The sequence below is a fragment of the Telopea speciosissima genome, chromosome 2 (assembly GCF_018873765.1).
Source record: "Telopea speciosissima isolate NSW1024214 ecotype Mountain lineage chromosome 2, Tspe_v1, whole genome shotgun sequence".
NCBI classification, from domain to species: domain Eukaryota; kingdom Viridiplantae; phylum Streptophyta; class Magnoliopsida; order Proteales; family Proteaceae; genus Telopea; species Telopea speciosissima.
In genome coordinates, this window is record NC_057917.1 from 35,339,421 (window position 1) to 35,483,599 (window position 144,179).

At 41.6% G+C, this 144,179-nt stretch overlaps 3 protein-coding genes and 2 long non-coding RNA genes across 5 annotated transcripts; 3 read left to right on the forward strand and 2 right to left on the reverse strand.

The window, feature by feature from the left end:
- The first annotated feature begins 4,060 nt into the window (after window positions 1-4,060).
- LOC122650675 lies at window positions 4,061-4,888 on the forward strand. The gene is made up of 3 exons (XM_043844070.1): window positions 4,061-4,162; window positions 4,267-4,381; window positions 4,755-4,888. The coding sequence occupies exons 1-3, from the start codon at window positions 4,061-4,063 to the stop codon at window positions 4,886-4,888; spliced, it is 351 nt and encodes a 116-aa protein (XP_043700005.1).
- A 5,602-nt stretch (window positions 4,889-10,490) lies between these two features.
- On the forward strand, window positions 10,491-36,961 carry LOC122651357 (uncharacterized RNA-binding protein C1827.05c-like). Its single transcript, XM_043844726.1, has 10 exons — window positions 10,491-10,585; window positions 17,481-17,499; window positions 17,607-17,721; window positions 24,600-24,655; window positions 26,077-26,124; window positions 26,205-26,302; window positions 35,328-35,397; window positions 35,487-35,597; window positions 36,598-36,679; window positions 36,829-36,961. The coding sequence occupies exons 1-9, from the start codon at window positions 10,506-10,508 to the stop codon at window positions 36,655-36,657; spliced, it is 657 nt and encodes a 218-aa protein (XP_043700661.1). The 5' UTR covers window positions 10,491-10,505; the 3' UTR covers window positions 36,658-36,679; window positions 36,829-36,961.
- On the reverse strand, window positions 21,307-44,798 carry LOC122651358. The gene is made up of 3 exons (XR_006331442.1): window positions 44,788-44,798; window positions 38,927-39,287; window positions 21,307-21,318 (listed from the first exon to the last, which is right to left on the reverse strand). It is a non-coding gene; the product is annotated as an uncharacterized LOC122651358 (long non-coding RNA).
- LOC122651355 (lysine-specific histone demethylase 1 homolog 2-like) lies at window positions 39,337-42,153 on the forward strand. The gene is made up of 2 exons (XM_043844725.1): window positions 39,337-41,142; window positions 41,252-42,153. Exons 1-2 carry the CDS (start codon window positions 39,576-39,578, stop codon window positions 42,007-42,009), a joined length of 2,325 nt encoding a protein of 774 aa, XP_043700660.1. The 5' UTR covers window positions 39,337-39,575; the 3' UTR covers window positions 42,010-42,153.
- Window positions 44,799-51,883: 7,085 nt separating the features above from the next.
- Window positions 51,884-72,662, reverse strand: LOC122649763. The gene is made up of 3 exons (XR_006331327.1): window positions 72,651-72,662; window positions 71,779-71,784; window positions 51,884-52,021 (listed from the first exon to the last, which is right to left on the reverse strand). It is a non-coding gene; the product is annotated as an uncharacterized LOC122649763 (long non-coding RNA).
- Window positions 72,663-144,179: the final 71,517 nt, after the last annotated feature.

Here is a 144,179-nt window from a genome sequence, read left to right on the forward strand (position 1 = left end):
GCTAAGGTCCGCCTTCCTTTCATTCCAATTCTATCTCTATGTTGGGTACAACTATGTATTTAAAGAACATAAATAAAGGACTTCTAACTGAACTCTAAAAAACTGAAATAAATTCTCATGCAAACTTCAAAAATAAAATTGAATCCAAACCCTTCTCTTTAAATTAGGGTAGAGTCTCATCACCAATCCCAATCTTTTATAGGCTCAAATTTTAAGGAAAATTTTTTTTCCTCTCAAAGATTTGCTCTCTTGCAATCGTCCTCTTCTTAGAGAGTCTTGGACATGGAACAATATCAGGTCTATTCTTCTGGTGCTTCGTGAAATCCTTGGCACGCACGAGTGGGAAAGATATCAATATTTGGACAGATAAATGGATACCAACTCTTTCTTCTTTCAACATGCCTCCATCTATTGTCTCACACATGGCTTTTAAAATTGTTAATGAACTCATGATCAATCGATTCATGCGTTGATTGGTTCACTTTTCCCATCTTTAATTGCCAAGGCCATTCTCCAAATACCATTATCCCAGGCCCAAATACCTGATCAAATTTTCATTCCTTTCACTAGATCCGGGGTACTTTCCACACAGGCAACCACAGCTTTCGTCAGCCTTCAGCTATCAACCACTTGTGCCTTACCATCAGAAGTATAAGGTTGTTTGGAAATCCATTTGGAAAGTTCCAATTCATCCCAAATTTAGACTTTTCTTATGGAAGGTCCTTGTTGGGGGTCTCTCCCTACACAGGATTAGTTCCATCAGTTTCTAAATATTGACGGATTCTATTACTTCTATGTAGTGGAACCTGAAACACTTTGGCATCTCTTTCTTTCCTATTCCTTTTCTAAAAGGTTATGGGCAATACTGAATTCCTATCAAATCCGACTCTTCTTGATCTCATTCATCATATTTTATGGTCAGCCAATAATGTCGGTGCTTTCCAACACACTCAACCTAATCCCTTAACCATTATCCACTTGATTACTAGATGGGTTAATGAGCTCAAATTACTCCATTTCCCATCACTTGTACATTTATTCCTCCAACACAAACCACCCGCATGGAGCTCTTCTATAGCGTGATATAGTGTGTACCGCACCTCTGACGGTTTACAGCTGTTGCGTCAAGAAATCATTTGGCGGTCTTTTGAGTGCCATAACCAGCAAAAGAACCAGGGGATGACAAAGGAGAACCGATGTGGTTCCTGCCTAGGACTCTCCGATGCCAAAGTCAGATCTCCTGAGCAAACAGATGAATAATAGTATTCAAGATATTCAAGATGGGTAGAGTACCTTCCCTTTTATAGTGGGGTGTAGCGGTGTGGAGAGTCCCAGTTGATAGTGAGTAGTGCTCGTAGTTGATAGAGTCCCTGAGTAGCAGGGTTCATCCTTAATTGGATGTCTTCTTGTGAGACGTAGTGTCCTGATAGACTTGGTAGTTGTCTTCTCGTGCGACGTAGTGTCCTGATAGACTTGGTAGTTGTCTTCTCGTGAGACGTAGTGTCCTGATAGACTTGGTAGTTGTCTTCTCGTGAGACGTAGTGTCCTGATAAACTTGGTTGTTGTCTTCTCGTGAGACGTAGTGTCCTAATAGACTTGGTTGTTAATGAATAGATCTATCTATGTGGTAGATGAGGTTCCCGGTGTATGAGTCCTTTTAGACTACATGACTGATAGGTGGTGGCCTAGAGTCTTTTGCGATGTGACCTGTCCTGTTAATGGTGGTGGTCGCCGCCGTGTTAGAGGGAGACAACGCCCAGGGATGACTTCGCCCGAGGAGGTCCTCGCCCGGGGTCTTCAGTCCGCGCCTAGGGTAGTCCACCCCCGAGGCCCTCAGTCCGCGCCCAGGCTGTCCTCGCCTGGGGTTTGGTTTGCGCCCAAGGCAGTCTGCGCCTGGGGTTCAGTCCGCGCCTAGGGCAGATCCACTCCCGGGGTCCTGCGGTCCGCGCCCGGGGTCTGTGGTCCGCACCCATGTCCGGTTTGTCGGTCGAATCTCTCCTTGGTTCTCCTGCTTGGTTCTGGTCCTGAGCTGGCCTTCCTTCTTGGGTTAGAAAACGTGGTAGACCCTGATTGGTCAGGGTGATTTTGGGTTTATCAACAGCGCATGAGCACGCAACCCAATATATTGGGCTCCGTACCCGTGCAGTGTAGACCGTCAGATGTGCCCTACATGTTGTGTCACGCTACAGAGGACCCAAATCCCAAACCACGCCCTACCCCCCAACCTTTTTCTTATCCCAACCAACCGAGAACCAGATTATCGTCATCATTGATGATAGTTTCTGGCATGGATCCAATGAGGCGGGTTGGGGAGTTGTTTTTCTTTGCAACCATCAATTTTATTCTGCACATATGGATTTTGACTACGTAGGAAGTCCAGAAGAGGTCGAGGCAAGAGGAATCAAGCAAAGGCTCAAAGGAATACTTTCTTTGGGATGTCAAAGAGTAGAGCTTTGGATTGATTCGCAGGAATTAACTGATTGTCTTATGGCAATAAAAGATAGTCTATGGACCTAGAGCATTTATGCTAATCCTTTATGACATTTTTAGACCTTATGACCTAGTTTCAATCTGTATTTATTGTTAAGAAGCATAAATAACTTATGGAGTTATTCAACACACTCATCTTTTAGCTCATAATGTTAGAATAGGTCATAAATCATGTATATGTATGGACAACGTTACTCCTTTGATATTCCTAGGTAATAAATTATTTTCCTTAAATTAAAAAAGAAAATCCAAACCAACTAACCTCTTTCCTATGACTTTGATTTTAACTACAATTTCAATAAAAAATCATTAAAATTTAACATAGAATCTTAAAATATAAATTAATAAAATCCTATAATATCCTACAGGAAAAAAGACCCAACTTTGGATTTGGTTCATCCCCATTTGGCCTCCCCCAACGGATATAGGTCGGTCCAAGGAAGTGTTCCTGCACCAACCCATTTAGCCTGATTATTGCTAGCCCAATTAGAAATTGCTATCGACTGACCTATTGATAGATACTAATCGTGTCCATGCCTGACCTATACAGGTCCGACTCTCTAATCGAAGGTCACAGTGCAAGTGATAGGATTGGTGTGGCTCAATCAAGCCTGACTAAGGGTGTCAATTTAGAACCAAAACAAACCAGTCATTTAAACAAACCAAAATAAATCAGTTTGGTTATGGTTTCAAAACATGGAATCTTTTGTCGGCTCGGTTTGATTTCGATTTCATGCTTGAAAGTTAAACTGAACTGCATTACATATTTTCCAACCGAGTAAGAAACAAGATAAAATTAGATTATTTTTTAGTTGTTCAATCAAAGGTGGATGATAAATTCTATTCTTTTTTATTGTTTAAAAAAAGTTTGATGGACTATGATCCTAACAAATATGGATTTTTACCGGTGAAGAAGGAAAAAGTAGGCACAAACATTTAAAGTAGGATCTAAATTGAATATGGAACCAAATTAAAACTCATTAAGAAACTGAACCGATCGAACCAAGTAAAATCGATTGTGGTTTAAAATTCGTGTTCCTATTATCGGTTTGGTTTGGTCTCTACATTGTATTTGAACCAAACCAAAATGAGCCGATTGACACCCTTTGGCCCGACCGAGACCGGCCAGTTGACACTCCTAGTCCTAGACCTAGGCAAATCTAAACCTGACAGGTCAATCTGAAGGCGGTTTGGCTTCGACTACCTGTACATTGTAGGGCTACAGCTTCCCCTTTTTTAACTCTTAAAACTACATCGCCTCCCATTGTGCTTTCTCTTTGCTTGCTCACTTGCTACTTCGGAACTGATAAAAAGTGTCCGCAAAGGAGGGGAGAGGCGTTAATTGGAACAGGAAGGTAAGAACCTCCTCTCATTTTTTTTTCTCATTCGTTTGCTTACTTTGTTGTTGTTTCTGCCGTCTCTCCATACTTCCTTCCTCTGGAGATGGTTAGTTTCTGTTGCAAGATTATATTCACTTGTGGAAACTGTATTTTCTCTCACTGTTCCCTTAAGCTCTCATGTGAAAGACTGTAAAAATCTTTTTTTCCCCTTATAAATTGGTTGTAGGAAGATGCGTGCCAAAGCAAAGAAGGATATGGTGAAGAAAATAAAAAAGGCTTCATCTCAGTTACTTGTTTCTAGTAAAAAAAAAAGTGAAGATGCTGATTTCTTGGTATGTCGGTTTTTGGCCATTGTCTGTGTTGAAGAACTTTTTCCCGTTCTATTTTTATTGATTCTAAACTACTATTATTTTTTTTTCTTGTTTGAAATATGAAGCCATTAGAGGGTGGTCCTAGGTGGAAATTGCCTGATCAAACTCCAGTTGATAATAATGCCAAGGAGTTATATATTGGTCGGATACCTCATGGTTTTTATGAGAAGGAAATGGAAGGTACAGCTTTGTTTCTTCTTTAATTTGATTTGAGGAATTGGAAGTGGCCCATTACAATATAAAACCCCTGAATGATTAGCGCATGACCCATATAATCTATTGGGGACTTAAAAATTAAGTCCAACTGATCAGATTTGCAACATTTGCCTACTTCATCAGCAAAAGTTATATATGAACTGAGGCCAAATTAAACTATTTTCAGATTCATGGTGCATCTAGTGGAATCGGCACATTTGCAATTCAGATAGCTAAACACCAAGGAGTGAGGGCATTTGTCACTACAGGTCCAACAGTACTAAACCTTAGAACTTGTGTGTGTAGTATCTACATTATCCATTATTCTCATATTGTTAAAATGTTTTTTCTCTACTAGGGAGTGAGGAGAAATTGGCTTTCTGCAAGGATCTTGGAACCGCTGTCTGCATCAATTATAAGACTGAAGATTTTGCTGCACGGGTGAAGGAAGAAACAGGAGGGAAAGGTCTGGCTCTTGCTTTTATATCTTAATTCCTACTTCAATTTCAAACCACAGGCTTAATGAAATACTGCTACTGATGGTTATCTTGTTTGAAAACCTTGCAATTCCTGGACAATTGCAAGATTTGGGATAGTCTCACTTCCTTCTTACTAAGTGGAACTTAAGCCTCTTCATGTCTGATGGCAGGTGTTGATGTTATACTGGACTGTGTAGGGGGTCCCTACTTCCAGTGAAACCTTGACAGCTTAAATGTTGATGGTAGGCTTTTTATCATTGGCTTCATGGGTGGAGCAGTTACAAAAGTGAATCTTGCAGGCTTGCTCGTAAGACGCCTTACAGTACAATGTATGTTTGCATCTTCTTACTTTCCTTAGTTATGTGGTTAGGAGTCTGATGTAGTGTGTCTCTGAAGTTAATCGATCAGATCCCAAAGTGATTATTTTGTGGGCAGGCAACCGTACCTATCTATTCCTAGTCATTAAATACAAATAGATGATGAAGTGTCTTTTCACTGTTCATGCATGAACATGAATGAGGGTATGTGGTGGCTTATGGGTTCTAGAGTTTGCTCCCTAGTAGTTGGATGGGAATTGCACCATGGATTTAGCATTACAAGCTACTTACAGTCTGCTTCGGGCAAGGGGTGAATCTGATTCTTCGCATTTACATTGAAAAATTGGTTAATGTTGTTAAATCCAATTCATTTAACGTGTTTTAGATAGTATGTTGTACAAGTGCTAATGGAAGTCGTATTCATGCAGTTGCGGGCTTGAGGAACAGAAGCCTTGAAAACGAAGTAGTGATTGTGAGTGAGGTTGAGAAGAATGTTTGGCCGGCAATTACTGCAGGAAAGGTAAAACCTGTTGTTGACAAGTCCTTTCCATTGGCCGAAGCAACAGAGGCTCACCAGCTCTTGGAAAGCAGCATTCATATTGGGAAGATATTGCTAATTCCATAAGCATCTTTTGATTAGGTCAATCTCCTTGTCAGCATATACGCACAAAACCAAAGTCAAGTTGATATATGTGAAAATTTTATCTTTTAGTTTCATTATCTAAGAATTAAAGCAGCCTTGATCATGATAGCCGTGTCTACATAATCCAACCTCTTTAAGAACTTGAACATATGTGTGGGAGTTGATCTTGTGAGCTTTACCTTTTCTAATTGTTGTGTCTTAAGGAGTTAAAACAATACAGATGTTGGTGTATTTCATGATTGCAATATCATTTTTCCTAAACAAAACTTGAGATGCCACAGGCGCATAAATCTTAGTATCTAAATTTTATCTTCTTTTTGTTACTTCCCTCATGAGATTCGTTTTCAATAAATTGTATCATTAATAAAGAAAAAAAAGATGATTAAGTTAGGGATACCATGTGGTGCAATGCAATTGGCAATCCGATGTGCCGAATCTTAATATAGGTGCCATTGGCATTTCCTATAGTTTTTCATAATTTATTTTTGGGTTGGCGTTCTCTGTTTGGAGAGGGGGGGGGGAGCGTGGCTTCTGCATGGATGCAGGGGCCAATGAGATTACGCACATTGGCAATATGGGGGCAGGATTTCCACCTTTCATGGGGTGGGGAATTTGGATCTCGTGCATCAACGGATGCTACTTAAAGGTGCGTCCGCATAGTGGACCCTAGGTATGTGGTACCATAGCGAACCCTAATAAACAATTTTCTTGATTCGAACCTAATGGTCGCAATGGAGCAACCTTATCGTTGTGCTAAGGTCCGCCTTCCTTTCATTCCAATTCTATCTCTATGTTGGGTACAACTATGTATTTAAAGAAGATAAATAAAGGACTCCTAACTGAACTCTAAAAAACTGAAACAAATTCTCATGCAAACTTCAAAAATAAAATAGAATCCAAACCCTTCTCTTTAAATTAGGGTAGCGTCTCATCACCAGTCCCAATCATTTATAGGCCCAAATTTTAAGGACAAAATTTTTTCCTCTCAAAGATCTGCTCTCTTGCAATCGTCCTCTTCTTAGAGAGTCTTGGACATGGAATAGTATCAGGTGTATTCTTCTGGTGCTTCGTGAAATCCTTGGCATGCACGAGATGGGAAAGATATCAATATAAGGACGGATAAATGGATATCAACTCTTTCTTCTTTCAACATGCCGCCATCTATTGTCTCACACTTGGCTTTTAAAATTGTAAATGAACTCATGATCAATCTATTCATGCATTGATTGGTTCACTTTTCCCATCTTTAATTGCCAAGGGCATTCTCCAAATACCATTATCCCAAACCCAAATACCTGATCAAATTTTCATTCCTTTCACTAGATCCGGGTTACTTTCCACACAGGCAACCACAGCTTTTGTCAGCCTTCAGCTATCAACCACTTGTGCCTTACCATCAGCAGCATAAGGTTGTTTGGAAATCCATTTGGAAAGTTCCAATTCATCCCAAATTTAGACTTTTCTTATGAAAGGTCCTTGTAGGGGGTCTCTCCCTACACAGGATTAGTTCCATCAGTTTCTAAATATTGACGGATTATGTTACTTCTATGTAGTGGAACCTGAAACACTTTGGCATCTCTTTCTTTCGTATTCCTTTTCTAAAAGGTTATGGGCAATACTGAATTCCTATCAAATCCGACTCTTCTTGGTCTCATTCAGCATATTTTATGATCAGCCAGTAATGCTGGTGCTTTCCAATACACGCAACCTAATCCCTTAACCATTATCTACTTGATTACTAGATGGGTTAATGAGCTCAAATTACTCCATTTCCCATTACTTGTGCATTTATTCCTCCAACACAAACCACCCACATGGAGCTCTTCTGTAGCGTGATATAGCATGTACTGCTCCTCTGATGGTTTACAGCTGTTGTGTCAAGAAATCATCTGGTGGTCTTTTGAGTGTCATAACCTGCAAAAGAACCAGGGGATGACAAAGGAGAACCGATGTGGTTCCGGCCTAGGACTCTCCGATGCCAAAGTCAGATCTCCTAAGCAAATAGATGAATAATAGTATTCAAGATATTCAAGATGGGTAGAGTACCTTCCCTTTTATAGTGGGGTGTAGCGGTGTGGAGAGTCCCAGTTGATGGTGAGTAGTCCTCCTCGTAGTTGATAGAGTCCTTGAGTAATAGGGTTCATCCTTAATTGGATGTCTTCTTGTGAGACGTAGTGTCCTGATAGATTTGGTAGTTATCTTCCCGTGAGTCGTAGTGTTCTGATAAACTTGGTTGTTGTTTTCCCGTGAGGCGTAGAGTCCTGATGGACTTGGTTGTTGATGAATAGATCTAACTATGTGGTAGATGAGGTTCCCAGTGTATGAGTCCATTCAGACTACGTGACTGATAGGCGGTGGCCTAGAGTCTTTTATGATGTGACTTGTCCTGTCAATGGTGGTGGTCACCGCCGTGTTCGAGGGAGACCGTGCCCAGGGATGACTGCGCCCGGGGAGGTCCTCACCCGGGGTCCTCAGTCCGCGCCCAGGCAGTTCGCGCCCGAGGTTTGGTCCGCACCCAGGCAGTCAGCACCCCGGGTTTGGTTCGCGCCCAGGGCAGTCCGTGCCCAGGGTCTGTGGTCCGCGCTTGGGGTCCGCGCCCATGTCCAGTTTGTCAATCGAATCTCTCCTTATTCGCCTACTTGGTTCTGGTCCTGTGCTGGCCTTCCTTCTTGGGTTAGGACACATGGCAGCCCCTAATTGGTCAGGGTGATTTTGGGTTTATCAATAGCACACGAGCACGCTACCCAACAACATGTTGGGCCCCATGCCCGTGTACTGCAGACCGTCAGATGTGCACTACATGTTGTGTCATGCTACAGAGGACCCAAATCCCAAACCACCCCCTACCCCCCAACCTTTTTCTTATCCCAACCAATCGAGAACCAGATTATCATCATCATTGATGATAGTTTCTGGCATGGATCCAATGAGGCGGGTTGGGGAGTTGTTTTTCTTTGTAACCAATTCTGTACATATGGATTTTGACTATGTAGGAAGTCCAGAAGAGGTCGAGGCAAGAGGAATCAAGCAAAGGCTCAAAGGAATACTTTCTTTGGGATGTCAAAGAGTAGATTCGCATGAATTAACTGATTTTCTTATGGCAATAAAAGATAATCTATGGCCCTATAGCATTTATGCTAATCCTTTATGACATTTTTAGACCTTATGACCTAGTTTCAATATGTATCTATTGTTAAGAAGCATAGATAACTTATTGAGTTATTCAACACACTCATCTTTTAGCTCATAATGTTAGAATAGGTCATATATCATGTAAATGTATGGACAATGTTACTCCTTTGATATTCCTAGGTAATAAATTATTTTTCCTTAAATTGAAAAAGAAAATCCAAACCAACTAACCTCTTTCCTATGACTTTGATTTTAACTACAATTTCAATAAAAAATCATTAAAATTTAACATAGAATCTTAAAGTATAAATTAATGAAATCCTATAATATCCTACTGGATCAAAGACCCAACTTTGGATTTGGTCATCCCCATTTGGCCTCCCCCAACGGATTTGGGTCGGTCCAAGGAAGTGTTCCTGCACCAACCCATTGAGCCTGATTATTGCTAGCCCAATTAGAAGCTGCTAACCGACTGACCTATCATAGATATTAATCGTGTCCATGCCTGACCTATACAGGCCTGACTCCCTAATCGACGGTCACAGTGCAAGTGATAGGATTGGTGTGGCTCAATCAAGCCTGACTAAGGGTGTCAATTTAGAACCAAAACAAATCAGTCGTTTAAACAAACCAAAATAAATCGGTTTGGTTATGGTTTCAAAACATGGAATCTTTTGTCGGCTCGGTTTGATTTCGATTTCATACTTGAAAGTTAAATTGAACCGCAATACATATTTTCCAACCGAGTAAGAAACAAGATAAAATTAGATTATTTTTTAGCTGTTCAATCAAAGGTGGATGATAAATTCTATTCTTTTTTAGTGTTTGGAAAAAGTTTGATGGACTATGATCCTAACAAATATGGATTTTTACCGGTGAAGAAGTAAAATGTAGGCACAAACACTTATAGTAGGATCTAAATCGAATATGGAACCAAATTAAAACTCATTAAGAAACCGAACCGATCGAACCAAGTAAAATCGATTGTGGTTTAAAATTCGTGTTCTTATTGTCGGTTTGGTTTGGTCTCTACATTGTATTTGAACCGAACCAAAACGAGCCGATTGACTCCCTTTGGCCCTACCGAGACCGACCAGTTGACACTCCTAGTCCTAGAGCTGGGCAAATCTAAACTTTACCGGTCGATCCGAAGGCGGTTTTGCTTCGACTACCTGTACATTGTAGGGCTATAGCTTCCTCTTCTTTAACTCTTAAAACTACATCGCCTCCCTCTGTGCTTTCTCTTTGCCTGCTCACTTGCTGCTTCGAAACTAATAAAAAGTGTCCGCAAAGGAGGGGAGAGCCGTTAATAGGAACAAGAAGGTAAGAACCTCCTCTCATTTTTTTTTCTCGTTCGTTTGCTTACTTTATTGTTGTTTCTGTCGTCTCTTCATACTTCCTTCCTCTGGAGATGGTTAGTTTCTATTGCAAGATTATATTCACTTGTGGAAGCTGTATTTTCTCTCATTGTTCCCTTAAGCTCTCATGTGAAAGACTGTAAAAATCTTTTTTTCCCCTTATAAATTGGTTGTAGGAAGATGCGTGCCAAAGCAAAGAAGGATATGGTGAAGAAAATAAAGAAGGCTTCATCTCAGTTACTTGTTTCTAGTAAAAAAAAGTGAAGATGCTGATTTCTTGGTATGTCGATTTTTGCCCATTGTCTGTGTTGAAGAACTTTTTTCTGTTCTATTTTTATTGATTCTAAACTATTATTATTATTATTATTTCCTATTTGAAATATGACGCCATTAGAGGGTGGTCCTGGGCGAAAATTGCCCGATCAAGCGCCAGTTGATAATAATGCCAAGGTGTTATATATTGGCTGGATACCATATGGTTTTTATGAGAAGGAAATGGAAGGTACAGTTTTGTTTCTTCTTTAATTTGATTTGAGGAATTAGAAGCGGCCCATTACAATAGAAAGCCCCTGAATGATTAGCACATGACCTGTGTAATCTATTGGGGACTTAAAATTGAATGTAATTAAGTCCAACTGATCAGATTTGCAACATTTGCCTATTTCATTTACCAGCAAAAGTTATATATGAACTGAGGACAAATTAAACTATTTTCAGATTCAAGGTGCATCTTGTGGAAATGGCACATTTGCAATTCAGAAAGCTAAACAGTAAGGAGTGAGTCTATTTGTCACTGCAGGTCCAACATGACTGAACCTTAGAACTCGTGTGTGCAGTATCTACATTATCCATTATTCTCATATTGTTAAAATGTTTTTTCTCTACTATGGAGTGAGGAGAAATTGGCTTTCTGCAAGGATCTTGCAGCCGTTGTCTGCATCAATTATAAGATTGAAGATTTTGTTGCACGGGTGAAGGAAGAAACAGGAGGGAAAGGTCTGGCTCTTGCTTTGATATCTTAATTCCTACTTCAATTTCAAACCACATGCTTAATAAAATACTGCTACTGATGGTTATCTTGTTTGAAAACCTTGCAATTCCTAGACAATTGCAAGATTTGGGATAGTCACACTTCCTTCTTATTGAGTAGAACTTAAACCTCTTCATGTCTGATGGCAGGTGTTGATGTTATACTGGACTGTGTTGGGGGTCCCTACTTCCAGTGAAACCTTGACAGCTTAAGTGTTGATGGTAGGCTTTTCATCATTGGCTTCATGGGTGGAGCAGTTACAGAAGTGAATCTTGCAGGCTTGCTCGCAAGACGCCTTACAGTACAATGTATGTTTGCATCTTCTTACTTTCCTTGGTTATGTGGTCAGTAGTCTGATGTAGTGTGTCTCTGAAGTTAATCGATCAGATTCCCAAAGTGATTATTTTGTTGGCAAGCAACCGTACCTATCTATTCCTAGTCATTAAATATAAATAGATGACGAAGTGTCTTTTCACTGTTCATGCATGAACATGAATGGGGGTATGTGGTGGCTTATGGGTTCTAGAGTTTGTTCCCTTGTAGTTGGATGGGAATTGCACCATGGATTTTGCATTACAAGCTACTTATTGTCTATTTCGGGCAAGGGGTGCATCTGATTCTTCGCATTTACATTGAGAAACTGGTTAATGTTGTTAAATCCAATTCATTTAACGTGTTTTAGATAGTATGTTGTACAAGTGCTAATGGAAGTCGTATTCATGCAGTTGCGGGCTTGAGGAACAGAAGCCTTGAAAACAAAGTAGTGATTGTGAGTGAGGTGGAGAAGAATGTTTGTCCGGAAAATACTGCAGGAAAGGTAAAACCTGTTGTTTACAAGTCCTTTCCATTGGCCGAAGCAGCAGAGGCTCACCAGCTCTTGGAAAGCAGCATTCATATTGGGAAGATATTGCTAATTCCATAAGAATCTTTTGATTAGGTCAATCTCCTTGTCGGCATCTACGCACAAAACCAAAGTCAAGTTGATATATGTGGAAGTTTTATCTTTTAGTTTCATTATCTAAGAATTAAAGCAGCCTTGATCATGATAGTTGTGTCTACATAATCCAACCTCTTTAAGAACTTGAACATATGTGTGGGAGTTGATCTTGTGAGCTTTACCTTTTCTAATTGCTGTGTCTTAAGGAGTTAAAACAATACAAATGTTGGTTTATTTCATGAATGCAATATCATTTTTCCTAAACTAAACTTGAGATGCCACAGGCACATAAATCTTTGTATCTAAATTTTATCTTCTTTTTGTTACTTCCCTCATGAGGTTCGTTTTCAATAAATTGTATCATTAATAAAGCAAAAAAAGATGATTAAGTTAGGGATACCATGTGGTGCAATGCAATTGGCAATCCGATGTGCCGAATCTTAATATAGGTGCCATTGACATTTCCTATAGTTTTTCATAATTTATTTTTGGGTTGGCGTTCTTTGTTTGGAGAGGGGGGGGGATCGTGGCCACGGCATGGATGCCGGGGCCAATAACAATACGCACATTGGCAATATGGGGGCAGGATTTCCACCTTTCATGGGGTGGGGAATTTGGATCTCGTGCATCAACGGATGCTACTTAAAGGGGATGTGGTACCATAGTGAACCCTAATAAACAATTTTCTCGATTCGAACCTAATGGTCGCAATGGAGCAACCTTATCGTTGTGCTAGCCTTCCTTTCATTCCAATTCTATCTTTATGTTGGGTACAACTATGTATTTAAAGAAGATAAATAAAGAACTCTTAACTGAACTCTAAAAAACTGAAATAAATTCTCATGCAAACTTCAAAAATAAAATTGAATCCAAACCCTTCTCTTTAAATTAGGGTAGCGTCTCATCACCAGTCCCAATCTTTAATAGGCTCTAATTTTAAGGACAAAATTTTTTCCTCTCAAAGATCTGCTCTCTTGCAATCGTCCTCTTCTTAGAGAGTCTTGGACATGGAACAGTATCAGGTCTATTCTTCTGGTGCTTCGTGAAATCCTTGGCACGCACGAGATGGGAAAGATATCAATATTTGGACGGATAAATGGATACCAACTCTTTCTTCTTTCAACATGCCTCCATCTATTGTCTCACACATGGCTTTTAAAATTGTTAATGAACTCATGATCAATCGATTCATGCGTTGATTGGTTCACTTTTCCCATCTTTAATTGCCAAGGCCATTCTCCAAATACCATTATCCCAAGCCCAAATACCTGATCAAATTTTCATTCCTTTCACTAGATCCGGGGTATTTTCCACATAGGCAACCATAGCTTTCGTTAGCCTTCAGCTATCAACCACTTGTGCCTTACCATCAGCAGCATAAGGTTGTTTGGAAATCCATTTGGAAAGTTCCAATTCATCCCAAATTTAGACTTTTCTTATGGAAGATCTTTGTAGGGGGCTCTCCCTACACAGGATTAGTTCCATCAGTTTCTAAATATTGACGGATTTTGTAACTTCTATGTAGTGGAACTTGAAACACTTTGGCATCTCTTTCTTTCCTATTCCTTTTCTAAAAGGTTATGGGCAATACTGAATTCCTATCAAATCCGACTCTTCTTGATCTCATTCATCATATTTTATGGTCGGCCAGTAATGCTGGTGCTTTCCAATACACTCAACCTAATCCCTTAACCATTATCTACTTGATTACTAGATGGGTTAATGAGCTCAAATTACTCCATTTCCCATTACTTGTGCATTTATTCCTCCAACACAAACCACCCACATGGAGCTCTTCTGTAGCGTGATATAGCATGTACTGCTCCTCTGATGGTTTACAGCTGTTGTGTCAAGAAATCATCTGGTGGTCTTTCGAGTGTCATAACCTACAAAAGAACCAGGGGATGACAAAGGAGAACCGATGTGGTTCCGGCCTAGGACTCTCCGATGCCAAAGTCAGATCTCCTAAGCAAATAGATGAATAATAGTATTCAAGATATTCAAGATGGGTAGAGTACCTTCCCTTTTATAGTGGGGTGTAGCGGTGTGGAGAGTCCCAGTTGCTGGTGAGTAGTCATCCTTGTAGTTGATAGAGTCCATGAGTAGTAGGGTTCATCCTTAATTGGATGTCTTCTTGTGAGACGTAGTGTCCTGATAGACTTGGTAGTTGTCTTCCCGTGAGACGTAGTGTCCTGATAGACTTGGTTGTTGTCTTCTCGTGAGACGTAGTGTCCTGATAGACTCGGTTGTTGATGAATAGATCTATCTACGTGGTAGATGAGGTTCTCGGTGTATGAGTCCGTTCAGACTACGTGACTGATAGGTGGTGGCCTAGCGTCTTTTGTGATGTGACCTGTCTTGTTAATGGTGGTGATCGTCGCCGTGTTTGAGGGAGACCACGCCTAGGGATGACTGCGCCCGAGGAGGTCCGTGCCCGGGGTCTTCAGTCCGCGCCCAGGGTAGTCTGCGCCTGGGGTCCTCAGTCCGCTCCATGGCAGTCTATGCCCGAGGTTTGGTCCTCGCCCAGGCAGTCCACGCCCGAGGTTTGGTTGGTGCCTAGGGCAGTCCGCGCCTAGGGTTCAGTCTGCGCCCAGGGTCCTGCGGGCTGCGGCCGGGGTCTGTGGTCCGGGCCCGTTTTTGGTTTGTCGGTCGAATCTCCCCTTTGTTGGCCTACTTGGTTCTTATCCTGAGCTGGCCTTCCTTCTTGGGTTAGGACACATGGCAGCCCCTGATTGGTCAGGGTGATTTTGGGGTTTATCAATAGCTCTCGATCGCGCAAGCCAACAACATATTGGGCTCCATGCCCGTGCGCTGCAGACCGTCAGATGTGCGCTACATGTTGTGTCACGCTACAGAGGACCCAAATCCCAAACCACCCCCTACACGCCAACCTTTTTCTTGTCCCAACCAACCGAGAACCAGATTATCATCATCATTGATGATAGTTTCTGGCATGGATCCAATAAGGCGTGTTGGGGAGTTGTTTTTCTTTGTAACCATCAATTTTATTCTGCACATACGGATTTTGACTATGTAGGAAGTCCAGAAGAGGTCAAGGCAAGAGGAATCAAGCAAAGGCTCAAAGGAATACTTTCTTTGGGATGTGAAAGAGTAGAGCTTTGGATTGATTCGCAGGAATTAACTGATTGTCTTATGGCAATAAAAGATAGTCTATGGACCTAGAGCATTTCTGCTAATCCTTTATGACATTTTTAGACCTTATGACCTAGTTTCAATCTGTATTTATTGTTAAGAAGCATAAATAACTTATGGAGATATTCAACACACTCATCTTTTAGCTCATAATGTTAGAATAGGTCATAAATCATGTATATGTATGGACAACGTTACTCCTTTGATATTCCTAGGTAATAAATTATTTTCCTTAAATTAAAAAAGAAAATCCAAACCAACTAACCTCTTTCCTATGACTTTGATTTTAACTACAATTTCAATAAAAAATCATTAAAATTTAACATAGAATCTTAAAATATAAATTAATAAAATCCTATAATATCCTACAGGAAAAAAGACCCAACTTTGGATTTGGTTCATCCCCATTTGGCCTCCCCCAACGGATATAGGTCGGTCCAAGGAAGTGTTCCTGCACCAACCCATTTAGCCTGATTATTGCTAGCCCAATTAGAAACTGCTAACCGACTGACCTTTCGATAGATATTAATCGTGTCTATGCCTGACCTATACAGGCCCGACTCCCTAATCGACGGTCACAGTGCAAGTGATAGGATTGGTGTGGCTCTATCAAGCCTGACTAAGGGTGTCAATTTAGAACCAAAACAAACCAGTCGTTGAAACAAACCAAAATAAATCAGTTTGGTTATGGTTTCAAAACATGGAATCTTTTGTCGGCTCAGTTTGATTTCGATTTCATGCTTCAAAGTTAAACTGAACCGCATTACATATTTTCCAACCGAGTAAGAAATAAGATAAAATTAGATTATTTTTTAGTTGTTCAATCAAAGGTGGATGATAAATTCTATTCTTTTTTAATGTTTGAAAAAGTTTGATGGACTATGATCCTAACAAATATGGATTTTTACCGGTGAAGAAGTAAAAAGTGTTGGAACCAAGCGCTTGCCAATCCTCCAAAAGATGCCTTGTGAGGGAAGGTGCAACTTTAATTCCTTATTGCACACTAGCCAGCGTGCATCGCTCCCTCGTCCGAGCCAAGATCTGGGCAGGGCATTTTGGGTCACTCCCAATAATCCCCCCCCCAAATGCAAGCCCAATAATAGAGCACCCATGGTACCGGGGAGACTCGTACTTGCGACCACCTGCTCTGATACCAATTGTTGAAACCAAGCGCTTGCCAATCCCCCAAAAGACGTCTTGTGAGGGAAGGTGCAACTTTAATTCTTTATTGCACACTAGCCAGCGCACATTGCTACCTCGCCCGAGCCGGAATCTGAGCAGTGCATTTTGGGTCACTCCCAACAAAAAATAGGCACAAACACTTAAAGTAGGATCTAAATCAAATATGGAACCAAATTAAAACTCATTAAGAAACCAAACCGATCGAACCAAGTAAAATCGATTGTGGTTTAAAATTCGTGTTCCTATTATCGGTTTGGTTTGGTCTCTACATTGTATTTGAACTGAACCAAAACGAGCCGATTGACTCCCTTTGGCCCGACCGAGATCGTCCAATTGACACTCCTAGTCCTAGACCTGGGCAAATCTAAACCTAACCGATCGATCCGAAGGCGGTTTGGCTTCGACTACCTGTACATTGTAGGGCTATAGCTTCCTCTTCTTTAACTCTTAAAACTACAACGCCTCCCTCTGGGCTTTCTCTTTGCCTGCTCACTTGTTGCTTCAGAACTGATAAAAAGTGTCCACAAAGGAGGGGAGAGGCGTTAATAGGAACAGGAAGGTAAGAACCTCTTCTCATTTTTTTCTCTCGTTCGTTTGCTTACTTTATTGTTGTTTCTGCCGTCTCTCCATACTTCCTTCCTCTGGAGATGGTTAGTTTCTGTTGCAAGATTATATTCACTTGTGGAAACTGTATTTTCTCTCACTGTTCCCTTAAGCTCTCATGTGAAAGACTGTAAAAATCTTTTTTTCCCCTTATAAATTGGTTGTAGGAAGATGCGTGCCAAAGCAAAGAAGGATATGGTGAAGAAAATAAAGAAGGCTTCATCTCAGTTACTTGTTTCTAGTAAAAAAGTGAAGATGCTGATTTCTTGGTATGTCGATTTTTGGCCATTGTCTATGTTGAAGAACTTTTTTCTATTCTATTTTTATTGATTTTAAACTACTATTATTATTTTTTTTTCCTGTTTGAAATATGAAGCCATTAGAGGGTGGTCCTGGTCGGAAATTCCCTGATCAAGCTCCAGTTGATAATAATGCCAAGGTGTTATATATTGGTTGGATACCTCATGGTTTTTATGAGAAGGAAATGGAAGGTACAGTTATGTTTCTTCTTTAATTTGATTTGAGGAATTAGAAGCGGCCCATTACAATAGAAAACCCTTGAATGATTAGCGCATGACCCTTGTAATCTATTGGGGACTTAAAATTGAATGTAATTAAGTCCAACTGATCAGATTTGCAACATTTGCCTACTTCATTTACCAGCAAAAGTTATATATGAACTGAGGACAAATTAAACTATTTTCAGATTCATGGTGCATCTAGTGGAATCGGCACATTTGCAATTCAGATAGCTAAACACCAAGGAGTGAGGGTATTTATCGCTGCAGGCCCAATAGTACTGAACCTTAGAACACATGTGTGCAGTATCTACATTATCCATTATTCTCATATCGTTAAAATGTTTTTTCTCTACTAGGGAGTGAGGAGAAATTGGCTTTCTGCAAGGATCTTGGAGCCGATGTCTGCATCAATTATAAGACTGAAGATTTTGTTGCACAGGTGAAGGAAGAAACAGGAAGGACAGGTTTGGCTCTTGCTTTGATATCTTAATTCGTACTTCAATTTCAAACCACAGGCTTAATGAAATACTACTACTGATGGTTATCTTGTTTGAAAACCTTGCAATTCCTAGACAATTGTAAGATTTTGGATAGTCTCACTTCCTTCTTACTGAGTGGAACTTAAGCCTCTTCATGTCTGATGGCAGGTGTTGATATTATACTGGGCTGTGTTGGGGGTCCCTACTTCCAGCGAAACCTTGACAGCTTAAGTGTTGATGGTAGGCTTTTTATCATTGGCTTCATGGGTGGAGCAGTTACAGAAGTGAATCTTGTAGGCTTGCTCGCAAGACGCCTTACAGTACAATGTATGTTTGCATCTTCTTACTTTCCATGGTTATGTGGTCAGTAGTCTGATGTAGTGTGTCTCTGATGTTAATCGATCAGATTCCCAAAGTGATTATTTTGTGGGCAAGCAACTGTACCTATCTATTCCTAGTCATTAAATATAAATAGATGTCAAAGTGTCTTTTCACTGTTCATGCATGAACATGAATGGGGGTATGTGGTGGCTTATGGGTTCTAGAGTTTGTTCCCTTGTAGTTGGATGGGAATTGCACCATGGATTTTGCATTACAAGGTACTTACTATCTGTTTCGGGCAAGGGGTGAATCTGATTCTTCGCATTTACATTGAGAAACTGGTTAATGTTGTTAAATTCAATTCATTTAATGTGTTTTAGATAGTGTGTTGTACAAGTGCTAATGGAAGGCGTATTCATGCAGCTACGGGCTTGAGGAACTAAAGCCTTGAAAACAAAGTAGTGATTGTGAGTGAGGTGGAGAAGAATGTTTGGCCGGAAATTACTACAGGAAAGGTAAAACCTATTGTTTACAAGTCCTTTCCATTGGCCGAAGCAGCAGAGGCTCACCAGCTCTTGGAAAGCAGCATTCATATTTGGAAGATATTGCTAATTCCATGAGCATCTTTTGATTAGGTTAGGTCAATCTCCTTGTCAGCATATACGCACAAAACCAAAGTCAAGTTGATATATGTGAAAATTTTATCTTTTAGTTTCATTATCTAAGAAATAGAGCAGACTTGATCATGATAGCTGTGTCTACATAATCCAACCTCTTTAAGAACTTAAACATATGTGTGGGAGTTAATCTTGTGAGCTTTACCTTTTCTAATTGTTGTATCTTAAGGAGTTAAATCAATACTGATGTTGGTGTATTTCGTGAATGCAATATCATTTTTTCCTGAAAAAAAACTTCAGATGCCACAGGCGCATACATCTTAGTATCCAAATTTTATCTTCTTTTTGTTGCTTCCCTCATGAGGTTCTCCTATAGTTTTTCATAATTTATTTTTGTGTTGGCGTTCTCTGTTTGGGGAGGGGGGGGAAGCATGGCCCCTGCACAGATGCAGGGTCCAATGAGAATACGCATATTGGCAACATGGGGGCGGGATTTCCACCTTTCATGGGGTGGGGAATTTGGATCTCATGCGTCAACGGATGCTAGTTAAAGATGCGTCTGCATAGTGGACCCTAGGGATGTGGTACCATAGTGAACCCTAGTAAACAATTTTCTCAATTCAAACCTACGACCACTAGGTCGCAATGGAGCAACCTTATCATTGTGCTAAGGTCGGCCCTCCTTTCATTCCAATTCTGTCTCTATGTTGGGTACAAGTATGTATTTAAAGAAGATAAATAAAGAACTCCTAACTGACCTCTAAAAAACTGAAATAAATTCTCATGCAAACTTTAAAAATAAAATAGAATCCAAACCCTTTTCTTTAAATTAGGGTGCCATCTCATCACCAGTCTCAATCATTTATAGGCTCAAATTTTAAGGACAAAATATTTCCCTTTCAAGATTTGCTCTCTTATAATCGTCTTCTTCTTCGAGGGTCTTGGACATGGAACAGTATCAGGTCTATTCTTCTGGCGCTTCGTGAAATCCTTGACACGCGGGAGATGGGAAAGGTATCAATATTTGGATGGATAACTGGATACCAACTCTTTATGACATTTTTAGACCTTATGACCTTAGAATAGGTCATATATCATGTAAATGTGTATAGACAATGTTACTGCTTTAATATTCTTAGATAATAAATTATTTTTTCCTTCAATTAAAAAAGAGAATCCAAACCAACTAGCCTCTCTCATATGACTTTGATTTTAACTACAATTCCAATAAAAAATAATTGAAAATTTACAAATCTCAAAATATAAAGTAATAAAATCCTAAAATATCCTATTGGATCAAAGACCCAACTTTGGATCTGGTTCATCCCCGTTTGGTGTCCCCATTGGATTTGGGTCGGTCCAGGGAAGTGTTCCTGTACCAGCCCATTTAGCCTAATTATTGCTAGCCCGTTTAGAAATTGCTAACCTATTGACCTATCGACAGATATTAATCGTGTCCATGCCTGACCTATGTAGGCCTGACTCCCTAATCGACGGTCACAGTGCAAATGATAGAATTGGTGTGGCTCAATCAAGCCTGACTAAAGGTGTCAATTTAGAATCGAAATGAAACAGTTGTTTAAAATGAACTGAAATAAATCGGTTTGATTTTGATTTCAAAACATGGAATCTTTTATTGGCTTGGTTCGATTTCAATTTCATGCCTAAAAGTTAAACTGAACCGAATTACATATTTTCAAACCGAGTAAGGAACAAGATAAAATTATATATTTTTTGAACTTTTCAATCAAAGGTGGATGATAAATTCTATTCTTTTTTAGTGTTTGAAAAAAGTTTGGTGGACTATGATCCTAATAAATATGGGTTTTTATTGGTGAAAATGTAAAAAGTAAGCACAAATACTTAAAATAGGATCTAAATCGAATATGGAGCCAAATTAAAACACACTAAGAAACCGAATACAAAACTAAAACCGAACTGATCAAACCAAGTAAAAGCGATATTGTTTTAAAATTCGTGTTCCTATTATCGGTTTGGTTTGGTCTATACATTGTATTTGAATCGAACCAAAATGAGCCGATTGACTCCCTTTGGCCCGACCGAAACCGACCAGTTGACCACTCCTAGTCCTAGACCTGGGCAAATCTAAACCTAACCGGTCGATCCGAAGGCGGTTTGGCTTCGACTACCTGTACATTGTAGGGCTATAGCTTCCCCTTCTTAAAATACATCGCCTCCCTGTGTTCTTTCTCTTTGCCTGCTCACTTGCTGCTTCGGAACTGATAAAAAGTGTCTGCAAAGGAGGGAAGAGGCATTAATAGGAACAGGAAGGTAAGAACCTCTTCTCATTTTTTTTCTCTCGTTCGTTTGCTTACTCTATTGTTTGTTTCTGCCGTCTCTCCATACTTCCTTTCTCTGGAGATGGTTGGTTTCTGTTACAGGTTTTGATTATATTCACTTGTGGACAAGGGGTGTCAATAATGCCCGGCTGGCCTGAACCCGCCTTGAGCCCGGCCCAGACCCGACCCTGATCTATCAGCCTGAAGGGCGGGCTAGGGTTGAGTTTTTGGCTGACCCTGGCAGGGTTGGGTCGGGTTAGGGATAAGACCCAGGGCTTAGCCCGGCCTGGCCCTGACTCGACCCTGTATTAGTTATATTTGTAATAATATATAATATTATAACTGCAAAGACAAAAATGCCCATAGATGAGTAACCTAGTAAACCCTAATCCCATATTCCTTTTTGCATTTTTCAATATTCACTCTTCATCCACAAGGAAAGCCGCCGCTCGACTCTAGCCTGACTACCGCACTGCCTTCCTCTTCCTCGGTTCCTCCTTCCCGGATTCACTTGACGATCAAGGCTACAAGGCATCAAGGTATGTTCATCACTCTTCCTCTTCTGTTGTCCCCCTTTCCAATTTCTATCTTCTTCGGTTTCATTGAGTAAGTGCCTCGATCGACACTCGTATATGCCTCCATCGACACTCGTTCTGTTCCCTCTTAATAGAGGGGGGAACTGATGTTTTCACTTTTCTGAATAACTTAGCTTTGGATCTGTAATAAGATATTTGTGTTAACAGTTCGATTGGAATTAAAAAAAAAAAAAATTCCTGCTCACTAAACCTGCGAATAAAACCTCTGTCCCTCCTCTATAATGATCATTCTTTTGTTATTTTTTTTACTGTACATTTGGGTTGGGATGGAGGGGATTGATATTTAAATCGCTGGTCGTTAGGAGGATTGAGATCTGGCACTAGTTGAAAGTTGGAACTTTATTCTGTAAATGAATATCATAGACAAAACCAACAACATATGTTCTTCTGTTTATGGTGGGTAGATAGTTCTCTCCCTTAAATTCAAGTCAAAATGTTGCATTTGTTGTATTGGCTGTTGATAAAACATTAAAGCCTCTTGCAATATATAAATTAAGCTCTTAGGATTTATGAATTTTTAATGTTTATTCTTTTGCCAGCTTTGTTCTTTTTATCTCATGTGTCCAATAATTTAAGTTCTTGAGGAAAATGTAATTGAGGTACTTGAGATAAGCTTGCAATCAAGATTTTTATGTCCAGATCCATACTTCTTTCCTGCAAGGAATCTAAACTATCATTGCCATGGTCAAAATTGAATACTTCTGCAATTTGGACTCTGATTTTGTTGAAGCTACTGTAAAGTTTGGTGAATTCATTCAATTATGAGATGGTTAGGGCCTTCTTGCATGTTGCCTCTGTTTGTGATCCTAATTCTCTTTTCTTTGATGGTCACCAAAAAAGGAAATAAAAAAGAAAGAAGAATTTGGATGGTGAAATGGTGCTGCTGTGGTAAATGGTGGCAGAACAAGGAAAGGGGCACATAATGCAAACAAAAAGCTCCAATTAACTGCACCCTGCACAAGAATAATTGGTCATTGCATCACTGCGTGACTACACCCTGCACAAGAATGAGTGGGAATTGCATCACTACATCAGTACTGCTGCAAAGCACATATACCATAGGAGTCTTTAGTCTCAGCACCTCTCACCCCCCTCTGAAACACACCAACAACATAATAAGAGAGGAGTTCAAGAAAAAGAGAATATTTTGGGGATGGGGATGGGGATGGGGATGGGGATGGGGATGGGGATGGGGGGGGGGGGTGGGGGAATATTTTTATTTATGGATTTTTATAGATGTTTATGAATTATTTTTATTTAAATTTACAAGTCCCTCTCTCCCTCTCTCTCCTTCCCCTCTTATTCTTCTTCTTTAAAGAAATTTTCAGGTTTTTTTTAGATATATTCTTTGATATATATCAATTAGCGTCAAGACAGGGTCAAGACAGGGTCAATCAGGGCCAACCCGACCCTGCCGGACCCTACCAGGGTCAGGTCGGGTCAGGTCGGGCCGGGTCGGGTTAGGGAAAACCCTGGCAGGGCCGGGTCAGGGTTGAGGGTTTCTTGGCCCTGCCAGGGTTGGGTCAGGGTCAGGGTTTAGGTTAAGGCCTCTAGGGTCAGGGTCAGGGTTTAGGCAGGCCCGGCCCAACCCGACCCATTGACACCCCTACTTGTGGAAACTGTATTTTCTCTCACTGTTCCCTTAAGCTCTGATGTGAAAGACTGTAAAAATCTTTTTTTTCCCTTATAAATTGGTTGTAGGAAGATGCGTGCCAAAGCAAAGAAGGATATGGTGAAGAATATAAAGAAGGCTTCGTCTCAGTTATGTGTTTCTAGTAAAAAAAGTGAAGGTGTTGATTTCTTGGTATGTCAGTTTTTGGCCATTGTCTGTGTTGAAGAACTTTTTTTTGTTCTATTTTTATTGATTCTAAACTACTACTATTATTATTTTTTTTCCTGTTTGAAATATGAAGCCATTAGAGGGTGGTCCTGGCGGAAATTGCCTGATCAAGCACCAGTTGATAATAATGCCAAGGTCTTTTATATTGGCCGAATACCTCATGGTTTTTATGAGAAGGAAATGGAAGGTACAATTCTGTTCCCTTCTTTAATTTGATTTGAGGAATTACACTATATTTTATGTGAGATATTGTATTTTAGGTGATATGTTTGATGCATAGTTCGAAAAATTGTTTCATTTTGCTGTTTAGGTCAGACCGAGATGAGCGAAATACTGAAATTTGCTGAAACATTATATTTTTTTTCTCTGAGTTTTGCTTGGCCATTTTAGGGTGCAAAAGGCCAAAATGACCGAAATGAGTGAAATATTGAAACAACAGAATGACCTAAATAACCAAAAATTTAATGAAACGGTGTATTTCTTAGACTGAAATGAGCGACATTCCAAAACGAAATAACTGGAATTTTTTAAATTTAGGTCGAAACATTGTCTGTTTTGGGTTTCGACGTTTTGTATGATGTTGTCTTGGGGGGTTTGAAATATTTGAAATTTCTGCAAAATTTTGCCTGGTTTGATGTGGTGTACTGGAGTCTCATTGCTTCTATTTCTCTCTAACTAGATAATTTTTTTTGCAGGGTTCTGTAAGCAGTTTGGTACAATCAAGAGACTAAGGATTTCACGGAACAAGAAGGTTCTACTTCAAATTTATCAATCCCTAACTTTCTCCTTTATTTATCTGTTTTTTTGGGTGAATATATTTTGTATATACATATCTTCAGGATTCAAAATCAATCTTTGTGATGTTGGGTAAATATTTTAGCTTTTGTACAATTGGTACATTTTATTTGTGTCAATATGCACTTCCATTGATATCCTTTGGTTTGATGATCTTCTAGTGCCAAAAATGGGGAGAAGAAAACGTTTGTCGATTTGTCCATGTCCCTTTATAGAGTAGTTATGACATGAATGTTTGCATGACTGTTTCTATTAGATGAGGCATCAGGTTATTTTTTTTTATCTTATGCATGTGTTCTAGACTATGTAGTCGAAAACTGTAGATTTTATTATTATTCTTTTTTTTGTATTTGTATGAGCACATATCATGAAAGAATCTGCTCAGTTTGTAAGTGTTGACAACGAATTCGCTACGAGATGCTTCATTTCAAAACTCTTTAACATCCAGGAAAGACCTGGTGAAACACTTCTGTATACAATTGTACTTTCAATAACATCTAGCAGTAAAGTGGAATAGAAAAATTAAGAAAAATTTACAAGCACTAAAGATGAGAATTTATATGTTTAGGCTGTTAGGCTACATCCGTTGGGTGATGATGCCTATTCTTCACCATAAAACTCACGAGCATACTAAAAGACGTGAATTTATATGTTTAGGCTGTTAGGCTACATCCGTTGGGGGGGGATGATGCCTATTCTTCACTATATAAGGTTTTAAGGTAAACACTTGATTGCAAAGACATGGACATGTGTTGTAGGTTTCAGGTATGATACTAAACTATATAGTTTCTAAAGAGTTTTTTGCATTCAACTGGAGAATATGCCCCCAACAGTGAGGGCGATTGTTGGATTTTCTACCTCATCCTGGGAACAACAGAATTTAACTTGCAAAATACTGCAAGTATGGAAAACGATGGAATGGGGGTCCCGATTTAATCTAAATTTCTGCTGCAGGAAATGTGGGAATGCTTAAGCCACCAACATTAAAATTCCACTAGGTTGTTCATTCTGACCAAGATTCTAATTTAAAGGTGAACTCATAAATGTTTCTTGTTGAATACAAGGGTAACATTAGAGGATGTCAATGTGAAAGAATGGTGGGTTGGAGCTTACAAATCCAGTAACACTTGCTTTTATTTATTCCCATTGAAAACTCTCATTTTCCGCTACTCGCCTACTTATGAATATAGAGGTACCAATTAAATTGGTTCTTCCATATTTATGCAACCTAAGACATTCGTAAAGATATTTCTCTTCTTACAAATGATGCATAAACATGACTGCAAGCTGAGTTTCACTATTGTTTCAAACTTCCATGCTTTCAAAATTTGGGTCTGTTACAGAATATTGACTTTCTTTTGGTTTGGTGTTCGACACACAGGAAAATCGAAGCACTTTGGTTTCATCGAATTTGAGTCTCTAGAGGTTGTACTTATTTCAGCCATGTTTATTATTCTTTTTTCAGATTTCTTGTCATTGTTCTAACATACCCATGTTACATGCAGGTGGCAAAAATTATGGCTGAGAGTATGCATAACTACCTAATGTTTGAACACATGTTACAAGTCGACCGTGTTCCTCCAGAGCGTGTTCATCCGAAGTTGTATGAAATTCATTTTACTGCTATATTTTTAAGCAATTTGATGCACATGCAAAATTAGGTGGAAGAAAATGAAGGTTACATCACATGATCTATTTTACCAGTGGTGATCAAGGTTCCAGATTTCAGTTTTGAGCCTGGTTTCGACCAAGCTTGCAACCGAAATGTTTCGACCAAAACCGAAATTTCGGTCAAAACCTTTACTTATTTTTCTGAAAACTTCTATTGTTGGTTTCAAGGGCCAAATGGCCAAATTAGGTCTTGAAACTTCTAGGACACCCAATTTCAGGCCCTCTAACCATAGTGGAACTCTTTGATTATAAAACATACACCCAAAATGGTAGTTTGACTTCGGAGCGGAGGTTGGTAGTGTACCCTGTATACATTCTCTAATATGGCCTATTCCACAATGTTTAGTACTAAACACATATAATTCAAGTGAGCAACTTAAATATGTATTAGGAATGAATGGACATCAAATTATAAAACATTTTGTAAATCATGCATCGTACATCGTTTGTTATAAAGAGTCACATATATCTGAGTCAACAATAGTACAATACTATCAACGAGTCACTCCTATGCCCATTGATGTAGGGCTAGGTCAAGGATGTCCTAACAACAATTGGATGGCTATGAAACTACAGTTGAAGGAGAGCATTGAATGGAGGATTAACATACTACAAAGAGGATTGGATTTGATGGCTGGATGTGGAGTTATAAACCCTTGAATGTCTCAGCCAGAAGAACACAGATTCACAGTACCACAGGGTTATTCTACCTTCAAGTCTTCAACACACCATAGGGAGCTGATGATTCGATCTGGAGATTTAAGAGCTTGAGGGCTGCTTCTTTAGAACACTAGAATAGAAGAACCACCAGGGAGAAAGTTGCAGTTTCTGATGGAACTTGTTGCGTCAAGAAATCGTCGAGCGGTCCTGCGAGTGCCGTCACCTGCAAGTGGACCAAAGGGGTCAACAGAGAGAACCAGTGTGGTCCCCGGCCTAGGGCTCTCCGATGCCAAAGTTAGATCTCCTGGCGCAAATAGATGAATAGTGATTATTCAGTATGAGTTTAGATGTCCCCGATGGGGTTGTGTACCTTGCCTTTTATAGTAGCATATGGCGGTGTGGAGAGTCCCAGTTTGATGGCGATTGTGCCGTTGAGTGGATAGAGGCCCTGAGTAACGGGGCTCTATCCTGATTAGCCATCTCCCCGTGGGAGGGAGTGTCCTGGTGGCATCAGGATCCTTGGTGGATAGATACCCGCGTGTGGTGATAACGTCCTTGGTGCTTGAATCCGTCTGGGTAACGTGACCTCTAAGCGGCGGTCCAGAGTCCTGATAGTGGCATGAGTCTTAGCGATACGATCGGATCGTAGATGGGTAGCCCCCACCTCACGTGCCCACGATGCTGTGCCTGGGTGCAGGTCGCGCCTGGGTGAGGCCCGCCTGGATGTGTGGCCACGCCTAGGTGAGGCCACGCCCGCCTGGATGTGTGGCCGCGCCTAGGTGAGGCCGCGCCCGCCTGGATGTGTGGCCGCGCCTAGGTGAGGCCGCGCCCAAGTGGTGGCCGCGCCTGGGTGAGGCCGCGCCCCGGATGTGTGGCAGCTCCCGAGGGGTGGCCATGCCTGGGTGAGGCCGCGCCCGTGGGGTGGCCGCGCCTGGGTGAGGCCGCGCCCTGATGTGTGGCCGCGCCTAGGTGAGGCAGCGCTCGAGTGGTGGCCGCGCCTGGGTGAGGCCGCGCCCCCGGGTGCTGGGACCCGGTTCGTTCTCCTTGGCTATGGAATGGGTCACCTATGACACGTGGCGATCGTTGATTGGCCCGGTGAATATTGGATGTATCAGAACTCAATGGACCAACCTTCAGTGGATCAAAACAGCAACTTAGCAGTAGATAACAGAGCTTTGAATGTCTCTCAGATGTTGCGTATATTACAGAATAATAAAGTAGAAACTAAGAACTGATGGAGAAGAAGAAGAGGAAGAAGAAAGAAAGAAAGGGATATGTTGGTCTCTCACAGCATGGGTCTCTCTCTCTCTCTCACACACACATGCACACCCATGCACAAAGCACTCATTCAATGGCTGTCAAATCGTGGGAGGCTAGGAATGCCTCCACCTTTATTTATAAATTGCCTTGTAACAAAAATAGAAACTCTCCTTGGCTAATAGAGAGATCTAAATAAAACTTGCTAGGAAATAGAAACTCAAAATATAGAAACCTAAAATTCTTAATGACTAAGTCCTGATTTGGAATGATTTCTATTTCAATTTTGGATTGATTTCATGAAATAGTCAATAAATAGATTTTTGGTCAAGAAATTGAAATTGTTTTGATTGCATAAATCTGAAATATTTAAAAGTAAGATATCTATTTGGTAGTTCAATTTGTCGGAATAGATTCTCTCTTTTCCATTGTGATGGAGTTCTCCATGTTGCCTTGGCCGCTGCCCTTGCTGCTGCTACTGCCTTGCAAGTGTCAGTGACTGCTCAGAACTTAACCATAAAGGGAATGAGGAAGAGACGGTAATAGGGTTGGGCTCGAGCAGTCTGCACTCAAGCAGAGACTGGACATCTTAGAGTGGGTTAATGTCGTCTGTCTCTGTGCATGATGCCCTTTGGTTTCCAAAATCAGTGTTGGTGGTCAGGGAACTATTTTGAGGGGGTGGGATGGTACCTTGCATAGAAATCACAATTGCATTGTTCATTGAAGCAAACAGCGACCCAGAACAAGATAAAGCCAAATTGACCTTTGCTTGATTGGGTGTGAATTTGGCCATTGGAGAGAAGAACATACATGTTCTTACTACTTGCTATTACTCAGAATCTCCTGCACGCGCAAATCCCTCACCAGAGTTGAAAGGCTATAACCATAAAACACTAAAGTTAGAATGGTCTTAGAACGGGCTTGCTGTAACAATTCTATTGGTTTCATGCAGGCAACCCATGATTATGATGATATGTTCTGGAGACAGTAGCATCCATCCCCCGTGACTTAGCCTTAGTCGCTGCAACATCTCCGCCACACTAACTCACCGCATCAGCCTCACCACATCCCCTGCGCACCAATGCGCCCCCCAAATCAGCTTCCATGTACCGCTCCATGAGCATCGCCCAGCCCCCATTATTGCAACTAAGCTCAGCCATTGTTGTCAAGGCGTTGCCTAGTCGTCTAGACGCCTTGGTCGACTTGGGCACCTTGGGCACCTTGGCCGCCTAGTTGGTGTCACCTTGATTTTGGACCCTCTCTAACGCCTTGGATAGCCTAGACACTGTGACAATTATGAGCCTAGCATTGCCCAGCCACCATCATTGCAACCTTCTTCAACCGCTGCTACCCTTGCCAATCGCCCAACAAAACCAACCCCATCTGCAAGCCCGCGCACCATGAACCCCTGCAACTCGCATACAGCCGCTCCGCATAGCAGCAAGATCGTTTTCTCCCTACCTCTGGTGGCAATAACCAGTGAGAGAGAGAGAGAGAGGATTGAAGAGAAAGGGGCTAACCATCTGCCTCCACTATTTGTCTACGTTTCAAGTTGAAACTCGAAATACTCTCTCACATAGCAGTGGAGTGTTATTATAAAATGACAAGTATACCCATGTTTTTAGCCGTTGTTCACCACATGCTAATTAGAGTAGCACAAAATTGATAGGAAGCAATTTCAATTTTGAAATCGAGACAAGTCTTCAACTATTTCACAATTTCAAATGATTTTAATTTCTTATAAGGTGAATAAGCATACCAAATAAAGTTTGAAGTTTGATGAGGCCCAATTGACCCAATTGGACAATCTTAACTGCATCAATGGACCTCAGACCAATCATCTTTGCTGTGGCAAGTCAAACTTAGTGTCAAACCTCACCAAATCTCTACTACACTTTTGCCTCAACATCTGTAAAGCGTATCTTTGGTTGTAGATGTTGGAATATATAATCTAGAATACTGTGGGAGTATCTGGTCCTTTTGGGGTAGATTTATTCTTATGATATTCGGATTAAGTTGCTGCTCTTATAGAATCAGCTAGTTAGGGGTAATTATGTCTATTTCAGTCCCTTTGTAACTTTTTCCTTTATTATAAATAGAGGGGTTTACCTATCAATGAATCTAAGTCATTATTTTCTCTCAGTGTCTCTAACCTAGATCAGACCTACTTTGATACCATGTTTAGAACCGTGGGTTAGAAAGAGAGAATGAGAGAAAATAATGACTTAGATTCATTGATAGGGAAGCCCCTCTATTCACAATAGAGGGGAAAGTTACAAAGGTACTGAAATAGACATAATTACCCCTAACTAGCTGACTTTATAAGAGCAGCAACTTAATCCGAATATCATAAGAATAAATCTACCCCAAAAGGACCAGAATACCCCCACGGTATTCTGGATTATATATTCCAACGCTCCCCCTCAAGTTGGATTATACATGTAAGTAAAGGAGGAGGATCCAGCTTGAGGGGGAGTGTTGGAATATGTAATCCAGAATACCGTGGGGGTATTCTGGTCCTTTTGGGGTAGATTTATTCTTATGATATTCGGATTAAGTTCCTGCTCTTTTAGAGTCAGCTAGTTAGGGGTAATTATGTCTATTTCAGTCCCTTTGTAACTTTCCCCTCTATTATAAATAGAGGGGCTTACCTATCAATGAATCTAAGTCATTATTTTCTCTCATTCTCTCTTTCTAACCCATGGTTTGTCTAACAGTAGACAATGTGGTCACTTGTCTTGCCCGCTCAACCACACCTGCTACCATGGATCTTTTTCCCATGTCCTTAAGCATGAGGTCAATGCAGTGGACTGCAAATGGTGTCCAAAAGTGGTGGTACTGGCGTACTACTACTGTGCATCAATTTTTCACCTACCGTCTTAAAGTTGCTCTTGTTGTTTGTGACCACTTGGACAACATTCTATACCTCTGCCTCCTGTACAACATCTTTCAACAACTTATAAATATACGTTGCATCCTTTTTCTCCTTGGATGCATGCATAGACTTCAGAAACAGTCTTACCATCGTAGTAGACCATGAAGTTCATGATGGACTATGTAGTAGGTCTAGTCCAACCATCACACATCATAGTCACTCCATGGTTCTCCCATGTCCACTTCAATGTATCAATGTAATCTTCCATCTCCTTCTTTTGATAGGGCAAATAGACATTAATTAATTCATATGAAGTGGACCCCTTCACTCCTGGGCCAGCCTTCCCTATAATGTCAAGCATAGCCTAGTAGTATGGTCCCTGAGCAACATTAGCTTGGATGCCATTTAAGTAGAACTTCGAAAAGGCATCATCAAGTTTCCCGTTCCAGTCACCCAAGACTTTCTGGTATCCTAAGTTCTGAATAGCAGAGGATCTTGTGGTACTGGACTACTGGTGGTGGGGGTGCCCTCACACTATGATCTCCTGAAAGGTAGCTCCCCCTGCCTTTGTTTCTCCTCCTCTCCCCTGCGGGCCTTGCCTCTAGTTCGGCTGCTCTAGAGCCAGAGGACCAGCTCCTTTCCCCATCTCTTCTTTCCTGACCCTCTCCACCTGATGTGAGTCTTGGCTCGCTGCTTGTGCCTGCTGGAACTGTCTCCTCTCTGCCTCTGTCTTGAAATCAGCAAGCATGTAATCACTATCAGAGTCATCAGAGTCAACCCCTGCTGCTGGTGGGTGTCTCTCTTGCTCTGCCTCCTAAAACTCCTCTCTTTCCCTTTGCATTTTGTCCTTCTATTGTCTTCCTCCCTTCAAGATTAGCTACGTGTCAGGATGTATCATCTATTGGCATTTATCCTTGTATTTTTCAGCCGCCTGTGTATGCCCATGCACCTCCTCTATTCCCTAGATTTTCAAGGCTTAATTTTGCCACTTGGCAATATCTTTTTGGGTTGAAACATGACATGTAAGTAGGAGATATTGGGGTCTACCCTTCCACAAAATTTGGGACTCATCCGATCAGCCACATGGGACCATTGAGATAAGCTTATTTCAGTGGACTGTTGAGGAAAATTTTCATAGTTTGAAGAAATCTAAATATATAAAAGCCAATACTAAAATTGGGTGAAATCTAGCACTGGTTTTTTTTTTTTTTTTTGGGGGGGGGGGGGGGGGAGGTAAGGATTGTGTTTAGTTGATCTTAGATGCTATCATGCTGCTCCATGGGGGTGTCAGTTACATTTTATATGGAGAGAAAAAATAATGGCATGGGCAGTGGCTAGCTGGGTGGATAATTATTGATCCTGAGTAGACGTTTTGGCTGCCAATTGATAGTGTTAGTAGCTGAAAAAGGTATTTGATGGAATTAGATAAGCAGTGAAGCTGGCCTTTGGGGAAATATGAATGACATTTGGTATTACATATCTCTAGTGATACCGAATGCAGCCAGCCAGCCGTAATGTCCATCTCATGGGAAATTGAAGAGAAGAGAGAATTTGTTCATTCGCTTATGCAATGAAGCCTCTGAAAAATTGGTATTGTAGGCACTTGATATTTTGCTCAGGTGGTTTAATAATTTCAGAGAAGATTTAGCATTTTACTGGCTGATCTTAGATGCTATGCTTCATCGGGCTGATCTTAGATTTAGTTGATCTTAGATGCTATGCTCCATGGGGATGTCAGTTACATTTTATGTGGAGAGAAAAAATTATGACATGGGCAGTGGGTAGCTGGGTGGATAATTACTGATCCTGAAGTTGAGGTTTTGGCTGCCAATTGATAGTGTTAGTAGCTGAAAAAGGTATTTGATGGAATTAGATAAGCAGTGAAGTTGGTCTTTGGGGAAGTATAGATGACATTTGGTATTACATATCTCTAGTGATACCAAATGCAGCCAGCCAGCTGTAATGTCCATCTCATGGGAAATTGAAGAGAAGAGAGAATTTGTTCAATTGCTTATGCCATGAAGCCTCTGAAAAATTGGTATTGTAAGCACTTGAGATTTTGGCTCAGGGGTTTGATAATTTCAGAGAAGATTTAGCATTTAACTGGCCGAGTATATTTCACCTGCTGTAGATGATTCCTATGCTTCTTTGGTTGTTAAACTCCTCAAATTAAAGTGCGGGTTTGAATTTCTTTTGCTTTTGGAAGATGGATCAGGGAGATTCCAATGAGGTCAATTTCCATCAGATCCATTGTAGAAGCATACAACTCAGCAATTTTATAGGATCCAAACAGATCCTGAAGAGGCTTTTCTATGAGAATTTGGTGGAGTATGGTTTCAGAAAGGGATTTGATGATCTGGATGAAATAACACTAACATTTTATTTGACAGCTTCTTATGCTTTTGTATCACTAGGGTTTGATGTCATGAATCATGATTCTCCTCATTTGGTCAAACTTTAGAGATAATTTGTAGAAGAGCTTTAATAGCAATCTTTCTCGAAAAATCTTGTACATCGTGTTATTTACCTGGTCTTGGTTCTTGAAGAATAGATGGCATTTCCTCTGGGCAATAATATGACTTCACGTTTATCACAAAATGATGCAGTTGCATATCCATGGCTGGACAGACATTAGCCAATCTGGAAACCCAGACCTAGGCCAGCTAGGTTCAAATTGGGATTCTGGTCCAATATGGGTTGGTAGGGTTATTTGTAATTTGCATTTTATTCTTTTTCATATTAGGGTAGTTAGATACGTAGGAAAGTAGCTCTTTATTTGAGTAGTTTCAGGCATGAAGTTTTGAGTTGGTGTCTTTCTCTCTCTTTATATTATGATTGTAAACTCAACAGTTATGCAGAGATTATTGACTGAAATTCGAAATTGAGTTTATGTTCACGTTCTGTGGGTTACGAGTCAGTGACCAGGCTGGTCGATTATTGATTCTCTCGTTTTCTTCCATCTCCTTTCAATCTCAGGTACGATCTAATCTCTTTTCTCTTCTTCTTCCCTGGTCATCACTTGCAGCCCTACTTGGTTGGATCAATCTTCTTTGATCCTTCTCTCTCAGACTATAGGATTAAGCTTCCTCTCCTAGGGCAATTCAAACCTTAGGAGCTCAGGTCCAAAAACTGCTTCTGCTGTGAGATTCCACAGGAAACCCACATCTGGTCAGAACCTTTGTGCCTGACCTGATTTCAGTCCGTTCTGGTTCCTTCACTGCTTCTGCTTGTTCTTCCAACTTAGTACTTGTCATATTTGGGAGGACTAGTAGCACAGATCTTGTCCCTAAAATTTGAGGTTGAACGAGTCTCAAACGAGAGAGATTTCATTTTCGAATCGTGACTGGCTTACTGCTGGGTTCTTTTCCTTGTTTCAATGTGAGGAAGAAGAAGACACCAAGTCTTCACATTTACAAGGACAACTTTGACTATTCACATAAAGCCCTTGCTTTCATAACTTAATTTTGTTTTTTCCCCTTAGTTAAATTTCAGTCACGTCCTTTTCTTTTAAATTTAATACTCATCCTCTCCCTGACTTTGTTTGTTCCTTCCTAAAGGGTTCTGAACTTGCAAAATAATTGCAGAATTGACACTGCTTCTTTATGTCTGGAATTTTATTGTTTTGTGGGCCCATAGCAACCCAAAACTAGGGTTTTAGAACAATAGAACCACGGTTGCATTACAAAACCATATAGGGTGTGAACTTTAATTGGATAGATAGTATAAGGAAGTTTTGCTTTCTTCATTGTTTTCCCATTTATTCTTTTAGTGGTACACGAAGATTTATTTATATTTAAAAAAATAGAGTTAAGTTCAATATGCATAAATGTACATTGATAATGTGTTTCTTTTTGCTTCAAACATTGTGTTTAACAGCTTAACGAGCATTAATCAACCAAAAAAGGGGGAAAGAAAAAATTTTAATTTCAAGGAACGTAGGGTTAAAGCTTCAAGGGCTTTTGTGCAGTCTTCAAGGAAAACAACTTGTGAAAGACAAGATGTTTAAATCTGTTTTACCTTCTATTGTAGCAGACTTATAGGAAACCACTGGTAGTTGATCTCTGATGCTGGGTAACAAGTTACCTTCAAATATTAAATTGCTCTCTCATTCATGTGGGTTAGTTTTGACGGTCAGGTATGTGATTCTGTTGTCATCCTTTTGCAGATGGAATGGTGCTAATAGTATATATAAGCCATTAAACTGGACGCAAATTGAGCGAAAGCGCCATAACAAGGTAGCTTAAGCATGAATTTGACAACATGCTTTATGGAGGTTGTCCTTTTGTTGTTGTGCTAATAATGCATTATTCTGATATATGTTCAGGAAAGAACAGTGGAAGAACATAAAAAGTTGGTGGAAAGGATCCTGAAACGAAACCAGAAGCGGAAAAAGAAGATAGAGGCTGCTGGAATTGAATATGAATGCCCAGAAATTGTAAGAATTCTTTTTGTGTGTTCTGTTGTCTACTGCCCTGGTATGAGATAAATTCATAAATTAATTTTTCCAATACCAGCCATGACATGTTGACTCAATGCTAAAATTTAGTTAGCTGGCATTAAACCTGAAAATAAAAAGATTGCTATTGGTAATGGGGTTTCTAGGGGCTTAAAGGATTTAAGGCTAATAAACCTCAAAGTTAGCCAGAATTTTAGGATAGGAATAGAAACCAACAAACAGAGAAATAATATAACTGAATCCATGCCCCCCACCTCAGTCCTTGCACCCCCCCCTCCCCACCATGGTTAGGTGTCCCGGTGTGGTGCTTCCACCATCTGGGCCCCCATCTACTCCCCACACCCCCTCTCCCTTCCTCTGTTGCGGCTCTTCCCCTTCCATGGGTGTTTAGCCTGGAGCTCCCTTTTCGACCAGTCCATACTGCCTCTGGGTGAGGGTCTTCCCCTTCACTTTGTGCCCCATTCCATGTGTGTTCAGAAGCTAGTTGTCTGAGTTTAGCTCTAAGGCTATCTGTTTCAGGGTTTGCTTCACAAGAATATTCATGTATCTGCACGGTTCTGTGACCTGTATAAGTTTGCATGGTATCAATATGGTTCTAATACCCATTTGGGATTGGTGTGGTTTGTGTGATTACCAAAAATATGGTTCTAATACCATCTTTGTCGTTCATGAGTCTGTAATTTGGCCCTTTTCTCTGAAGGATGAAAAAGGGAAAACATCACTTAGCCTAGTCAATGTATTGGTCTGTAGACCTTGTTATCAAGAGTCATAAAGGCATCCAAACATTAACTTTGCTCAAATTTAGCTCTCCAATGAGTTCACACCAGTTTCAGATCAGTGAAGATACAAATATAAATACTTCGGTGAATTTTAGGTTGATTGTGTAGCGATATAAAGCTTACTTTTTAACTGTTTAGAGTAGAGTTTCAGTGATTCCAAAGTATTTCTGCCTTTTTACATGCTGTCTATTATTACACAGGTGGGCAGCATTCAGCCTGCTCCAAAGAAGATCAAGTTTGATGATGAGGAGAGTGAATAGACCTCTGTGGTACTATAAAGAGGTATCACCTGCAGTTTACATCTTTTATTGTTTTTCCCTTTCCAATGTCAAAATTGAGATCTGTTAGATACAGATGACACATTGCCTTCTCCCTTTGTATCTTCTTTCATGTTTATAGTTAATTGATTTTGGAGCCATTTGTATCAACAGAAGTGGAAAGGGAAGGGCTATATCTGTAACAGTGCTGTCAAATTTCCAGTGTTATGGAGGAATTATGCATCAAGAGGCCCAGGACAGTCGACTTCATAGAATCATCAATCAAGAGTACAGATATTGGCATACATTTATCTAAATTGACATAGTGGCATTCTACTTGTAGACCATATATGGAAAATTGATGCTTGGAATTAACATTTGAGTTTTCTATTGTTCCTGGTTTAATTAAAGGTCGTATAGTTGGGATAGATTTTAAAATTTGACAGTGGTCAGGTTGCCAAAATCATCAGTGCATGGGAGAGTGATGGAAAAGGTCTGAGATATGGAGGATTTTCCCATCTCAAGCCCACGATGGGGAAGCCCTTTCTACAATTGGTTGGAGAAAGTCTACCCTATCAGGAATTTGTTCAACAATACCCTTGATTAAACAATGTATCTTACTCAAACGTGTTATGAGCCATAGATCATGGATCTTACATGAAGGAACATGATTTATATCTTGGATCATGGATTTTTTTATGATGGGTCATGATCTAGTCCTTTGATCAACGCCTGATTTCATCAAACATTATATGGCACATTGATCATAGATTTTAATCGAAGGAACATGATCTAGACTCTTTGTCAAACATGATATAGGACATGGATAATGGATCTTAATTGAAGGAACATGATTTGAACCTTTGATCGGGGATCTTTGATTATGGATATTGATCTGATTGTTTGATCAACGATTTTGCTTCATCAAACAACATATGAGACATGGTTAATATTCGGGCTTTTAATCAACGTTTTATATCTATCAAACACAGTCCGATATTATAGAACTCATCAAACAATATATGGGACATGGTTAATATTCGGGCTTTTAATCAACGTTTTATATCTATCAAACACAGTCTGATATTAGAGAACTCTCCACTCATTTTATGAGGGATTTTCTTATGATGATCATGATCTTGGCTTTTGATCAATGATCTACATTCATCAAACATGATATATGAATCATGGATGATGATTCTAGATTAAAGGAACGTAATTCATCAAACATGATATGTGACATGGATCATGGATTTTAAATGAAGAAACATGATTTAGACTATTCATCAATGATCTTTTATGATGGATTATATTCTGGGCCTTGGCCAAAAGATCGATCTTCATCGAACTTGATATGAGACATAGATAATGTATTTTAATTGAAGGAACATGATCTATGCCCTTGATAATTTTTTTTTATGGATCTTGATCTGAATTTTTAATCAATAATTTATCTTCATTAGACATGATATGGACATGGATCATGGACTTTACCTTAAAAAAAAATATGATATACAGACCCTTGATTTGGGATCTTTAATGATTGATCATGATCTAGGCTTTTGATCAATGATTCATCTCCATTAAAACATGATATGAGATATGAATAATGGATCTTACATGGTGAATCATACATGATCTAGACCCTTCATCAAGAATCTTTTATGATGGATCATCATACAAAACCTTTGATCTTCATCAAACATGATATTTGATATGGAGTTCAGAGTATTTGTGGTCTACATGGGAGTTTGAAGAGCGCACAACGAGCGGACCTTTATCCCCTCAAGTACTCTATACCGTAAAGTGCATCAAAAAGGTACATTTGACAGTGCACATACACTTGAAGGAGTATTTTAAACAAAATCACTTTAAGGTGTACCGTCAGATGTACTTTTTTGATGCACTTGAGGTGATAAAAATTCACAACGAGCTCTTCAGATGAGAGTCGTGACTTGTGAAGTCCGTCAATCGTAAATGCACACAATGTGTTTTGGTATTTTTTCAAATGGGCCTCAGATGGTTTTTTTTTTTCCACCTGATTTGTTAAAAAAAAATAAAATCGGATGACACAAGATCTGTTTCATTTCTATTCCAAAAAACTATAGAAACACCAGAAGTGTATTTTTTGTTTTTCTTGACGTTGCCATACAGACCCTTAAGATTAAAGTCGATTCCTTCCTCATGGGCCCACAATCGAGCCGTTTCTGAGTTTTTTTCCTCTTTTTGGGTTTGGTGAGACCTAAGGTTCCGAAAGCCCACCACGCCCGACTGCAATTCCCTCCATTAGATATTTGTTTATCTAAACCGAATCACCGAGAATACCAGTTGCCGCGGCGCTCGAGGTAGAGTTCGCCCGAGGAAAACCCTAGTTTCGGTTTCAGTTAATACACAGCGGAAATTCCGAATCTAAGTTCCGGTTTATGATCGAAAAGGTAAGAATTCCCTCCTCCGAGGCTGCAAGAATCTCTCTCTAGTTTCGTACTTGTGATCTCTTGTCGTATATGTATCGAAGAGCTCCCAAAGTAGTTGCTGAAGTCGATCAATCATTCGTTTTCTTCATTCATTCATTTTTTCAGTTTTAGATAACAGAATGGTAAACAGAGTTCGTAGTTTTATCTTTTTTGCTAAATCTTGATTGATTGACTGATATGAGAAAGGTAGAGGAACAGTGAAGCTTAAGATGATTCACAAGAGATAATATTGTCGCAGGGAGTAGGAAACCATGCAAGTGTCTATACTCGATGGACTGCTATTTTATTTTTGCTCTACAGTTGTTAAAGTTGAACAAACTGTTCATTAGAGGTATGTTTGACCTTTCGCGAGTCCGGAAGAGAAAATTACATAGATATGTGTTTCTGGGTCGTGTGAGTTATCTGTAAACTCAGGCTAAGAACCTAGAGAACTTCAAATTCGTTTGTATGCTCGGTGCAATCTTCTGGGATACGGGGATGGAAACTCCAGTTTCTGACGGTACTGTTTATAAGCGCTCCTCATCGAGGAAGACTGTAGGATTACGAAACTATGATGAGAATCTTATGGACGAGCTCATAGAGAAGCATTTAGGTGGCACTCCAAGGAAACGGAATAGAACAAAGGAGGACATGCAGAAAGAAACTGAAATTGAGGCCATGATAGCTCTCTCCCTTGGGTTCCCAATTGATGCGTTGCTTGAAGAAGAAATTGAGGCACGGGTTGTGGATGAGTTGGGTAGAAAAGAGCAAAATGACTACATTGTGGTGAGAAACCATATACTGGCAAAGTGGAGGGATAATGTCCGGACTTGGCTTTCAAAAGGACAGATTAGGGAAACTGTCAGTAATGAATATGAACATCTGATTTGTTCAGCTTATGATTTTCTTCTGTCTCATGGGTATATTAATTTTGGAGTCTCACTTTCAATCACATCTCAAATTCCACATGAGGGAACTGAAGGATCGGTAATAATTGTTGGTTCTGGGCTTGCTGGATTAGCAGCAGCCAGGCAACTTTTATCCTTTGGTTTCAAGGTGGTGGTCATTGAAGGTAGAAACAGGCCTGGAGGGAGAGTTTATACTCAGAAAATGGGTCAGAAGGATAAGCTTGCAGCTGTAGATCTTGGTGGGAGTGTTATTACGGGTATCCATGCTAACCCTCTTGGAGTTCTTGCAAGGCAACTGTCTATTCCACTTCACAAGGTCAGAGATAAATGCCCATTATACAATCCCAATGGGGCACCTGTTGGTGAGGAAATTGATTCCAAGGTGGAGATAATCTTCAATAAGTTGCTGGACAAAGCCACAGAATTGAGAAAAATCATGCTTGAACGCGCAGATGATATTTCTTTAGGATCAGTTTTAGAGACACTGAGACAGTTGTATGGTGTGGCTCAAAGTACTGAGGAAAGGCAACTTCTTGATTGGCACCTTGCCAACTTGGAATATGCAAATGCTGGTTGTCTATCAAACCTTTCAGTTGCCTATTGGGACCAGGATGATCCTTATGAAATGGGTGGGGACCACTGTTTTCTTGCTGGAGGTAATTGGAGATTGATTAAAGCAATGTGTGAAGGAGTCCCCATATTCTATGGAAAAACTGTTCATACTATTAAGTATGGAAATGATGGTGTAGAGGTAGTTGCTGGTGATCAAGTATTTCGAGCTGATATGGTCCTTTGCACCGTGCCTCTTGGTGTCCTGAAGAATAGGACCATAAGATTTGAACCTGAATTACCTAAAAGAAAGCTTGCAGCTATTGAGCGATTGGGTTTTGGCTTGCTCAATAAAGTTGCCATGATTTTCCCTCATGTCTTTTGGGGGGAAGACCTAGACACATTTGGCTGTCTCAACACAGATGGACATAGACGTGGAGAGTTCTTCCTGTTTTACAGCTACCATACTGTTTCTGGAGGTCCTGTTCTTGTTGCACTTGTAGCAGGAGAGGCTGCACTTGCTTTTGAATCTGCTGATGCAGCTGTTTTGCTTCAGTGTGTTCTAAGCATCCTCAGAGGTACTACATCCTTTTAGATGACAGGTGACAATTTACATAGTTTTCTTACTTTCGAAAGTTCCCATTTTAGTGTACCTTCTAGTGTAATATTATTTGACTAATCTGACAGGTATATATAATCCAAAGGGTATTGATGTGCCTGATCCGATCCAAACAATTTGTACGAGATGGGGTAGTGATCCCCTTTGCTATGGTTCATACTCCCATGTTCGAGTAGGATCATCTGGCAGTGACTATGATATTCTTGCAGAAAGTGTGGAAGGGCGGCTCTTCTTTGCTGGTGAGGCCACAAATAAGCAATACCCAGCTACCATGCATGGTGCTTTCTTGAGTGGCTTAAGAGAAGCTTCATGCATTCTTCATGCAATGAGGACTTTGCGAAATAATTCTGGAAATTTCATGCAGAAGAATGTGGGACCATGCAATGATGTTCTCATAGATTTATTCAAGAAGCCTGATTTAATCTTTGGGAAGTTCTCATTTATATTTGATACGTCAATCGATGACCCAAAATCTATGGGGATTATGAGAGTCACTTTTGGGAAGACCCAGACTGAAATTAATGGGAAATATGGCTGTGGACAAGAATTAAAGAACTACCAACGGTCCTTAAACCTACCATTGCATCTGTACACTGTATTATCTCAAGAACAGGCACTTGAGCTTCAGTTGGTGACTGGAGGGGATGAAAAGAAATTGTCTTTTTTATTCAGGAATTTTGGATTGAAGCTAACTGGACATAGTGGCTTAGGTAGCTTGGGTAACTCCTTAACTGTTAGCATTGCTAGTGCACAGAGAATCCGGAGCAGGAATCGTTTACTTTCTGGACAACAAAATGTAGAAAGGCCATTATTCCCAATGCATTAGTTATCAGGTGCTTCATTTGTGAGCAGTGATATAGAGATCCACATACATTCTTGATGAAAGGGATACTAGAAAACCAATGTGCCTTTTGTGCCTTAACACCTTGTATATGATTTAACCAAGGAAGTTTGTTCATCTTAAAACCAGGAAAGCTAATTTCTTGGGCTTGACTGAGGTAGAAATTCTTTTGGATTATTTTGCTGAATCCGACTATGAACAGATTGGTGGTTTGATCTGAAATCCATCTGCTGACTGCGCTATCCATTCTCATCTCATGTAGAACACTGCATTTTTCTATTTGGGGACAAACCAGTAACAGATGAGCACCAAAAGTAGTTCTGGAGGGAAGCTTGGTAATGTCTGATTATGTATTTTTTCAGCTCCCATAGATTTTATTTTAGAAATTCATTTATCCCTCCAACATTTTGTGCTCTGGGATGTGCTTTCTGTATGTGTAAGTTGGTATGTATGAAATATTACATTTCTTTGGAACCAAGACAGTTCCTTTTTTTTTCTCTCTTTTACAGATCATATGACTTCTTAAACTTAGCTGATGTTGAAGATTCAGAATGATGGAGAAGATTTAATTCTTGTACGTTTATATTGGTTTCCCTCTGGTTCTAAGTTCATGGAAATCACTTTGGCTTTAGGATGAAATAGTGGTATTGGTTGCGATTCTGTTGAACCATGGAGTTTCGTTTGACCCCCTAAATACTTGTGACCTCTTTTCTACAAGATGCAGAGGCCCCACACCCATGTGTCCATATAGAAGACATGTACTGTGGTTATTCTCCTGCTCTTTCCTGCACTGGATCTTGTCTTTGTTCTACCTCTTAATCTTTTCATTGATATTATTAGAGTAGTTACTTGTAGACAGTTTTTGAGTTACTAATTATTGATGTTCTTGTTTGTTTGGACTTGCTCTAAAGAGGTTTGATTACATTAGTGGCTCAACAGTGGTTTTTTTTAATGAGTTTGGAGTTGTTATTACTCAGAAATTAGGGAAAATTTAAACATAACTATGCTTGGTGAGTTTAATATGAAAGAATCCTCTCATATATTGCTTCATGTGGGCCTTGAATATTATTCTTTTCCCTAACTGAAAGCCTTGGATTTTTTTTTAATAATTTTTGAGCAAGTATTACTTTTTGGAACTATTTGTGGCTAGAGCTACATGTGCTATGAAACACTAATTTTGTTTCTTAGTCTAACAAATTTCTTGCTTGAATAAATTTCTCATACAGGTTTCCTAGATGTAACAAAAGGGTGAGGATCAGTTATTGAGAAGCCAAAGTACCAAAGAAGAAGAAGAAACAACCAGTTTCTGGAGCCAGCTAAAGCCTGCGGCCAGAATCTGGAGCTTCCTCCAGCCTGTGGTTCTGGATTTTCTAGAATTGCCAGAAATCCTAGTCTCTCTAGGATTCTGAATCCTAGTTTGTTATGGAGTCCTGTTTTGAGTATGTTTTTCCTTTATTATGTCAGAGTCCTACTTAGTTTAGGACTTTGATCTGTCCAGAAATGACTTTTTGAGTCTGAGTGGAGGTTACACAACTCTATAAATACATTCAAGGGGCTACAGCCTTCCCATCGATTTTAAGAAATAGAAGCTTAGTTGTTGTTCTGGTTCTGTGGATTTCAGGCCATACCTCTGTGGATTCAGAAGTGAAGACCTGGTGGATTCCTAAACTGGTATCTTCAATCCTTCTCTCTCTTTCTCTATCAAGTTTCAGGCCAGAATTCTTAACTTTCCTATACTGTGATTTACTATTCTGCCAGATTTTTCAGTTTCAGTTTTGGTTTTGGGTTCCAGTTACTGAATTGATTATCCAGCCATCATTTCCTTTGATTGTCTTCTGGTTCTCAGATTTCAATTTCTGCTTAAAGCTCATAATTACCATTGATTTTCTGGTTTCCTAGTTCAAGTCAAGTTCTACTTGTTTTCCAAATCTGTTTTACTTTGCTAAAATCTGATTTCAGTTCACTATTACATCTTTAATTTAATCATTAACTGAGTTCTGTTTACAATCTTCTGAAATCTCCCATTGCTTTCACAGTTTTGGATTTTTCCCAGCTGAAGTAGGTTGCTTTATAGCTTGAGATCTAGCTGTTAGAATTAAACCAAACGTTTTTCACGTCTTATTTAACTTTTTTTTCCTTCTTTCTGTTTTGGGGGGAAGGGGGAAGGGGGAAGGGGGAAGGGGGAGGGGAGTAATTGTTGATTAAAGGTTTTTGAAAATTTAGGGTGATCCCTTTGCATGCATTGTCCTCTATTGTTACATGAAATACATTAAATGGATTCACTTTATAGGCATCGTCTTCATTGAATTAGCCATGCCTTCAATGTTCTATTCTTCCTCATTTTTGTTCAGCAACAACTCAGCCTTATCCCAACTAATGGGTCAGCTACATGGATCCAAGCAAAGACAAAGACATTAATTAGCATTAAAAGAAGAACATGGACAAGACTCAGCATAACCTTCCTAATCGATCCCTCCAAACAGCTCTATACGAGGCCATACATGGGGCCAGGCCCAACCTACGCATGTCTTTCCTCACTAACTCTCCTAGGGTCATTATAGGCCTGCCCCTAGCTCAATCGGATCCTTCAATCTGAAACAAATCACTCTCCTGTACAGGTGCATCTCAAGGCCTCCGTTGGCCAAGACCATGCAGCCTCAAGGCTCAAATCACTCTCTCAAAGCTTCTCATGTATAGGGCTACCTTAAACTCAACTCTAGTTTGTTCAATCCGTACATTATCCTTCTTAGTCTTGGTATCTACTGCCTAATATTCTGCACCATACATGATGTTTTGGATGCGTTACAGTAACACAACATCATAGCCCAACTAAATAGGGTCAGCCACACAGATCCTTGCTCTCCAATCAGCTCTATTTGAAGCCATTCAAGGTACGAGGCTTAATCTAAGTATGTCTTTCTTCATCACTTCTTCTATGGTTTGGTTCCCTCCATCTGAATCAAGTCACTCCTCCATATTGAGGCATTCGAAGGCCTCTGTTGAACATGTCCATGCCACCTCAAACGACACTCTCTAAGTTTATCATGGATTGGAGCTGCTCCCAACCCAACTCTAATATGATCATTCCTTACTTTATCCTCCTTGGTATTCCCACTCATCCATCTTAACATCCTCGTCTTCGCTACACATAGTTTATTAACATGATACTTCTTAACAGCCCAGCACTCCGCTCTGTACATTATAGCTGGTCGAATGACAGTCCTATAAATTTTTCCTTCAAGCTTTGAAGGAATACGCCGATCGCACAAAACTCCGGACGTACTTTTCCACATCATCCACCCTATTTTAATTATCAGGGTAGCATCATCTTCTATGTCACCCTCCTTACTTACAATTGGTCCCAGATATCTAAAGTAATCACTTTGCGGAATCTCCTTCTCGCTAATATTCACGACATCATTATCTGTCTCAATGATGCTAAAGTTACACAACATATATTCGGTCTTAGTTATACTTATCTTCAGACCTTTTGATTCCAAGGTTGATCTCCATGGTTCCATTTTGGCGTTAATTCCTGCTTTTGCCTCATCCACCAAAACAATATCATCTGCAACATCATACACCAAGGAATCTCATCTTTTATGCCTTTGGTTAAGTTGTCCATGATAAGTGCAAACAAATAAGGGCTTAAGGTGGATCCCTAATATAACCCAATTGAAATTGGGAATTCACTGCCTTGCCCCCCTGCAGTTCTGACACTAGTCACCACATCAACATATATATCTTTAATTAAGTCCATATATTTACATGACACTCTTCTCTTCTCCACAATATTCCAAATTACCTCTCTAAGGACTCTGTCGCTGGCTTTTTCTAGGTCTATAAAGACCATATTGAGATCCTTCTTGCCCTCGTTATATATTTCCATGAGTCTCCTAAGTAAGAACATAGCCTCCATCGAGGATCTTCCTGACATAAAACCAAATTGGTTTTCTGAAATAGTAGTGTCCTTTCTCAAGTAGGTTTCAATAACCCGCTATCATAGCTTCATCATATGACTTATTAATTTTATGCCTCTATAGTTATTGCAACTTTGAATATCACCTTTGTTTTTGTAAATTGGGACCACAATGCTTCAACTACATTCATCTGGCATTTTCTTTGTGGCCATAATCTTTTTAAACAACTTGGTCAGCCAAGATAAGCCACAAACTCCTACTTTCTTCCACACCTCAATAGGGACCTCTTCTGGGCTTGGTGCTTTGCCTACTTCATCCATCTTATAACTTATTTTACTTCAGTCATCCTTATTTTGCGTATATATCTACGCGAAGTGGATGGATGAGTAATGTCGCCTTCTGCCGCCCTATTACTCGTGCAGTCTTTATTAAGAAGCCCGTGGAAGTACTCTTTCGACCTCTCCTTAATGTCCTCATCCCTAGTTAGTACTCTCCTTAATGTCCTCATCCTTAGTTTTAGTACATCTAACATGGTCGAAATATTTGGACTTCCTTTCTTTCATTTTAGCTATCTTATATATAGTTTTTTCCCTATACTTTGAGTTCAAATTATTATAAAGATCCTCGTATATCTTTGCCCTTGCTTTCCCCACAATCTTCTTAGCTTCGTTTCTGGCGAGTTTGTATCTTTTTAGATCCTCAACCTCTCTAGACCTTTACCATGTCTTAAAACATGTTTTCTTAGTCTTAATGGCTACTTGTAAGGAGTTAAATAAGACTTTGTGGAATATTAACTACATTTCCAAGTTTATTAGAAGTCCTTTGAATATTATTCTGCTCCTTAATCTGAGAGTTTGAATATTAGAAGTCCTTGAAATATTAATCTTATTCCTCATGTATCCTATGTATCTAATGTTCCTCTACTATGGCTTTCTTTTTCCCCTCCTTCCTCTGATGCAGGAAAATAATAAAAGTGGACTTATTTTAGTGGAAATAAGCCTTAGGTTGAGTTCTATACATGTTGGGTGATGCAGTTCAGTTCAAGAGCGAGGAAATCCAGAACATGAACAAGAAGGGGTAGGAAAAATTTAGTCCACGATTTTGGATTGAACTAGAATCTGGTTTGTTTTATTGTTCACATGGGTACTATTCATGTGAGTACTGTTCCTGTGGTCACTGGTCACATGGGGGGTGATATTTGATTGAAGATTTCAATGGAGGTTGTTTCAGAAAGTTCATATTTTTATGTTTTTAGTTCCTTAGCTAAAAAGAATTGTATTAGTTAGTAGTTTCTATTTTAATAGATTTCTAGAGATCCCCATGGTTTCAAGAATCGGGAATCGGATCGGTGAATCGGCTGACATTAATTCCCTACTGATCCTAATCGTTGGTACCTGAATCCTAATTAGATAGGCCGATCCGATCCAGTCTGAATCGGCCGATTCCTAGTCATGCTCTTCATATTTTCGGTTGGATCAAACCGATTCCTAATTCTAAGGTCGATCTCATTTTCGCCCCAAAGTGGCTTGGAATTGATTGGATCGAACCGATTCAGGGTGATTCTCTGACCATTTTGATCCCCGATTCCGGTTTTTAAAACATTAAATTATTGTTTTTAGAATTTCCTTGTTTTTTATCTCTATGAAATTATGGGAGAGGGTTATTGAAGCCCACCTGAGACAAGAAACTACTATTGTGGAGAACCAATTTGGTTTTATCAAGGAAGATACATGACATAAGTTATTTACCTAATTAAGAAACTTATGGAAAGATTTAGAGATTGCAAGAAGGATCTTCATGGAACAAGAATGGTTGTTTTGACAAAAAAACCTCTCAGTGATGGCCTAAACCCTTTCCCCTATGTCTGACCACCCTGGGGTGTTGCCGCCACCACCCAGGGCCTCCCTTCTCCCTACCCCTGAACCTAGACCTTGTTCTTGTCTCTTCCCATCCCAAAGCCCCCATCCCGTGATGGCTTCCCCCTGTACTTTATCCCTCCCACCTTCATCAGTGGCTCCAAGGTAGCCCATTACGAAGCTGATCTCCTCTTCCGGGAGGCTAAGAATGAGATAACTGCTTAGTGGGGCACTTTATGGGAACTTGACTCCCTTTCCCCTTGTGAAAGCTTCTCTTTCAAAGCAATGGAAAACAAAGGGCCGATTTGAAACATACCTGCTCGACAATGGTTTCTTTATCTTCAAGTTTGCTGAAGACGAAGATAGAGGTAGAGTTATGGCTGGAGGTCCCTGGAACCATAGTTCGAGAACTCGCGAGATCTCGACAAGTTTCTCGATTTTTTGAGAAACGGAGATGAGTTGGCATATGAGTTGCAAAAGTGCAACAACTCGACCGAGATCTCGAGATCTTGAGAATCTCGACCCAAACTCCTTTATATGAGTGCCAGATCTCGGGATCTTGGTGAAAAATCTTGGTATACAGACACCTATTTATGCAAACCTTGGTATACAGACACTTATTTAGGTCAGGAACTAAGACAGACACTTATTTATACCTAATATCATTTAAGTAAATGTAAAAATTTTACATTTACTTAAGATATTATTCATAAATAAGCAAATACCCTCCTATTTGAATCCAACAAAAATAGTTAAAAAATCAAATTCCAAAAGGAAAAAAAGTCAACCCCCCAGTTCAAGAACAAAAACTAGATTTTCGGTGGTAGGTGCAATTTTCAACTTTCTAATGTTGGGGTTTTTCTCAAATCTAAAATTTTCATAAATCTTAATATGGTAAAACATTGCTAAAAACCAAAAGTGCGGTAAAATATTCATTTGTTTGATGTTCAAGAAAATATTTTCATTCAGAGTGATTTTGACAGCATTTGTGCACACCAAATTAAGTTTGACCGATACATAACTCCTATTTGGACTTTGTTTTTGGCAAAATTTGATAGTGCCATTGTGTTTAAATGGCTTAAAATAGACTGAATACCAAGTTTTAGACCCAAACTAGGTCTAAAACCCACCGAGTTGAGGTTTTGAGTCAAAAAAAAAAACTGCACCAACTCGACAAGATCTCGCCGAGATCTCGACTCGACTCGATTTTTCAAGGGACCGAGTTGGTACCGAGTTTCGAGTTTTAGTACCTTGCCTGGAACGTTGGAAGAAAACCACTCTTTCTCTGCCCATGGAACCGATATCTTCTGCTGCATCGCCTCAATCTCAATTCTCTTCTTCTTTGGATCTCTCTCCTTGGGCTCCCCTTGCATTTTTGGTGTAAGGAAGGTCTTAGTGTGGTTGGCTCGGTCCTTGGAAATCCTTTCTATTTAGATGGCAAAACAAAACTCCAAGATCGTCTCGCCTTCGCCAAGATCTGTGTGGAAGTTCCGGTGGATTCACCCCTACCAACTTCCATCCTTGTAGTTGATGACAAAGGATTCTCCTTCAACCAGGTTGTTCATTATGATTGGACCCTCCCCCGGTAGTGCTTATCTCGCAAAGTCTTTGGCCATTTGATCGAAAAATGCCCTGATGCTGGGAACGAAGCCACCGATGTAGCTTCTCCTGCTCTGGCTTCTTCTATAGATGGTCCTCACCCCACCTTGGAACTAAGAAATCCCCCAGTCGAAGACTTTGCTTCTCTTCCATAGCTTCTGAGTAGCGTACCCCTAGTCGCGGCCAGAGAAGAAGTCGCCATAAAAAATCTGGTCGGAAGGTTCTCCCGGTGTCGATCTCTCCTAGGCGTCCTAGCCCCTCTGCGCAATTGGTCCCCCCTGCTATCGTAGCTTCAAATTGCTTCTCTCTCCTCCAGGTCGAGTCCCTACGTGATGATGCAGCGATGCAGCTTTCCCCCCCCCCCTCCGATGTGCTGAACCCTTGTCTTCTTCTAGAGCCAGTCCCCTATGTCTCTGTCCTTGCTCCTGTTGAGCCTACTAAGCTTGCTGACCTCTACGAGCCTGCTGTTCCTCTGCAAACTTCCCTTAAGTCGCTCCCCTTACACCTATGTATCACTTCCTTTCTAAAATCATCGTCTAAAGGTTTCCTTTCCACTACACCTTCTCTCTCTCCGATTCCCCGATTCCTCCTTCCATTTCCACTACGCCTTCTCTCTCCCTGATTCCCCCTTCCATCGTTGTGGTCCCCCCCCTTATCGATTCCCTCTGTAGCCCAACCCAACTCTGTTCCCTCCTTGGCTGGCCCATCTAGTTCTTATGGCCCAGTTCCCTCACCTCTTTCCTCTCTGACCCTGCCCTCCCCTTGTCCCTCTTTGTCGGGCCCATCTGGTTTAAATGGGCCTGTCCCTTCTTCTCTATCAACCCTTAATTCTACCCAGCTTCCCCTCCCTGCCGCCTCCCTTTCTCTTCACGTTTTCCATCACCGTAACCCCAGTTCCCCTCCTTTCCCTAAGAAAGGTCCCTACCTTTCCTACTCGCTGACCGCCCTGGAGTTGAATTTGCCTTTCCATTAGATATTAGAAACAATGCTCTAAGTGGTGAGCCTATTGACTCGGGTTAGTTGGCCTTCTTCAAGTCTTGATTGGTTCTTTGGATTGCCTTGCATGTTTCTCTTCTTGAGCATTTTTTGGATTGGGCTTTGGCCCATTGTCTTGTCCCTGCTTTTTGGTAGGGCTTAGTGTTGGCTCTTGCTTTGTATCCTTTCCCCCCCCCCACCACTTTTCTCCCTCTTGTAATTGATTTATTTATTCATCCAAAAAAAAAAAAAGATCTTCATATGGTCTTTATTGACCTAGAAAAAGCTTATGACAAAGCACTTAGAGAGTTAATCTGGTAAGTACTAGAGAAGAGAAGTGTTTTATGTAAATATGTGGACATAATTAAATATCTGTATGATGGTGCAGTGACAAGTGTAAGAACTGTCGGGGGGCCATTTAAGCCCTTATTTGTTTGCGCTTATCATGGATTATTTAATCAAAGACATTCAAGATGAGTAATCTTGCGCAGTTAAGAAGAGTAATATAAATAAGGTGAGTGTAGCGGAGATGAGAATGTTGAGCTGGATGTGTGGCAAGACTAGGAGAGAAGAGTAAGGAATGATTGTATTAGAACCGATTTGGGAGTTGCTTCAATCCAAAACAAGCTTCGGGAGAGCCGCTTGCGATGGTATGCACTAGTAAGGAAGAGTGACCGATAGATGCACTAGGGATTTGACTTTTACCTTTATTTTCTTGTTTACTGTTACACCTTTTTACTTCATTTTATTTCTCTTACTCTCATTATTGTCATAGCCTCTATCAGATCCATGTAGTCGATCCCATTTAGTTGGGATATGGTTATGGTTGTTGTTGTTGTTGTTGTTGTTGTTTGTTGTATTCAAGTTGAGGTTCCTTGTTGTATGTTTTTGCTAATGATATTGTTTTGGTGGATGAGACAAAAGCAAGGATTAACGCCAAGTTGGAGTTATGGAGATCAATCTTGGAATCAAAAGATTTTAAAATAAATAGAACGAAGAAAGAGTATATGGTGTGTAACTTTGGTTACATTAGGATAGATAATGAGGTGGTGAAAATTGATGAGAGGGAGATTCCGCAAATTGATTATTTTAGGTATTTGGGCTTAATCATAAATAAAGAAGGTGATATAGAGGATGGTGTTTCACAGAGAATTAAAATAGGTTGGATGAAGTGGAGAGGTGTGTCCGAAGAGTTGTGTGATTGGTGTATTCAGGTAAATTTTATAAGATAGTCTTAAGACCGGCTTGCGAATGTTGCGCAGTTAAGAAGCATCATATAGATAAACTCAGTGTGGTGGAGATGAGGATGTTGAGATGGATGAATGACAAAACTAAGAAGGATAATGTAAGGAATGATCATATTCAAGCTGATTTAGGAGTAGCTCTGATACATGATAAGCTATGAGAAAGTCATTTGAGGTGACATGGTCATATGTTCATCGGAGGCCTTTGGATGTTCCAGTATGGAGGAGTGATTTTATTCAGATTGAAGGAACTAAAAGAGCCAGGGGACAGACCTAAAATGACCTTAGGAGAAGTGGTGAGGAAAGACATGCATAGCTTAGGCCTTGTATCAAGTACAACCTCAAATAGAGCTGATTGGAGGGCACGGATCCATGTAGCAGGCCCCATTTAGTTTGGATGAGGCTGAGTTGTCTAATTAGTTGCAATTTTCAGTCTTTGGCTCTTTTATTTAAACAATGTACTGCTTTAATGGAATGGACAGTTAAGAAATAAAGTTTGTTTTTCTTTAGTTCAGTGATGAATCTGCACAGATTGCAGTGGTGAAGTTGTAATGCCTCTTGTAGTGATTCCAAGAGCCTGATTGTTGGTCATTCCAATCAAACCCTACTGTTGTGATTCAGAAGGTGGTTTATGGTAGTGATGCCATTGCCACAGGTTATATAGTGAAGCCTTGGTCATATCGTCCATATCCTCTTCTTTCATTCTTCGTTCTTTTTTTTTTTTTATGCGAACTACCAGGTTCTGTGGAGACCCTGCAAGTGAGGATTGAGGTGATATCAGGTGCTGAAAGTTGGCTTGAATACTTATGCTTTACTTCTGAAATACTTCCTCAAAGATAGAACAAATTTGCTGCTGATTTCCTACTGATATAGCACCTGCAACTTGCAGTTTTCTCAGTTTAAGCCCTGCTGAAACAGCAGTTGCCTTCTTCGTTTGGAACCACAATTTGTTTTATGAATTTGGACAGGTTGCAGTGGTGAAGCTGTGGCATCTTTTGGTGGTTATTCCAAGAGGTTGGTTGGTGGTTTTTCCAATTAGTCAATAGGTTGGGTATGGCGGTGATTTCCTTTCCCGCAGGCTTCGTGGTGAAGCCTTGGGGCTGTTTTGGTATGATTTCTATTTCAATTTCATGGAATCATAAATTGAAATTATGGTGTTTGGTATGATTTTTACCTTATTTATGAGAAATTGAAATAATTTCATCTGAAATAGTAAAATCGCTAAGGACTTATTTCAATATTGAAATTGAAATCTATTGTAATATTAGTATTAGTATGGTGTGGTTATAGTTCTACTATCATATGGGTGTAACATGGGTACAAGGGTAGTATAGTCTTTTCTTGTTATTTTATTGTAACCCTACTTCAAACTATTATAAATGAAGGAGATTAGTATCATAATAGACACAAGTCACAATTTCCCAAATCCCAACATGGTATTAGAATTGAGATCCACCTTGTGATTATTGTGGTAAGGAGCATCATACTCGCAAACATTGTTGGAAGCTTCATGGGCGCCCTGAACTTGGTGCTGGTTGTGGGCGTGGGCGTGGTGGTTCTACTAGTGGCCGTGGCCATGGTACACCACCCATTGCCCATCACACGGAGACTACTCCTGTCAGTTCTGTTACTACCACTGATTCTCCATTTTCCCAAGAGCAACTCTCTATGTTGCGAACCATGATGACTCAGCTTTCTACTCCATCTGCTACACCAGTTGCTTCCCTGTCAATTCACTCTGAGTCCCATTCTGCCCATTCAAGTGTAATTCTTTTTTAAATTCTAGTGATTCGATGGCATCCGTTCCTTGGATAATCGATTCGGGTGCTATAGACCATATGACTGGTTCTCCCAGCCATTTTTCTCAATATTCTCCATCATCAGGTAAGGAGAAAGTTTACATTGCTGATGGCTCCCTTTCTTCAATCTCTTAGAAGGGAGTTGTCAAAGTTTCTAATTTTTCTCTTTCTTCTATTTTACATGTCTCATCCTTTCCTACTAATCTTCTTTTCATTAGTAGAATTACACGAGCCTTAAATTGCGAAGTAACTTTCTTTCCTTTTCATTGTATTTTTCAGGACATGGTAACGAGGGCAATGATTGGCTGTGGTAAGGTACGTGGTGGTCTCTACATTCTGGACAGTGGTACTCTGATTCTTTCTTCCCAGGCTCATCACATAGACTCCTCTACTGCTGCTTTATCCGAGTTTCGTTTATGGCACCAACGATTAGGTCATCCTTCGTTGGGCACTTTATCTACTGTTTTTCCCACTTTATTTTCTAGATGTAGTCTTTCCCAGTTTTTTTGTGATGCTTGCGTTTTTGCAAAGCAGGCTAGAATGAGTTACCCCAGTTTGGGCAATAAAAGTTTAGTCCCCTTCTCTTTAATACACTCTGATATATGGGGCCCTGCTCGTTGTATTTTTATTTCTGGTTACCACTAGTTTGTTTTTTTATTGATTGTCATTCCCGCCTTACCATGGTCTATTTGATGCGTCAGAAGAATGAAGTTTTTCCTTGTTTTAAGCGATTTCATGAGTTGGTAAAAACCCAGTATGATGCTCGCATTCAAATTCTCCAGTCTGACAATGTGAAGGAGTACATGTATGGTTCCTTTCAGTCCTATCTTGCAGGCTTGGGCATTATATATCAAACTAGTTGTGTTGATACACCAATCCAGAATGGGGTGACGGAGTGCAAGAATCATCATCTTCTTGAGGTGGCTCGTTCCCTTATGTTCGAGATACATGTACCGGCCCAATACTAGAGTGAGGTCATTCTCTCTGTTGCTTATTTGATCAATCGGATGCCTTCTCGGATTTTGGCTTCCTGCTCTTTATAAAACATTTATGAAAATTTATATTTCTAGATTTAACAAAGTTATTATAGGTGAAATCCAAGTTTCCATGTATTATAACTCAAAAATTAGCAAAATACATTCACTGGGCGATGTCTCTGGGCGTTGGATGCATCGCCCAGTGCCATCGCCTAGAGAATCGGGGCATAGGTATATGAGTCCGAGAGGGGCCTATTTCACTCCTAACTCTTTCTAAACTTCCCCAAACACTTGGAGAAACTCTTTGGAGGGTAGTGTGACTATTCCCACACCAAATTCTCACATTTCTTCGAGTTCTTTGCTAATCCACGCGTGCCTAGGTAAGGATTCTTGGTTGCTTTCACTATTCTAGATCTTCCTTTAGTTTCTTCTTACTTTGGCTAGGGTTTGCTAAATTTCTTGCCCTAACTACTCCCTTTTCCTTCTCTTTTTGTAGCAAAATGTCCACTAGTCACTGTACGGCTAGGAAGTCCATGGCACGGAAGAGGCTTTGGGTTGAGTCTGAGGATTCATCATCATCCACAGTGCCACCATCTTCCCCTAGGGACGATTCCTCTTCGGAGGAACCCAAGTTTGACCGATTCCTATTCTCTAGGTACGAGCATTTTAGAGATTAGAAGAACTTTAAATCCCTAAAAATTATAAATGGCCGGTTTGTTCAGGTGGATGACTTTCACCAATATAGTCTCTTTACTAGGTTCAATATCTTAGGTTGGACCTCTATGTTGACACCTACCGAGCCTTGTTATCCCAACTTGGTTCGGTACTTCTACTGCAACTTGGTGCCATCTGGGGCACAAGAATTTGGGTTGGAGAGTAGAGTGAAGGGAGTGGACATTAGGTTGATCACTGCTTCACTGGCAGGGATTTTGGGTTTACCCAACACTGGGGAGAGGTGTTACTATAAACCTAGGATGGACATCTCTGAGATGTTTTCTTTGGAGACTAGGAGGATGGTCTTCAAAGCACTGACAGGGTCACAAGACACTCCCAAGTTAGAGGCTTCCTACAAGCCTAGTGCTCGAGTGATTAGTAGGTGTGTTACGTACAACATCTACCCCAAGGGCGGCAATAGGGGTAGCATTTCTATGATGAGGGCTTATATCACATACTGTTTACTGGGAGCTGGCAGAGGGGGTCCGATCATAAACCTCCCATACCTATTACTCCAGGTTATGCTATATCATGCACATAACCCATCTGATGGGAACCTTCCATATGGGAAGTTCCTTACCTTAGTCTTCCGGCATTTTGAGGTCCCTTTGGCGGGCGAGTATGCGAAGAAGGATAGATCCAGGCCTATTGATGAGACCTCGATACTGAAGATGAAGGTGCCAGAGAGCGATCCACCAGAGGATGAGGAGCTAGGAGGGATGCAAGGTGATGATGAGCAGGATGTGGGGCTGGGAGATATTGAGGGAGACAACCAGAGCGAGCATGGAGAGGAGCAGGGTGTTGATGAGCAGGATGTGGGTTAGGGCGACTTCGAGGGTGTTGGCACACAGTTCACAGACTTACCTGCTTATGTGGCAACGGGTGCTACCAGTTCTCAGGTTCCAGGGCTTTCTGAGTGGGCGCAAATGATGTCACATTTTTAGAGTCTCAGCACTCAGCTCACAGATATGTCGACTAGGATGGATTGGGGCTTCACATCATTGGAGAGCAGGGTAGGATTTGTTGAGCAGCGCTTGGACTTTTGGGACAGGTTCTATCGCGTTGATTCGCTCCAGTCACAGCCTCCATCGAGCGACTTACCACCATCGGAGTAGTTCTTCTGACCAGCACTGGTGTCTATGCTACGTGATTCCAACTTATCTCATTTTTTTTTTAGCTTATGTACTTTTCTTTATTCGGGATGTATGTAGTTTTAGTTTTTTTTTTCCAGCTTATGTAAATATCTGAAAGTAGTATTATTAGTCAAACTTATGTAGTGGCTCGACCACAGTTGTCTTTAAATTTAATGGAAATTATGCATCTTTTATTTAATTGCATCTACCTCCCCTGTAGCTTTTAGTTCTTACATGTTTTAGTATAGGTCGCTTATTAGTCCTAGTCTGCATTCCATGAATGTAAGAAGAGCCTCACGCTCTGATACCAAGCTCTGTCACACCTCAAACAACCCCCAGGGAGGATTAGGTAGGTGACCTGAATTGCGTAATGGCAATCCGCCAAATCCCACGGATCTAGAAGCAGTTATTACATTCATGGGTCCACATTCATCACTTTACCATAAGCAAGATCAGAGTGCTGCAGTTAAACTACAATTATTATAAACAAAGGAAAGCGTAGCGATACGGGAAATGATGATAATATATACATACATATGATTGTTCTGATACATTTCCCAAACTACCCACAAACTGAAAAGTAAAGCTGACACGAACAAAAGCCAAAGAAAATACATGCATATATATATAGGATGAGCTGACTCAACTCCAAAAAGAAAGTAAGAAAGACTACAACTAAACCACAGGCAAGACAGGGATAAACTCCTAATAAAAGCAAAAAGGAGTCCCCACGACAAAAAGCATCAAGTGCACTCCTCAACGGTCCTCATCAATGACCACTGAGAACGCACACATCATCGGCACGACCTCCGTCGGGGTCCACACCAATATCATCATAATAACCAGGGCTCTCCTCCTCGTAATGAGCCTCCATGCCACAACGGCATCGATCTGCAAAATCATCTAAATTAAAATAATGTATAACAGAGTGTGAGCCCCACTGAGCTTATGAGCAAAACATATAATCATGCATGCACATGCAACCACATTCCACATGATCCTACATGATATGCAAGTCCAGATTATTTATTAGCCATCTAACAATACAGCTAAGTCAGGTCAGTGCCACTACAATCCCCAATACATGTATCCCTGGTGCAGGCTTGGTTATCCCTTCCCGCGATACACCCATTGAGTTGTCAGAGAGGACCAGTCAGCTCCCGCATTCGTTCATCAAGGTCAGCCGGACCAGCCCTCTGTGATTAACCTGTAGGGCAATCCATCACTTTTCTCTTTTCTTTTCTTTCCTGGCTTATAGCCCATAATCACCATTTTGGTGCAAACACATTTCATTTCTTTCTTTTCTCATATACACATATGGTCACCCTCACAGGCATCCAACACCTTAACCACTGTTGGCAAGGGTGCGTAGCACGGGCGATGAAACTCCAACCCCATGTCTATATGGCATCGTATGAGTCAGGTGGTGTCAACCGCATCCCATACTATGGGCTACCACAGGCCTAATTTCCAAGCCGACTACGGCATCTAGTCTAATATTCACAACCATCAGATAAAAATCATAGTGTTGATCAACAGACAATCATTGTGTAGTAATTTGAGTAATTGAACAGAATTAAATAACACAGCATTTAAAATTTAAGAATTTATTTGCCGGCGTATAGTTACACATGCATATATGATAATACTTCACTCACCTTGGTTTGGTTCTAGGAACTCGGTAGCAAATTCAGTTCCAACTGCAGTCTGGTTGTAGGCCTCGAGCACGGGATCAAATCCTAGATATAAATCATAAGTTGTCATTTTAATATTCCAATCTATCACTGGGGGTCCTAGGGTTAACCTAAGCTCACTGGGTTGACCCGGTGTTCAGTTGGTCTTCACTTGGAATTCTCTAGGCCTTAGGTCTATGTCCCGGTGCATCATCCAGAGATGGTGGTCTAGGGGTAAAATGGTCATTTATAGTGTTAGTACCTGACCCTAGGATATAATAGGCTTACAGTGCTGTCCTCAACTTGGCAGTGCTGCAGGACTAAGCACAGGCAGGGTTTTCAAGTCCTACGGGGCCCACTTGGGTTCCCAAGCATTCCCTTCCTATGGATAGATGTAGTGAGGGGCTATTAGGTCATTTTCCACCTACCTACATAGTACCATGGCCAATGGGTGAGGTCCCCCAAGTCAGAATGCCAAAACAACAGTGTTTCACTCACTGGGCGATGGCTCTGGGCGTTGGGTACATCGCCCAGTGCATCGCCCAGAGTCTTCAAATCGAGATTTCGCTGAGATCCCTAGGCTGCTGCTTATGGGTAGTGACCAAAACATCTCCCCATGCATGTTAGGGTGTTAGGTACCCCCAAGGGTGATCTTCATTTTGGTCCATGTGGATTCTCCACTGGGCCCACCACTTGGCTGCCAGAGGCTGCCCAGACAACCCAGTGAATAGTGTCATAGGGTTTTCTCCAGTTGCAGATCTGGATTTTGGTCACATGCAAGGCTGTAAACAGATGTAAAATGATGATTCAAGTCTGCTACTACCTAGGGTTAGGTCCCATGCAGTCAAGGTTTGCATCCAGGGCTCCAATCAGTCAAATAACTATGCATCTGGCTGTGCATAACCAATCAGTCAAATAACTGTGCATCTGGCAGTGCAGCTATGCACAACCAGATTTTGGCTCCAAGACCAGCATAACAGCCTGGATTTTTACTCAAAAATCTCAGATCTTCCATGCTCCATGCTTGCATGACAGATCTGGAGCAGTTCTATGCAGTTCCTAGCTGTTCTAGGCCGCCAGAGAGCAGAAATCCATCCAAAACACAGGCATCAAAAGGAGCAGCAAGTTTAGGTACAGATCTGTATACCTGAGCTGAGCTTGGGTGCCAAGAAATCTGGGCTCAGGTGTGAGTAGCTCCCCCCTTCCTTCCTTCCTCTCCTCTTTCTTCTTCTTCCTCTCTTCTTTCTCTCTTCTTCCTCTTCTTTTCTCTCCCACGAAATGAGCAGTACCAAAGGCTCTAAATGAGCCCAAGGCTCATCTATTTATAGGCCCAGCCCATACTAGGGTCTGTTTGGCTGCTAAGGCCCCTTTTGAAAATGAGTTTTTAAACTGATTCACAGTGATTTTGGGCACATTGGTGGGGTCCACAGTGAACCAAGGGTATGAGGTGGTCCCTCAGACTCCCCTCTATCCATGGAGGGTTCCCATGTCCATTATGGGTGGTCCCCACAATTTAAAATCAATTTAATATGTTGTTTTGCACATTGGGCGCTGGCTCTGGGCGTTGCCTGCATCGCCCAGTGCATTGACCAGTGGTTCTAGCAAGGCTGAAACTCAGTGGGGCTTGCACAGGAGTTTGACCCATGGTTAGGGCATTGTCCCCACATGCCATTTAGAGTTCTTTAAACATATTTCCAGGGGTGGGACCCACAATTATGGAGAGGAGAGAGATTACCTGGAGTCCAGGCCATACATAATGCTATGAGCTGTGCAGCTGCAGGGGTCAGCTATCCATCTTTTGACAGGTATGTAGGAAGACATGCACAGGGTTTCTTCATCAATCCAAATCACTGGAGTGATACTCCACAGTGTTCTTGGTTGCCTGGTCAGGGGTTCCTGTCCTTCAATCAAAATTCCAGTCAGTCAGGAGCAGGGTTTGACAAAAACCTTGACTTTGCCTAAAATAACCTCAATAAGCATGAAAAATATAAATTTTTATAAATAATCATAGCATGTAAAAAAAAATTAATTATTTTAAATAATTAACTAAATAAATTCAAATACCACCTAATAACCTATTTAGGAATATATAACCACTACTTGGGGGTTCTAGTATAAAACACATAGGAATTTGGAATTTTCTTTTAAGTATAAATATCTAATAATAGATAAATGTGTATATGATTATATAAAATAGTGTGTGAATAAGAATTTATTATTATGTGCCCAATACTAGGTGTGTATGAACTGAGTGGTGTGATGCTATGCAAATTTGAACATAGATATGTAAGTATGTTGTAGTACATATTTACGACGTGTAGTGAACGTAGATCTTACCCTACCCACAACTTAGGCTAACCAAGAATAGAGTTCAATAGGTTGTCTAGTCAAGTTAAAATCCTAGATGCTAAGATGCCTCGAGCCAACCCGGTTATATCTTTATTGACTTTAGTCACTTAAAATCCTATAACCATGTACTTAATTCTTTTAATTAAGTATGTATAGAAACTTTATGGTTAGAAACTTTTCCTGACAGGACCATACTACCCCATCCAGCCTGGAGACCCCGGCAGCATGGTCTTCATTAGGCAACTGAGGAGAAGACTTGTCAAACCCTGCTCCTGACTGGCTAGAATTTTAACTGAAGAACAGGAACCCCTGACCAGGCAACCAAGAACACTATGGAGTATTACTCTAGTGATTTGGATTGATGAAGAAACCTTGTGTGGATCATCCTACATGCCTGTCAGTAGATGGATCACTGACCCTTGTGACTATACAGCTCACAACATTATGTATGGCCTGGACCCTAGGTAATCTCTCTCCTCTCCATAACTGTGGGACCCACCTCTGGAAAAGTGTGTAAAAACCCCTAAATGACATGTGGGGACAATGCCTTGACCAAGGGTCAGACCCCTGTGCAAACCCCACTGTGTTTCAGCCTTGCTGAAATCATTGGTCGATGCAGGCAATGCCCAGAGACATCGCCCAGTGTGCAAAACAGCATATTAAATTGGTTTTTAATTGTGAGGACCACCCATAATGGACATGGGCACCCTCCATAGATAGAGGGGAGTCTGAGGGACCACCTCATACCCTTGGTTCACTGTGGACCCCACCTGAGAGCCCAGAGTGGTTGTAAATGCAGTTAAAAATGCATTTTGAAAACAGACCTTGAACAGCCAAACAGACCTTAGTCAAGGCTGGGCTATAAATACTAGTGCTTTGGGTTCATTTTAAACCCTTGGCTACTATTCATTTCGTAGGAGAGAAAAGAAGAGAGAAAAGAGAGAAAGAAGAGGAAGAAGAAGAAGATAGAAGAAGAAGAAAGGGAAGGAGGGGCTGCCACCCATCCAAGGCTGGAACCGAGCATCCAAACATCTGTACAGGTATATAATCCCTGCTCACACCTGCTGGTTTCCTTGTTGATGCTTGTGTTGATGTGTTCTTGCCCTCTGGCAGCCCAGAATAGCTGGGAACTGCCTAGAACTGCTCCAAATCTGCCATGCAAGTGTAAGGCATGGAAGATCTGAGGTTTTTATGTAAAAATACAGGTTTGATATGCTATTCTAGGAGCCAAAATCTGGCTGTGCATGGCTGCACTACCCTGATTCACTGTTGGCTGGCTGTTTGGAACCCTGGATGCAAGCCCTGGCTACATGGTACCAAGCCCTAGGTGGGAGCAGCCTTGAATCACCATTTTACACCTGTTTCCAACTTAACATATAGCTGAAACTGAGATTCATACCTGAAGAAAACCCTGTGACACTATTCACTGGGCTGTCTGGGCAACCTCTGGCAGCCAAGTGGTGGGCCCAGTGGAAAATCCACATGGACCATATTGAGGATCACCCCAGGGGGTACCTAGCACCCTAACATGCATGGGGAGATGATTTGGGCACTGCCCATAATCAACAACCTAGGAATCTCAGCCAGATGTCAATTTGAAGACTCTGGGCGATGCACCCAACGCCCAGAGCCATCGTTCAGTGAGTGAAACACTGCTGTTTTGGCATTCTAACTTGGGGAACCTCACCCACTGGCCATGGTATTGTGTGGGGAGGTGGAAAATGACCTAAAAGCCCCTCTTCACATCTGTCCTTATGAGAGAATGCCTTGGGAACCCAAGTGGGCCCCATAGGACTTGGAAACCCTGCCTGTGCTTAGTCCTGCAACACTGTCAAGTTGAGGACAGCACTGCAAGCTTATTATGACCTAGGGTCAGGTACTAACACTAAGAATGACCATTTTACCCCTAGACCACTATCTCTAGATGATGCACTGGGACATAGGCCTAAGGCCAGTGCAAGGCCCAGAGAATTCCAAGTGAAGACCTACTGAATAGCGGGTCAACCCGGTGAGCTTAGGTTAACCCTAGAACTACCAGAAATAGATTGGAATATTAAAATGACAACTTCTGATTTATATCTATGATTTGATCCTGCGCTCGAGGCCTACAATCAAACTACAGTTGGAACTGAATATGCGACCGAGTTCTTAGAACCAAACCCAGGTGAGTGAAATATTATTGTGTATGTACATGTAACTGTGATGCTATGCCGGCAATTAAAATTCATATTATAAATGCTGTGTTATTTAATTCTGTTCAATTACTCAAATTACTACACAATGATTGTCTGTTGATCAACACTGTGAATATTATCTGATGATTGTGAATGTTAGACTAGATGCCGTAGTCCGCTTAGAAATCAGGCCCGTGGTAGCCCGTAGAATGGGATGCGGTTGACACCACTTGACTCGTATGATGCCATATAGACATGGGGCTAGAGTTTCATCACCCATGCTACGCACCCTTGCCAACAGGGGTTAAGGTGTTGGATGCCTGTGAGGGTAACCATATGTGTATATGAGAAAAGAAAAGAAATGAAATGAAAAAGAAATGTGTTTGCAACGGAATGGTGATTATGGGCTATAAGCCAGGAAAGAAAAGAAAAGAGAAAGAAAATGGATTGCCCTACAGGTTAATCACAGAGGGCTGGTCGGGCTGACCTTGGTGAACGAATGCAGGAGCTGACTGGTCCTCTCCGACAACTCAATGGGTGTATCGCGGGAAGGGGTAACCAAGCCCACACCAGGTATACATGTATTGGGGATTGCAGTAGCACTGACCTGACTTAGTTGTAATGTTAGGTGACTAATAAATAATCTGAACTTGCATATCATGTAGGATCATGTGGATTGTGGTTGCATGTACATGCATGATGATATGTTTTGCTCACGAACTCAGTGGGGCTCACACTTTGTTATATATGTTTTTCTTAGATGATTTTGCAGATCGATGCCGCTGTGGCATGGAGGCTCATTAAGAGGAGGAGAGCCCTGGTTGTTATGATGATATTGGTGTGGACCTCGACGGAGATCGTGTCGATGATGTGTGCATTCTTGATGGTCATTGATGAAGACCATTGAAGAGTGCACTTGATGCTTTTTGTCTTGGGGACTCCTTTTTGTTTTTGTATGGAGTTTATCCCCATCTTGCCTATGGTTTAGTTGTAGTTTTTCTTACTTTCTTTTTGGGGTTGAGTTATCTCACCCTGTATATATATATGTATGTATTTTCCTTTGGCTTTTGTTCTTGTCAGTTTTACTTTCCAGTTTGTAGGTAGATGGGGAATGTATCAGAACAATCAAATGTATGTATATATTATCATCATTTCCTGTATCGCTACGCTTTCTTTTGTTATATTAATTGTAGTTTATCTGCAGCACTCTAATCTTGCTTATGGTAAAGTGATGAATGTGGACCCATGAATGTAATAACTGCTTCTAGATATGTGGGATTTGGCGGATTGTCGTTACGCAATTTGGGTCACCTACCTAATCCTCCTAGGGGGTGGTTTAGGGTGTGACAAGACTGATCAAGATACGTGAGATACGAACTCGTGCCAAGAACCAACTAGTAGTTTACTTAGCTCTTGCGGAAGCTAGTGAGCCCGTGGGTCGAGCCATTTACTTATCCTTAGCAAATGAGATTAGAGGCGATATAGCCTACCTTACGTGCAGAACATTATCACCAGTTGGCAGTTACAGAGACTTGCCTGTTAGATCAGGTAAGCAATTAAAAGACTTTTATTTAAAAATTTAAAGTTTATCATATAGTGTCATGCATAGCTTATCACTACATAAAATGTTTAAGAGCAGAACACAAGTGAAAGAAGCACCTTATAACAAACAAAGAAGACATATCTAACAACATACCTTACTGGTGCGACTACATAAATCACAAGAACTATGGAATAGGTGTGTACATATCTTAACTAGGAATTATTCTATTGACCCCAAAAGAAAATGTTGGATTATTGAGTGTGTTGCTCTTTTCAGAAAAGCAACCATGGTCAACACAAGAAGTTCTCGAGGTGGTCATAAAGGAAAACGCCCTCATGTTATACCAGAGGTTGAACTACCAAATGGAACTGAGGCTCAAAATTCTGAAGCATCGGCTGCTTCGTCAGAGGCACCAACGGCTGCACAAGCCACTGTTGCGGCACCTCAGCCGAGTATGGCAGCCGGTGAGGTAACTGCATTTATGACCACTATGATGCGAACCATGCAGCAACAACAAGAATTGCTAGGCCAGATGTCTACGTAATTTGCAATCACGATGCATGAGCATACATCACCACCTCCACCACCCAACCGGCCCGTACTTTTTCCACCACCTGTGCCTCAACACTTGGCGGAAGAGATTCAAGAAACTTCAACCACCCACGTTTTCCAAATTGACTTCCAAGGCCATGCAATTGGAGCGGTGGATTGGCGCCCTAGAGAAGGCATTTGAAGTGCTCGAGTGCACGGATGCACAGAAGCTGATATGTTCGGGTTATCAGCTACAGAATGAGGTTGAAGCCTGGTGGAAGGCCACTAAGCCAAATTTGGAAGCCACTCATCCGAATACCACGTGGGAGCAATTTAAAGAAGTTTTCTTCGAAAACTACTTCCCAGAGAGATTTAGGGACAGGAAGGAAGTTGAATTCTTTGCATTGGTACAAGTGACCAAGTCAGTGCTAGATTATCAACAACGATTTGAAGATTTGTTCCATTTTGCTCCGGAACACTTGAAAGGGGAAGTTAGTAAAGCAAAGAAGTTTGAGAAGGGACTCAAACCCAAGATCGGGTCGGTATTGTTGATTATGGACATTCGGGATTATGCTCAGATGGTCGATAAGGCGAAGAACATGGAAGACAGATTTAAAGAGAAAGAAAAAGAGAAGACTACGACGTCGCCTGGGTTGAACAAAATGCCAAATAATTTTTAGACTTTTGGCTGGCCAAACAAAGCTTACCGTGGAATAAGTTCAAGCCCTAGTCCGACTCGGTACCGTAGGCCATAGGTGGGTCAGAATCCTTTCCGCCCTACTATCAATCGACCTGCACAATCGGCTACGAGTCAAGTGACAACAGCAGCTTCGCCAGCCTGACCAACTACCAGTCAAGTGAGTCAAGCCTCAACCCCTGTTGTTCCACCTTATAAGTGTTATGTGTGCAACAAGGAAGGGCACATGGCTAAGGAATGTAGATTGCATGGGTACAACAACAACTCGCCGAATCATCCCTACGGTAGACCTTTTCAGCCACGGGACAATCGAACGTGAGGAAAGGTGTTTGCAATGACGAATGAGGAAGCTGAGGCAAACCCCGATGTATTGACAGGTAAGTTTGCTGAACACTACTAAGTTATAGGGAATAACTAGTTTACTTTATGTAACCTACATTATGTACAAACCCTAGGTACTCTGAGTGTCTCAACCACACCTACACGAGTATTATTCGACTAGGGCGCATCCTAGTCTTTTATTTCCACCACTTTTGCGAGTAGGATGGAAGATCAACCGAGAGACATCGGGCACAACTTAGTAGTCAGCACACCAATGGGTAGTGTCGTGAGCTTGAAAGAAGTCTATGACCCCTGTCAGGTAGAAATTTGTGGGAAGAATTTGACCGCACGACTAATAAAGCTCGATATGAAGGATTTTGACGAGATATTAGGCATGGATTGGTTGTTCGCCTATGGAGCGAACATCATGTGTTCGAAAAAGAAGATAGTATTTAAGTTGGAAGATGGGTCAGTTTTCACTTACCAAAGTGAGCTAGTGAGGAAACCCAAAAGGATAATTTTATCCGCCCTTTAGGCTCGGAAGTTGCTAGACGAAGGATGTCAAGGCTTTCTGGCCATAGTAATAGATACCGAGGCAAAGGTAAACCCTTTATAGGAACTTGACGTCGTCAGGGAATTTCCTGTCGTCTTTCTAGAAGATTTGACTCAACTACCGCCTGACCGCTCGATAGAGTTCGCAATTGACCTAATTTCTAGTGCAACATATCGAATGGAACCTATTGAATTGAAGGAGTTGCAGGTTCAATTGCAAGACGGGCTGAAGAAAGGCTTTATATGACCCAGTGTATCTCCTTGGGGAGCACCCGTGCTGTTCGTAAAGAAGAAGGATGGTAGCATGTGGCTGTGTATCGACTACCGCGAGCTAAAGAAGCTGACCATCAAGAATCAATATCCGTTGCCGTGCATTGATGACCTATTTGACCAGCTGCAAGGAGCAAGAGTTTTCAGCAAGATTGATCTTAGGTTCGGATACCATCAATTGAAGATCAAGAGCAGTGATATCCACAAAATGGCATTTTGAACTCGATACGGACATTATAAATTCCTGGTTTTATTGTTCGGGTTAACCAACACCCCGGCAGTGTTCATGGATATGATGAACAGAGTATTCCATGACGTGTTGGATAAGTTCGTCATTGTATTTATTGATGACATTGTGGTATACTCCAGGAGTGAAGAAGAACACGCTCGACACCTTACCTTTGTGTTGGAGCGGTTGCGGGAACACCAACTTTATGCCAAGTTTAGCAATGTGAATTTTGGCTTCACCAGATTGGATTCCTGGGACATATTGTCACCAAGGACGGGATTAAAGTAGACCCAGACAAGGTAAAAGCAGTTCTCGAGTGGGAAACACCAAAGAGTGCCACTGAGATCCGAAGTTTCTTAGGATTGGCCGGGTATTACCGACGGTTTATTAAAAATTTCTCACGAATCTTGGCACCCATGACAAAGCTAACAAAGAAGGGCGCTAAGTTTGAATGGAATGAAGCATGCCAGAAAAGTTTTCAGGAGTTAAGAAACCGATTGGTAACGGCTCCAGTTTTAACTATTCCAGATGAAACTGGAGGAATGGTGGTATACACTGACGCATCCAGAATAGGATTGGGTGGTGTCCTGATGCAGAGGGGTATAGTGGTCGCATATGCCTCATGACAACTGAAGGAACATGAAAAGAACTACCCCACTCATGACTTAGAGTTGGCAGCGGTAGTTTTCGCATTGAAAATATGGAGACACTACCTATATGGTGAAAAGGGTGAAATCTTCAGCGATCACAAGAGTCTGAAGTATTTCTTCACCCAAAAGGAGCTGAATATGAGATAGAGGCGGTGGTTAAAACTAGTAAAGGATTATGACTATGAAATCCAGTACCACCCCAGCAAGGCCAACGTTGTAGCAGATGCGTTAAGCAGAAAATCTCACATTGCATCTCTCGCTTCCTTGGTCGTAAGCGAGCAGTTGGTAGAAGAAGCTCGAAAGTTTGATCTAGAACTCGTGATCGAAGGAACGGCTAAACAATTAGCAGTTATAGACTTACAGCAGTCGATACGACAAGAAGTAATTGCAAAACAACAATTGGACCCTGAGTTGGCCAAGATTATTTGGGAAGTTCAGCAAGGAGTCCACAAGGACCTAGATTTTTCTTTGGCTCATGATGGAGCACTGAAGTTTTGAGACAGATTGTGCGTGCCTGATGATTATGATGTTCAAGACCGAATCCTTAAAGAGGCGCACAACTCACCCTATACAATTCACCCCGGAAGCACGAAGATGTACAAGGACTTGAAGAAGTACTACTGGTGGATTGGGATGAAAGAGACCATAACAATATACGTGTCCAAGTGCCTCACATATCAACAAATTTAGGGAGAGAGACACTGACCATATGGATTGCTGCAACCACTCCCTATACCTGAATGGAAGTGGGAAAGAATTACTATGGATTTCGTGACAAATCTGCCCAACACTAGGAAAGGGATGAATGTAATATGGGTAATTGTAGATGGACTGACGAAGGCAGCTCACTTCGTACTGGTCAAAATAAGTTATTCAATGGAGAAGCTTACCCAGCTATATATAGAAAACATAGTCCGCTTACACGGAGTGCCTGTCAGCATAGTGTCGGATAGAGATCCTCGATTTACTTTAAGGTTTTTGGAGAAGTTTACAAAAGGCATTGGGATCTCAAGTACATCTTAGTACAGCTTTCCATCCGCAGATGGACGAACAATCAGAAAGAACTATCCAGACTCTGGAAGACATGCTCTGAGCCTGTGTCTTGGAAATGAACAACAATAGGGATGCTCACCTACCCTTGGTGGAATTTGCATACAATAATGGTCACCACTCCACCATTAGCATGGCACCATTTGAAGCTCTCTATGGTCGGAAGTGCCAAACTCTTCTATACTGGGACGAAGTTGGTGAACGGAGATATCTCAAGCCAGAGATGATGATTCAAGCAACATGTGACAAAGTGGATGTCATTAGGGAGAAAATCAAGGCGGCCTAATAAAGGTAGAAAAGTTATGCTGATAACCGAAGGAAGGACATTGAATTTAATGTTGGGGAAAAGGTATTCCTTCGAGTGTCTCCAACAAAGGGATTGCTACGATTCGACAAGAAGGGTAAACTGAGTCCAAGGTTCATTGGTCCATATGAAATTCTCAGTAAGGTTGGACCTGTAGCCTACCGACTGGCATTACCACCATCTTTATTGGGCGTCCACGATGTTTTTCATGTGTCGATGCTAAGAAAATACATCAACAACCCGACACATGTACTGTCAATTGAACCTGAACAGTTGGACGTGGATATGACCTACGAAGAACAACCTTTGGAGATATTGAATAGAAAGGAGCATAACCTCCGTAACCACACGGTCGCCTTGGTAATGGTTCGATGGGGAAACTGTCATACCCCAAACCACCCCCTGGGAGGATTTAGGCAAGTGACCAGATATCCTATGACATCCGTCAATCCCGGAGGATCTAGAAGCAGTATTTACACGTCACAAACCACACAATGAGGTTAAAAGATAATAAAAGAATATCAGAGTGCAATGGAAGATCGAACCACCCACAGATGATTTATATTACCAATAAACAAATCCCAATTTCCTATGTTATACCATACACATATCCATTTATGTTCAATAAGTACATTATCTTGGTAATTACACTTCTTGAAAGAGAGACACTTAAATAATAACAAAATCGTCGCTAAGCAATGAGATGAGGAAGATCTACAATTCCATCGACAGCTTCCTCGCCCATTGGCAAACCCATTCCTGCAAAATCAACTAAAAGAGAATATATAAGAGTGTGAGCTCCACCGAGCCCGTGAATGAAATATAAACCATGCATGCACATGCAAGCACAACCAAATGAGTCCTACATGAGGTGCAATTCATTTTATTTATTAGCCACCTAACATCACAACTAAGGCAGGTTATTGCTACTACAATCCCCGATATATGTATCCCTGGTGCAGGCTTGATTACCCCTTCTCGTGATACACCCATTGAGTTGTCGGAGAGGACCAGTTAGCTCTAGCATCTCCCTACCCAGGTCAGCCTGACCAGCCCTCTGTGATTATCCTGTGAAGTGAGCGTCAACACATAACTTAATGATCACATTTCTTTTCTTTTGGCATAAAGCCCGGCATATAGATCAAGGTCACATTTCTTTTCCTTATTATGGTTTTAGGCCTGACATATAGCTCATAATTGAATTGTGGCTTAAAACTCGGCATATAGCTCAAGGTCACATTTCTTTTCCTTATTATGGTTTTAAGCCCGGCATATAGCTCATAATTGAATTGTGGCTTAAAACCCGACATATAGCTCAAGGTCACATTTCTTTTCTTTATTATGGTTTTAAGCCCGACATATAGCTCATAATTGAATTGTGACTTAAAACCCGGCATATAGCTCAAGGTCACATTTCTTTTCCTTATTATGGTTTTAAGATCGGCATATAGCTCATAATTGAATTGTGGCTTAAAACCCGACATATAGCTCAAGGATTATACAGTCACTCCCACAGGCATCCAACACCTTAACCCCTGTTGGCAAGGGTGCATAGCACGGGTGATGAAACTCTAGCCCCATGTCTATATGACATCGTATGAGTCAGGCGGTGTCAACCGTATCCCATAATACGGGCTACCACAGGCCTCATTTCCAAGCCAGCTACGGCATCTAATCTAGCAATTCCACATACAAGCATTATCATCCATTTCCAATGTTCATCAAATAAGATTCAGAATTCAAATGAGAATACAAAACAATTTAAAGTAATTAAAGATAGTAAATATTGTTGTTGTTGTCATGACCCATCAGTCATGTTACACCTACACTCATGGTGTAATTCCACTCACCTTGGTTTGATCCTACTGGTTCAGATGTTTATTCAGTTCCGGTCGGTATCTGGCTGTGCACCTCGAGCACGAAAACAAATCCTAAAGTAAGAAATCAGAAATATGTTATTTTAATTATTCAAAACTGTTTTGGATAACCCAGTGTTAGTCTAGCTCCTAGGTCTAACTCGGTGCTCAGTCCAAGATCACTTTGAATTCTCTGGGCCTTGCACTGGTCTTTAGGCCCATGTCCAGCTGCATCCTTCGGAGAATGTAGCTTAGGGTCAATATCATATTTTATCACTGTAGTACATGGTTCTAGGTCACAATATCCTTACAACACAGTCCCTAGGTCAGTAGTACTGCAGGACCAACACAGACAGGGTTTCCAAGCCCTGCGGGGCCCATTTAGGTACCCAAGGTATACATAATTGTGGACAGATGTGAGGAGGGGTATTTTGGTCATTTTCCACCTCCTTACACTATTTATAGTCCATATGTGGAGGTCCCCCAAGTCAGATCAGCAAAACAGTGAAGTTTTCATTCACTGGGTGATGTCTGCATCGCCCAGTGCCATCACCCAGAGATTGCAAAACTGGAATCAGGCTGAGATTCCAAGGTTTTGAACCACGGGTAGTGCATGGATCCTCTCCTCATGCATGTTAGGTCATCTTGGACCCCCAGGGGTATACTTTGCACTAGTCCTTGTGGATTTTCACTTGGGCCCACCACTTGGCAAGCAGGAGCCACCCAGATAGCCCAGTGAATAGTAACCCACGGTTTCTTCAGTTACAAAATACTGTTTGGACTACATGCAAAGCTGGTTTTAGGTATAAAATAGTAATCCAAAGCTGCTACCACCTAGGGTTAGGTTCCATGTAGCCAGGGTATGCAATCAGGGCTCCAAACAGTCAAATAACAGTGCATCTGGCAGTGCAGCCATGCACAGCCAGATTTTGGCTTCAAGACCAGCAAAACAGATCTGTAATTTTACTCAAATATCTCAAATCTTCCATGCTCCATGCTTGCATGGCAGATCTGGAGCAGTTCTAGGCAGTTCCCAGCTGTTCTGGGCTGCCAGATGGCTAGAAACTCAACAAAATCATAGAGATTCAAAAAGGAATGTAGTAAATCATCAAGGCAGCAGGTAGATCATAGGTGTTTATACCTGCACAGGTCTGAGAAGGCACGAAATCTGGGCCCAGAGGTGTAGGCTGCAGTCTCCTTCCTTCCTTCTCCTCTTTTCTTCTTCTTCTTCCTCTCTTTTCTCCCTCTTTTCTCTCTTCTATTCTCTCCCATGATTTTAGTAGTGAAATAGGGTTTAAAACAAGGCTGAGGTCCTCTATTTATAGGCCAACCCATGACTAAGGCCTATTTGGCTGCCAAGGCCACTTTTGAAAATGCATTTTTAACCGCATTCTCAACCATTCTGAGCACTCTGGTGGGGTCCACAGTGATCCGAGGGCATGAGGTGGTCCCCCAGACTCCCCTCATCCTATGGAGGGTGACCATGTCCAATATGAGTGTTCTCCACAGATTAAATCATTAAATTAATACAGTTTTGCACTCTGCGTGATGTCTCTGGGTGAAGTATGCATCGCCCAGTGCCATCGCCCAGAGAATTCATCTGCATAATTGTTTGGATTGAAATGAAATTTCAGTCCATTTAGAGACATAATTGGATCATGATTCCTTCTAAGAAAATGAATCTATTTGAATCTGGTTTCTAGCAAAATTTGAATCAAAGGAAATCATGATTTGATTATGAAGTTATGTTATTTTTATTACGCAAAGGTCAACCTGTCAAAACAGCAGGTTCCGATTTTGACAGCAACTTGAGATAAACTTTTAACTAACTTAGAGACATATCTAGGTAATGGTGTATTCTAAAAAAATGCAGCCCTATGAGTCTAGTTTCCAAAAAAATTAGAACCAACACAAATGAAGTTCGGGTGGTGGAGTTATATCATTTTAACTAAGAGAAGGTCAATCTGTAAATTAGCAGAATTTGTCATTTATGTTGGGATTTAAGATGTATGTATGGAATTGGGTTCTCATCATCCAATCAATCATGCAAATTGATGTTTGGATTTAAAAATGTTTTATCTAAAACATTCAAGTTGATGAGGGTCATCATTGGTTTAGCCTAGAACTAGGATTTAAGTCCAAGGGTCCTAGAATCAAGGGATGGTACCTTCCTTAGCCAGTACATTTGGTGGTGAGCTGTACAGTCACACGGAGTTGGTGTTTGCCTTCTTAATGGTATGTAGGTCCTCACCAATGGGGCTACCTCGGGTTCAATGCACCACAGTATACTGGTAGCCTTGACCTTGGATTCTGGGCTTTCAACAAAAATTCCAATTAGCCCCTATTTTTGGGCAGGGGTTTTACAGAAACAATCCCATAGAGGAAGCTTCTTGGGAACGTGAGGAAGAAATGAAAGAGAAATATCCCCAACTCTTTGAAATACAAGGTAAGCAAATTTCGAGGATGAAATTTTTGTAAGGTGGGGAGAAATGTCAAACCCTGCCCCTGACTGACTGGAATGTTGACTAAAGGACAGGAACCCCTGGCATGGCATCCAAGCACACTATGGAGTATCACTCCAGTGGTTGAAATTGATGAAGAAACCCTGGGGATGTCATCCTCTATACTTGTCAAAAGATGGACAGCTGATCCCTGCAATTGTACAGCCCATAGCATAATGTATTGCTTGGACTCCAGGTAATCTCTCTCCTCTCCATAAATATGGGTCCCATACCTTGCAAAAGACCCTAAATGACATGTGGGTACAAGGCCCTGACCTTGGGTCAAACCTCTGTGCAAGCCCACAGAGTTACAACCTTGCTGTAATCTCTGGGCGATGCACTGCGCGATGCAGACATCACCCAAAGTGGGAAAAACTGATTATTTAATGATTTGATCTATGGGGACCACCCATATTGGACATGGGCACCCCCATAGGTTAGGGAAGTCTGAGGGACCACCTCATACCTTTGGATCACTGTGGAACCCACCTGAGTGCCCAGAATGACTGAAAATGCAGTCAAAAATGCATTTTAAAAATAGGCCTTAGCAGCCAAACAGGCCCTAGTTATGGGCTGGGCTATAAATAAGGGGCCTTAGGCTCATTTTAGAACCCTTGGCTACTATTCAAATCATGGGGGAAGGGAGAGGAAAGAAAAGAGAGAAAAGAGAGGAAGGAGAGGAAGAAAAGAGAAAGAGAAGAAGGAAGGGAGCAGCCTTGCCCTCCAAGGCCCTGGATTCGAGCAGCCCTACACTTGTTCAGGTATAAACATCCCTGCTCATACCTGCTGCTTTGATGATTCATTGCTACCCTCTTTGTTTCTCTGTGTTTGGATGGATATCTGGCCACTAGCAGCCCAGAATAGCTGGAGGCTGCCATGTACCATCTCTGATCTACCATGCAAGCATGATGCATGGAAGATCTTACCATTTTATGATGATTTTCACATCTATTTTTACATCTGGAACCAAAACCAGAACTGTGCCTGGCTACACTGTTACGTTACACTGAGAATAGGCTGTTTGTGGTCCTAATTTCATGCCCTGGCTGCATGGGACCTAGCCCTAGGTGGCAACAACCTTGGATCATTGTAATAAACATGAATCCAGCTTTGCATGCAGTCAAAACTTTGATTTGCAGATGAAGATACCCTGAGTTACTATTCACTGGGCTGTCTGGGCAGCTCCTGGTAGCCAAGTGGTGGGCCCAATTGAAAATCTAGAAGGACCAGTGCAAAGTATGCCCCTGGGGGTCCAAGATGACCTAACATGCATGAGGAGATGATCCATGCACTGCCCATAGCTCAAAACCGGAACCTTGGAATCTCAGCCTTATTCCGATTTTGCAATCTCTGGGCGATGCAGACATCACCCAGAGACATCGCCCAATGAATGAAACTTCACTGTTTTACTGATCTGACTTGGGGGACTTCACCCATAGGCCATAATACAATGTAGGGAGGTGGAAAATGACCAAAATACCCCTCCCCACATCTGTCCACATGTGTGAATTCTTTGGGTACCCAAGTGGGCCCCGCAGGACTTGGAAACCCTGTCTGTGATGGTCCTGCAGCACTGCCAAGTTGGGGACTGTACTGTTACACTAAAATAACCTAGGGACATGTACCAATATGACAAATGACCATTCTACCCCTAGACCACCATCTCTGGACGATGCACCGGGACATAGGCCTAAGGCCCAGTGCAAGGCCCAGAGAGTTCCAAGTGATGACCAACTATACACTGAGTCAACCCAGTGAGCTTAGATCAACCCTAGGACATCCCAAAACAGTTTGGAATATTGAATGACAAATTTCTGATTTAAATCTAGGATTTGATCCCATGCTCGAGGCCTACAGCCAAACTACATCCGGAACTGAAACTGCAATTGAGTTCTTAGAACCAGACCCAGGTGAGTGAAATGTTATCGTGTATGTATGTGTAACAATATTAATTATGCTGGCAATTAAATTCTTTAATTATAAATGCTGTGATATTTAATTTTGTTCAATTACTCAAAACTATTACACATTGTTTGTCTGTTGATCAACACTGTGATTTTAACATGATGATTGTGAATGTTAGACTAGATGCAGTAGTCGGCTTGGAAATGAGGCCGGTGGTAGCCCGTCGTATGGGATACAGTTGACACCACTCGACTCATACGATGCCATATAGACATGGGGCTAAAGTTTCATCACCCATGCTATGCACCCTTGCCAACAGGGGTTAAGGTGTTAGATGACTGTGAGGACTACCATAAAACCTCAGGCATTTACGCCGAGAAGCCTCAGCACAGTTGGGATGCCCCAGGACAAATTTGTCGAGAAGCCTCGGGCTACAAGCTTGGGAAGCACAGAAAGGTGAATTATGGCTATATGCCAAATAAAGTTTATGCACCGGTAAGGTGAATTGATATTAAGTCGGTTACCTCACTAGTTTAATCTAGAGGGCCGGTCGGGCTGGCCTGGGTGGGGAGATGCTGGAGCCGGCTGGTCCTCTCCGACAACTCAATGGGTGTATCGCGGGAAAGGGTAACCAAGCCCACACCAGGGATACATGTATTGGGGATTGTAGTAGTACTAACCTGACTTAGTTGTATTGTTAGGTGGCTAATAAATAATCTAGACTTGCATATCATGTAGGATCAAGTGGAATGTGGTTGCATATGCATGCATGATGATATGTTTTGCTCACGAGCTCGGTGGGGCTCACACTCTGTTATATATGTTTTTCTTCTTGATGATTCCATAGGTGGATGCCGCTGTGGCATGGCGGCTCATTACGAGGAGGAGAGCCCTAGTTATTTTGATGATATTGGTGTGGACTCCGACGGAGGTCTTACTGATGATGCAAGCGTTCTCAGTGGTTATTGATGAAGATCAGTGAGGGGCGCTTCTGATACTTTTTGTCTTGGGGACTCCTTTTTGCTTTTGACAGGAGTTTATCCCCGTTTTTGCTTCTAGTTTAGTTTTAGTCTTTTCTTTCTTTTTGGGGTTGAGTTATCTCGCCCTGTATATATATATATATATATATATATATATATTTTTCTTGTGGTTATGTATATGTCAGTCTTACTTTTCAGATGTGGGTTGTATTGGGGAATGATTCAGAACATATGTCTATATATATATATATATATATATATATATATATATATATATATATATATATATATATAACCATCATTCCCGTATCGCTACGCTTTCTCTTTTATCATTATAAATGTAGTTTATCTACATCACTCTGATCTTACTTGTAGTAATGTGACGAATGTGGGACCGCGAATGTATTAACTGCTTTTAGATCTGTGGGATTTGGCGGATTGCCGTTATGCAATTCGGGTCACCTACCTAATCCTCTCAGGGGTGGCTTGAGGTATGACAGAGCTTGGTATCAGAGCGAGAGGCTCTTCTTACATTCACGGGATGCAGAATAGGAATAATAATCTACTTACATTAAAACATGTAATGAAGTTAAAGCTTCAGGGGAGTTAGAAGTAATTAGAAGACAGGGATGCAATAATTACATTAATTTAAAGATAACTATGGCCGGGCCACTACAAACTCTTTGACTGAAGGTACTACCTTCAAGATTACATAAGTAGAAAAAACAACATATATACACCACACCCAAAAACAAAAAAAAAAAAGAAAAGAAAAATAAAAAAGAAAATATATGAACTATAAAAAAAGTGAGATAAGTCAGAACTACATAATGATAAGTCAGGCTGCACATGTAGAAGCTGTCAAGGGTACTACTCAGTCGGTGGTAAATCGCTCGATGGAGGATGAGACTGGCAGGAGTCAACACGATAAAATCTATCCAAGAAGTTCAGGCGTTGCTCTACAGTTACCACTCTACTCTCCAGAGATGAGAAGCCCCAATCCATCCTAGTCACTATATCAGTGAGCTGAGTACGTAGGCCCTGAAACTGTGACATCACCTGTGACCACTCAGATGGCTCTAGCACATGCAAGCTAGTGGCACCTGTCACCTCATATGCGGGAAAATCTATGAACTGTGTACCTATCCCCTCAAAGTCACCCTGCTCATCTCCGTGGATGTCTCCCTCCTCTCCATGCTCCTTACCCTGCTCATCATCACCCTGCATCTCCATCTGCTCACCCTCCTCAGGATCACTTCCTGGCTCCCCTGGTATTTTCATCTTTAGTATCGAGGTCTTGTTGATGGGCTTAGACCTGTCTCTCTCCATGTACTCGCCGTCTAGGAACCTCGAAGTGCTAGAAAACCAAAGTGAGGAACTTCCCATATGGAAGGTTCCCATCAAAAGGGTTCTAGGCGTGATACAGCATGGCCTGAAGTAGTAAATATGGGAGGTTTATAACTGGACCACCTCTGCCCGCTCCCAGTAGGCAATAGGTAATATAGGCTCTCATCGTGGAAATGCTACCCCTGTTCCTGCCTTTAGGGTAGATGTTGTAGGACACACACCTACTAATAATGCGAGCACTGGGCTTGTAGGAAGCCTCAGATCTAGGTGTGCTCTCAGAACCAGTCAATGCTTTGAAGACCTTCCTCCTGGTCTCCAAAGAGAACATGTCAGAAATGTCAACCTTGGGGGTTTGTAATAACATCTCACCCTAGTGTTAGGCAGCCCTAGGATCCCTGCTAATGTGGCAGTGGTCAGCCTAATATCCACCCCCTTCACTCTACTCTCCAGTCCAAACTCCTGTGCCCCAGATGGCAGCAAGTTGCAGTAAAAGTATCGAACCAAGTTGGGATAACAAGGTTCTGTGGGTATCAACATAGAGGCCCAACCCAAAGTGTTGAACCTAGTGAACAAACTGTACTGATGGATGTCATCCACATGTACTACCCGGCCATTAACAATCTTTAGGGACCTAAACATGTCCCAATCCTTGGAATGCTCGTACCTAGAGAAAAGAAACTGATCGAACTCCGGCTCCTCCGATGAAGAATCATCCCTAGGAGAAGAAGGTGGCACCGTAGAGGAAGAAGAAGAATGTTCACTCTCGGACCGTAGCCTCTTGCGTGCTACGGATTTCCTTGCCGTTCGGTGGCTAGTAGACATTAGGCTACAAAAAGGGAAGAAAAGAAGTTACGGCATGAGGAATTAATAAAAACCTAACCAAAACAAGAAAAATAAAGAAAAGACCTAAATTGGGGAATAAGGATAAAGAATCTTACCCAAAGTGATGTAGGTTCGCGGAAGACCCGAGGAATTGCAAGGAAATGGTGTGGAAAATGTCACAAAGGTCTGCCCTAGGTGTTTAGGAAGTTTTAGAAAAGAAATGGAATGAAATGGGGCCCTCTCGGACTATTATATCTGAGCCCCGATTCTCTGGGCGATGCATCTAACGCCCAGAGACATCACCCAGAGATTAAAATTTTATTGTTTTTGTGTAACAGCTTATGGAAACCTTTACTTTGCCTAAAATAACCTCAATAAGCATGAAAAATATAAATTTTTATAAATAATCATAGCATGTAAAAAAAAATTAATTATTTTTAATAATTAACTAAATAAATTCAAATACCACCTAATAACCTATTTAGGAATATATAACCACTACTTGGGGGTTCTAGTATAAAACACATAGGAATTTGGAATTTTCTTTTAAGTATAAATATCTAATAATAGATAAATGTGTATATGATTATATGAAATAGTGTGTGAATAAGAATTTATTATTATGTGCCCAATACTATGGGTGTATGAACCGAGTGGTGTGATGCTATGCAAATTTGAACATAGATATGTAAGTATGTTGTAGTACGTATTTACGACGTGTAGTGAACATAGATCTTACCCTACCCACAGCCTAGGCTAACCAAGAATAGAGTTCAATAGGTTGTCCAGTCAAGTTAAAACCCTAGATGCTAAGATGCCTTGAACCAACCTGGTTATATCTTTATTGACTTTAGTCACTTAAAATCCTATAACCATGTACTTAATTCTTTTAATTAAGTATGTATAGCAACTTGATGGTTAGAAACTTTTCCTAACAAGACCATACTACCCCATCCAGCTTGGAGACCCCGGCAGCATGATCTTCATTAGGCAATTGAGGAGAAGACTGATCAAGATACGTGAGATACGAGCTCGTGCCGAGAACCAACTAGTAGTTTACTTAGCTCTTGCGGACGCCAGTGAGCCCGTGTGTCGAGCCATTTACTTATCCTTAGCAGATGAGATTAGAGGCGATATAGCCTACCTTTACGTGCAGAACATTATCACTAGTTGGCAGTTACAAAGACTTGCCTGTTAGATCAGGTAAGTAATTCAAATACTTTTATTTAAAAATTTAAAGTCTATCATATAGTGTCATGCATAGCTTATCACTACATAAAATGTTTAAGAACAAAACACAAGTGAAAGAAGTACCTTATAACAAACAAAGAAGACATATCTAACAACATACCTTACTGGTGCGACTACATAAATCACTGGAACTATGGAATAGGTGTGTACATGTCTTAACTAGGAATTATTCTTTTGACCCTGAAAGAAAATGTTGGATTATTGAGTGTGTTGCTCTTTTTAGAAAAGCAACCATGGTCAGCACAAGAAGTTTTCGAGGTGGCCGTAAAGGAAAACGCCCTCGTGTTATACCGGAGGTTGAACTACCAAATGGAATTGAGGCTCAAAATTCTGAAGCATCGGCTGCTTCGTCAGAGGCACCAGGGGCTGCACAAGCCACTACTGTGGCACCTCAGCCGAGTATGGCAGCCAGCGAGGTAACTGCATTTATGACCACTATGATGCAAACCATAAAGAAACAACAAGAATTGCTAGGCCAGATGTCTACGCAATTTGCAACCATGATGCATGAGCGTGCAGCACCACCTCCACCACCAAATCGGCCCGTACTTTTTCCACCACCTGTGCCTCAACACTTGGCGGAAAACTTTACTGCCAAGGTGATGGAGAGATTCAAGAAACTTTAACCACCCACATTTTCCAAATTGACTTCCGAGGCCATGCAGCCAGAGCGGTGGATTAGCGCCCTAGAGAAGGCATTTAAAGTGCTCGAGTGCACGGATGCACAAAAGCTAATATGTGCGGGTTATCAGCTACAGAATGAGGCTAAAGCCTAGTGGAAGGCCACTAAGCCAAATTTGGAAGCCACTCATCCAACTCCCACGTGGGTGCAATTTAAAGAAGTTTTATTCAAGAACTATTTCCCAGAGAGCTTTAGGGATAGGAAGGAAGCTGAATTCTCTGCACTGGTATAAGGGACCAAGTCGGGGCTGGATTATCAACAACGATTTGAAGATCTGTTCCATTTTGCTCTGGAACACTTGAAAGGGCAAGTTAGTAAAGCAAAGAAGTTTGAGAAGGGACTCAAACCTGAGATCAGGTCGGTACTGTCGATTATGGACATTCGGGATTATGCTCAGATGGTCGATAAGGCGAAGACCATGGAAGACAAATTTAAAGAGAAAGAAAAAGAGAAGACTACGACATCACCTGGGTTGAACAAAAGGCCAAACAACTTTCAGACTTTTGGGTGGCCAAGCAAAGCTTACCATGGAACAAGTTCAAGCCCTAGTCCGACTCCGTATCGTAGGCCACAAGTGGGTCAGAATCCTTTTCGCCCTACTATCAATCGACCTACTTAACCGGCTATGAGTCAAGCAACAAAAACAACTTTGTCAACCCGACCAACTACAAGTCAAGTGAGTCAAGCCTCAACCCTTGCTGTTCCACCCTATAAGTGTTATGTGTGTACCAAGGAAGGGCACATGGCTAAGGAATGCAGATTGCGTGGGTACAACAATAACTCACCGAATTAGCCCTACGTTAGACCTTTTCAGCCACGGGACAATTGAACGCGAGGAAAGGTGTTCGCAATGACAAATGAGGAAGCTAAGGCAAACCCCGATGTATTGACAGGTAAGTTTGCTGAACACTACTAAGTTATAGGGAATAACTGATTTACTTTATGCAGCCTAAATTATGTACAAACCCTAGGTACCCTGAGTGTCTCAACCATACCTACACGAGTATTATTCGACTCGACGCATCCCACTCTTTCATTCCCACCACTTTTGCGAGTAGGATGGAAGATCAACCGAGAGACATCGGGCATGACTTAGTAGTCAGCACACCGACGGGTAGTGTCGTTAGCTTGAAAGAAGTCTGTGACCCCTGTCAGGTAGAAATTTATGGGAAGAATTTGACCGCACGACTAATAAAGCTCGATATGAAGGATTTTGATGTGATATTAGGCATGGATTGGTTGTCCGCCTATGCAGCAAACGTCATGTTTGTGGAAAAGAAGATAGTATTTATGTTGGAAGATGGGTCAGTTTTCACTTACCAAAGTGAGCCAGTGAGGAAACCCAAAAGGATAACTTTATCCACTCTCCAGGCTTGGAAGTTGCTGGACAAAGGATGTCAAGGCTTTCTGGCCACAGTAATAGATACTGAGGCAAAGGTAAAGCCTTTAGAGGAACTTGACATTGTCAGGGAATTTCCTGATGTCTTTCTAGAAGATCTAACTCAACTACCGCCTGACCGCGAGATAGAGTTCGCAATTGACCTAATTCCTGGTGCAGCATCGGTATCCAAGGCACCATATCGAATGGCACCTATTGAATTAAAGGAGTTGCAGGTTCAATTGCAAGACCTACTGAAGAAAGGCTTTATACGACCCAATGTATCTCCCTGGGGAGCACCCGTGCTGTTCGTAAAGAAGAAGGATGGTAGCATGCGGCTGTGTATCGACTACTGCAAGCTAAATAAGCTGCCATCAAGAATCAATATCTGTTGCCGCGCATTGATGAACTATTTGACCAGCTGCAAGGAGCAAGAGTTTTCTCCAAGATTGATCTTAGATCCGGATACCATCAATTGAAGATCAAGAGAGGTGATATCCACAAAACGGTGTTTAGAACTCGATACGGACATTATGAATTCCTTGTTTTATCGTTCGGGTTAACCAACGCCCCGACAGCGTTCATAGATATGATGAATAGAGTATTCCATGACGTGTTGGATAAGTTCATCATTGTATTTATTGATGACATTCTGGTATACTCCAGGAGTGAAGAAGAACACGTTTGACACCTTACCTTTGTGTTGCAGTAGTTGCGGGAACACTAGCTTTATGCCAAGTTTAGTAAATGTGAATTTTGGCTTCACCAGATTGGATTCCTGGGACATATCATCACCAAGGATGGGATTAAAGTAGACCTAGACAAGGTGAAAATGGTTCTCAAGTGGGAAACGCCAAAGAGTACCACTGAGATCTGAAGTTTCTTAGGATTGTTCGTGTATTATCGGCGGTTTATTAAAAATTTCTCGCGAATCTCGGCACCCATGACAAAGCTAACAAAGAAGGGCGCCAAGTTTGAATGGAATGATGCGTGCAAGAAAAGTTTTTGGGAGTTAAGAAACTGATTGGTAACGGCTCCAGTTTTAACTATTCCAAATGGAACTGGAGGAATGGTGGTATACACCGACGGATCCTGAACAGGATTGGGTGGCGTCCTGATGCAGAGGGGTAAAGTGGTCGCATATGCCTCACGACAACTAAAGGAACATGAAAAGAACTACCCCACTCATGACTTAGAGTTGGTAGCGGTAGTTTTTGTGTTGAAAATATGGCGACACTACCTATATGGTGAAAAGAGTGAAATCTTCAGCGATCACAAGAGTCTGAAGTATTTCTTCACCCAAAAGGAGCTGAATATGAGACAGAGGCGGTGGTTAGAACTGGTAAAGGATTATGACTGTGAAATTCAGTACCACCCCGGTAAGGCCAACGTTGTAGCAGATGCGTTAAGAAAAAAATCTCAAACTACATCTCTCGCTTCCTTAGTCGTAAGCGGGCAGTTGGTAGAAGAAGTTTGAAAGTTCGATCTAGAACTCGTGATTGAAAGAACGGCTAAACAGTTAACAACTATGGACTTACAGCTGTCAATACGAGAAGAAGTAATTGCAAAGCAACCATTGGACCTTGAGTTGGCCAAGATTATTTGGGAAGTTCAGCAAGGAGTCCACAAGGACCCAAATTTTTATTTGGCTCTTGATGAAGCATTGAAGTTTCGAGACAGATTGTGCATGCCTAATGATTATGATGTTCAAGACCGAATCCTTAAAGAGGCACACAACTCACCCTATACAATTCACCCCGGAAGCACGAAGATGTATAAGGACTTGAAAAAGTACTACTGGTGGATTGAGATGAAAGGGAGCATAGCAATATACGTGTCCAAGTGCCTCACCTGTCAACAAATTAAGGCAGAGAGACACTAACCATATGGATTGTTGCAACCACTCCCTATACCTGAATGGAAGTGGGAAAGAATTACTATAGATTTTGTGACAAATCTTCCCAACACCAAGAAAGGGATGAATGTGATATAGGTAATTGTAGACAGACTGACAAAGGCAGCTCACTTCGTACTGATCAAAATAAGTTATTCAATGGAGAAACTTGCCCAGCTATATATAGAAAATATAGTCCGCTTACACGGAGTGCCTGTCAGCACAGTGTCTGATAGAGATCCTCGATTTACTTTAAGGTTTTGGAGAAGTTTACAAAAGGCATTGGGATCTCAAGTAAATCTTAGTATAGCTTTCCATCCGCAGGCAAACAGACAATCAGAAAGAACTATCCAGACTCTGGAAGATTTGTTCTGAGCCTGTGTCTTGGAAATGAACGACAGTTGGGATGCTCACCTACCCTTGGTGGAATTTGCATACAATAATAGTCACCACTCCACCATTGGCATGGCACCATTTGAAGCTCTCTATGGTCGGAAGTGCCGAACTCTGCTATACTAGGATGAAGTTGGTGAATGGAGATATCTCGGGCCAGAGATGATTCAAGCAACCTATGACAAAGTGGATGTCATTTGGGAGAAAATCAAGGCGGCCCAATCAAGGTAGAAAAGTTATGCCGATAACCGAAGGAAGGACACTGAATTTAATGTTGGGAAAAAGGTATTCCTTCAAGTGTCTCCAATAAAGGGATTTCTACGATTCAACAGGAGGGGTAAACTGAGTCCAAGGTTCATTGGTCCATATGAAATTCTCAGCAAGGTTGGACTTGTAGCCTACCAACTGGCATTACCACCATCTTTATTGGGCATCCACGATGTTTTCCATGTGTCAATGCTAAGAAAATACATCAACAACCCAACACATGTACTTTCAACTAAACCTGAACAGTTGGACATGGATATGACCTACGAAGAACAGCCTTCGGTGATATTGGATAGAAAGGAGCATAACCTCCGTAATCGCATCGTCGCCTTTGTAAAGGTTCGATGGGGAAACAATCCCATAGAGGAAGATTTTTGGAAATGTGAGGAAGAAATGAAAGAGAAATATCCCCAACTCTTTGAATTACAAGGTAAATAAATTTCGAGGATGAAATTTTTGTAAGGTGGGGAGAAATGTCAAACCCTGCCCCTCACTGACAGGAATCTTGACTGAAGGACAGGAACCCCAGGCATGGCATCCAAGCACACTGTGGAGTATCACTTCAGTGGTTGAAATTGATGAAGAAACCTTGGGGATGTCATCCTCTAGACCTATCAGAAGATGGACAGTTGATCCCTGCAATTGTACAGTCCACAGCATAATGTATTGCTTGGACTCTAGGTAATCTCTCTCCTCTCCATAAATGTGGGTCCCATACCTGAAAATGAGTGCAAAAGACCCTAAATGACATGTGGGTACAAGGCCCTGACCCTGGGTCAAACCCCTGTGCAAGCCCATAGAGTTACAGCCTTGCTGTAATCTCTGGGCGATGCACTGCGCGATGCAGACATCACCCAGAGTGGGCAAAATTGATTATTTAATGATTTGATCTATGGGGACCACCCATATTGGACATTGGCACCCCCCATAGGTTGAGGGAAGTCTGAGGGACCACCTCATACCTTTGGATCACTGTGGATCCCACCTGAGTGCCCAGAATGGCTGAAAATGCAGTAAAAAATGCATTTTAAAAATAGGCCTTAGCAGCCAAACAGGCCCTAGTTATGGGCTGGGCTATAAATAGGGGGCCTTAGGCTCATTTTAGAACCCTTGGCTATTGTGCAAATCGTGGGGGAAGGGAGAGGAAAGAAAAGAGAGAAAAGAGAGGAAGGAGAAGAAGAAAAGAGAAAGAGAAGAAGGAAGGGAGCAGCCTTGCCCTCCAAGGCCTTGGATTCGAGCAGCCCTACACTTGTAAAGGTATAAACATCCCTGCTCATACCTTCTGCTTTGATGATTCACTGCTGCCCTCTTTGTTTCTCTGTGTTTTGACGGATATCTGGCCACTGGCAGCCCAGAACAGTTGGGGGCTGCCATGTACCATCTCTGATTTACCATGCAAGCATGATGTATGGAAGATCTGACCATTTTATGATGATTTTCACATCTATTTTTACATCTGGAACCGAAACCAGAATTGTGCCTAGCTGCACTGCTATGTTACACTGAGAACAGGCTGTTTGTGGTCCTGATTTCATGCCCTGGCTGCATGGGACCTAGACCTAGGTGGTAACAGCCTTGGATCATTGTAATAAACATGAATCCAGCTTTGCATGTAGTCAAAACTTTGATTTGCAGATGAAGATACCCTTATTTACTATTCGCTGGGCTGTTTGGGCAGCTCCTGGTAGCCAAGTGGTGGGTCCAATTGAAAACCCACAAGGACCAGTGCAAAGTATGCCTCTGGGGGTCCAAGATGACCTAACATGCATGAGGAGAAGATCCATGCACTACCCACAGCTCAAAACCTTGGAATCTCAGCCTAATTCTGGTTTTGCAATCTCTGGATGATGCACTGGGCGATGCAGACACCACCCAGAGACATCGCCCAGTGAATGAAACTTTACTGTTTTACTGATCTGACTTGGGGGACTTCACCCATAGGCCATAATATAGTGTAGGGAGGTGAAAATGACCAAAATGCCCCTCTCCCACATCTGTCCACATGTGTGAATGCTTTGGGTACCCAAGTGGGCCCCGCAGGACTTAGAAACCCTGTCTGTGATGGTCCTGTAGCACTGCCAAGTTGGGGACTATACTGTGAGACTAAAATAACCTAGGGACACATGTACCAATATGAAAAATGACCATTCTGCCCCTATACCACCATCTCTGGATGATGCACCAGGACATAGGCCTAAGGCCCAGTGCAAGGCTCAAAGAGTTCCAAGTGATGACCAACTGTACACTGAGTCAACCTAGTGAGCTTAGATCAACTCTAGGACATCCAAAAATAGTTTGGAATATTAAATGACAAATTTTTTATTTAAATCTAGGATTTGATCCCACGCTGGAGGCCTACAGCCAAACTGCAGTCGGAACTCAAACTACAACTGAGTTCTTAGAACCAGACCCAGGTGAGTGAAATGTTATCGTGTATGTATGTGTAACAATATTAATTATGCCGGCAATTAAATTCTTTAATTATAAATTCTGTGATATTTAATTCTATTCAATTACTCAAAACTATTACACATTATTTGTCTATTGATCAACACTGTGATTTTAACATGATGATTGTGAATGTTAGACTAGATGCCATAGTCGGCTTGGAAATGAGGCCTGTGGTAACCTATAGTATGGGATACAGTTGACACCATCCGACTCATACGATGCCATATAGACATGGGGCTAGAGTTTCATCGCCTCTGCTCCGCACCCTTGCCAACAGGGGTTAAGGTGTTGAATGACTGTGAGGACTATCATAAAACCTCGGGCGTTTACGCCGGGAAGCCTCAGCACAGCTGGGATGTCCCAGGGTAAATTTATAGGGAAGCCTCGGGCTACAAGCTTGGGAAGCACCGAAAGGTGAATTATGGCTATATGCCAAATAAAGTTTATGCACTGGTAAGGTGAATTGATATTAAGTCGGTTACCTCACTAGTTCAATCTAGAGGGCCAGTCGGGCTGACCTGGGAAGGGAGATGCTTGAGCCGGTTGGTCCTCTCCGACAACTTAGTGGGTGTATAATGGGATAGGATAACCAAGCCCACACCAGGGATACATGTATTGAGGATTGTAGTAGCACTAACCTGACTTAGTTGTATTGTTAGGTAGCTAATAAATAATCTGGACTTGCATATCATGTAGGATCATATGGAATGTGGTTGCATATGCATGCATGATGATATGTTTTGCTCACGAGCTCGGTGGGGCTCACACTCTGTTATATATGTTTTTCTTCGAGATGATTTTGCAGGTGGATGCCGCTGTGGCATGGTGGCTCATTACGAGGAGGAAAGCCCTAGTTATTATGATGATATTGGTGTGGACCCCGATGGAGGTCATACCGATGATGCGAGCGTTCTCAGTGGTTATTGATAAAGACCAATGAGGGGCGCTTCTGATGCTTTTTGTCTGGGGGACTCCTTTTTTGCTTTTGATAGGAGTTTATCCTTGTTTCTGCTTCTGATTTAGTTTTAGTCTTTTCTTTCTTTTTGGGGTTGAGTTATCTCGCCCTGTATATATATGTATTTTTCTTTTGCTTATGTATATGCTGGTCTTACTTTTCAGATGTGGGTTGTACTGGGGAATGATTAAGAACATATATATATATATATATATATATATATCACCATCATTCCCGTATCGCTATGCTTTCCCTTTTGTCATTATAAATGTATTTTATCTGCAGCACTCTGATCTTACTTGTAGTAATGTGATGAATGTGGGACCGTGAATGTATTAACTGCTTCTAGATCCGTGGGGTTTGGCGGATTACCGTTATGCAATTTGGGCCACCTACCTAATCCTCCCAGGGGGTGGTTTAGGGTGTGACATGTACACTACCTGGCTTCTCATTCAATGGATAAGAAGAAATCAGAGTTATGGCGGAAGAATATAAACATAATGATCACAATTAATTAGGTGTTCTATGTGATATCTTATAAGTAAATTAAACAGTTTAACTCAAATATCTCAATTCACAAGTATAACGCTGGTACTAATCACCATATAAGAGTAAGAGAAGAAAGTTAAATATTATGTCATTATTACATTCATCCTCAAATTCACGAGCACTCCAAGCCTCAAAGTCCTCGCCAAAGGGTAGCGCCGAATCACCCTCAACTGTGCCCGTTGTCCCTGTATCCACATCCAAAAATAAGGGTTCCCGAGGGATGAGCTTACAAAGCCCAGCGAGCGATCAAACCATTTACAAGATACAACAATAGATACACCATCAATGCATGCTAAAGTATGCACATCACATATGATGCCTGAATGCTTTTGTTCAATTTTCCACCTAGCAACAAGATTCTAAGTCAGGTCAAGTACTACAATAACACAAGCAGCATTGTCGGTAAATGGTACCATAAATGGATGGCAATAAATGGTGCCATAAATAGATGATAATAACGGTGCCCTAAACGGATGGTATTCTGACCATGTCAACCCCATGTTACCAAGAAAACCCGTGAGACTGGACCCACTCACCGAGTTGTCCATGAGCCCCCAATACAAACCCCATCCTGGCATCATCGAAATACGGTGATGATTTTGCAGTGGGCTACCCCGAAATACGATCAGGACCCATGGGTTTGCTTGACACCTATACCCCTGTCGGAAGGGTCGTAGAACTGGGTACATCACTTCCTAGCCAATCAACAACTATTAGATGCAATATTTATATTTACAATCCCACACTATGCAAGGGTAGCCTGGAGATCGAGTCCATAGTGCCTAATCCGAAGGCCACTATCCTCTCGTCTCTCCAGCTTACACCTAAAGTCAGGTCAAGTACTCACATGCAGCATCATCGAAAAATAGTACCATAATGAAAAATAATAGTGCCATAAACAGATGGTATTCTGATCATGTCAACCCCATGTTACCAAGGAAACCCGCAAGACCGGACTCACTCACCGAGTTATCCGCAAGCCCCCAATACAAACCCCGTCCTGGCGTCATCGAAATATGGCGATTGTCAAACCCTGCTCCTAACTAATTGGAATTTTGACTGAAGGACAGGAACCCCAGACAGGGCATTCAAGCACACTGTGGAGTATCACTCCAGTGATTGAGATTGATGAAGAAACCTTGTGCAAGTCTTCCTACATACCTGTCAAAAGATGGACAGCTGACCCTTGCAACTGCATAACTTACAGCATAATGTACTGCCAAGACTCCAGGTATTCTCTCTCTTCTTCACAACTGTGGGACCACCCCTGGAAAAGTGTGTAAAAGACCCTAAATGACATGTGGGGACAATGCCTTGACCATGGGTCAAACCCCTATGCAAGCCCACTGAGATTCAGCCTCGCTGAAATCTTTGGGCAATGCACTGGGCGATGCAGACATCCCCCAGAGTGCAAAACAACATTAATTTAAGGATTTAATTTGTGGGGACCACCCATATTAGACATGGGCACCCTCCATAGGTTGAGGGGAGTCTGAGGGACCACCTCATACCCTTGGTTCGGTGTGGACCCCACCAGAGTGCCCAGAATGGTTGAGAATGCAGTAAAAAATGCATTCTGGAAAAGGGCCTTAACAGCCAAATAGACCCTAGTCAGGGCTGGGCCTATAAATAGGGGTACCATAGGCTCATTTAGAGCTCTTGGTACTGTTCAAATCGTGGGGAAGGGAGAAGAAAGAAAAGAAAGGAAAGAGAAAAAGAAGAAGAAGAAAGAGAAGAAGGAAGAAGAGGGGGGAAGCAACCTTGCATCCAAGGTCTAATTCGAGCAAGCCCCTGTGCATTCAGGTATAAAATCTAACCCCTGAGATGCTGTACATATGCTGCTATTGTTCATCCTCATGTATCTCTGTGACTTTGAATGCTATCTGGCCATTGGCAGCCCAGAACAGCTGGGAACTGCCAAGTACCACCTCAGATCTGCCATGCAAACATGATGCATGGAAGATTTGAGTGTTTAAAGATGATTTTTATATCTGTTTTGCTGATCTGGAACCGAAACCTGGCTGTGCATGGCTGCACTGCCTAGTTACACTGAAAACAGGCTGTTTGGAGTCCTGGATCTTTGTCCTGGTTGTATGGGACCAAACCCTAAGTGGTAGCAGACTTGAATCAGTGTATTATACCTATAATCAACCTTGCATGTGGCTGAAACCAAGTCTAGGAAGTTGGAGAAATCGTGGTCACTATTCACTGGGCTATCTGGGCAGCCTCTGGCAGCTAAGTGGTGGGCCCAGTTGAAAATCCACATGGACCTAAGTGAAGAACACCCTTGGGGGTCCATGGTGACCTAACATGCATGGGGGAATGATGTGGCCACTGCCCATGGCCAGCAGCCTTGGAAACTCAGCCAGATCTCGCTTTTGAAATCTCTGGGCAATGCCTTAGGTGATGCAGACATCACCCAGAGACATCGCCCAATGAATGAAAATTGATAGTTTTGCTGATCTGAATGGGGGGGCTTCACCCATTGGCCATATAACTGTGTGGGAAGAAGGGAAATGACCTAAATGCCCCTCCCCACATCTGTTCATGTGAATAAATGCTTGGGAACCTAAGTGGTTGGTCCTGCAACACTGTTAAGTTGGGGACAGCACTGTAAGCCTACTGTAACCTAGGATCATGTACCAATACTATAAATGACCATTTTGCCCCTAGACCACCATCTCAAGATGATGCACCGGGACATAGGCCTCAGGCCTTATACAAGGCCCAGAGAATTCCAAGTGAAGACTAAGTGTACACCGGGTCAACCCAGTAAGCTTAGATCAACCCTAGGACCTCCAAAAACAGGTTGGAATATTAAAATGACAATTTTTGATTTATATCTAGGATTTGATCCCGTGCTCGAGGCCTACAGCCAGACTGCAGCTAGAACTGAATTTGCAACTGAGTTCTTAGAACCAGACCCAGGTGAGTGAAGTATTATCATATATGTACGTGTAACTGTGTTACTATGCCATCAATTAAAGTTCTTAAGTTATTAATGTTGTGTTATTTAAATTCTGTTCAATTACTCAAATTACTATACATTGATTGTCTGTTGATCAACACTGTGATTCTTATCTGATGATTGTGAATGTTAGACTAGATGCCATAGTCGGCTTGGAAATGAGGCCGGTGGTAGCCCGTAGTATGGGATACGGTTGACACCGCCCGACTCATACGATGCCATATAGACATGGGGCTAGAGTTTCATCACCCGTGCTATGCACCCTTGCCAACAGGGGTTAAGGTGTTGGATAACCATGAGGACTACCGTAAAACCCTAGAGGCATTTACGCCGAAAAGCCTCAGCACAGCTGGGATGCCCCAGGGCAGATTTGTCGGGAACCCTCAGGCTATAAGCTTGGGAAGCACCGAAAGGTGAATTTTTGGCGGAATGCCACCTATAATGATTATGCACCGATTCAGGTGAATTGATCTTGAGTCGGTTACCTCACGGGAGTTAATCCAGAGGATCGATCGGCTGTCCTAGGTAGGGAGATGCTGGGGCCGGCTGATCTTCTCCGACAACTCAATAGGTGTATTGCGGGAAGGGGTAACCAAGCCCACACCAGGGATACATGTATTGGGGATTGTAGTAGCACTAACCTGACTTAGCTGTATTGTTAGGTGGCTAATAAATAATCTGGGCTTGCATATCATGTAGGATCATGTGAATTGTGGTTGCATGTGCATGCATGATGATATGTTTTGCTCACGAGCTCGGTGGAGTTCACACTCTATTATACATGTTTTTTTTCTAGATGATTCTGTAGGTAGATGCCGCTGTGGCATGGAGGCTCATTACGAGGAGGAGAGCCCTAGTTATTATGATGATATTGGTGTGGACCCCGACGGAGGTCGTGCCGATGATGCGTGCATTCTCGGTGGTCATTGATGAAGACTAGTGAGGAGTGCACTTGATATTTTTTTCTTCTTGGGGACTCATTTTGTTTTTGATAGGAGTTTATCCCCGTCTCTGCTTTTGGTTTAGCTGTAGTTTTCTTACTTTCTTTTGGGGTTGAGTTATCTCACCCTATATATGTATATGTGTATATTTCCTTTTGGATTTGTCAGCTTTGTTTCTCTCTATGGGTTGTATCTGGGTGGGAATGTTTCAAAACACTTTATATATGTATATAACACCAACATTCCCGTATCGCTACGCTTTCTCTCTTGCTATAATTGTAGATACTCTGTAGCACTCTGATCTTACCTGCAGTAATGTGATGAATGTGGGTCATGAATGTAATAACTGCTTCTAAATCCGTGGGATTTGGCGGATTGCCGTTACGCAATTTGGGTCACCTACCTAATCCTCCCAGGGGGTGGTTTGGGGTGTGACAGGGCTTGGTATCAGAGCGTGAGGCTCTTCTTACATTCATGGGATGCAGATTAGGTCTGATAAGTTACTAATATTAAAACAAGTAATAACTAAAAGCCACAGGGGAGGTACATGTAAATAAACAAAAGATGCACAATTTCATTAACATAAAGACAACTGTGGCCGAGCCACTACATAAGCTTTGATAGACACTACATTCAATATTTACATGAGCTGACAAAAAAAAACTACATACATTTTGAAAAAAAAAATACATAAGCAAAAACAAAATAAAATAAAATAAAATAAAAAAAATATATATATATATATACAGGTCTGAACCACGTAGCAGGAACATCAATGTTGGCTGGAAGAACTACTCCGATGGAGGCTAAGTCTGGCGTGAGTCAACACGGTAGAACCTGTCCCAAAAGTTCAGGCGCTGCTCTACAGATACTACTCTGCTCTCCAAAGATGAGAATCCTAGATCCATCCTAGTCGACATGTCAGAAAGCTGGGTGCTGAGACCCTAGAACTGTGACATCTCCTGTGCCTACTCCGATGGCTCCAGCACGTGCGAGCTAGTGGCACCCGTCGCCCGATAAGCAGGAAAATCCGTGAACTGTGTGCCAATCCCCTCAAAGTCTCCATATTCCTCTCCCTGTATGTCACCTTGCACCTCCTCTCCACGCTCCTCTCCATTCTCGTCTCCATGCTCCTCACCATGCCTACCCTGTATCTATCCTTGCTGCTCATCTCCTGGCATCTGCTCCTCTTCCTGCGGATCACCCCCTGGCACCTTCATCTTCAGTATCGAGGTCTTGTCAATGGGTCTGGATCTATCCCTCTCCACATACTCTCCCGCTAAAGGAACCTCGAAGTGCCGAAAGACTAAGGTAAGGAACTTCCCATATGGAAGGTTCCCATCTGATGGGTTCTGTGCGGGATATAGCATGACCTGAAGCAGTAGGTATGGGAGGTTTATGACTGGACCCCCTCTACCTGCTCCCAGTAAACAGTAGGTGATACACGCTCGCAACATAGAAATGCTACCCCTGTTACCGCCCTTGGGATAGATGTTGTAGGTCACACACCTACTAATAACTTGACCACTAGCCTTGTAGGAAGCCTCTGACTTAGGTGTGTTCTCAGACCCATCAATGCATTGAAGATCCTCCTCCTGGTCTCCAATGAGAACATCTCAGAGATGTCAACATGGGGCTTGTAATAGCACCTCACCCCAGTGTTGGGCAGCCCCAATATCCCTGCTAGTGAGGTAGTGGTCAACCTGATATCCACTCCTTTCACTCTGCTCTCCAAGCCAAACTCTTCTGCCCCAGATGGCACCAAATTACAGTAGAAATACCAAACCAAGTTTGGATAACAAGGTTCAGTAGGTGTCAACATAGAGGGCCTACCTAAGGTGTTGAACCTAGTAAATAGGCTATACTGATGGAAGTCATCCGCCTGCACTACCTGACCATTGACTATCTTGAGTGACCTAAATTTCTCCCAGTCCCTAGAATGCTCATACCTAGAGAAGAGAAATCGGTCAAACTCTGGCTCCTCCGATGATGAATCATCCCTAGTAGAAGATGGAAGCATCGAAGAGGAAGCAGAATGTTTGCTCTCAACCCATAGCCTCTTGCGGGCTACTGATTTCCTTGCCGTACGGTGACTAGTAGACATTAGGCTGCAAAAGGAAAGGAAAAGAAATGGTTAGGGTAAGGAAATTTAACAAAAACTCTAGCTAAAGCAAGAAGGAACAAAAGAAAACCTAATCTAGTAAAAACAACCAAGAAATCTTACCTAAGCTTACCTAGATTCACGAGAGACCCGAGGAAATGTGAGAAATTGGTGTGGAAAAGGCCACACTACCCTCCAAAGAGTTGCCCTAGGTGTTTAGAGAAGTTTAGGAAAAGAATGGAATAAAATGGGCCCCCCTCGGACTGTTATACCTACGCCCCGATTCTCTGGGCGATGTATCCAACACCCATAGACATCGTCCAGTGATTTTATTTCTGCTGTTTTTGTGTTTTAACATATGGGAACTTTAGTATTACCTAAAATAACTTCAATAAACATGGAAATATGAATTTTCACAAAATAATCATAATGGGTATTAAAAAAAAGGTAATAACAATTAATTAAATTAATTAATTAAATAAACACAATTGTATCAAATAATCTAGTTAGGAGAATACGACCCCTACTAGGGATTTTTAGTAAAACACATGGAAATGGGAATTCCTTGCTTTTGTGACTAATTTAAGTATCGAACAATAGGAGAATATATTTATACATCTATAAGAAATAGTGTGTGTAAATAATTAAGATTAATACTGTGTTTGTATGAACTGAGTGGTGTGATGCAATGCAAACCCGAACATAGATACGTAGGTATGTTGTAATATGTATTTACGACGTGAAGTGAGCGTAGATCTTACCATACCCACAGCCTAGGTCAGCCAAGATTAGGGTCTAATAGTGTCTAGTCAATCTGAGATTTTAGACACTAAGGTACCTCGAGCCAACCCAATTATGTTTTTATTGTTTATAGTCATTTAAATTCCAATAGACGTGTACTTAATTCTTTTAATTAAGTATAACCTGATGCTTAGAACCTCTTAATGACAGGACTTACCACCCTATCCAGGCTGGAGACCCTAGCATCATGATCTATATTAGATAGCTACGAGAGAGACTGAGATGGATACGACTAGTACTACCCTGAGCTGAGAACCGGTTGGACTTCTATTTAGCCCTCGCTGCCATTAGTGGACCAGGGGAACGAGATTTCTATCTATCCTTAATGGAGGAAGTTAGAGCTGACATAGAATACCTGCTTGCAGTGGAATTTGTGACCGGGAGGAGACTGAAATTGCTTGCCTGTTAGAGCAGGTAAGTAACTAAAAGACTTTTATTTAAAAATCTAAAATTTATCATATAGTGTCATGCATAGCTTATCATTGCATAAAATATGTAAGAAATAGAACACAAATAAATAAATGAAAGAAATACCTTATAACAAACAAAGAAGACATATCTAACAATATATCTTATTGGTGCGACTCATGAAATTCACTGGAACTTTGGACTAGGCTTGTACATGCACTAACTAGGAACAAATTGTTGACCCCTATGAACGATATTGGAATACTGAACATGGTCCTCTTTTCAGAGAAGCAACAATGGTCAACACAAGAAGAAGTTCGTGTGGTGGTCGTAAAGGAAAACAACCTCGTGTTATACCGGAGGTTGAATTGCCAAATGGGATGGAGGCTCAAAATTCTAAAGCATCGGCTGCTTCATCAGAGGCACTAGCGGTTGCACCAACCACTGTTGCAGCACCTCAGTCGAATGTGGCAGCTGGCGATGTAACTGCATTTATGACCACTATGATGTGGACCATGTAACAACAACAAGAATTGCTTGGTCAAATGTCTACGCAGTTTGCAACCATGATGCATGAGTGTGTGGCACCACCACCACCCAATCGGCCCATACTATTTCCACCACCTGTGCCTCAACAGTTAGCAGAAAACTCTATCGCCAAGGTTATAGAGAGATTCAAGAAACTCCAACCACCCAAGTTTCCCAAAATAACTTTTGAGGCAATGCAGCCAGAATGGTGGATTAGTACCCTAGAGAAGGCATTTGAAGTGCTTGAATGCACGAACAAATAGAAGCTGATATGTGCGGGTTATCAGCTACAAAATGAGGCTGAAGCTTGGTGGAAGGCCACTAAGCCAAATTTGGAAGCAATTTAAAGAAGTTTTCTTCAAGAACTACTTCCCGGAGAGCTTCAGGGACAGGAAAGAAGCTGAGTTCACTGCACTGGTGCAAGGGACCAAATCAGTGTTGGATTACCAACAACGGTTTGAAGACCTATTCCATTTCGCTCCAGAGCACCTGAGAGGGGAAGTTAGTAAGGAAAAGAAATTTGAGAAAGGACTCAAAACTGAGATTGGGTCAGTATTGTCAATTATGAACATCCGGAACTATGCTTAGATGGTCGACAAGGCGAAGACAATGGAAGATAGGTTTAAGGAGAAAGAGAAAGAGAAGGCTACAACATCGCCTGGGTTGAACAAAAGGCCAAATAATTTTTAAACTTTTGGATGGCCAAATACAGCTTATCGAGGAACAAGTTCAAGCCCTAATCCGACTTCGTATCGTAGGCTGAACGTGAGTCAGAACCCTTTTCGCCCCACTTTCAATCGACCTGCTCAATCGGCTACGAGTCAAGCGACAACCGCAGCTTCACCAGCCCAACCAGCTACGAGTCAAGTGAGCCAAGCCTCAGCACCTGCTGTTCCACCCTATAAGTGCTATTTGTGCAATAAGGAAGGGCACATGGCTAAAGAATGTAGAATGCATGGGTACAACAACAACTCATCGAATCAGCCCTACGCTAGACCTTTTCAGCCATGGGACAATAAGACGTGAGGAAAGGTGTTCGCAATGACGAATGAAGAAGCTGAGGCAAACCCCGATGTATTGACAGGTAAGTTGATGAACACTACTAAATTATAGGGAATAGTTGGTTTACTTCATGTAACCTAAATTATATACAAACCCTAGGTACCCTGAATGTCTCAACCATACCTGCACGAGTACTATTTGACTCGGGCGCATCCCACTCTTTTGTTTCTACCACTTTTGCGAGTAGGATGAAAGATCAACCGAGGGACATCGGGCATGAGTTAGTAGTCAGCACACCGGTGGGTAGTGTCGTGAGTTTGAAAGAGGTATACGACCCTTGCCAGATTAAGATTTGTGGGAAGAATCTAACCGCACGATTGATAAAGTTTGATATGAAGGACTTTGACGTGATACTAGGCATGGATTGGTTGTCCGCCTACGGTGCAAACGTCATGTGTGCGGAAAAGAAGGTAGTATTTAAGATGGAAGATGGGTCAGTATTCACCTATCAAAGTGAACCAAGGAGGAAACCCAGAAGGATAACCTTATCTGCCCTCCAGGCGCGAAAGTTGTTAGATGAAGGATACCAAGGCTTTTTGGCCACTGTGATAGACACGGAGGCAAAGATAAAACCCTTGGAGGAACTTGATGTCGTCAGAGAATTTCCTGATGTTTTTTCAGAAGATCTAACCCAGCTACCACCTGAGCAAGACATAGAGTTCGCAATTGATCTAGTTCCTGGTGTAGCATCAGTATCCAAGGCACCCTATCGGATGGCGCCAATCAAACTGAAGGAGTTGCAGGTCCAACTTCAAGACCTGCTGAAGAAAGGATTTATATGACCCAGCGTATCACCCTAGGGAGCACCCATGTTGTTCGTTAAGAAGAGGGATGGTAGTATGCGGCTGTGTATCAACTACCGCGAGTTAAATAAGCTGACCATCAAGAATCGATATCCGTTGCCGCGCATCAATGACCTGCTTGATCAGCTGCAAGGAGCAAGAGTTTTCTCCAAAATCGATCTTAGGTTGGGATACCATCAATTGAAGATCAAGAGCGGTGATATTCACAAAATGGCATTCTGAACTCGATACAGACATTATGAATTCCTGGTTTTGTCGTTCGGGTTAACCAAAGCCCTGGCAGCGTTCATGGATATGATGAATAGAGTATTCCATGACGTGTTCGATAAGTTCGTCATTATGTTTATTGATGACATTTTGGTGTACTCTAAGAGCGAAGAAGAACACACTCCACACCTTACCTTTGTGTTGTAGCGGTTGTGAGAACACTAGCTTTACGCCAAGTTCAGTAAGTGTGAATTTTGGCTACACCAGATCAGATTCCTGGGACACATCGTCACCGAGGATGGCATTAAAGTAGACCTAGGCAAGGTGAAAGTGGTTCTCAAATGGGAGACTCCAAAGAGTGCCACGGAGATCCGAAGTTTCTTAGGATTGGCTAGATATTACCGTTGATTCATTGAGAATTTCTCATGCATCTCGGCACCCATGACAAAACTCACAAAGAAAGGCGCCAAGTTTGAATGGAATGAAGCATGGGAGAAAAGTTTTCAGGAATTGAGAAACCAATTGGTAACAACTCTAGTCTTGACCATTCTGGATGGCACCGGAGGAATGGTGGTATATACTGATACATCCAGGATAGGATTGGGTGGCGTCCTAATGCAAAAAGGTAAAGTAGTCACCTACGCCTCCAGACAATTGAAGGAACATGAAAAGAACTACCCCACTCATGATTTAGAATTGGCAACGTTAGGCTTCACATTAAAGATACGGTGGCATTACCTATATGGTGAAAAGAGTGAAATCTTCAGCGATTACAAAAGTCTAAAGTATTTCTTCACCCAGAAGGAGCTAAATATGAGACAGAGACGGTGGTTAGAACTGGTGAAGGATTATGACTGTGAAATCCAGTGCCACCCTAGGAAGACCAACATGGTAGCAGATGCATTAAGTAGAAAATCTCAAATTGCATCTCTCGCTTCCTTGGTCGTAAGTGAGAAATTGGTAGAAGAAGCTCGGAAGTTTGATCTAGAACTCGTGATTGAAGGAACAACTATACAATTAGCAGCTATGGATCTACAACCGTCGATATGGGAAGAGGTAATTACAAAACAGCCATTGGACCCTGAGCTGGCTAAGATCATTTGGGAAGTACAACAAGGAGTCCATAAGGACCCAGATTTTTTAATGGTTCCTGATGGTGCATTGAACTTTTGAGACAGATTATGTGTGCCTGATGATTATGATGTCCAAGATCGAATCCTTAAAGAGGCGCACAACTCACCCTATACAATCTACCCCGAAAGTACGGAGATGTACAAGGACTTGAAGAAGTATTACTAGTGGATGGGAATGAAAGAGACCATAGCAATATACGTGTCCAAGTGCCTCACCTGTCAACAGATAAAAGCAGAGAGATACCGACCGTATGGATTATTGCAGCCACTTCCTATACCTGAATGGAAGTGGGAAAGGATCACTATGGATTTTATGACAAATCTGCCCACACCAGGAAGGGCATGAACGCGATTTGGGTGATTATAGACGGATTGACAAAGGCAGCTCACTTTTTACCAATCAAGATAAGTTATTTTATGGAGAAGCTTGCCCAATTATATACAGAGAATATAGTCCACTTACACGGCATGCCTGTCGGTATTGTGTCTGACAGAGATCCTCGATTTACCTCAAGGTTTTGGAGGAGTTTATAAAAGGCACTGGGATCTCAGCTGAATCTTAGCACAGCTTTCCATCCGTAGACAGACGGATAGTCAGAAAGAACTATCCAGACTCTGGAGGATATGCTTCGAGCCTGTGTTTTAGAAATGAACAATAGTTGGGATGCTCACATACCCTTGGTGGAATTTGCATACAATAATAGTTATCACTCCACCATTGGCATGGCACCATTCAAAGCTCTCTATGGTCGGAAGTGCCGAACCCCGTTAAATTGGGACAAAGTTGGCGAAAGAAAATATCTTGGGCCAGAGATGATATAAGCAACCTGTGACAAGGTAGATGTCATAAGAGAGAAAATTAAGGCAGCCCAATCAAGATAGAAAATTTATGCGGATAATCAAAGAAAAGACATTGAATTTGAAGTCGGGGAAAAAGTGTTCCTTAGAGTGTCACCAACAAAGGGATTGCTACGTTTCAACAAGAGGGGCAAGTTGAGCCCAAGATTCATCGGTCCTTATGAAATTCTTAACAAAATGGGACCCGTAGCATACCGACTAGCATTACAACCATCTTTGTTGGGCGTCCACAATGTTTTCCATGTGTCGATGCCAAGGAAGTACATCAACAACCTGACACATGTACTAGCAACTGAACCTGAACAGTTGGATGTGGACATGACCTACAAAGAGCAACCTACGGAGATATTGGATAGAAAGGAGCATAATCTCTATAACTGCACAGTCGCTTTTGTAAAAGTTCATTGGGGAAACAACCCGATAGAAGAAGCTTCATGGGAACGTGAAGAAGAAATGAAGGAAAAATATCCTCAACTCTTCGAATTACAAGGTAAGCAAATTTCGAGGATGAAATTTTTGCTAGGTGGGGAGAAATGTTAAACCCTACTCCTGACTGATTGGAATTTTGACTGAAGGACAGGAACCCCAGACAGGGCCTTCAAGCACACTGTGGAGTATCACTCCAGTGATTGAGATTGATGAAGAAACCCTATGCAAGTCTTCCTACATACCTGTCAGAAGATGAACATCTGACCCTTGCAACTGCACAGCTCATAGCATAATGTACTGCCAGGACTCCAAGTATTCTCTCTCCTCTTCACAACTGTGGGACCCACCCTAAATGACATGTGGGGACAATGCCCTGACCATGGGTCAAACCCCTGTGCAAGCCCACTGAGATTCAGCCTTGCTGAATTCTCTGGGAGATGCAGACATCACCTAGAGACATCGCCCAGAGTGCAAAACAACATTAATTTAAGGATTTAATTTATGGGGACCACCCATATTGGACATGGGTACCCTCCATAGGTTGAGGGGAGTCTGAGGGACCACCTCATACCCTTGGTTCAGTGTGGACCCCACCAAGTGCCCAGAATGGCTGAGAATGCAGTACAAAATGCATTCTGGAAAAGGGCCTTAACAGCCAAATAGACCCTAGTTAGGGCTGGGCCTATAAATAGGGGTACCATAGGCTCATTTAGAGCTCTTGGTAGTGTTCAAATCATGGGGAAGGGAGAAGAAAGAAAAGAAGGAAAGACAAGAAGAAGAAGAAAAAAGAGAAGAAGGAAGAAGAGGGGGGAAGCAGCCTTGCATCCAAGGCCTGATTCGAGTAAGCCCCTGTGCATTCAGGTATATAATCTAACCCCTGAGATGCTGTACATATGCTGCTACTGTTCATCCTCATGTATCTGTATGATTTTGAATGCTATCTAGCCATTGGCAGCCCAGAACAGCTGGGAACTGCCAAGTACCACCTCAGATCTGCCATGCAAACATGATGCATGGAAGATCTGAGTGTTTAAAGATGATTTTTATATCTGTTTTGCTGATATGGAACCGAAACCTGGCTGTGCATGGCTGCACTGCCCAGTTACACTGAAAACAGGCTGTTTGGAGTCCTGGATCTTTATCCTGGCTGCATGGAACCAAACCCTAAGTGGTAGCAGACTTGAATCAGTGTATTATACCTATAATCAACCTTGCATGTGGCTGAAACCAAGTCTGGGAAGTTGGAGAAATCGTGGTTACTATTTACTAGGCAGTCTGGGTAACCTCTGGCAGCTAAGTGGTGGGCCCAGTTGAAAATCCACATGGACTTGAGTGAAGAACACCCCTGGGGGTCCAAGATGACGAAACATGCATGGGGGAATGATGTGGCCACTGCCCATGGCCAGCAGCCTTGGAAACTCAGCCAGATCTCATTTTTGAAATCTCTGGGCGATGCACTGGGTGATGCAGACATCACCCAGAGACATCGCCTAGTGAATGGAAGTTGATAGTTTTGCTGATCTGACTTGGGGGAGTTCACCCTTTGGCCATGTAATTGTGTGGGATGGTGGGAAATAACCTAAATGCCCCTCCCCACATCTGTTCATGTGAATAAATGCTTGGGAACCTAAGTGGGCCCCACAGGACTTGGAAACCCTGCCTGTGATTGGTCTTGTAGCACTATCAAGTTGGGGACAGCACTGTAAGCCTATTGTAACCTAGGATCATGCACAAATACTATAAATGACCATTTTGCCCCTAGGCCACCATCTCTAGATGATGCACTGGGACATAGGCCTAAGGCTCAGTGCAAGGCCCGGAGAATTCTAAGTGAAGACCAAGTGTACATCGGGTCAACCCAGTAAGCTTAGATCAACCCTAGGACCTCTAAAAATAGGTTGGGATATTAAAATGACAATTTCTAATTTATATCTAGGATTTGATCCCGCGCTCGAGGCCTACAGCCAGACTATAGCCGGAACTGAATTTGCAACTGAGTTCTTAGAACCAGACCCAGGTGAGTGAAGTATTATCATATATGTACGTGTAACTATGTTACTATGCCGACAATTAAAGTTCTTAAGTTATTAATGCTGTGTTATTTAAATTCTGTTGAATTACTCAAATTACTATACATTGATTGTCTGTTGATCAACACTGTGATTCTTATCTGATGATTGTGAATGTTAGACTAGATGCCGTAGTGGGCTTGAAAATGAGGCCAGTGGTATCCTGTAGTATGGGATACGGTTGACACCGCCCAACTCATACAATGCCATATAGACATGGGGCTAGAGTTTCATCACCCATGTTACGCACCCTTGTCAACAGGGGTTAAGGTGTTGGACAACTGTGAGGACTACTGTAAAACCCTAGAGGCGTTTACGCCGGGAAGCCTCAACACAGCTGGGATGCCCCAGGGCAGATTTGTCAGGAAGCCTTGGGCTATAAGCTTGGGAAGCACCGAAAGGTGAATTTTTGGCGGAATGCCACCTATAATGATTATGCACCGGTTTGGGTGAATTGATATTGAGTCGGTTACCTCATGGGAGTTAATCCAAAGGATCGGTCGGGCTGTCCTGGGTAGGGAGATGCTGGGGCCGGCTGATCTTCTCCAACAACTCAATAGGTGTATCGCGAGAAGGGATAACCAAGCCCACACTAGGGATACATGTATTGGGGATTGTAGTAGCACTAACCTGACTTAGCTGTATTGTTAGGTGGCTAATAAATAATCTGGACTTGCATATCATGTAGGATCATGTGAGTTGTGGTTGCATGAGCATGCATGATGATATGTTTTGCTCACAAGCTCGGTGGAGCTCACACTCTGTTATACATGTTTTTCTTGTAGATGATTCTGCAGGTGGATGCCACTGTGGCATGGAGGCTCATTACGAGGAGGAGAGCCTTAGTTATTATGATGATATTGGTGTGGACCGCGCCAGAGGTCATGCCAATGATGCGTGCATTCTCGGTGGTCATTGATGAAGACCAGTGAGGAGTGCACTTGATGTTGTTTTTTTTATCTTTGGGACTCCTTTTTGTTTTTGATAGGAGTTTATCCCCGTCTCTACTTTTGGTTTAGCTGTAGTTTTTCTTACTTTCTTTTGGGGTTGAGTTATCTCACCCTGTATATGTATATATATATATTTCCTTTTGGATTTGTCAGCTTTGTTTCTCTCTGTGGGTTGTATCTGGGTGGGAATGTTTCAAAACACTTCATATATGTATATAACACCAGCATTCCCATATCGCTACGCTTTCTCTCTTGTTATAATTGTAGATACTCTGACACTCTGTAGTACTCTGATCTTACCTGTAGTAATGTGATGAATGTGGGACCGTGAATGTAATAACTGCTTCTAGATCCGTGGGATTTGGCGGATTGCCGTTACGCAATTTGGGTCACCTACCTAATCATCCCAGGGGGTGGTTTAGGGTGTGACAGCGATGACTTCATGGTGGGCTACCCGAAATACGGTCGAGATCCATGGGTTTTCCCGACACCTTCACCCCTGTCAAAAGGGTCGTAGTACTGGGTATATCACTTCCTAGCCAGCAAACAACTATTGAATGAAATATTTATTTTTACAATCCCACACTATGCGAGTGTAGCCTGGAGATCGAGTCCATAGTGCCTAATCCGGAGGTTACTATCCTCTCGTCTCTTCAGCTTACACCCACCAAATAACAATACGGCGGGTATGATACCGAAGTAATGGTCGGCCGATCACCACCCGAATCAAATCCATCAATCAATCAATAGGAAAAGTTATAAACATAAAGTATTCTACAATGTCCATATTTTATTCTCATAAATATCAATATGCATAGTGATCATGTTCTTTCTTTATAATGTCCGATTCTATTAATTTAAACAAATTAAAGATGAAGCAAACATGCATATCATACACACATTCAACCAACATGCACATCTAGTTGATGCCTAATGAGAAACACGCCGTAAAATAGTTCAAGTGTTGGATCCACTCACCGAGTTGAAGCGTAGGTAATCTTATCTTCCATGTAGTATATGGTCCTCCCGTATGCATACGCTAGCCTAGCATATCATCATACAAGTGTACAGTAGGTGAGAGAGTGTCAGTGTCCAAGGTCCAAAGTTAAAACTCCAATTCAGTATCGATTTGGCCTAGGCGGATCATGCACCTGGCGGACGATGGCATCATCCGCTAGTCTGGCAGACTATGCAAGTAGTGTGGCCTTTAAATAAAAGAGGCGGGCTATGCTCAATTTTACCTTGGCGGACGATGCCATCGTCCGCTAGAGCCCGAAAGTACAGGAAATGGCTTGGATTGATTCCAAACCCTGGTTAACGGCCATGGGATCGGTTGGGACCTATGGGGTAATGTATTAGGCCTCCAAAAGAGCCATTAAACATGTACATTAGATCCTAATTAGGTCCCAAGGCATGGATTGGGTGTTCAATGCTCAAAACCTCAAAATGAAGGTCTATAAAAGGGGGTTTCATGGCATCTCAGCCAAAAGCAAGGGAATGGGGTGTTCAAGGGTTCCAAATGGTGCTCTAGGCATTCAATTAGGTGAATAAACTAATTAGAAATAGAACTCCTATGGTTTGGTAGGAAATTGGATGGATTCCAACATAAAAAATTCTCAAATTGGAGGTTCTTCAAGAGGGTTTTATGGCAATTAAGTCATGGGGCTGAGGATGAGTGATTCTAGGTCAATAGTTGATGTCTTTAACATCAAACAGAAGGGATAAAGCATTTAGAGCAAGAAGCCCTATGATCCAAACTAATGTTGATCATTAACTCATCTAAACCTAAGAGGAAGCAATAGAAATAGAGAGGGAAAGGGTTGCTTACAATGGGGAATCAATGGAACAGCAAAGGGGAGGTGTTCTTGAGCTTGGAGTGGCTCAATCTTCTTCTCCTGCATGAGCTCCAAGGTTGGAATGGGTTCCAATGGTACTGGAAAGAAGGTGGAGCTCACAAATGGTATAAATATGGATTTGGGACAACAAGGGAGTGATCTTCTTCCTTCTTCTTTCTTCTTTCTGCTTCTCTCTTTCCTTCTTGCTTCCCACGTTCTCTCTATTCTCTTAGGTGCAGGAGATGGGAGAAATGAGAGGGGGCTATGGTTTCCACCTATTTTGATAAGGATTCAAAGGTGTGTTTGATTGGGGGTTGATTTGGGGTTTGAAATGGGTTTTAAAACACAATAGAATCCAAATAGGTTTTAGGTTAGTGTTCATAGGGTTTAGTTAGGCCATATGGGTCACAAATGGTCTAAAATAACCAAGGGTTAAGCCCTGGGTCAAGGCAAGATGAAACTAGACTGAAATAATATCATTTTCGTACTTGGCAGATGATGCAGTGGCGGACTGTGTGCATGTGCATTATGGGCCTGATTTTGGCCATAACTCGATCGATATATAATGAAATGATGCGATTCAAAATGTGTTGTAAACTAGACTTAAAGGGCTACATTGTTCATGAAAAAACTATTGATCAAATCATAAAGAAAGGTCCTCGAAATTAGGTTCAAAGATTCTTGTAGTGCATTGATAGCACACCAGAATTTGAATTGACTCTGATGATCTCGCCTACTTCAAGGGTATTTAGGTAGGGGTTGAGAGGGGTTTTAATAGGGGTTGTTTACAATTATTAGAATCTTCCAAACATACTAAATTAGGCAAACATCACTGTTTGGATTTGGGCACGGGCGTAACAAAATTAAATCATAAGGAAATCACCATTCCTTACAAGCAATCATGTGTGAAAATTTTAATTGAGTAAAAAGCATGAATGAAATATGTTTTTGGCATGTTAAATCTCAATCTAAAATTAAATTTCTGATTTAAAATAATGTTTAAAAATAAATTTTATATGAAGGAAAAATATCAAGTATTATGGTTGAAGATTTACTCACCTTGTGTGAAGCGACTAGGGTTTCTATAGGTGGCCTCAAACCAATGCTTCAATGTTGTTGATCTACTACCTCTTCCTACTTTAAAATCAATTTAATGTAGTCCTATGAGTAAGGTGATGATGAAATTAACTTCAAGGTATTGCTTAAACTCAGATTTGGAAAACATAGATTTTTTACAAAAAGACCTACCTTCAGTAAATCAGAGATATCTCTCTGCTCAGATCTCTGATTGGGCTGATTCAAGTTGGATTGCGAAGATAAGAGATGAGGCTACATTTTATCGTGAAAAAGATTTTCTCAATTTGGCTCAAAAAAAGGTTGAAATTGGACATCAAGTGTCTGGTTCTGCATAGTCCGAATCTCCTTCTCCCTCTTTTTTCCTCTTCTTCTTCTTCTCTTCTTCTCTATAGCCCACTAATTTCTCTCTCTCTCTCTCATGTTTATTCCTCTTTCCCTTCCTCTCTCACGATTTTGATAAAGGGGCATGAGATTTGGGATTTGGTTATGGGAATTTAATCCTAACAAGAAAGGAAGGAGGTGGGAAGAATTCGATTTAGTCTCTAACTAGATCTCTTTACTTGCCCTCCATTGAAAATATTTTAAATGGAATCTTGACTTGAGATTTTATAAATTTAGATTAGGTATTTTAATTTTAGCTAAATTCTTTCTTTTGTTGGGATTTTATTTTATGAGGATTTTCTCTCTCCAAGGTTGAGTTTTCAGCCAAATGGAGATTGCCACCTCACCTTTCCTTATCAATCCATAATACGTCCCTAACTAAATTCTTACAAATTCAATGACCTCCAAAGCTAGAATCGTAGAAGCTCCCTTTAAGCCCTATAAAATTATAAAAAAAATCTTTAACTCAACCTCTAAAGAATGGAACCAGAAACCTCTAATCACTCGAACCAATTGTCAAAACACTAGGCTAGGTTACTAGTTATGAATTATTTTTCAAATCAAATTATATATCTTTTTAACAACCCTAATTCTACACTTAGGCAAAGAATAATTCAAATTAAGGGTGTTACACTAGGGTACATTACTTACCATGCATGTATGTGTACACCTCCGGCTAGTCCAAGCTCCTACATATCAGCTTGCCCTAATCCTTTATTAGGTAAAAAGACCAAACCCCTAATCCAAAATTAGGGTATTAGATAGATGAAGACCAAGCCCGGGTGATTATGGAAGAAGTCCACCAAGGGATCTGCGGACCACACTTGATTGCCAAGATGCTCGCTAAGAAAATCCTCAGAATGGGATATTATTGGACAACTATGGAAGCCGATTGTGCATCGTTCGTCGGGAGGTGTCATAAATGCCAGTTATTTACCAATATCATTCATATTTCTCTAACAGACCTTCATTCGTTGAATGCTCATTGGCCATTTTCAACATTGGGCACTGACATAATAGGGAAAGTGAAGCCAAAGACATCCAATGGACATGAATTCATCCTTGTTGCCATAGACTATTTCACCAAATGGGTGGAGGCATAGTCTTATACTGTCCTAACTGCTGCAAAGGTAGCAACGTTCATCAAGGAGAACATCATGGAGTACCACATACCCTCATATCCGATCAAGGAACGCATTTCTGGGGAAAGGCGGATAAATTATGCACCAAGTTTGGTATCCAAAGGCATCGATCTACGACTTATAGATCATAAACTAATGGAGCATTGGAAGCAGCCATATGCATTATAGGCCTATCGGATGTTAATTTAAACTTCTACTGGGGCAACCCCTTATTCCTTGGTCTATGGGATGGAGGCAGTGCTACCTGTGGAAATCCAAGTGTCATCTCTTAGAGTATTAATGGACAACAAATTACCTGAAGAGGAATTGATGCAGGCAAGACACGATGAACTTAATCTATTGGATGAAAAGAGGATGAAAGTTATGGATCACCTCAAGAAGTACCAACTCAGGATGGCAAGGGCATTCAACAAAGGAGTTCGCCCTCATAACATTGAAGAAGGAATTTGGTTCTCCGAGAGCAAAGGGCACCTATCAACTACCCAAGGGGCAAGTTCAGGCCTAATTGGAGCGGACCTTACTAAGTGAAAGAAATCTTGAGTGGGCAAGTAGTTCGTCTCACAGATTTTGATGGGGAAGATCTAAAGGGCCTTGTCAATATAGATCAACTTAAAAAATATTATGTGTAGCCATCTGAACTGCATGAACTACGTTTGGCTTGATTTTTTTTCAAAGGATACGTAGGCAACTTGGTCATGCAAAAACTTTTGACATTGTCCTAGGTTGCTGATAGGAGTCCCCTAAAATTATGCTATCCTGCACCTCTGTTTCACACCCTAAACCACCCCCTGGGACGATTAGGTAGGTGACTGATGAACACATTTATGTGTGAAATCTTAGGGCATAAAGCATACATTTTACCATATGGGACAGAGTTACTTTGGTGTTTTCTTGTGCTTTTCAGGTTTTGGGCTATTTTAGGCTATTCTGGACTATCGGGAGCTGCATGTCCCAAGTTACACGTAAAGTTGTCATTTTTCTTTCCATGGCTATAAAGAGGATTAAATTTGGAGCAAGTTGGACGTGACGGAATGCAAGTACGCATTCGTCTAGCCCACCGTACAGTTGATTATTCTTTTCAGCCCAAGAAAAGACAATGGGTCAGAAAGGAGTTGTAGTGCAAGCCCATAGTCATTCTCCCACTGCCCAAGGACATTTTTGATATTGTAGAAGATATTTCTTAGCAATGGTGGAGATCTACTGCAAGTACAGGACCGTTACGATAATTTCTCATTTTTGAAGAGAGAAGACTGCTACCCACATGGAGGAACCCACACTGCCACTAGATTCCATTATTTTTGAAGGCCCACTACTATCCACGATTTTTATTGGGCTGCACCCAGTGCTCCATGATTTTACTTGAGGACATGATGGGCATTGTGTTATTTGATAGAGTGAAAATCCTACTCATCACCCTTGCTCTCTCTCTCCTCCAACTTTCCAAGGGCACTTTTGGAATTTTACTTAGGAGAGATTTATTTTGAAAGATATTCTCTCACCTATGAAAGGTTGAAAAGTCAAAGATGCTTTGATCTCATTGCTTGGCGAAGATATCTACAAAGAAAAGGAAGCACTTGTTAGAATTGGAAGTTTTACTTTTCTAGAAATAGAAGGTTTATGTAGCTAGGATTTTTTGTATTTTCTTCTTTCTATTTTTTTCTTTTTTCTTGGGATTCAAGGCATTGTAAAGGAGGAAGGAGAAGAGAATATTCTCTTTTCTTAGGGAATATTTCTCCTACCACTTCCCTCTTCTCTCTTCTCCCCTTCCCCCTATTAATGCCCTTTGCCCTTTGGGTTGTAACTAGTTAATTTTAAGGGAGTTCTAGTTCAGTTTTTAAGTTAGTTTTTAGTTTAGTTTTAATTCAGTTTTTAGTTAAATTTTGAGTGAAACTTCTTCTCTTCTTTTCCTTCGAAATTGTGATTTTTGGCTTTCTAGTTTTTAGTTTTGATTTCATAAGATTAGTTCTTTCAAGTTCTTAGTTTTGATTTCATAAGTCTAGTTTAATGGTTGTAATAGTTTTAGTTTAAAGCTTCATAGTCTAAGTTCCTATGTTGATGACAAGACTTGGAGATTTAGAAGAGGAAGCCATGGTAAGTTTATTCAGCCACATCAAGGTATCTCATTCTCTAAACCCTTAATCTCATTCTCCCTCTCCTCTATCTCTCTCTATCTTCTTCTTCTTCTCCCTCTATTTCTTTTATTTTTTTTATATGGTTGTGGTTTGTGGATGCACTTTTATTCCCTTATTTCTTTTTATGTGGTTATTATGTGTGGTTGCATTTTTATTCCTTTCAATTCGCTTTAGTTTGATAGGTTAGATGCTCATGTGTTAGGACGCCAATTTAATCCCTTAATTTTGTTAGATGTTTATGAGTTAGGATGCATTAATTTTTATTAGTTTAATTAGTTTAATTTAACACTTTAATTTGGTTCACTTTGTATTATTTTTAAGTTAGTTAAATAGAGTGTCGTATATCTCCTCGTGTTCGACCTGTAGCTACAATTGACCCGTACGCTTGCGGTATTATTTTAACTCAAACAGTGACCTGAATTGCATGGTAGCAATCCATCAAATCCCAAGGATCCAGAAGCTATTAATATCATTCACAAACACACACCCACAACAATGGATAAGAATTTAAATATAGAGTGTTGCGGAAGCTAATATTTACATTAATCATTCAAATTAAGATATACACCACATTGTTCTTGTTTTCATACACCACCAACCTGGCAGTCATTACACCTCCAACCAATAGCTTCACAAAACAACAAAAGGGGCAAGACAACATAAGCCTCACACAAAGCTATACAAAAAGGGGAAGTTAGTAGATTCCTATCTACATCAAAAGAATCCCTAGGTTAGAAGAAGTAGGCTGCCTGCCCTTCAAGGGCCATCCTCAACCGTCATAGTAATCACTCATACCAGAGGGATAACCTCCGATCGGATCCACACCTACACAGTCATAATCAGCATCACCCTTTTGCTTGAGATGACCCTCCCAGCTATCATGATGTCCACCTGTAATATCATCTAAAAAGAAATATACAAGAGTATGAGCTCCACTGAGCCTGTGAATGAAATATAAACTATGCATGCACATGCAAGCACAACTAAATGAATCCTATATGAAATGAGATTCTTTATTATCAATAAGCCAGCTAGCATCAAAACTAAGGCGGGTAAAAGTGCTACTACAATCCCCAATACTTACAGTCCGGGTATAGAATCGCATTCCTTACCAGGTAGCAACCATATTGAGTTGTCAGAGAAAACCAGTCGGCTCCAGCATCCTCTCCAAGGTCAGCCCGACTAGCCCTCTAAGATTAGCCTGTGATACCACCTTTCTTGAAGATGGGCACTTAGCCGAGAAAATACCCTCTAGTTTAAGTTCTCTCACAGACATCCAACACCTTAACCCTTGTTGGCAAGGGTTCGTAGAACGGGGGATGATATCCTAATGACATGCATTCTATATGGCATAGTATGAAGTGTATAGGGCTCCCGCATCTTATACTATGGCACCCCATACCCTTCATTTCCAAGGCAACTACGGCATCTAAACTAGCATTTTCACATGTATAAAATTAACATTCATTTTTCAATATCCACCACATATGAATCAGAATTAAATAAGAATATTAAGCAATTTAAATAAATAAAGACAGTAAATATTGTTGTTATTATTGTCATGACTCATCAGTTATGTTACACCTACACCCATGGTGTAGTTCCTCTCACCTTGTACTAGTCTCGCTTGCTCTTTAATCAGCTCGATCCTAGTCGGTATCTGACACTGCACCTCGTGTTTGGGGTTATTGTCACACCCCATACCACCCCCTGGGAGGATTAGATAGGTGACCCAAATTGCATAATGGCAATCCTCCAAATCCCTCGGATCTAGAAGCAGTTAATACATTCACGGTCCCACATTCATCACATTACTACAAGTAAGATCAGAGTGTTGCAGATAAACTACATTTATAATGACAAAAGAGAAAGCGTAGCGATACGGGAATGATGGTGATATATATATATATATATATATATATATATATATATATATATATATATATACATATGTTCTGAATCATTCCCCAGTACAACCCACATCTGAAAAGTAAGACTGACATATACATAAGCAAAAGAAAAATACATATATATACAGGGCGAGATAACTCAACCCCAAAAAGAAAGAAAAGACTAAAACTAAACCAGAAGCAGAAACGGGGATAAACTCCTGTCAAAAGCAAAAATGAGTCCCCAAGACAAAAAGCATCAGAAGCACCCCTCACTGGTCTTCATCAATAACCACTGAGAACGCTCGCATCATCGGTACGACCTTTGTTGGGGTTCACACCAATATCATCATAATAACTAGGGCTCTCCTCCTCGTAATGAGCCGCCATGCCACAACGGCATCCACCTGCAGAATCATCTAGAAGAAAAACATATGTAACAGAGTATGAGCCCCACCGAGCTTGTGAGCAAAACATATCATCGTGCATGCATATGCAACCACATTCCACATGATCCTACATGATATGCAAGTCCAGATTATTTATTAGCCACCTAACAATACAACTAAGTCAGGTTAGTACCACTACAATCCCCAATACATGTATCCCTGGTGTGGGCTTGGTTACCCTATCCCGCGATACACCCATTGAGTTGTCGGAGAGGATAAGGACAAGCTGGCTCCAACATCTCCCTACCCAAGTCAGTCCGATCGGCCCTCTAGATTGAACTAGTGAGGTAACCGACTTAATATCAATTCACATTACCAGCGCATAAACTTTATTTGGCATATAGCCATAATTCACCTTTCGGTGCTTCCCAAGCTTGTAGCCCGAGGCTTCCTGGCAAATTTGCCCTGGGGCATCCCAGCTGTGCTGAGGCTTCTCGACGTAAACGCCCGAGGTTTTACGGTAGTCCTCACAATCATCCAACACCTTAACCCTTGTTGGCAAGGGTGCATAGCACAGGTGATGAAACTCTAGCCCCATATCTATATGGCATCGTATGAGTCGGGCAGTGTCAACCGTATCCCATACTACGGGCTATTACCGGCCTCATTTCCAAGCCGACTACGGCATCTAGTCCAACATTCACAATCGTCATGTTAAAATCACAATGTTGATCAACAGACAAAGAATGTGTAATAGTTTTGAGTAATTGAACAGAATTAAATATCATAGCATTTATAATTAAAGAATTTAATTACCGGCATAATTAATATTGTTACACATACAAACTCGATAACATTTCACGCACCTGGGTCTGGTTCTAAGAACTCAGTTATAGTTTGAGTTCCGACTGCAGTTTGGCTGTAGGCCTTGAGCGCAGGATCAAATCCTAGATTTAAATCAGAAATTTATCATTTAATATTCCAAACTGTTTTTGGATGTCCTAGGGTTGATCTAAGCTCACTGGGTTGACTCACTGTACAGTTGGTCATCACTTGGAACTCTCTGGGCCTTGCACTGGGCCTTAGGCCTATGTCCCGGTGCATCATCCAGAGATGGTGGTCTAGGGGCAACATGGTCATTTGTCACATTGGTACATGTCCCAAGGTTATTTTAGTCTCACAGTACAGTCCCCAACTTGGCAGTGTTGCAGGGCCATCACCGACAAGGTTTCCAAGTTCTACGGGGCCCACTTGGGTACCTAAAGCATTCACACATGTGGACAGATGTGGGGAGGGGCATTTTGGTCATTTCCCCCCTCCCTACACTGTATTATGGCCTATGGGTGAAGTCCCCCAAGTCAGATCAGTAAACAGTGAAGTTTCATTCACTGGACAATGTCTCTGGGTGATGTCTGCATCACCCAGTGCATCGCCCAGAGATTGCAAAACCGGAATCAGGCTGAGATTCCAAGGTTTTGAGTTGTGGGCAGTGCATGGATCTTCTCCTCATGCATGTTAGGTCATCTTGGACCCCCAGGGGCATACTTTGCACTAGTCCTTGTGGATTTTCAATTGGGCCCACCACTTGGCTGCCAGGAGCTGCCCAGATAGCCCAGTGAATAGTAACTCAGAGTATCTTCATTTGCAAATCAACATTTTTACTGCATGCAAAGCTGGATTCATGTTTATTACAATGATCCAAGGCTGTTACCACCTAGGGCTAGGTCCCATGCAGCCAGGGCATGAAATCAAGACCACAAACAGCCTGTTCTCAGTGTCACATAGCAGTGCAGCCAGGCATAGTTCTGGTTTTGATTCTAGATGTAAAAATAGATGTGAAAATCATCATAAAATGGTCAAATCTTCCACACATCATGCTTGCATGGTAGATCAGAGATGGTACATGGCAGCCCCTTAGCTGTTCTGGGCTGCCAGTGGCCAGATATCCATCAAAACACAGAGAAACAAAGAGGGCAGCAGGTATGAGCAGGGATGTTTATACCTGAACAGGTGTAGGGCTGCTCGAATCCAGGGCCTTGGAGGGCAAGGCTGCTCCCTTCTTTCTTCTCTTTCTCTTTTCTTCTTCTCCTTCCTCTCTTTTCTCTCTTTTCTCTCTTTTCTTTCCTCTCCCTTCCCCCACGATTTGAACAGTAGCTAAGGGTTCTAAAATGAGCCTAAGGCCCCCTATTTATAGCCCAACCCATAACTAGGGCCTGTTTGGCTACTAAGGCCTATTTTTAAAATGCATTTTTGACTGCATTTTCAACCATTTTGGGCACTCAGGTGGGGTCCACAGTGATCCAAAGGTATGAAGTGGTCCCTTAGACTTCCCTCAACCTATGGGGGGTGCCCATGTCCAATATGGGTGGTCCCCACAGATCAAATCATTAAATAATTAGTTTTTCCCACTCTGGGCGATGTCTCTGGGTGGTGTCTGCATCGCCCAGAGATTATATCAAGGCTGTAACTCTGTGGGCTTGCACAGGGGTTTGACCCAGGGTTAGGGCCTTGTACCCACATGTCATTTAGGGTCTTTTTCACTCATTTTCAGGTGTGGGACCCATATTTATGGAGAGGAGAGAGATTACCTGGAGTCCAAGCAATACATTATGCTGTGGGCTATACAATTATAGGGATCAACTGTCCATCTTCTTACAGGTATATAGGATGACATCCCCAGGGTTTCTTCATCAATTTCAACCACTAGAGTGATACTCCACAGTGTGCTTGAATGCCATGCCAGGGGTTCTTGTCCTTCAGTCAAGATTCCAGTCAGTTAGGGGCAGGGTTTGACAGTTATAACCTATGTTAACCGGACCATTAGCACATGTCAAATGTGGTTTAGAATGGGTTAAAGTCCTAGGGTTGGTCTAGTTTTGAATGGAAACAGATCTGAGTACCCAATATTGAGTTGTAATTCTCTAGGATTTGCACTGGGTCTTTGGGTCAAACGCCCAGTGCATCACCCAGATATATAAAACATTATATCTCATGAATTCCACCACATGGCTTACACATGTAGGGTCCCCATAAACTTTGGAGATAGTGACAAGGTTCCTCGAACCGCCCTAGGCCTATGGGTGATGATCCCAAGGGCTGGAATCAAACCAAACCTCAAACAGCCTCACTGGACGTTTGGGTGTAACGCCTAGTGCATCGTCCAATCCCTGTTAACACTAGATTCTGGATTTAAAATCTGGTTTTGGCTATTGGGGTCATCCCAACTCGACTTGGGATGATTCCAGGGGGGTAGGATCACTCATAATCAAGCTAATACAGTAGCATACAGGGTTCCTAATCATGGTTTACTAATGGGTTGATGGGTTGGGTCCAAGCATCAAAAGAACTAAGCATACAAGGCTGTAATCAGGCATGTAACTACTTTATTTACTATAATTCATATAGGCATGGATTATACATAACCATTACAGCATCTACCCTAAACTAAAATACATTAAACACATCATGCATTCTAAGATCTACACCTCTATCTTATCATTTATATGATATATGTACATATTTTATCATATCCATCTATCTAACAAGGCTAGAAACTAAATTTATGAACTAACAGGTTATATTTAGTGTAGATAGTAAATATATCATGTGAAATCTAAGCATGCATGGATGATCCATGGCTGTCCTAGTTCTCTAGATGATAATATTACAATATACATATAAAGACATGGCTAGATAGTTTATGGATTTGAACTCAAACACCAAGAATAGAGTACATTCATGGTGAGAGAGATGGCATGGGCTCAGGTCTGATTACATTCAAGCTCTAGTAATTTCAGCCAAGGCTTCCCAAGCTTGATCCCAACTTCTCTCCTCCTTCTCTTTACTTCTTCTCTTCTTCTCCTTCTTTCTTTCTCTCTTACTCTCCAACATTAGTAACAGTAGGAATTCCAATACTGACGCTCGGCCCCCTATTTATAGATCTTATGGTACTAGGGTCTGTTTGGCTTGGCAGTCCCCCAACTCAAAATGCTTTTTAGCTGGATTCTTGCCCATTTTAGCCATATGGGTGGGGCCCACATGGACCCAAAGGTAAGGGACGGTTCCTAAAATTTCAAAGTTCATATAAGGAGTGTTTGCAAGCAATGTACTCAGTTCCCACAAGTTTGGAATGGAAAATACAGGTTTCAGCTTCTCTAGAGCTTGCACTGGACCTTTGGGCCAATCATCTAGTGCATCGTCCAGAGAATGCAGCTCTGCTGAGTTTTTGTTATGACTTCCACAGGGGTTGGTTCTTCCATATGGTACCTTCCCTACACCCTACTACCAATGCAAAAAGAATATATTTAAGGGCATGACCCCTTGGTACCTAGGAGAGAGAAAATATATATACTCTGTGTTGTACAACAGGTGATGGGTTGAGCAGCTGCAGGGTGTTGCAACCCACCTTCTTATAAGCAAGGTGGATGTCATTTATGGGGGCTCCCTACTGATTGTAACCACTGGGCTGACACACCACAGATCATTGATGTGGGTAACCGCAAATTCCTGTTCTTTAAGCAGAGTCTTAGTCAAATTGGGGCAGGTTTAACATTCTCCCCACCTAACAGAAATTTCATCCTCGAAATTGGCATACCTTATGGTCTAAAGAGTTGAGGATATTTAGCACGTTTTCCTCCTCATGCTCCCATGATGCTTCCTCTGGTGGGCGATTCCCCTATCGAATTTTAACGAATGCAACCATACGATTACGGAGGTTATGCTCCTTTCTATCTAATACCTACATTGGCTATTCCTCGTAGGTCATATCAGCATCAGCTGCTCCGGTTCAGCCGAGAGTACATGTGTCGGGTTGTTGATATATTTTTTTAGCATTGACACATGAAATGCATCATGGACGCCTTCCAACGGTAGGGCCAGTCAATACGCTACTGGTCCAACCCTTTTTAGAATTTTGTACGGGCTGATGTATCTTAGGCTCAACTTTCCCTTCTTGTTGAATCGCAACACCCCTTTGTTGGAGAAACTCAGAGAAATACCTTCTCGCTAACTCCAAACTCAATGTCTTTCCTTCGATTGTCAGCGTAGCTCTTTTATCTGGACTGAGCCGCTTTGATCTTTTCTCTGATCACATCCACTTTCTCACAAGTTGCTTGTATCATCTCATGACCTAGATACTTTTGTTCCCCAACTTTATCCTAGTCTAACGGGGTGTGGCATTTTTGGCCATACAGGGCTTCATATGGTGCCATACCAATGGTGGAGTGGTAACTGTTATTGTAGGCAAATTCCACCAAGGGGATGTGGGCGTCCCAACTATCATTCATTTCTAATATGCAGGCTCTGAGCATGTCTTCCAGAGTCTGAATGGTCCTTTCGGAATGTCCGTCTGTCTGGGGGTGGAAGGTTATGCTAAGATTTAGCTGGGAACCCAAGGCCCGTTGTAGGCTCTTTCAGAATCTTGATGTGAATCGAAGGTCCCTATCGAATACGATGCTGACGGGCACGCCATGCAGGCGGATCACATGTAGAGCTGGGCGAGGTTTTCCATGGAGTAAGTTGTTTTGATGGGAATAAAGTGGGCTGCCTTGGTTAATCCATCGACTATTACCCAGATTGCATTCATCCCCTTTCTCATGTTGGGCAAATTGGTCACAAAAGCCGTGGTAGTCCTTTCCCATTTCCACTCTGGAATTGGAAGTGGTTGTAGCAGTCCATAAGGTCTGTGTCTCTCTGCCTTTATCTGGTGACAAGTGAGGCAATCCGACACGTACAAGGCTACAGTCTGTTTCATCCCAATCCACCAATAATATCTCTTCAGATCCTTATACATTTTTGTGTTGCCTAGGTGTATTAAGTAGGGTGAGTTGTGCACTTCCCTGAGGATCCGATCTTGTATATCATGGTCATCTGGCATGCACAATCTATCCTTGAATCTCAACGCTCCATCGTTGGCTATCAAGAAATCGTGGTCTTTATGAATTCCTCGCTCTATCTCCCAGATGATCTTCGCTAGCTCGGGGTCTCTAGGCTGCTTCTCAATTATTTCCTCTCAGATTAACAGTTGTATATCCATAGCTACCAGCTAGGTAGCCATCCCCTCGATCATGAGTTCTAAGTCGAATTTCCGAGCTTCTTTTATTAACTGTCTGCTAAGGACCAAGGATGCGAGGGATGTGGTTTGGGATTTTCTGCTAAGTGTATCCGCCACTACGTTGGTCTTACCAGGGTGGTATTGAATGTTGCAGTCATAGTCCTTCACTAATTCCAACCATCTCCTCTGTCTCATGTTTGATTCCTTATAGGTGAAGAAATACTTCAGGCTCTTGTGGTCACTGAAGATTTTTCTCTTCTCACCATAAAGATAGTGCCGCCAAATTTTTAAAGTGAAAATTACCACAGCAAACTCTAGGTCGTGAGTGGGATAGTTCTTCTCGTGTTCCTTCAACTGCCTTGAGGCGTAGGCGACCACCTTTCTTTTTTGCCTTAGTACGTTGCCCAATCCTATTCGGGATGTGTCCACATACACAACCATGCCACTTGGTGCCATCTGGAATGGTTAAAATTAGTGTTGTCTGTTAATGGCGTTGGAAGTGATGGGATTCTTATGTAATCACAAAATTTTATGAGCATGCAAGGATCTCAATAAACACATTAATGTACTAACCTCAAGGGGAGAGCAAGGTTACCTAGAACACTCAAATGGTGTGTTCCTCCAAAGGAATGCAACACTTGAAGAAGATCTCCCACGCTTTCTTCACCACCAATGGCCAATAGTGCTTGAGGAAGAAGAACACTCTCTTTTTCTCTCTCTAAGCTCTCTCATAATTTTGTGCAAATTGTTCTAATGATTTTTTCTCTATCATCATCAATCATCTTTGGCCTTAGGTCTCTTTATATATAAAGAGACCTAATTGAGGAGGTGGCAAACCTACGGTCCAGATCTAACCAAGTGGTGTGATTCTAAAGGGTAGTCCGTAAGATTATACTAAATTGCATATAAGGACAAACTTATCCAAAATCACAGTAAAGAACGATCCTACTAGGGCATAACCTAAAAAAACCCCTTGTGGTAGGTAATTTTATTACATTTTCTCTGCACACTACTAACACTTATAATGGGCCATTGCAACCATGGAATAAATGTCACCGCCACAATTTCGGTCCATTATAATTTATCACGAGAGTATAGAAGACTTTGATTGGCCATAAAACTCTTTGAAAACTCTTTTCCAAAATATATTTAATTTAATATTAATAAAATAAAATACTTTTTGCAAGCACTTTACAAAATACTAAGGCCTTGGATTTGGCACAATCAAATCAGTTCACTCTCTTTCGGTGTTCTCCCTTTATGGGCAGTGAAAACTTTATTGAGCATCACATCCATAACTATTTACATTGTGCACACCGAGCGGCCGATATATAGTTAGTCATTTCGGTAGACATCAACCATTGACACACCACATATGTATAAAACATAAATAAAATGGCAAGTGTCTCTCAAGAATAGAGAAAATAACTACCGGAGATTCCCTTTGCAACTACAACTTGACGGTGAAAAATTTGGGAATCCCCGTGGATCATGTTCAACACGAAATGTACCTATATTTATATTTTGGTCCAATCACTATTGTACGAATGTAAAATATAGCAACCATAGAATAGATTGCCCAAATCTATTCGTAGTTGTGAACAAAATGGTTAGAATTGGACAGATGCAATATTCAATTATGACAAGCACATAATAAAATAAAACTAAATTAATTAATTTAATCAAATTAAATTGGGTTTGATGGACACATAAACGTTACATCCAACAATCTCCCACTTGTACATTAAACCCAATGTCCAACAAGTTTTATCCCCATGTTCTCAACATGTCTATTAAATACTACTAGAGTAAGTCTCTTGGCTAAGGGGTCAGACAAAGTATCTGCAGAATCAACTTTGGCAATCGATACATCCCCTCTTTGTATTATCTCTCGAATGAGATGATACTTGTGCTCCACGTGCTTGTTCTTTTTGTTAAATCCATGCCCAAAACCCAGTTTGAAACCCGATCTGACCACCGGTCTGGTTTGAACCTTTTGTGTAGAACCGGGAGCAAAGTACACTCGTGAACTGTGGGTCATAATACTCAAGCCATCACACAAGACTATCAACCACGAAATGGGGGAAGTTGTCGAGGAAAGATTCACCGTCAGAGATAAGGGGGAAAAAAGTCCACGAAAGCATATTCTTGGAATTCCCTTATGATGGGGATTTACGGGGCCCGCATCTGAATCGCCCTTATCCACTTAGCGATGACTAGGAGTAAGTCACTATCCAAGTAACTCATGCCTATGCATGACCATTAATAAGCATAAGAACTAGAATGGGCTTAGGCTTAGGACCTTAGCCTCTTTCTATTTGTAACTAGAACTTAGGCCATGAGCCATGGGCCCAAGTGGATCCAATGGCCCAATGACTTAAACTAGACCTTAGGCTTTCACCTAACCAAATAAGCCCCTAAGCAAATGGTCCTAAGGACTTAAGACTAACCAAACATGACCTAAGACTAAAGTGAGGTAAATAGGGGTCAAACCACTATTCACCTCACAATAGAAAACCTAAATCGTGGAGAAGAAAGGAGAGAAGGAAAGAAAGAAGAAGAAGAAGAAGAAGAAGGAAGAAGGAGAAGAAAGAAGAAGAAGAAAGGAGAGAAGTGTCAAGCTCGCTCTCCTACCTTGGTGAGCATTCTCTCTCTCTCTCTCTCTCTCTCTCTCACACACACACACACACACACACACACACATATTTCGTAATTTTTAGACCTAGGGTTTGGAATTATGAGCCATGAATGCTTCATCTACCCTAATGGAAAGGCCATTAAGGGCTAATATTTGAAGCTTAGTTATAAAGACACCTAATCCTACCTTGAACCACCTTTCACCCTTTCTCCATTTATGAACCCTAAGTTGGGGATTCACCTCTGTTTATGGGTTTCACCAACCCTCATGGAAGACCATAGAGGTGTGGTTTGTGGGTTGTTAAATAACATTGATTAAAGACCCTTTCAAAACCCCCATACCCAAACCCATGAGTTTCTTTTCCATATGTATTTTAATGGAGGAAAACCTAATCGATCATGGGGTTTACAAACCCATGTTGGGTGTGTGCTATGGCACCTTGGCTGGAGTTGTTCTCATGGCCAAAGAGACCCCTAAAAACCCCTAAGAATACCCCATTTTAGCCCAAGACTTTGGGACTGCGAAACCATTCTCGGAATGGCATGAACAGCAAGACTGGCACGTGGACAGGCACATGCAAGTGCCAGTCCCTGAGAAACTAGATCTGCCGGTGGGAAGTCCGAGAGAAACAGGCACATGGACAGGCACATGCAAGTGTCGATCCCTGAGAAAATAGATCTGCCGGTGGAAAGTCCCGAGAGGGACAGCCACATGGACAGGCAGATGACATAGTCTTGCTGTATGATAACTTATGGGGCCCAACTCTTTTGGCCCTAAGACACTAACCTCTCCCCACGTTGTACACCCTCTTTAGGTTGACTGACCTGGCTCGGGGGCGTATTAGTACATGGGACAGTGTACTTGGCATCGAACGCCGATTTGAAGAACTTCGTACTGACGATTGATTGAGAATCAAGGTGAGTGAGTTAAGCAAACGTCTTAATTTATGGAATGTTTGTGTGTCGTGTCTTGTGAATGCCATTCATGCATGTGTGCTATAATATATAATTATTGGTAAGATATAGGACGATATAAATGTTTAGATGTTGATAGGACTTTACATTCTTGTCTTACGATATTATTTATTTTATTGCACTATGGTGCGAATGGTATTGGATTTAGTAATGGGACTCAGGTGCCAGTTGGTGCTAGACCTGGGGATTCTATAATATGGACTCACTCATGGCATGTAGATCTCGGGCTTTGGAAGCGGGATCCAAGTGCCAGTGGGTGTTGGGCTTGAGATTGCCGTACTTGAAATTGCATTAGAGTTGTCCATTGCATTAGGTGGAAACGGGATGGTGACCGACCGACTACCTTCGGTATTCACATCTCATACTTGTATACGTACGTATGGGCTTGAGGGGCGAGAGGATAGCTGGCCGATCGTATTTCGGTATCTATGGACTCGGCCTCTGGCCTATGCACATGCGTACCCCTCTCATACAATAGGTGAATGCTGGCTAGGATAAATGTTTACCCAATACTATGACCCTTACCGACAGGGGGTTAGGTGTCGGTCAAATCCATGGGTTTCGACCGTTATTCGGGTATACCCACCCGGGAAGTTTAGGCACCGACCATATTTTGGGCCGAACGCCAGGATGGGATTTGACTTGGGGGTTTGCGTATATCTCTTGGTGGAGACCGATACGGCAGGCTTCCAGCGCAACTCGGGTTTATCATCGTTGGTATACCATCCGTTTATGGTACCGATGTCGGGGATGTTACCTAAGGTGTTGCTATAGTACTATACCTGACTTAGTTGTGTGTTAGGTGGATAATAATAAAACTATATATCATCATTCATTCATGTAGCATGATTGTAAATTGTATGTGATGTACGGTCTACCTTGGTGGTATGGGACACCTTGGTATCCATCCATCATGTATGGTTTGCAGTCAACCCCATTCATTATTATTATTGTGTATGCTTGTGTGGCTTAGCCACTCATTGGCCTCAGTTGAAGCTCACTCCTCGAGGAAACATATTTTTAGTTGATGCAAGTACATTCGAGCAGGACGGCGTAGAGTTCAAGACTCCTGAAGAAGGTCATGAAGAGTGGTGGACTCCAGAGTATGAGGATCATGGACCGGAGTGCTACTGTGAGATGTGTTCCACGAGGGAACAGTGATTCTTGGCTGGTGGCCATCTTTTGTTACACTTTGATAAACTATCTTTTGATTCAAAGGTGTATTCTTTTTATTCCTTTCTTGATAGGTGTATTTATTATACAGTGATAATACATAGATCCTTATTAGAATGAATTGTACTTGAAGGGGTAAACTTGAATAGACAATATTTTATATGCTATCACCGAGCTTCTGCTAACTCTGATGTTATTAATATTAATCCTTTCTTTTTACCTATTATTTCTCGTTGTGAATGAGTTAGTCTTGGATACTGCATCAGTGATTCTGGTAGTTGGAGAGCGTAGTTGTATGCTCCGGTTATATTTCCCGTGGTTCAGGGATGGGGGTGTTACAGCTTGGTATCAGAGCGCGATGCTCTACCTCATGGACTAACTCAGTGTTCACACGACCCGATTTACTCTAAATTAGGGTTAAATATTAAAAGCCTTATCCACAAACAAGAATCAGTAGAACAAGGGAGAATATATAAATTTTACCGATAGAACAATGCTTTGATAATACAAATAAAGGTAGGAGACTTTCATAGAACATAAACCAGTTTAGAAATGAAGAAAAGATGAGAAACTATATACTAAACCCTAGGAGTTACGAAAAAAAAAAAGAAGAAAAGACATATACGAAGGTTTATGAGGGTAAAGTCATGAACAATGATGTAAAATATAATGATAATTGGGATTAGCCTAACCATAAAGAGCTATTGTATATATTAGGAAAATTTATACATTATAGGATCGATGTTGCATAAGCCCAACGACTTCAAGATACACCAATACCAATCAAGAACTGGGGCCCTTGGTCTACAAAAAAAAAAAAATTGTGGTTAGGCACATTACGAATAACATTTTGAATAGTGAATCATACCATAAGCAAGTGTGGGAACGGGAAGAAGCTTACACATTGAGATGGATTAGCAAATAGCTAATTTATACAAAAGAAAAGCTTACCTAAGCCTTTTCACAAACACCTCAAACTCATCACCTGGGCATTCGTTGCTACAACTGCAACAAGCGGGGGCATATGTCCAAGACTTGCTCGTATAGTAAGCCCGTGTATGTGCCAAACCTGCAGGCCATCGGTCCCATGCAACACCAGGGGAGTGTATTCAACATGCCTGTAGATGAGGCAGAGTCATCATCAGGCGCAGTGGCAGGTACCTTACCTAACTCACTAATGCTTAGCATTCATTATTTTCCTTACATTGTTAGCATGACAATATGGTAAATTTCATTGCGTCAGGTACCTTATGTCTATACCTATCACCTGTGCACGCATTATTGATTTTAGAGTTTACGACTCAATTTAGTCACCCACGGTCGTTAGCTGTAATTCCAACTTGCGTAAGCTAGCTGTCGGTGAGAGACTCTCCGCAAGACTTGTTACGTAGGCTAATGATTAGGGGGAAATTATCTTTCATTTTTCTCGTGGCCTCAGTGACTGGCCCGAGCTTTCTTTGGGAACCACCTAGAAATTTTGAGTATTGGTCCTAAGTACCCTTGGGTAAGCCTATGGCCCCACATGTCTCTCAAGAGAGCCATTTTCAGGACTTGTTGGTAAATCTACCGGGAATGCTGGGATTGGCTTGGTGTATGGGCCTAGTACGTTCAGGGACCTTATCCAGTAGGAAACCCAAATTTGTGTCTAGATTCTGAAGGGGCGGTGAAAAATATATATATATATAGGCACGTAGTTGAATCTCGATATGTCTATACACCCATGAACCGATGGATATCTAGAAAGGATAATTTAGGACGGATGCTAGGAGGTATGGATTATATCATGTAGTTGGAAGAAAATGATAGATCTAGCAATTTGAGTTGATGAACAGTATTATATTGGGTGTTAGTGTAGCCAAGTGCAGTCAAGAATTAAAAGGAACTGGAACTGAAGGATTCGACAAAACTTTGCTCAATAATAGATATAAGTGGAGTAATGGGTCCTTGAATGTCCCCTTCGTTATTGGGAGTGAACAGTAGGGATTCCATCAATATTCCAATTCATTCTAAAACTGAGTTAGGTATTGGAGGATCGAAAGTGAAAGTCCTCATAGGAAAAGCCGGGTAAGCAAAGTAGTACAGCCTTGTGCCATTCAACCCAAAATTTTAGGATTAGAAATACTGGACGAAGTATATGGAAATAGTTGCGTCTCTCTATTTCTAGAAGTATAAGCTCAGAGTTTGATTTTCACTGGGTCCTTATATACACTAGACTTTATATTAACTAAACCGGAATTGATTTATACCATTGTGTAAGGTGGATACTATTAGAGGACAAATCAATACAACTTAGTTTAAGCTAAATAACTAAGCAGTCCCGGAGTGGAAGTTGAGCACAGTTTTAACCCCTCTATCCGGCACTATCCAATACCATTTAAGCAAAGCCAATGTGGTGGCAGATGCACTTAGTAGGAAATCACAAACCCTTCCTTGCCAGCTTTAATAGTCAATGAGTGGCTTATAGAGGAAGCCAGAAGAATGGGGTTGGAAGTGTTAATTGATGATGCTACTATGTTATTTATTGCCCTGACAGTACAACCCTCATTGGCGGAGAAGATTAAGGAAGCCCAACCTACCGATGCGGAGTTACAGAAATTGATAGATGGCATTCAGGAAGAGATGCAGGAGGAATCAGATTTTACCTTGTCCGAAAATCACATCCTTTGGTTCAGGGATACGTTATGTGTACCCACTGGTGAGCAAGTTAAGGTGGCATGGAGAGGCAACGACCATATGGACTATTGCAATCACTTCCTATTCCCGAATGAGAGTGAAAATACATCATTATGGATTTTGTCACTAAATTGCTCTATATAGCTAAATGTATTGATGCTGTTTGGGTCATTGTTGACCGGCTTAGCAAGTTAGCACATTTATCCCAATAAAGGAGATCTATCCAATGGACAAGTTGACTAAGCTATACACGGATAATGTGACTCACTTACATGGAGATCCAGTGGATACCATGTCTAATCGTGATCCTAAGTTTGCATTGAAGTTTTGTGGCGGTTTCCAGAAGGCTATGGGTACACTGCTGAATTTTAGCACGATCCTCCATCCACAAACTAATGGTAAGTCAGAGAGGACTATTCGGACCATAGAGGACATGCTTAGGGTTTGTGTCATTGATATGAAGGGTGGTCGGGATGAGCACATCTCACTCGTAGTGTTTATTTACAACAACAGCTACCAGACGACTATAGCTATGACACCGTTCAAAGCAGAGTATAATAGAAAGTTCCAAACACCACTATATTAGATGAAGTGATTAGCAAAGAATATTGGGGTCTGAATTGATACAAGCCACTTACGGAATAGTAGATTTGATAAAAGATCGAATCATGGCAGCTCAATCTAAATGGAAGAGCTATGCCGACTTGAGACAGAAGGAAAGTAAGTTTGTCATGGGCGATTATGTTTTCTTGCGAGTATTGCCAACTAAGAGAGTAATTCACTTTGACAAGGAGGGCAAGTGTGTTAATGTATTATATGTAATGATGCGAGAAAGTACACCCCTACATTGATATTATCAAGACTAAAAAGCCACATCCACTTGTCATGGACTGGCATATAAAGAGCTACCAGAAGAGAACTTTGATTATAAGGACAACAATCCTCACAATCGAACTATAACTTTTGTTAAAGTTTGGCGGAGTAATCTCATTGATTAAAGGGGCATCTTGTTAATGAGAAGGACCTCTACAGATACCTAGGTATGTCATAATTTCGATGATGAAATTCTTATAAGGTGGGGAGGATGTTAAATCCGTGCCCAAAATCTGGTTTGAAATCCGATCTGACCATCGGTCTGGTTTGAACCTTTTGTGTAGAACCGGGAGCGGAGTATACTCGTGAACTGTGGGTCATAATACTCAAGCCATCACACAAGACTGTCAACCACGAAATGGGGGAAGTTGTCGAGGAAAGATTCACCATCAGAGACAAGGGGAAAATCGTCCACGAAAGGATATTCTTGGAATTCCCTTATGATCGGGATTTACGGGGCCCGCACCTAAATCGCCCTTATCCACTTAGCAATGACTGGGAGTAAGTCACTATCCGAGTAACTCATGCCTATGCATGACCATTAATAAGCAAAAGAACTAGAATGGGCTTAGGCTTAGGACCTTAGCCTCTTTCTATTTGTAACTAGAACTTCGGACATGGGCCATGGGTCATGGGCCCAAGTGGATCCAATGACCCAATGACTTAAACTAGACCTTGGGCTTATACCTAACCAAACAAGCTCCTAAGCAAATGGTCCTAAGGACTTAAGACTAACCAAACATGACCTAAGACTAAAGCGAGGTAAATAGGGGTCAAACCACTATTCACCTCACAATAGAAAACCTAAATCGTGGAGAAGAAAGGAGAGAAGGAAAGAAAGAAGAAGAAGAAGAAGAAGAAGAAAAAGAAGAAGAAAAAGAAGAAGAAGAAGAAGGAAGAAGGAGAAGAAAGAAGAAGAAGAAAGGAGAGAGGTGGAACCCAAGCTTGCTCTCCTACATTGGTGAGCATTCTCTCTCTCTCACTTCTTAATTTATAGACCTAGGGTTTGGAATTATGAGTCATGAATGCTTCACCTACCTTATTAGAAGAGTCATTAATGGCAAATCCTTGATGCTTAACTATGAAGCACCTAACCCTACCTTAAACCCATTCACCCTTCTCCATTTATGAACTCTAAGTTGGGGATTTACCTCCATTTATGGGTTTCACCAACCCTCATGGAAGACCGTAGATGTATGGTTTGAGGGGTGTTAAATGACATTGATTAAAGACACTTCCAAACCCTAATACCCAAACCCATGAGTTCCCTTCCCATGTGTATTTTAATGGAGGAAAACCCAATCAATCAATCATTGGGTTTACAAACCCATGTTGGGGGTGTGCTATGGCACCTTGATTGAGTTGTTTTTATGGCCAAAGAGACCTCTAAAAACCCTTAAGAACACCCCATTTTACCCCAAGGTAAAACCATTCTCAGAATGGCATGAACAGCAAGACTGGCACATGGACAGGCACATGCAAGTGCCTGTCCCTGAGAAACTAGATCTGCAGGAGGGACAAGCACATGGACAGGCACATGCAAGTGCTAGTCCCTGAGAAACTATATCTGCCGGTCCCTGAGAGGGGCAGACACATGGACAGGCACATGCAAGTGCCAGTCCCTGAGAACCTAGATCTGCCGGTGGAAAGTCCGAGAGGGACAGGCACATGGACATGCATATGATATAGCCCTGCTATATGTGCCAGTCCCCTATTTTAGCCTTGTTTGATAACTTATGGGGCCCAACTCTTCTAGCCCTAAGGCACTAATCTCTCCCCACGTTGTACACTCTCTTTAGGTTGACTGACCCGGCTCGGAGGCGTATTAGTACGTGGGACAGTGTACTTGGCATCGAACGCCAATTTGAAGAACTCCGTACTGACGATTGACTGAGAATCAAGGTGAGTGAGTTAAGCAAACGTCTTAATTTATGGAATGTTTGTGTGTCGTGTCTTGCGAATGCCATTCATGTATGTGTGCTATAATATATAATTATTGATAAGATATAGGACGATATAAATGTTTAGATGTTGATAGGATTTTACATTCTTGTCTTGCGATATTATTTATTTTATTACTCTATGGTGCGAATGGTATTGGATTTAGTTATGGGACTCAGGTGCCGGTTGATGCTGGACCTGGGGATTCCATAATATGGACTCACTCATGGCATGTAGATCTAGGGCTTCGGAAGCGGGATCCAAGTGTCGGTGGGTGCTGGGCTTGAGATTGCCGTACTTGAAATTACATTAGAGTTGTCCATTGCATTAGGTGAAAACGGGATGGTAACCGATCGACTGCCTTTAGTATTCACATCTCGTACTTGTATACCTACGTATGGGCTAGAGGAGCGAGAGGATAGCCGGTCGACCGTATTTCGGTATCTATGGACTCGGCCTCTGGCCTATGCACATGCGTACCTCACTCATACAATAAATGAATGCTGGCTAGGATAAATGTTTACCCAGTACTATGACCCTTACCGATAGGGGGTTAGGTGTCGGTCAAATCCGTGGGTTCCGACCGTTATTCGGGTATACCCACCCAGAAAGTTCGGGCACCGACCATATTTTGGGTTGAACGCCAGGACGGGATTTGACTTGGGGGTTTGCGTATATCTCTTGGTGGAGACCAATACGGCAGGCTTCCAGTGCAACTCGGATTTGTCATCTTCGGTATACCATCCGTTTATGGTACCGATTTCGGGGATGCTACCTAAGGTGTTGCTATAGTACTATACCTGACTTAGTTGTGTGTTAGGTGGATAACAATAAAACTATACATCATCATTCATTCATGTAGCATGATTGTAAATTGTATGTGATGTACGGTCTACCTTGGTGGTATGAGACACCTTGGTATCCGTCCATCATGTATGGTTTGCAGTCAACCCCATTCATTATTATTATTGTGTATGCTTATGTGGCTTAGCCACTCATTGGGCTTAGTTGGAGCTCACTCCTCGAGGAAACATATTTTTAGTTGATGCAGGTACATTTGAGCAGAGTGGCACAAAGTACGAGACTCCTGAGATTGGTTACGTTGATTGGTGGGCTCCGAAGATCGTGGAGCATGGATCGGAGAGCTGCTGTGATGTGTGTTCCGTGGCGGGACAGTGACTTATGGCCGGTGGCCATCTTTTGATGCACTTGATTATTCATTTTTTATTTACAGGTGTATGCTTTTGTTTCCTTTCATGATAGATGTATTATTTATATAGTAGGTAATACATAGGTCCTAATTGGAATGATTTGTACTTGGAGGATAACTTAAACAACATTATATAAGTTATCACGTAGATTCTGTAAACTCTGATATTACTATTTTAATCTATTTTAATCTTCTATGGTCGTGTGTATGAATTAATCCTGTTTACTGCATCTGTGATCTTGGCGGTTTGGGAGCGTATTGGTACACTTCGATTGCATTCCCCGTGGTTCAAGAATGGGGGTGTGACAGCTTGGTATCAGAGCGCGATGCTCTACCTCATGGACTAACTCAGTGTTCACACGACCCGATTTGCTCTAAATTAGGGTTAAATATTAAAAGCCTTATCCACAAACAATAATCAGTAGAACAAGGGAGAATATATAAATTTTGCTGATAGAACAATGCTTTGATAATACAAATAAAGGTAGGAAACTTCCATAGAACATAAACCTATTTAGAAATGAAGAAAAGATGAGAAACTATATACTAAACCCTAGGAGTTACAAAAAAAAAAAAAAAGATATATACTAAGGTTTATGAGGGTAAAGTCATGAACAATGATGTAAAATATAATGATAATTGGGATTAGCCTAACCATAAAGAGCTATTGTATATATTAGGAAAATTTATACATTATAGGATTGTTGTTGCATAAGCCCAACGACTTCAAGATACACCAATACCAATCAAGAACTGGGGCCTTTGGTCTATAAAAATAAAAATAATAAAATAATAAAATAAACAAAGAAAAAAAGTTGTGGTTAGGCACATTACGAATAACATTTTGAATAGTGAATCATACCATAAGCAGGTGTGGGAACGGGAAGAAGCTTACACATTGAGATGGATTAGCAAATAGCTAATTTATACAAAAGAAAAGCTCACCTGAGCCTTTTCACAAACACCTCAAACTCATCACCTGGGCATTCGTTGCTACAACTGCAGCAAGCGGGGGCATATGTCCAAGACTTGCTCATACAGTAAGCCCATGTATGTGCCAAACCTACAGGCCATCGGTCCCATGTAACCCCAGGGGAGTGTATTCAACATGCCTGCAGATGAGGCAGAGTCATCATCAGGCGCAGTGGCAGGTACCTTACCTAACTCACTAATGCTTAGAATTCATTATTTTCCTTACATTGTTAGCATGACAATAAGATAAATATCATTGCGTCAGGTACCTTATGTCTATACCTATCACCTGTGCACGCATTATTGATTTTAGAGTTTACGACTCAATTTAGTCACCCACGGTCGTTAGTTGTAATTCCAACTTGCGTAAGCTAGCTGTCGGTGAGAAACTCTCCGCAGGACTTGTTACGTAGGCTAATGATTAGGGGAAAATTATCTTTCATTTTTCTTGTGGCCTCAGTGACTGGCCCGGGCTTTCTTTGGGAACCACCTAGAAATTTTGAGTATTGGTCCTAAGTACCCTTGGGTAAGCCTATGGCCCCACATGTCTCTCAGGAGAGCCATTTTTAGGACTTGTTGGTAAATCTACCAGGACTGTTGGGATGGCTTGGTGTATGAGCCTGGTACATTCAGGGACCTTGTCCAGTAGGAAACCGCAGATTTGTGTCTAGATTCTGAAGGGATGGTGAAAAAAATATATATATAGGCACGTAGTTGAATCTCGATATGTCTATACACCCACGAACCGATGGATATCTAGAAAGGATAATTTAGGACGGATGCTAGGAGGTATGGATTATATCATGCAGTTGGAAGAGAATGATAGATCTAGCAATTTAAGTTGATGAACAGTATTATATCGGGTGTTAGTGTAGCCAAGTGCAGTCAAGAACTAAAAGGAACTGGAACTGAAGGATTCGACAAAACTTTGCTCAACAATAGATATAAGTGGAGTAATGGGTCCCTGAATGTCCCCTCCATTATTGGGAGTGAACAGTAGGGATTCCATCAATATTCCACTTCATTCTAAAGATGAGTTAGGTATTGGAAGATCGGAAGTGAAAGTCCTCATAGGAAAAGCAAGGTAAGCAAAGTAGTACAGTCTTATGTCATTCAACCTAAAATTTTAGGAGTACAGATACTAGATGAAGTATATGGAAATAGTTGCGTCTCTCTATTTCTAGAAGTATAAGCTCAGAGTTTGATTTTCACTGGGTCCTTATATACACTGGACTTTATATTAACTAAATCGGAATTGATTTATACCATTGTGTAAGGTGGATACTATTAGAGGACAAATCAATACAACTTAATTTAAGCTAAAAAACTAAGCAGTCCCGGAGCAGAAGTTGAGCACAGTTTTAACCCCTCTATCCGGCACTACCCAATACCATTTAAGCAAAGTCAATGTGGTGGCAGATGCACTTAGTAGAAAATCACAAACCCTTCCTTGCCAGCTTTAACAGTCAATGAGCAACTTATAGAGGAAGCCAGAAGAATGGGTTGGAAGTGTTAATTGATTATGCTACTATGTTATTTGTCGCCCTGACAGTACAACCCTCATTGGCGGAGAAGATTAAGGAAGCCCAACCTACCGATGCAGAGTTATAGAAATTGATAGATGGCATTCAGGAAGAGATGCAGGAAGAATCAGATTTTACCTTGTCCGAAAATAACATCCTTCGGTTCAGGGATAGGTTATGTGTACCCAATGGTGAGCGAGTTAAGGTGGCATGGAAAGGCAACGACCATATGGACTATTGCAATCACTTCTTATTCCCGAACGAGAGTGGAAATACTTCATTATGAATTTTGTCACTAAATTGCCCTGTATAGCTAAATGTATTGATGCTGTTTGGGTCATTGTTGACCGGCTTAGCAAGTCAGCACATTTATCCCAATAAAGGAGATCTATCCAATGGACAAGTTGACTAAACTATATACGGATAATGTGACTTACTTACATGGAGATCTAGTGGGTATCATCTCTAATCGTGATCCCAAGTTTGCATGGAAGTTCTGGAGTGGTTTCCCCATGGGCACACTATTGAATTTTAGCACGGTTTTCCATCCATAGACTACTAGTAAGGCAGAGAGGACTATTCAGACCCTAGAGGAAGTGCTCAGGGCTTGTGTCATTGATATGAAGGGTAGTCTGGATGAGTACATCTCACTCGTAGTGTTTGTTTACACCAACGGCTACCAAACTACTATAGGTATGACACCATTCAAAGCACAGTACAATAGAAATTTCCGAACACCACTATATTAGGAGGAAGTTGATTAGCAAAGAATATTGGGCTTTGAATTGATACAAGCTACTTGTGAAAAAGTAGATTTGATAAGGGACTGAATCATAGCGGCTTAATCTGAATGGAAGAGCTATGCCGATTATGTTTTCTTGTGAGTATCGCCAACTAAGGGAGTAATTCACTTCGACAAAGAGGGCAAGTGTGTTAATGTATTTTACGTATTGATGTCAAGAAGATACACCCCTACATTGACATTGCCTAGACTAAAAAGCCACATCAGCTTGTCATGGATTGACATATGAAGAGCTACCTGAAGAAAACTTTGATTGTAGGGACAACAATCCTCACAATCAAACTGTAACTTTTGTTAAAGCTCGATGGATTGTAATCTCACAAATTAAAGGGGCATCTTGTTAATGAGAAGGTGAAGTGCGGTTGAAGTATCCCCACCTATGCGGATACCTAGACACGTCAAATTTTGAGGATGAAATTCTTATAAGGTGGGGAGGATGTTAAATCCGTGCCCAAAACCCAATTTAAAATCCGATCTGACCACCGGTCTGGTTTGAACCTTTTGTGTAGAACCGGGAGTGGAGTACGCTCGTGAACTGTGGGTCATAATACTCAAGCCATCACACAAGATTGTCGATCGCAAAACAGGGGAAGTCCTCGAGGAAAGATCCACCGTCAGAGACAGGGGGAAAATCGTCCATGAAAGCATATTCTAGGAATTCCCTTATGATGGGGATCCGTGGGGCCCGCACTTGAATCGCCCTTATCCACTTAGCGATGACTGGGAGTAAGTTACTATCCGAATAATTCATGCCTATGCATGACCATTAATAAACATAAGAACTAGAATGGGCTTGGGCTTAGGAGCTTAGCCTCTTTCTATTTGTAACTAGAACTTAGGACATGGGCCCAAGTGGATCCAATGGCCCAATGACTTAAACTAGACCTTGGGCTTATACCTAACCAAACAAGCTCCTAAGCAAATGCTCCTAAGGACTTAAGACTAACCAAACATGACCTAAGACTAAAGTGAGGTAAATAGGGGTTAAACCACTATTCACCTCACAATAGAAAACCTAAATCGTGGAGAAGAAAGGAGAGAAGAAAAGAAAGAAGAAGAAGAAAAAGAAGAAGAAAAAGAAGAAGAAGAAGAAGAAGAAGAAGAAGGAAGAAGGAGAAGAAAGAAGAAGAAGAAAGGAGAGAGGTGGAACCCAAGCTTGCTCTCCTACATTGGTGAGCATTCTCTCTCTCTCTCTCACTTCCTAATTTATAGACCTAAGGTTTGGAATTATGAGTCATGAATGCTTCACCTACCTTATTAGAAGAACCATTAATGGCAAATCCTTGATGCTTAACTATGAAGCACCTAACCCTACCTTAAACCCATTCACCCTTCTCCATTTATGAACCCTAAGTTGGGGATTTACCTCCATTTATAGGTTTCACCAACCCTCATGGAAGACCGTAGATGTATGGTTTGAGGGGTGTTATATGACATTGATTAAAGACACTTCCAAATCCCAATACCCAAACCCATGAGTTCCCTTCCCATGTGTATTTTAATGGAGGAAAACCCAATCAATCGATCATTGGGTTTACAAACCCATGTTGGGGGTGTGCTATAGCACCTTGATTGAGTTGTTTTTATGGCCAAAGAGACCTCTAAAAACCCCTAAGAATACCCCATTTTACCCCAAGGTAAAACCATTCTCAGAATGGCATGAACAGCAAGACTGGCACATGGACAGGCACATGCAAGTGCCAGTCCCTGAGAAACTAGATCTGTCGGAGGGACAGGCACACGCAAGTGCCAGTCCCTGAGAAACCAGATTTGCTGGTCCCTGAGAGGGGCAGACACATGGACAAGCACATGCAAGTGCCAGTCCCTGAGAACCTAGATCTACCGGTGGAAAGTCCGAGAGGGACAGGCACATGATATAGCCCTGCTGTATGTGCCAGTCCCCTATTTTGGCCTTGTTTGATAACTTATGGGGCCCAACTCTTCTAGCCCTAAGGCACTAATCTCTCCCCACGTTGTACACTCTCTTTAGGTTGACTGACCCGGCTCGGGGGCGTATTAGTACATGGGACAGTGTACTTGGCATCGAACGCCAATTTGAAGAACTCCGTACTGACGATTGCCTGAGAATCAAGGTGAGTGAGTTAAGCAAACGTCTTAATTTATGGAATGTTTGTGTGTCGTGTCTTGCGAATGCCATTCATGCATGTGTGCTATAATATATAATTATTGATAAGATATAGGACGATATAAATGTTTAGATGTTGATAGGACTTTACATTCTTGTCTTGCGATATTATTTATTTTATTACACTATGGTGTGAATGGTATTGGATTTAGTTATGGGACTCGAGTGTCGGTTGGTGCTAGACCTGGGGATTTCATAATATGGACTCACTCATGGCATGTAGATCTAGGGCTTCAGAAGCGGGATCCAAGTGCCTGTGGGTGCTGGGCTTGAGATTGCCGTACTTGAAATTGCATTAGAGTTGTCCATTGCATTAGGTGAAAACGGGATGGTAACCGATCGACTGCCTTCGGTATTCACATCTCATACTTGTATACATACGTATAGGCTAGAGGAGCGAGAGGATAGTCGGTCGACCGTATTTCGGTATCTATGGACTCGGCCTCTGGCCTATGCACATGCGTACCTCGCTCATACAATAGGTGAATGCTGGCTAGGATAAATGTTTACCCAGTACTATGACCCTTACCGACAGGGGGTTAGGTGTCAGTCAAATCCGTGGGTTCCGACCGTTATTCGGGTATACCCACTCGGGAAGTTCGGGCACCGACCGTATTTTGGGTTGAATGCCAGGACGGGATTTGACTTGGGGGTTTGCGTATATCTCTTGGTGGAGACTGGTACGACAGGCTTCCAGCGCAACTCGGGTTTGTCATCGTCGGTATACCATCCGTTTATGGTATTGATGTCGAGGATGCTACCTAAGGTGTTGCTATAGTACTATACCTTACTTAGTTGTGTGTTAGGTGGATAACAATAAAACTATACATCATCATTCATTCATGTAGCATGATTGTAAATTGTATGTGATGTACGGCCTACCTTGGTGGTATGGGACACCTTGGTATCCGTCCATCATGTATGGTTTGCAGTCAACCCCATTCATTATTATTATTGTGTATGCTTGTGTGGCTTAGCCACTCATTGGGCTCAGTTGGAGCTCACTCCTCGAGGAAACATATTTTTAGTTGATGCAGATACATTTGAGCAGAGTGGCACGAAGTACGAGACTCCTGAGGTTGGTTACGTTGATTGGTGGGCTCCGAAGATCGTGGAGCATGGATCAGAGTGCTGCTGTGATGTGTGTTTCGTGGCGGGACAGTGACTTATGGCCGGTGGCCATCTTTTGATGCACTTGATTATTCATTTTTTATTTACAGGTGTATGCTTTTGTTTCCTTTCATAATAGATGTATTATTTATATAGTAGGTAATACATAGGTCCTAATTGGAATGATTTGTACTGGGAGGATAACTTAAACAACATTATATAAGTTATCACGTAGATTCTGTAAACTCTGATATTACTATTTTAATCTGTTTTAATCTTCTATGGTCATGTGTATGAGTTAATCCTGTTTACTGCATCTGTGATCTTGGCGGTTTGGGAGCGTATTGGTACACTCCAATTACATTCCCCGTGATTCAGGAATGGGGGTGTGACAGAAAGTGCTGGCCAGATTTAACATGGAGAACTCCAAATGTGGAAGTGTCCTTTTTCGACATGAAGTCAGTCTTTCCAGGTCTCAATGTCCGGAGTCTCAGACAGACATTGAAGAGATGAAGAGGATTCCCTATGCCTCAGTAGTAGGGAGTCTTATATACGCTATATGGTGTATGAGGCCGGACATTTGCTATGCAGTAGGTATGGTAAGTCGTTACCAATCTAACCTTGGATGGGAGCATTGGAGTGTTATCAAGAATATTCTCAAGTACCTGAGAAGGACTAAGCAATATTTGTTGTTTTTTGGATCTAATCAGTTGTCAGTTCTGGGTCACATAGACTCGGATTTCCAAACTGACAAGGATGATAGAAAATCCACGTCTAGGATGGTATATCTAATGGGTGGAGGTGACATTGTATGGCGGAATGCAAAACAGAAATCTATAGCCGATTCCACTACCGAAGCAGAATACCTTGCAGCTTGCAATGCAGCAAAAGAAGGTGTTTGGTTAAGGAAATTCCTATCAGATTTAGAGGTCATCCCTGACCTTGTCAAGGGCCCTATTCCCCTATTATGTGACATTAGATGGGTCATTGCACAAGCTAAGGAGGCTAGGGCTCATTAAAGGAACAAGCACATGCAACGGAAGTATCACCTCATCAGAGAGATTATCCAGCAAGGCGACGTGAGTATCTCCGAAGTGGACACAACTGAAAATGTGTCTGATGCCATGACAAAGGGTTTGTCTCCTAGAGTGTTTGAGAAACATATGGAGGGAATGGGTTTAAAATGTAGGGGAAATTGGTTTTGATGTACAAGTGGGAGATTGTTGGACTTGTGTGTCCATCAAACCCGGTTTGGTCCGGTTCAATCTGGTCTTACTTTGTATTGAACTTTTATACATTTTGGTTTAATATTATCACATGCAATATAAACTTGTTGAGCATTATGTGTCCATAAGTTTTACTTAAAATGGTAGTCACGACTAGGGTTTAGGCTGGGCACCCTTATCATATGGTCGTCGCATTGGGTATGCCTAGACATGTGATGTCAGGGTACGAATGCTAGTACTCACATGATTGATGTGTGTATTGGCGAAGAATCTACTTTGTCGATTCCCTCATGTATTACTGCCAGATGTAGGAAGGGATAGACATGTGTCACCGACACCCTTTGCCTGAGGGAACCCTATCACTGCAAAGTGTGATCGCATTCTTTGGTTCATCCATGACTGAGACTCAAGTGAGTCAGAGCCGATGTTTTGGGAATACGTAAACACTTTGTGAGTGAAGGAGTTACTCAACATGGTCACCATTGCTCGACTGAGGAACACCAAGATTGAGATTGTCTATGTATGGTCGGATCGGAATCTGGATCCTGTGCCGTTTTGGAAATGGTTTCTACAAAATCTATTTTACACAAAATAATGGATTATATATGATTATTTGAGCAAAGTATTTTATCGAGTTTTCGGGACCCGATCAGATGCACAGATACTCTTATATGGACATGTACTATGGAATGGGGTTTGACAATACAAGTGTACATGCCCTAGATTCCATAATAATGGTGTCGATTAGTGGGGGTGTTATACATGATAAATTATTATCATGTAGGGAGTTATTTAGAATTTGCTATATTAATTGGTTCTTTATTTAATTAATGGATATGGTGCTAATTGTAATTATCCATAAATTTAAATAAACTAATTAAATCATTCCCTATTAGATTATGCTTCTTCACCTTTTAGAAGCACTAAATTTAAACGGAACTACTAAACAAAGAGAGAGAGAGTCAGACTCTCACAGGGATTTATCTAAATCCATCTAGGGATTTAATTAAAACCCTATTATTATAAATAGGACCAAAATCCAGAGGGGGAGCAAGCTTCCATGTTTTCTGGCTGCCCTCCTCTTAGATGTGTTTTGGTCCATCTCTCCCTCTTGTGATCTCTTCTTCTTCTTCTTGTTTCTCTCTATTGTGATTGAGAGTTAGGGTTTTAGAAACCCAGATCTGTGCTTGACGAACTGAAGAGCATCTGGGATTGGCTTGAAGAAACTTGGTTGCACCATTGGAGGTTCAGATCTGTTTACTTGGAGTGCTCATTGGAGGAAGAACCACTGTCTATTGGAGGAGCAACACTTGAGACTCATCAGGTTAGCAGTTCTTTATTAATTCCTGTTGATATTAATTATTGATTCTTTATGAGATGTAAAAGAAACCAGAACTGATTTATTTCCGCTGCGCATTCGGGTATGGGATGAATCCCTCTTTCCATGTGATGGATTAGAGATGAATTTCTCCATCTCTTTTGGGTTCCATAATTGCATGGGACACAAAAGAAAAGGACAGGGCATTAGTTTATCAGACTAAACCCTAATTGGGATGCACCAGGGTTCCCATGGGAAACCTTAAAATTTAAATAGGGCGCCCATGAGCGACCATGGGCTAACCCAGGGCGTGCAATACCCTATTTGGTTTATAATTGGCTTCCCTAGGGAACCATGACTTGATCCCAGGACCGTAGTTTGACCTACACAAGGTTCCCAATTCATGTTGGGCTAAGTCTGTGTGTGGGTTCCTAGCTCTAAGCGGTCCACTTGTGCACCCAAGGTATGGATGATAGCAAGGATTAATGGGGTAGGGTTTTTAGGTCATTTACATGTTCTCCAAACTGTTCTAGACCTGCTGGTGGTGGTCCAAAAAGGCTAGAAACAGATCAGGGACCAAACAGCACCACTGGGCGTTTGGGTGAATCGCCCAGTCACTATTTAACACGAGTTTTGGCTCCAAAAATAGAATTTGGGTGCTGGTTTGGCCATAATTCGACCATGGATGATCTCAGGGGGTATTCAGGGGGTATATAACACTTGAATAGAGCTAAATGGGATGGGATTAAGGGATTCAAAGTTTGGTTAACCATTTGGGAGTTGGTTTGGGTTCTGACATCACACAGAATGACCAGACATGGCTGTGATCAGGCTTGGAATTCAAAATTTACATCATAACAGAGTATGGATTACCTATGTAAACCTAAAATAGAATTAGTTCTAAGCTAAAACATATAGAAACCCACATGCATGTTAGGATCTAAGCTTAAGTTGCACCATTTAAGTGTTAATTCTACAGTTTAGCTTATATCCATGGTTGTACCTTGTTTCTTCTATTGTAACAGATTATAATCCTCATTTAAATGGCTAGATCATGTATGAAATGTACATGCATGCATGATCAATTGCTTCTTCAAGCTCCTAGGTGTTATTTCTAACATTTTCTTGTTAAAACACAACTTATAACCATATGGACAGAGCTAGAGCTTAATGGACAGCAAGTGTTCTACACTAACATAGGCTATTTTCCATTACCTTTAGGTGTGGAGATGTGCAAATCCAACCCCAACTCAGATCCCTTACTTCTTCTTCCTCTTTCTTCTCTTTCCTTCTCTTCTCCTTCCTTCTCCCTCTCTTTCTTTCTTTCTCTTTATGACCGGAAACAATAGGAAATGAAATAAGAGAACTGGGCCCTCCTATTCATAGGTCCCATGGCATTAAGGCCTATTTGGCCCTGTTGTCCCAACTTCCAAAATGCATTTTTAACTAAATTCATGCCCATTTCAACTGCATTGGTGGGGTCCACATGGTTGCAAAGATGGGGAATGGTTTCTAAAATTCCCATCTACATCTAGGGGTGTTTACAAGCAATATGCATAGTTCCTATTTGTCTGGAATACAAAATACAAGTTTCAGACACTCTGGGCATTTGGGTCAATTGCCCAGTGCATCGCCCAGAGAATGGATCTCTGTTATTTTTGCTAAGGCCTTACACAAGGGTTGAGGCTTCCACTTGGGCACCTCACCAACACCATTTTCAAGGCAAAATGAACATCTATATGGGCATGGCCCCCATGTACCTATCAAAGAGAGATTACCTGGAGTTGGAGTTGTACATCAGGCAGTGGGCTGAGCAGCTGCATGGGTCTGCAACCCATCTCCTCACAGGTATGATGGATGATATCCTCGGGGGTTATGCATTGAATTTAACCACAGAAGTGACACACCACACTGTGCTTGGGTGGTTGGTATCAAGCTCATATCCTTCAGGCAAAGTTCCAGTTAGTTTGGGGCAGGTTTAACATTCGACCTCCTGTAGAATAGTTGGGCATTTGTATCTAGTTGCCTTGAAGCGGTCAATGAATTTCTCAACTGATTCATCAACAAATTGGCACATTCGCGCCAAATCTGCTATAGACACGAGGGGTTCAGTCCTTTAAAACTGAGAATGGAAACATTCTTCCATGTTCCTCCAGTTGTATATTGAGTTGGCTGGCAAATTGAAGTACCAAGTAAAAGCTAACCCTGTTAAAGAATTGGGAAATAACCTAAGCTTCATAATGTTATTGGCACCAAAGGTGCCACACTGTACTGTAAAGCGGGCTACATGTTCCATGGTTGAAACATTATCTTCCCCCAAGAATCTCATAAACTTAGGAATCTTAACATTCCTGCCAAAATCCAACAGGTCAAAATGTTTGGGGTAAAGCTTACTATAGACTGGTCTAGTCATCTGCCTGTATGCCAGGTTAATCTGCTCCTAGATCAGCCTAGTTAACATATCATGATCCATGAACAACTGATCGTTAGGCATATGAGCAACATCTATGGGGTTGGGTGCTACCGTCGGCCTTGGACCATCATCCCTTCAAAGCGAGGAATTGGGTCAAATTGTCTCCCTTCAGCCTGAGTTTCCCAAGTAGCAGGACGAGCCCTAGTTGGTCTCAAGTTAGTACCAGTTCCTCTTCTGGGATAAGCGTTGGCTGGGTATCCACGCATTGGGACCGCATTTGCCCCAGTTGTAAAAGGACCATTCCCTTGCATGTTCAAAGGGATTGGGTTAGGGCCAGGAAAGTAAAAACGCGTTGGCGTGTTTGGTAACGCATATGAGGTCGTGGCCCTGATTAACTCATTTCCATAGTATGTGTAGCCGATTCCTAACCCTTTACTAGATTGGCCAATATGGTTAGTTCTAAGAGTGCCTCCATCAGCGAGGGTGGGAGAACTTACAGGAGATACCGAGCTGGCAGAAGTTGGCGTGTGAATTACGGGCTGCTGAGCCGCGAACATGGTTAGTAACTGATCGAGTTTAGTCTGGTTTCCATTGTTCGATTGGATGACATTAGAGAACATCTGACCCATATTATTAATCTATTGTCGCATGGCTCCATGGACGGTAGTATCCAGCGTACGACCGAGAGCTTCAACAATATCTTTAGGATGACTCACAACCTAGGCAACTTCATCGTCATTATCTTGGTCTTGCAAGTTGTCCTTGTTGCTTGCACCACTAGGTGGTCTTTTTGGCAGCATCACAATTCAACCTTCTGAGGGTCCCACTGGGTGTGCCAAAAATTGTTTGGCTCTTTTTTCAGATCCCTCAAACAACTGGTGAACTGTAAAATTGATCTACCTTAATGAATAGTGATAATGAAGACTGTAGGCATGCCAGAGTCTTTAAGACTCAATGTAAAGAAGTTTGCACTTCTATCAGGCTATGTTGATTACCTTCCTGCCTCGATTGCTCCAAGGACTTTTTGAAACAAAGACCAAATTGCAATGAACTCAGCAAAAGGGGAAATCACAAAGAGACAATAGTGGTATAAGAAATCGTGATCTTCTATTAATTTCTGGCAAAATTACATCCAAAAGAAGTACTATTGTTACAGAGGATTACAGAAGAACTTGATAGGGGAAGAAAGAAAGAATGAGCACAAGGATCCGGGGGAGAAGGAGAGAAATGATCACAAGGATCTGGAAAGAAGAAAGTTACACTAAGGAAATGTAAAATGTAGAAATAAAAAGATAAGTAAGTTGCAGGTTTGTTTGTTGATCGAGAGATCCCCCTTCTTCTAAAATTATGACTTTTATACTTATGAAGGGAAACCTCCATTACGTGTTTCTAAAGGCATCACAAGTGCGATTGCACCGGAAGCGTAAACATGATCACAGTATCGATGGAGAAGTCATTCAAATAACAAAACGAAGCAGGGATCAATTATTACCTAAGCCTCATAAGTGTAAGATCTCTAATCGATGATAGCCCTTTGTCGATCACCACGCAAGCTTTGCGTTCCCACGGTCAAGCTGTGTATCTCCTCCACACTTCCAAGAGCACAAAGCTTGGACTATCTCTAAGATCAAACACTAAGAGAGGGGAAGGAGAAAATGGTTTTTGGAGGGAGAGTGAGAGCTCCACGTTTGGGTGCCTTGTGCATTCCTTGAATGTGATTTTGCAATCCCAAAATTAAATATGAATTGCTCCTCACTTCATCCCAATTTGGTAGCTCACATAGACAAAGCATATTGAGTTTCCTATTAGGACTCAATTGCTAGCCTATCTAATCTTTTCTCACAAGGAAAGATATGCATTGCTAGGGGAATCCAATCTTGGGTGGAATATCCAATATTCCCCCATTGGCTTTCCTTTTCTAACAATCTCCTCCATCCTACTGTAAGATCCAATCTTACAAGAGGATCATGAAAAGGAAACCATGATCAACCATTACAGCGTAGATGAATGGAACCGAAAGGAAAGGGGTAGGATCGCAATGGGATTCCACTCAGCTTCTAAGAAATGTAACATCGAAGATGCTAAGCAGATGTAATAACCTACGCCCAAGGTAAGTAGTTAAAACACACATCAGGCCCCCACAAACAATGTTGCATGGTTCAAAATAAGGCATGTGTACGAGACTGTCAATCCTCAATGAACCGATACACCGATCGAGAGATTCAATTACCTTGATTGGACCGAGAGAAAATATTTCAAACAAAATGTTCAAGAAAATAGATAATGTTTCATATATATGACTAAAAACATTTCAAAAACATTTTGAAGATGCTACCAGATCCAGATTTGGGTCCAATCCTGCATAGAATACTCTCCTCAACATACTCCCAACGTATGGGCTATGGGTTCCATGTTGGGCATCTCTTTCGAATATAGTCAGACATTGAGAATCCAGTGCACCGATATATAGTCAGAGAAAGATATCAACCGTTGATACACCAAAACTCTCAACATATGAATGCGTCGATGAGGACCCCTCAGGTCAAGGGACTAATCGTGAACTACTTAAGAGAATCTCATTTTCTTTATAAACTGACAGTACACCACATGTGAAATTCTCAAGTGATCCAGTCCAATGTACACTCACACTTGTGTCTTAGAAAAAATATACTCCCTAAGCACACAATGTGACCACCATTCCGGATGGGATGTCCAGTCCCATCCCCAGTGGTGAACAATTTTAGGTATTCTTGACAGACTTGGGGGTAGTCCCTGAGCTAGTGGAGCGACCCATACAATTGTTATGTGACAACAGGGGAGCTATAGCACAAGCAAAGGAACCAAGAGCTCATCAGAGGAACAAGCATGTGGAGCAAAAATATCACTTGATTCATGAGATTATTCAGCATGGTGACGTAGCCATAGCTAAGGTTGACACTGCAGATAACCTATTTGACCCCATGACTAAGGCATTGCCTCCTAGTGTTTTTGAAAAGCATGTTGAGAATATGAAGGTGAAGTCCATGGGTGACTGGCACTGATGTACAAAAACTCCTTCTATTCAAATTAATAAATTCTTGTTTTGATTAGCATGATCAGTTATTGAGCTCAGTTATTGCCCTTAGCCAGACACCTTCCTTGACTGCTTCACTAGCTGCCAAGTACTCAGCTTTTGTTGTGGAATCAGCTGTTGACTTCTGTTTGGCACTCCTCCAAA

Coding starts and splice junctions, on each gene's coding strand:
- LOC122650675 (XM_043844070.1), top strand. CDS start 4,061: ATGCGTGCCAAAGCAAAGAAGGATATGGTGAAGAAAATAAAAAAGGCT. Junction 4,163..4,266: donor GTGAAGATGCTGATTTCTTG/GTATGTCGGTTT, acceptor TGAAATATGAAG/CCATTAGAGGGTGGTCCTAG. Junction 4,382..4,754: donor TTATGAGAAGGAAATGGAAG/GTACAGCTTTGT, acceptor TTTCTCTACTAG/GGAGTGAGGAGAAATTGGCT.
- LOC122651357 (XM_043844726.1), top strand. CDS start 10,506: ATGCGTGCCAAAGCAAAGAAGGATATGGTGAAGAAAATAAAGAAGGCT. Junction 17,722..24,599: donor TTATGAGAAGGAAATGGAAG/GTACAGTTATGT, acceptor TTTTTTTTGCAG/GGTTCTGTAAGCAGTTTGGT. Junction 35,398..35,486: donor AGCGAAAGCGCCATAACAAG/GTAGCTTAAGCA, acceptor ATATATGTTCAG/GAAAGAACAGTGGAAGAACA.
- LOC122651355 (XM_043844725.1), top strand. CDS start 39,576: ATGCTCGGTGCAATCTTCTGGGATACGGGGATGGAAACTCCAGTTTCT. Junction 41,143..41,251: donor TGTTCTAAGCATCCTCAGAG/GTACTACATCCT, acceptor CTAATCTGACAG/GTATATATAATCCAAAGGGT.